The sequence below is a fragment of the Thamnophis sirtalis genome, unplaced genomic scaffold (assembly GCF_051295495.1).
Source record: "Thamnophis sirtalis isolate CommonGarterSnake01/CBP01778 unplaced genomic scaffold, rThaSir2_p1.2 scaffold_3, whole genome shotgun sequence".
Taxonomy (NCBI): domain Eukaryota; kingdom Metazoa; phylum Chordata; class Lepidosauria; order Squamata; family Natricidae; genus Thamnophis; species Thamnophis sirtalis.
In genome coordinates, this window is record NW_028261383.1 from 17102163 (window position 1) to 17208224 (window position 106062).

The window sequence follows — 106062 nt, forward strand, 5'->3', positions numbered from 1 at the left end:
ATTTTCCCCAATGGCATTCCCCGTGTATTTTACTAGGAAATATACATAAGTCTGGTTAAAAAGTCGTGCTCCCTCCTAACCATACTGATGGGCTCCAAATCCAATGGCGATGTCCATTTTGCTCTGCGAATTCATGGGGAGCTAACCCTAACCCTAAGTAGAATTTTCCCCAATGGCATTCCCCATGTATTTTACTAGGAATTATACACAAGTCTGGTTAAAAAGTCGTGGTCTCTCCTAACCATACTGATGGGCTCCAAATCCAATGGCGATGTCCATTTTGCTCTGCGAATTCATGGGGAGCTAACCCTAACCCTAAGTGGAATTTTCCTCAATGGCATTTCCCATGTATTTTACTAGGAAATGTATATAAGGCCGGCTAAAAAGTCGTGGCCCCTCCTAACCATACTGATGGGCTCCAAATCCAATGGCGATGTCCATTTTGCTCTGCGAATTCATGGGGAGCTAACCCTAACCCTAAGTGGAATTTTCCCCAATGGCATTCCCCATGTATTTTACTAGGAAATATACATAAGTCTGGTTAAAAAGTCGTGCTCCCTCCTAACCATACTGACGGGCTCCAAATCCAATGGCGATGTCCATTTTGCTCTGCGAATTCATGGAGAGCTAACCCTAACCCTGAGTGGAATTTTCCTCAATGGCATTTCCCATGTATTTTACTACGAAATGTATATAAGGCCGGCTAAAAAGTCGTGCCCCCTCCTAACCATACTGGTGGGCTCCAAATCCAATGGCGATGTCCATTTTGCTCTGCGAATTCATGGGGAGCTAACCCTAACCCTAAGTGGAATTTTCCCCAATGGCATTCCCCATGTATTTAACGAGGAAATATACATAAGTCTGGTTAAAAAGTCGTGCACCCTCCTAACCAAACTGATGGGCTGCAAATCCAATGGCGAGGTCCATTTTGCTCTGCGAATTCATGGAGAGCTAACCCTAACCCTAAGTGGAATTTTCCCCAATGGCATTCCCCGTGTATTTTACTAGGAAATATACATAAGTCTGGTTAAAAAGTCGTGCTCCCTCCTAACCATACTGATGGGCTCCAAATCCAATGGCGATGTCCATTTTGCTCTGCGAATTCATGGGGAGCTAACCCTAACCCTAAGTAGAATTTTCCCCAATGGCATTCCCCATGTATTTTACTAGGAATTATACACAAGTCTGGTTAAAAAGTCATGGTCTCTCCTAACCATACTGATGGGCTCCAAATCCAATGGCGATGTCCATTTTGCTCTGCGAATTCATGGGGAGCTAACCCTAACCCTAAGTGGAATTTTCCTCAATGGCATTTCCCATGTATTTTACTAGGAAATGTATATAAGGCCGGCTAAAAAGTCGTGTCCCCTCCTAACCATACTGATGGGCTCCAAATCCAATGGTGATGTCCATTTTGCTCAGCGAATTCATGGGGAGCTAACCCTAACCCTAAGTGGAATTTTCCCCAATGGCATTCCCCATGTATTTTACTAGGAATTATACACAAGTCTGGTTAAAAAGTCGTGCTCCCTCCTAACCATACTGACGGGCTCCAAATCCAATGGCGATGTCCATTTTGCTCTGCGAATTCATGGAGAGCTAACCCTAACCCTAAGTGGAATTTTCCCCAAACGCATTCCCCGTGTATTTTACTAGGAAATATACATAAGTCTGGTTAAAAAGTCGTGCTCACTCCTAACCATACTGATGGGCTCCAAATCCAATGGCGATGTCCATTTTGCTCTGCGAATTCATGGAGAGCTAACCCTAACCCTAAGTGGAATTTTCCCCAATGGCATTCCCCATGTATTTTAATAGGAAATATACATAAGTCTGGTTAAAAAGTCGTGCACCCTCCTAACCAAACTGATGGGCTCCAAATCCAATGGCGATGTCCATTTTGCTCTGCAAATTCATGGAGAGCTAACCCTAACCCTAAGTGGAATTTTCCCCAATGACATTCCCCATGTATTTTACTAGGAAATATACACAAGTCTGGTTAAAAAGTCATGCTCACTCCTAACCATACTGATGGGCTCCAAATCCAATGGCGATGTCCATTTTGCTCTGCGAATTCATGGGGAGCTAACCCTAACCCTAAGTGGAATTTTCCTCAATGGCATTTCCCATGTATTTTACTAGGAAATATACATAAGTCTGGTTAAAAAGTCGTGCTCACTCCTAACCATACTGATGGGCTCCAAATCCAATGGCGATGTCCATTTTGCTCTGCGAATTCATGGGGAGCTAACCCTAACCCTAAGTGGAATTTTCCTCAATGGCATTTCCCATGTATTTTACTAGGAAATGTATATAAGGCCGGCTACAAAGTCGTGGCCCCTCCTAACCATACTGATGGGCTCCAAATCCAATGGCGATGTCCATTTTGCTCTGCGAATTCATGGGGAGCTAACCCTAACCCTAAGTGGAATTTTCCCCAATGGCATTCCCCATGTATTTTACTAGGAAATATACATAAGTCTGGTTAAAAAGTCGTGCTCCCTCCTAACCATACTGACGGGCTCCAAATCCAATGGCGATGTCCATTTTGCTCTGCGAATTCATGGAGAGCTAACCCTAACCCTGAGTGGAATTTTCCTCAATGGCATTTCCCATGTATTTTACTACGAAATGTATATAAGGCCGGCTAAAAAGTCGTGCCCCCTCCTAACCATACTGGTGGGCTCCAAATCCAATGGCGATGTCCATTTTGCTCTGCGAATTCATGGGGAGCTAACCCTAACCCTAAGTGGAATTTTCCTCAATGGCATTCCCCATGTATTTTACTAGGAAATATACATAAGTCTGGTTAAAAAGTCGTGCTCCCTCCTAACCATACTGATGGGCTCCAAATCCAATGGCGATGTCCATTTTTCTCTGCGAATTCATGGGGAGCTAACCCTAACCCTAAGTAGAATTTTCCCCAATGGCATTCCCCATGTATTTTACTAGGAATTATACACAAGTCTGGTTAAAAAGTCGTGGTCTCTCCTAACCATACTGATGGGCTCCAAATCCAATGGCGATGTCCATTTTGCTCTGCGAATTCATGGGGAGCTAACCCTAACCCTAAGTGGAATTTTCCCCAATGGCATTCCCCATGTATTTTACTAGGAAATATACATAAGTCTGGTTAAAAAGTCGTGCTCCCTCCTAACCATACTAACGGGCTCCAAATCCAATGGCGATGTCCATTTTGCTCTGCGAATTCATGGAGAGCTAACCCTAACCCTTCAGTGGAATTTTCCTCAATGGCATTTCCCATGTATTTTACTACGAAATGTATATAAGGCCGGCTAAAAAGTCGTGCCCCCTCCTAACCATACTGGTGGGCTCCAAATCCAATGGCGATGTCCATTTTGCTCTGCGAATTCATGGGGAGCTAACCCTAACCCTAAGTGGAATTTTCCCCAATGGCATTCCCCATGTATTTTACTAGGAAATATACATAAGTCTGGTTAAAAAGTCGTGCTCCCTCCTAACCATACTAACGGGCTCCAAATCCAATGGCGATGTCCATTTTGCTCTGCGAATTCATGGAGAGCTAACCCTAACCCTAAGTGGAATTTTCCCCAAACGCATTCCCCGTGTATTTTACTAGGAAATATACATAAGTCTGGTTAAAAAGTCGTGCAACTTCCTAACCATATTGACGGGCTCCAAATCCAATGGCGATGTCCATTTTGCTCTGCAAATTCATGGAGAGCTAACCCTAACCCTAAGTGGAATTTTCCCCAAACGCATTCCCCATGTATTTTACTAGGAAATATACATAAGTCTGATTAAAAAGTCGTGCACCCTCCTAATGAAACTGATGGGCTCCAAATCCAATGGCGATGTCCATTTTGCTCTCCGAATTCATGGAGAGCTAACCCTAACCCTAAGTGGAATTTTCCCCAATGGCATTCCCCATGTATTTTAATAGGAAATATACATAAGTCTGGTTAAAAAGTCGTGCTCCCTCCTAACCATACTGATGGGCTCCAAATCCAATGGCGATGTCCATTTTGCTCTGCGAATTCATGGGGAGCTAACCCTAACCCTAAGTAGAATTTTCCCCAATGGCATTCCCCATGTATTTTACTAGGAAATATACATAAGTCTGGTTAAAAAGTCGTGGTCTCTCCTAACCATACTGATGGACTCCAAATCCAATGGCGATGTCCATTTTGCTCTGCGAATTCATGGGGAGCTAACCCTAACCCTAAGTGAAATTTTCCTCAATGGCATTTCCCATGTATTTTACTAGGAAATATACATAAGTCTGGTTAAAAAGTCGTGCTCACTCCTAACCATACTGATGGGCTCCAAATCCAATGGCGATGTCCATTTTGCTCTGCGAATTCATGGGGAGCTAACCCTAACCCTAAGTGGAATTTTCCTCAATGGCATTTCCCATGTATTTTACTAGGAAAGGTATATAAGGCCGGCTAAAAAGTCGTGGCCCCTCCTAACCATACTGATGGGCTCCAAATCCAATGGCGATGTCCATTTTGCTCTGCGAATTCATGGGGAGCTAACCCTAACCCTAAGTGGAATTTTCCCCAATGGCATTCCCCGTGTATTTTACTAGGAAATATACATAAGTCTGGTTAAAAAGTCGTGCACCCTCCTAACAAAACTGATGGGCTCCAAATCCAATGGCGATGTCCATTTTGCTCTGCAAATTCATGGGGAGCTAACCCTAACCCTAAGTGGAATTTTCCCCAAACGCATTCCCCGTGTATTTTACTAGGAAATATACATAAGTCTGGTTAAAAATTCGTGCAACCTCCTAACCAAACTGACGGGCTCCAAATCCAATGGCGATGTCCATTTTGCTCTGCGAATTCATGGAAAGCTAACCCTAACCCTAAGTGGAATTTTCCCCAATGGCATTCTCCATGTATTTTACTAGGAAATATACAAAAGTCTGGTTAAAAAGTCGTGCTCCCTCCTAACCATACTGATGGGCTCCAAATCCAATGGCGATGTCCATTTTGCTCTGCAAATTCATGGAGAGCTAACCCTAACCCTAAGTGGAATTTTCCCCAATGGCATTCCCCATGTATTTTACTAGGAAATATATACAAGTCTGGTTAAAAAGTCGTGCTCACTCCTAACCAAACTGATGGGCTCCAAATCCAATGGCGATGTCCATTTTGCTCTGCAAATTCATGGAGAGCTAACCCTAACCGTTAGTGGAATTTTCCCCAATGGCATTCCCCATGTATTTTACTAGGAAATATACACAAGTCTGGTTAAAAAGTCGTGCACCCTCCTAACCAAACTGACGGGCTCCAAATCCAATGGCGATGTCTATTTTGCTCTGCGAATTCATGGAGAGCTAACCCTAACCCTAAGTGGAATTTTCCTCAATGGCATTCCCCATGTATTTTACTAGGAAATATACACAAGTCTGGTTAAAAAGTCGTGGTCTCTCCTAACCATACTGATGGGCTCCAAATCCAATGGCGATGTCCATTTTGCTCTGCGAATTCATGGAAATCTAACCCTAACCCTAAGTGGAATTTTCCTCAATGGCATTTCCCATGTATTTTAGTACGAAATGTATATAAGGCCGCCTAAAAAGTCGTGCCCCCTCCTAACCATACTGGTGGGCTCCAAATCCAATGGCGATGTCCATTTTGCTCTGCGAATTCATGGAGAGCTAACCCTAACCCTAAGTGGAATTTTCCCCAATGGCATTCCCCATGTATTTTACGAGGAAATATACATAAGTCTGGTTAAAAAGTCGTGCACCCTCCTAACCAAACTGATGGGCTCCAAATCCAATGGCGAGGTCCATTTTGCTCTGCGAATTCATAGAGAGCTAACCCTAACCCTAAGTGGAATTTTCCCCAATGGCATTCCCCGTGTATTTTACTAGGAAATATACATAAGTCTGGTTAAAAAGTCGTGCTCCCTCCTAACCATACTGATGGGCTCCAAATCCAATGGCGATGTCCATTTTGCTCTGCGAATTCATGGGGAGCTAACCCTAACCCTAAGTGGAATTTTCCCCAATGGCATTCCCCATGTATTTTACTAGGAAATATACATAAGTCTGGTTAAAAAGTCGTGCTCCCTCCTAACCATACTGACGGGCTCCAAATCCAATGGCGATGTCCATTTTGCTCTGCGAATTCATGGAGAGCTAACCCTAACCCTAAGTGGAATTTTCCTCAATGGCATTTCCCATGTATTTTACTACGAAATGTATATAAGGCCGGCTAAAAAGTCGTGCCCCCTCCTAACCATACTGGTGGGCTCCAAATCCAATGGCGATGTCCATTTTGCTCTGCGAATTCATGGGGAGCTAACCCTAACCCTAAGTGGAATTTTCCCCAATGGCATTCCCCATGTATTTTACGAGGAAATATACATAAGTCTGGTTAAAAAGTCGTGCACCCTCCTAACCAAACTGATGGGCTCCAAATCCAATGGCGATGTCCATTTTGCTCTGCGAATTCATGGAGAGCTAACCCTAACCCTAAGTGGAATTTTCCCCAATGGCATTCCCCGTGTATTTTACTAGGAAATATACATAAGTCTGGTTAAAAAGTCGTGCTCCCTCCTAACCATACTGATGGGCTCCAAATCCAATGGCGATGTCCATTTTGCTCTGCGAATTCATGGGGAGCTAACCCTAACCCTAAGTAGAATTTTCCCCAATGGCATTCCCCATGTATTTTACTAGGAATTATACACAAGTCTGGTTAAAAAGTCGTGGTCTCTCCTAACCATACTGATGGGCTCCAAATCCAATGGCGATGTCCATTTTGCTCTGCGAATTCATGGGGAGCTAACCCTAACCCTAAGTGGAATTTTCCCCAATGGCATTCCCCATGTATTTTACTAGGAAATATACATAAGTCTGGTTAAAAAGTCGTGCTCCCTCCTAACCATACTGATGGGCTCCAAATCCAATGGCGATGTCCATTTTGCTCTGCGAATTCATGGGGAGCTAACCCTAACCCTAAGTGGAATTTTCCCCAATGGCATTCCCCATGTATTTTACTAGGAAATATACATAAGTCTGGTTAAAAAGTCGTGCACCCTCCTAACAAAACTGATGGGCTCCAAATCCAATGGCGATGTCCATTTTGCTCTGCAAATTCATGGAGAGCTAACCCTAACCCTAAGTGGAATTTTCCCCAATGGCATTCCCCATGTATTTTACTAGGAAATATACATAAGTCTGGTTAAAAAGTCGTGCTCACTCCTAACCATACTGATGGGCTCCAAATCCAATGGCGATGTCCATTTTGCTCTGCAAATTCATGGAGAGCTAACCCTAACCCTAAGTGGAATTTTCCCCAATGGCATTCCCCATGTATTTTACTAGGAAATATACATAAGTCTGGTTAAAAAGTCGTGCACCCTCCTAACCAAACTGATGGGCTCCAAATCCAATGGCGATGTCCATTTTGCTCTGCGAATTCATGGAGAGCTAACCCTAACCCTAAGTGGAATTTTCCCCAATGGCATTCTCCATGTATTTTACTAGGAAATATACAAAAGTCTGGTTAAAAAGTCGTGCTCCCTCCTAACCATACTGATGGGCTCCAAATCCAATGGCGATGTCCATTTTGCTCTGCAAATTCATGGAGAGCTAACCCTAACCCTAAGTGGAATTTTCCCCAATGGCATTCCCCATGTATTTTACTAGGAAATATATACAAGTCTGGTTAAAAAGTCGTGCTCACTCCTAACCAAACTGATGGGCTCCAAATCCAATGGCGATGTCCATTTTGCTCTGCAAATTCATGGAGAGCTAACCCTAACCGTTAGTGGAATTTTCCCCAATGGCATTCCCCATGTATTTTACTAGGAAATATACACAAGTCTGGTTAAAAAGTCGTGCACCCTCCTAACCAAACTGACGGGCTCCAAATCCAATGGCGATGTCTATTTTGCTCTGCGAATTCATGGAGAGCTAACCCTAACCCTAAGTGGAATTTTCCTCAATGGCATTCCCCATGTATTTTACTAGGAAATATACACAAGTCTGGTTAAAAAGTCGTGGTCTCTCCTAACCATACTGATGGGCTCCAAATCCAATGGCGATGTCCATTTTGCTCTGCGAATTCATGGGGAGCTAACCCTAACCCTAAGTGGAATTTTCCCCAATGGCATTCTCCATGTATTTTACTAGGAAATATACAAAAGTCTGGTTAAAAAGTCGTGCTCCCTCCTAACCATACTGATGGGCTCCAAATCCAATGGCGATGTCCATTTTGCTCTGCAAATTCATGGAGAGCTAACCCTAACCCTAAGTGGAATTTTCCCCAATGGCATTCCCCATGTATTTTACTAGGAAATATATACAAGTCTGGTTAAAAAGTCGTGCTCACTCCTAACCAAACTGATGGGCTCCAAATCCAATGGCGATGTCCATTTTGCTCTGCGAATTCATGGAGAGCTAACCCTAACCGTTAGTGGAATTTTCCCCAATGGCATTCCCCATGTATTTTACTAGGAAATATACACAAGTCTGGTTAAAAAGTCGTGCACCCTCCTAACCAAACTGACGGGCTCCAAATCCAATGGCGATGTCCATTTTGCTCTGCGAATTCATGGAGAGCTAACCCTAACCCTAAGTGGAATTTTCCTCAATGGCATTTCCCATGTATTTTACTACGAAATGTATATAAGGCCGGCTAAAAAGTCGTGCCCCCTCCTAACCAAACTGATGGGCTCCAAATCCAATGGCGAGGTCCATTTTGCTCTGCGAATTCATAGAGAGCTAACCCTAACCCTAAGTGGAATTTTCCCCAATGGCATTCCCCGTGTATTTTACTAGGAAATATACATAAGTCTGGTTAAAAAGTCGTGCTCCCTCCTAACCATACTGATGGGCTCCAAATCCAATGGCGATGTCCATTTTGCTCTGCGAATTCATGGGGAGCTAACCCTAACCCTAAGTGGAATTTTCCCCAATGGCATTCCCCATGTATTTTACTAGGAAATATACATAAGTCTGGTTAAAAAGTCGTGCTCCCTCCTAACCATACTGACGGGCTCCAAATCCAATGGCGATGTCCATTTTGCTCTGCGAATTCATGGAGAGCTAACCCTAACCCTAAGTGGAATTTTCCTCAATGGCATTTCCCATGTATTTTACTACGAAATGTATATAAGGCCGGCTAAAAAGTCGTGCCCCCTCCTAACCATACTGGTGGGCTCCAAATCCAATGGCGATGTCCATTTTGCTCTGCGAATTCATGGGGAGCTAACCCTAACCCTAAGTGGAATTTTCCCCAATGGCATTCCCCATGTATTTTACGAGGAAATATACATAAGTCTGGTTAAAAAGTCGTGCACCCTCCTAACCAAACTGATGGGCTCCAAATCCAATGGCGAGGTCCATTTTGCTCTGCGAATTCATGGAGAGCTAACCCTAACCCTAAGTGGAATTTTCCCCAATGGCATTCCCCGTGTATTTTACTAGGAAATATACATAAGTCTGGTTAAAAAGTCGTGCTCCCTCCTAACCATACTGATGGGCTCCAAATCCAATGGCGATGTCCATTTTGCTCTGCGAATTCATGGGGAGCTAACCCTAACCCTAAGTAGAATTTTCCCCAATGGCATTCCCCATGTATTTTACTAGGAATTATACACAAGTCTGGTTAAAAAGTCGTGGTCTCTCCTAACCATACTGATGGGCTCCAAATCCAATGGCGATGTCCATTTTGCTCTGCGAATTCATGGGGAGCTAACCCTAACCCTAAGTGGAATTTTCCCCAATGGCATTCCCCATGTATTTTACTAGGAAATATACATAAGTCTGGTTAAAAAGTCGTGCTCCCTCCTAACCATACTGATGGGCTCCAAATCCAATGGCGATGTCCATTTTGCTCTGCGAATTCATGGGGAGCTAACCCTAACCCTAAGTGGAATTTTCCCCAATGGCATTCCCCATGTATTTTACTAGGAAATATACATAAGTCTGGTTAAAAAGTCGTGCACCCTCCTAACAAAACTGATGGGCTCCAAATCCAATGGCGATGTCCATTTTGCTCTGCAAATTCATGGAGAGCTAACCCTAACCCTAAGTGGAATTTTCCCCAATGGCATTCCCCATGTATTTTACTAGGAAATATACATAAGTCTGGTTAAAAAGTCGTGCTCACTCCTAACCATACTGATGGGCTCCAAATCCAATGGCGATGTCCATTTTGCTCTGCAAATTCATGGAGAGCTAACCCTAACCCTAAGTGGAATTTTCCCCAATGGCATTCCCCATGTATTTTACTAGGAAATATACATAAGTCTGGTTAAAAAGTCGTGCACCCTCCTAACCAAACTGATGGGCTCCAAATCCAATGGCGATGTCCATTTTGCTCTGCGAATTCATGGAGAGCTAACCCTAACCCTAAGTGGAATTTTCCCCAATGGCATTCCCCATGTATTTTACTAGGAAATATACATAAGTCTGGTTAAAAAGTCGTGCACCCTCCTAACCAAACTAATGGGCTCCAAATCCAATGGCGATGTCCATTTTGCTCTGCGAATTCATGGAGAGCTAACCCTAACCCTAAGTGGAATTTTCCTCAATGGCATTTCCCATGTATTTTACTAGGAAATGTATATAAGGCCGGCTAAAAAGTCGTGGCCCCTCCTAACCATACTGATGGGCTCCAAATCCAATGGCGATGTCCATTTTGCTCTGCGAATTCATGGGGAGCTAACCCTAACCCTAAGTGGAATTTTCCCCAATGGCATTCCCCATGTATTTTACTAGGAAATATACATAAGTCTGGTTAAAAAGTCGTGCACCCTCCTAACAAAACTGATGGGCTCCAAATCCAATGGCGATGTCCATTTTGCTCTGCAAATTCATGGGGAGCTAACCCTAACCCTAAGTGGAATTTTCCCCAAACGCATTCCCCGTGTATTTTACTAGGAAATATACATAAGTCTGGTTAAAAATTCGTGCAACCTCCTAACCATATTGACGGGCTCCAAATCCAATGGCGATGTCCATTTTGCTCTGCGAATTCATGGAGAGCTAACCCTAACCCTAAGTGGAATTTTCCCCAATGGCATTCCCCATGTATTTTACTAGGAAATATACATAAGTCTGGTTAAAAAGTCGTGCACCCTCCTAACCAAACTGATGGGCTCCAAATCCAATGGCGATGTCCATTTTGCTCTGCGAATTCATGGAGAGCTAACCCTAACCCTAAGTGGAATTTTCCCCAATGGCATTCCCCATGTATTTTACTAGGAAATATACATAAGTCTGGTTAAAAAGTCGTGCTCCCTCCTAACCATACTGACGGGCTCCAAATCCAATGGCGATGTCCATTTTGCTCTGCAAATTCATGGAGAGCTAACCCTAACCCTAAGTGGAATTTTCCCCAATGGCATTCCCCATGTATTTTACTAGGAAATATACATAAGTCTGGTTAAAAAGTCGTGCACCCTCCTAACCAAACTGATGGGCTCCAAATCCAATGGCGATGTCCATTTTGCTCTCCGAATTCATGGAGAGCTAACCCTAACCCTAAGTGGAATTTTCCTCAATGGCATTCCCCATGTATTTTACTAGGAAATATACACAAGTCTGGTTAAAAAGTCGTGCTCACTCCTAACCATACTGATGGGCTCCAAATCCAATGGCGATGTCCATTTTGCTCTGCGAATTCATAGAGAGCTAACCCTAACCCTAAGTGGAATTTTCCTCAATGGCATTTCCCATGTATTTTACTAGGAAATGTATATAAGGCCGGCTAAAAAGTCGTGCCCCCTCCTAACCATACTGATGGGCTCCAAATCCAATGGCGATGTCCATTTTGCTCTGCGAATTCATGGGGAGCTAACCCTAACCCTAAGTGGAATTTTCCCCAATGGCATTCCCCATGTATTTTACTAGGAAATATACATAAGTCTGGTTAAAAAGTCGTGCTCCCTCCTAACCATACTGACGGGCTCCAAATCCAATGGCGATGTCCATTTTGCTCTGCAAATTCATGGAGAGCTAACCCTAACCCTAAGTGGAATTTTCCCCAATGGCATTCCCCATGTATTTTACTAGGAAATATACACAAGTCTGGTTAAAAAGTCATGCTCCCTCCTAACCAAACTGACGGGCTCCAAATCCAATGGCGATGTCCATTTTGCTCTGCGAATTCATGGAGAGCTAACCCTAACCGTTAGTGGAATTTTCCCCAATGGCATTCCCCATGTATTTTACTAGGAAATATACACAAGTCTGGTTAAAAAGTCGTGCACCCTCCTAACCAAACTGACGGGCTCCAAATCCAATGGCGATGTCCATTTTGCTCTGCGAATTCATGGAGAGCTAACCCTAACCGTTAGTGGAATTTTCCCCAATGGCATTCCCCATGTATTTTACTAGGAAATATACATAAGTCTGGTTAAAAAGTCGTGCTCCCTCCTAACCATACTGACGGGCTCCAAATCCAATGGCGATGTCCATTTTGCTCTGCAAATTCATGGAGAGCTAACCCTAACCCTAAGTGGAATTTTCCCCAATGGCATTCCCCATGTATTTTACTAGGAAATATACACAAGTCTGGTTAAAAAGTCATGCTCCCTCCTAACCAAACTGACGGGCTCCAAATCCAATGGCGATGTCCATTTTGCTCTGCGAATTCATGGAGAGCTAACCCTAACCCTAAGTGGAATTTTCCTCAATGGCATTCCCCATGTATTTTACTACGAAATGTATATAAGGCCGGCTAAAAAGTCGTGCCCCCTCCTAACCATACTGGTGGGCTCCAAATCCAATGGCGATGTCCATTTTGCTCTGCAAATTCATGGAAATCTAACCCTAACCCTAAGTGGAATTTTCCTCAATGGCATTTCCCATGTATTTTAGTACGAAATGTATATAAGGCCGGCTAAAAAGTCGTGGCCCCTCCTAACCATACTGATGGGCTCCAAATCCAATGGCGATGTCCATTTTGCTCTGCGAATTCATGGGGAGCTAACCCTAACCCTAAGTGGAATTTTCCCCAATGGCATTCCCCATGTATTTTACTAGGAAATATACATAAGTCTGGTTAAAAAGTCGTGCACCCTCCTAACCAAACTGATGGGCTCCAAATCCAATGGCGAGGTCCATTTTGCTCTGCGAATTCATGGGGAGCTAACCCTAACCCTAAGTGGAATTTTCCCCAATGGCATTCCCCGTGTATTTTACTAGGAAATATACATAAGTCTGGTTAAAAAGTCGTGCTCCCTCCTAACCATACTGATGGGCTCCAAATCCAATGGCGATGTCCATTTTGCTCTGCGAATTCATGGGGAGCTAACCCTAACCCTAAGTGGAATTTTCCCCAATGGCATTCCCCATGTATTTTACTAGGAAATATACATAAGTCTGGTTAAAAAGTCGTGCTCCCTCCTAACGATACTGACGGGCTCCAAATCCAATGGCGATGTCCATTTTGCTCTGCGAATTCATGGAGAGCTAACCCTAACCCTAAGTGGAATTTTCCTCAATGGCATTTCCCATGTATTTTACTACGAAATGTATATAAGGCCAGCTAAAAAGTCGTGCCCCCTCCTAACCATACTGGTGGGCTCCAAATCCAATGGCGATGTCCATTTTGCTCTGCGAATTCATGGGGAGCTAACCCTAACCCTAAGTGGAATTTTCCCCAATGGCATTCCCCATGTATTTTACGAGGAAATATACATAAGTCTGGTTAAAAAGTCGTGCACCCTCCTAACCAAACTGATGGGCTCCAAATCCAATGGCGAGGTCCATTTTGCTCTGCGAATTCATGGAGAGCTAACCCTAACCCTAAGTGGAATTTTCCCCAATGGCATTCCCCGTGTATTTTACTAGGAAATATAGATAAGTCTGGTTAAAAAGTCGTGCTCCCTCCTAACCATACTGATGGGCTCCAAATCCAATGGCGATGTCCATTTTGCTCTGCGAATTCATGGGGAGCTAACCCTAACCCTAAGTAGAATTTTCCCCAATGGCATTCCCCATGTATTTTACTAGGAATTATACACAAGTCTGGTTAAAAAGTCGTGGTCTCTCCTAACCATACTGATGGGCTCCAAATCCAATGGCGATGTCCATTTTGCTCTGCGAATTCATGGGGAGCTAACCCTAACCCTAAGTGGAATTTTCCTCAATGGCATTTCCCATGTATTTTACTAGGAAATGTATATAAGGCCGGCTACAAAGTCGTGGCCCCTCCTAACCATACTGATGGGCTCCAAATCCAATGGCGATGTCCATTTTGCTCTGCGAATTCATGGGGAGCTAACCCTAACCCTAAGTGGAATTTTCCCCAATGGCATTCCCCATGTATTTTACTAGGAAATATACATAAGTCTGGTTAAAAAGTCGTGCTCCCTCCTAACCATACTGACGGGCTCCAAATCCAATGGCGATGTCCATTTTGCTCTGCGAATTCATGGAGAGCTAACCCTAACCCTGAGTGGAATTTTCCTCAATGGCATTTCCCATGTATTTTACTACGAAATGTATATAAGGCCGGCTAAAAAGTCGTGCCCCCTCCTAACCATACTGTTGGGCTCCAAATCCAATGGCGATGTCCATTTTGCTCTGCGAATTCATGGGGAGCTAACCCTAACCCTAAGTGGAATTTTCCCCAATGGCATTCCCCATGTATTTTACGAGGAAATATACATAAGTCTGGTTAAAAAGTCGTGCACCCTCCTAACCAAACTGATGGGCTGCAAATCCAATGGCGAGGTCCATTTTGCTCTGCGAATTCATGGAGAGCTAACCCTAACCCTAAGTGGAATTTTCCCCAATGGCATTCCCCATGTATTTTACTAGGAATTATACACAAGTCTGGTTAAAAAGTCGTGGTCTCTCCTAACCATACTGATGGGCTCCAAATCCAATGGCGATGTCCATTTTGCTCTGCGAATTCATGGGGAGCTAACCCTAACCCTAAGTGGAATTTTCCTCAATGGCATTTCCCATGTATTTTACTAGGAAATGTATATAAGGCCGGCTAAAAAGTCGTGGCCCCTCCTAACCATACTGATGGGCTCCAAATCCAATGGCGATGTCCATTTTGCTCTGCGAATTCATGGGGAGCTAACCCTAACCCTAAGTGGAATTTTCCCCAATGGCATTCCCCATGTATTTTACTAGGAAATATACATAAGTCTGGTTAAAAAGTCGTGCTCCCTCCTAACCATACGGACCGGCTCCAAATCCAATGGCGATGTCCATTTTGCTCTGCGAATTCATGGGGAGCTAACCCTAACCCTAAGTGGAATTTTCCCCAAAGGCATTCCCCATGTATTTTACTAGGAAATATACATAAGTCTGGTTAAAAAGTCGTGCACCCTCCTAACCAAACTGATGGGCTCCAAATCCAATGGCGATGTCCATTTTGCTCTCCGAATTCATGGAGAGCTAACCCTAACCCTAAGTGGAATTTTCCTCAATGGCATTCCCCATGTATTTTACTAGGAAATATACACAAGTCTGGTTAAAAAGTCGTGCTCACTCCTAACCATACTGATGGGCTCCAAATCCAATGGCGATGTCCATTTTGCTCTGCGAATTCATGGAGAGCTAACCCTAACCCTAAGTGGAATTTTCTCAATGGCATTTCCCATGTATTTTACTAGGAAATGTATATAAGGCCGGCTAAAAAGTTGTGCCCCCTCCTAACCATACTGATGGGCTCCAAATCCAATGGCGATGTCCATTTTGCTCTGCGAATTCATGGGGAGCTAACCCTAACCCTAAGTGGAATTTTCCCCAATGGCATTCCCCATGTATTTTACTAGGAAATATACACAAGTCTGGTTAAAAAGTCGTGGTCTCTCCTAACCATACTGATGGGCTCCAAATCCAATGGCGATGTCCATTTTGCTCTGCGAATTCATGGAGAGCTAACCCTAACCCTAAGTGGAATTTTCCTCAATGGCATTTCCCATGTATTTTACTACGAAATGTATATAAGGCCGGCTAAAAAGTCGTGCCCCCTCCTAACCATACTGGTGGGCTCCAAATCCAATGGCGATGTCCATTTTGCTCTACGAATTCATGGGGAGCTAACCCTAACCCTAAGTGGAATTTTCCCCAATGGCATTCCCCATGTATTTTACGAGGAAATATACATAAGTCTGGTTAAAAAGTCGTGCTCCCTCCTAACCATACTGACGGGCTCCAAATCCAATGGCGATGTCCATTTTGCTCTGCGAATTCATGGGGAGCTAACCCTAACCCTAAGTGGAATTTTCCCCAATGGCATTCCCCATGTATTTTACTAGGAAATATACATAAGCCTGGTTAAAAAGTCGTGCACCCTCCTAACCAAACTGATGGGCTCCAAATCCAATGGCGGTGTCCATTTTGCTCTGCGAATTCATGGGGAGCTAACCCTAACCCTAAGTGGAATTTTCCCCAAAGGCATTCCCCATGTATTTTACTAGGAAATATACATAAGTCTGGTTAAAAAGTCGTGCTCCCTCCTAACCATATTGACGGGCTCCAAATCCAATGGCAATGTCCATTTTGCTCTGCAAATTCATGGAGAGCTAACCCTAACCCTAAGTGGAATTTTCCCCAATGGCATTCCCCATGTATTTTACTAGGAAATATACATAAGTCTCGTTAAAAAGTCGTGCACCCTCCTAACCAAACTGATGGGCTCCAAATCCAATGGCGATGTCCATTTTGCTCTGCGAATTCATGGGGAGCTAACCCTAACCCTAAGTGGAATTTCCCCCAAAGGCATTCCCCATGTATTTTACTAGGAAATATACATAAGTCTGGTTAAAAAGTCGTGCTCCCTCCTAACCATATTGACGGTCTCCAAATCCAATGGCAATGTCCATTTTGCTCTGCAAATTCATGGAGAGCTAACCCTAACCCTAAGTGGAATTTTCCCCAATGGCATTCCCCATGTATTTTACTAGGAAATATACATAAGTCTGGTTAAAAAGTCGTGCACCCTCCTAACCAAACTGATCGGCTCCAAATCCAATGGCGATGTCCATTTTGCTCTCCGAATTCATGGAGAGCTAACCCTAACCCTAAGTGGAATTTTCTCAATGGCATTTCCCATGTATTTTACTAGGAAATGTATATAAGGCCGGCTAAAAAGTTGTGCCCCCTCCTAACCATACTGATGGGCTCCAAATCCAATGGCGATGTCCATTTTGCTCTGCGAATTCATGGGGAGCTAACCCTAACCCTAAGTGGAATTTTCCCCAATGGCATTCCCCATGTATTTTACTAGGAAATATACACAAGTCTGGTTAAAAAGTCGTGGTCTCTCCTAACCATACTGATGGGCTCCAAATCCAATGGCGATGTCCATTTTGCTCTGCGAATTCATGGAGAGCTAACCCTAACCCTAAGTGGAATTTTCCTCAATGGTATTTCCCATGTATTTTACTAGGAAATGTATATAAGGCCGGCTAAAAAGTCGTGGCCCCTCCTAACCATACTGATGGGCTCCAAATCCAATAGCGATGTCCATTTTGCTCTGCGAATTCATGGGGAGCTAACCCTAACCCTAAGTGGAATTTTCCCCAATGGCATTCCCCATGTATTTTACGAGGAAATATACATAAGTCTGGTTAAAAAGTCGTGCACCCTCCTAACCAAACTGATGGGCTCCAAATCCAATGGCGATGTCCATTTTGCTCTGCGAATTCATGGAGAGCTAACCCTAACCCTAAGTGGAATTTTCCCCAATGGCATTCCCCGTGTATTTTACTAGGAAATATACATAAGTCTGGTTAAAAAGTCGTGCTCCCTCCTAACCAAACTGATGGGCTCCAAATCCAATGGCGATGTCCATTTTGCTCTGCGAATTCATGGGGAGCTAACCCTAACCCTAAGTGGAATTTTCCCCAAAGGCATTCCCCATGTATTTTACTAGGAAATATACATAAGTCTGGTTAAAAAGTCGTGCTCCCTCCTAACCATATTGACGGGCTCCAAATCCAATGGCAATGTCCATTTTGCTCTGCAAATTCATGGAGAGCTAACCCTAACCCTAAGTGGAATTTTCCCTAAAGGCATTCCCCATGTATTTTACTAGGAAATATACATAAGTCTGGTTAAAAAGTCGTGCACCCTCCTAACCAAACTGATGGGCTCCAAATCCAATGGCGATGTCCATTTTGCTCTCCGAATTCATGGGGAGCTAACCCTAACCCTAAGTGGAATTTTCCTCAATGGCATTCCCCATGTATTTTACTAGGAAATATACACAAGTCTGGTTAAAAAGTCGTGCTCACTCCTAACTATACTGATGGGCTCCAAATCCAATGGCGATGTCCATTTTGCTCTGCGAATTCATGGAGAGCTAACCCTAACCCTAAGTGGAATTTTCTCAATGGCATTTCCCATGTATTTTACTAGGAAATGTATATAAGGCCGGCTAAAAAGTTGTGCCCCCTCCTAACCATACTGATGGGCTCCAAATCCAATGGCGATGTCCATTTTGCTCTGCGAATTCATGGGGAGCTAACCCTAACCCTAAGTGGAATTTTCCCCAATGGCATTCCCCATGTATTTTACTAGGAAATATACACAAGTCTGGTTAAAAAGTCGTGGTCTCTCCTAACCATACTGATGGGCTCCAAATCCAATGGCGATGTCCATTTTGCTCTGCGAATTCATGGAGAGCTAACCCTAACCCTAAGTGGAATTTTCTCAATGGCATTTCCCATGTATTTTACTAGGAAATGTATATAAGGCCGGCTAAAAAGTTGTGCCCCCTCCTAACCATACTGATGGGCTCCAAATCCAATGGCGATGTCCATTTTGCTCTGCGAATTCATGGGGAGCTAACCCTAACCCTAAGTGGAATTTTCCCCAATGGCATTCCCCATGTATTTTACTAGGAAATATACACAAGTCTGGTTAAAAAGTCGTGGTCTCTCCTAACCATACTGATGGGCTCCAAATCCAATGGCGATGTCCATTTTGCTCTGCGAATTCATGGAGAGCTAACCCTAACCCTAAGTGGAATTTTCCTCAATGGCATTTCCCATGTATTTTACTACGAAATGTATATAAGGCCGGCTAAAAAGTCGTGCCCTCTCCTAACCATACTGGTGGGCTCCAAATCCAATGGCGATGTCCATTTTGCTCTACGAATTCATGGGGAGCTAACCCTAACCCTAAGTGGAATTTTCCCCAATGGCATTCCCCATGTATTTTACGAGGAAATATACATAAGTCTGGTTAAAAAGTCGTGCTCCCTCCTAACCATACTGACGGGCTCCAAATCCAATGGCGATGTCCATTTTGCTCTGCGAATTCATGGGGAGCTAACCCTAACCCTAAGTGGAATTTTCCCCAATGGCATTCCCCATGTATTTTACTAGGAAATATACATAAGCCTGGTTAAAAAGTCGTGCACCCTCCTAACCAAACTGATGGGCTCCAAATCCAATGGCGGTGTCCATTTTGCTCTGCGAATTCATGGGGAGCTAACCCTAACCCTAAGTGGAATTTTCCCCAAAGGCATTCCCCATGTATTTTACTAGGAAATATACATAAGTCTGGTTAAAAAGTCGTGCTCCCTCCTAACCATATTGACGGGCTCCAAATCCAATGGCAATGTCCATTTTGCTCTGCAAATTCATGGAGAGCTAACCCTAACCCTAAGTGGAATTTTCCCCAATGGCATTCCCCATGTATTTTACTAGGAAATATACATAAGTCTCGTTAAAAAGTCGTGCACCCTCCTAACCAAACTGATGGGCTCCAAATCCAATGGCGATGTCCATTTTGCTCTGCGAATTCATGGGGAGCTAACCCTAACCCTAAGTGGAATTTTCCCCAAAGGCATTCCCCATGTATTTTACTAGGAAATATACATAAGTCTGGTTAAAAAGTCGTGCTCCCTCCTAACCATATTGACGGGCTCCAAATCCAATGGCAATTTCCATTTTGCTCTGCAAATTCATGGAGAGCTAACCCTAACCCTAAGTGGAATTTTCCCCAATGGCATTCCCCATGTATTTTACTAGGAATTATACACAAGTCTGGTTAAAAAGTCGTGGTCTCTCCTAACCATACTGATGGGCTCCAAATCCAATGGCGATGTCCATTTTGCTCTGCGAATTCATGGGGAGCTAACCCTAACCCTAAGTGGAATTTTCCTCAATGGCATTTCCCATGTATTTTACTAGGAAATGTATATAAGGCCGGCTAAAAAGTCGTGGCCCCTCCTAACCATACTGATGGGCTCCAAATCCAATGGCGATGTCCATTTTGCTCTGCGAATTCATGGGGAGCTAACCCTAACCCTAAGTGGAATTTTCCCCAATGGCATTCCCCATGTATTTTACTAGGAAATATACATAAGTCTGGTTAAAAAGTCGTGCTCCATCCTAACCATACTGATGGGTTCCAAATCCAATGACGATGTCCATTTTGCTCTCCGAATTCATGGAGAGCTAACCCTAACCCTAAGTGGAATTTTCCCCAATGGCATTCCCCATGTATTTTACTAGGAAATATACATAAGTCTGGTTAAAAAGTCGTGCTCCCTCCTAACCAAACTGATGGGCTCCAAATCCAATGGCGATGTCCATTTTGCTCTGCGAATTCATGGGGAGCTAACCCTAACCCTAAGTGGAATTTTCCCCAAAGGCATTCCCCATGTATTTTACTAGGAAATATACATAAGTCTGGTTAAAAAGTCGTGCTCCCTCCTAACCATATTGACGGGCTCCAAATCCAATGGCAATGTCCATTTTGCTCTGCAAATTCATGGAGAGCTAACCCTAACCCTAAGTGGAATTTTCCCTAAAGGCATTCCCCATGTATTTTACTAGGAAATATACATAAGTCTGGTTAAAAAGTCGTGCACCCTCCTAACCAAACTGATGGGCTCCAAATCCAATGGCGATGTCCATTTTGCTCTCCGAATTCATGGAGAGCTAACCCTAACCCTAAGTGGAATTTTCCTCAATGGCATTCCCCATGTATTTTACTAGGAAATATACACAAGTCTGGTTAAAAAGTCGTGCTCACTCCTAACTATACTGATGGGCTCCAAATCCAATGGCGATGTCCATTTTGCTCTGCGAATTCATGGAGAGCTAACCCTAACCCTAAGTGGAATTTTCTCAATGGCATTTCCCATGTATTTTACTAGGAAATGTATATAAGGCCGGCTAAAAAGTTGTGCCCCCTCCTAACCATACTGATGGGCTCCAAATCCAATGGCGATGTCCATTTTGCTCTGCGAATTCATGGGGAGCTAACCCTAACCCTAAGTGGAATTTTCCCCAATGGCATTCCCCATGTATTTTACTAGGAAATATACACAAGTCTGGTTAAAAAGTCGTGGTCTCTCCTAACCATACTGATGGGCTCCAAATCCAATGGCGATGTCCATTTTGCTCTGCGAATTCATGGAGAGCTAACCCTAACCCTAAGTGGAATTTTCTCAATGGCATTTCCCATGTATTTTACTAGGAAATGTATATAAGGCCGGCTAAAAAGTTGTGCCCCCTCCTAACCATACTGATGGGCTCCAAATCCAATGGCGATGTCCATTTTGCTCTGCGAATTCATGGGGAGCTAACCCTAACCCTAAGTGGAATTTTCCCCAATGGCATTCCCCATGTATTTTACTAGGAAATATACACAAGTCTGGTTAAAAAGTCGTGGTCTCTCCTAACCATACTGATGGGCTCCAAATCCAATGGCGATGTCCATTTTGCTCTGCGAATTCATGGAGAGCTAACCCTAACCCTAAGTGGAATTTTCCTCAATGGCATTTCCCATGTATTTTACTACGAAATGTATATAAGGCCGGCTAAAAAGTCGTGCCCTCTCCTAACCATACTGGTGGGCTCCAAATCCAATGGCGATGTCCATTTTGCTCTACGAATTCATGGGGAGCTAACCCTAACCCTAAGTGGAATTTTCCCCAATGGCATTCCCCATGTATTTTACGAGGAAATATACATAAGTCTGGTTAAAAAGTCGTGCTCCCTCCTAACCATACTGACGGGCTCCAAATCCAATGGCGATGTCCATTTTGCTCTGCGAATTCATGGGGAGCTAACCCTAACCCTAAGTGGAATTTTCCCCAATGGCATTCCCCATGTATTTTACTAGGAAATATACATAAGCCTGGTTAAAAAGTCGTGCACCCTCCTAACCAAACTGATGGGCTCCAAATCCAATGGCGGTGTCCATTTTGCTCTGCGAATTCATGGGGAGCTAACCCTAACCCTAAGTGGAATTTTCCCCAAAGGCATTCCCCATGTATTTTACTAGGAAATATACATAAGTCTGGTTAAAAAGTCGTGCTCCCTCCTAACCATATTGACGGGCTCCAAATCCAATGGCAATGTCCATTTTGCTCTGCAAATTCATGGAGAGCTAACCCTAACCCTAAGTGGAATTTTCCCCAATGGCATTCCCCATGTATTTTACTAGGAAATATACATAAGTCTCGTTAAAAAGTCGTGCACCCTCCTAACCAAACTGATGGGCTCCAAATCCAATGGCGATGTCCATTTTGCTCTGCGAATTCATGGGGAGCTAACCCTAACCCTAAGTGGAATTTTCCCCAAAGGCATTCCCCATGTATTTTACTAGGAAATATACATAAGTCTGGTTAAAAAGTCGTGCTCCCTCCTAACCATATTGACGGGCTCCAAATCCAATGGCAATTTCCATTTTGCTCTGCAAATTCATGGAGAGCTAACCCTAACCCTAAGTGGAATTTTCCCCAATGGCATTCCCCATGTATTTTACTAGGAAATATACATAAGTCTCATTAAAAAGTCGTGCACCCTCCTAACCAAACTGATGGGCTCCAAATCCAATGGCGATGTCCATTTTGCTCTGCGAATTCATGGGGAGCTAACCCTAACCCTAAGTGGAATTTTCCCCAATGGCATTCCCCATGTATTTTACTAGGAAATATACACAAGTCTGGTTAAAAAGTCGTGGTCTCTCCTAACCATACTGATGGGCTCCAAATCCAATGGCGATGTCCATTTTGCTCTGTGAATTAATGGGGAGCTAACCCTAACCCTAAGTGGAATTTTCCCCAATGGCATTCCCCATGTATTTTACTAGGAAATATATATAAGTCTGGTTAAAAAGTCGTGCTCCCTCCTAACCATACTGCCGGGCTCCAAATCCAATGGCGATGTCCATTTTGCTCTGCGAATTCATGGGGAGCTAACCCTAACCCTAAGTGGAATTTTCCCCAATGGCATTCCCCATGTATTTTACTAGGAAATATACATAAGCCTGGTTAAAAAGTCGTGCACCCTCCTAACCAAACTGATGGGCTCCAAATCCAATGGTGATGTCCATTTTGCTCTGCGAATTCATGGGGAGCTAACCCTAACCCTAAGTGGAATTTTCCCCAAAGGCATTCCCCATGTATTTTACTAGGAAATATACATAAGTCTGGTTAAAAAGTCGTGCTCCCTCCTAACCATATTGATGGGCTCCAAATCCAATGGCAATGTCCATTTTGCTCTGCAAATTCATGGAGAGCTAACCCTAACCCTAAGTGGAATTTTCCCCAATGGCATTCCCCATGTATTTTACTAGGAAATATACATAAGTCTCATTAAAAAGTCTTGCACCCTCCTAACCAAACTGATGGGCTCCAAATCCAATGGCGATGTCCATTTTGCTCTGCGAATTCATGGGGAGCTAACCCTAACCCTAAGTAGAATTTTCCCCAATGGCATTCCCCATGTATTTTACTAGGAATTATACACAAGTCTGGTTAAAAAGTCGTGGTCTCTCCTAACCATACTGATGGGCTCCAAATCCAATGGCGATGTCCATTTTGCTCTGCGAATTCATGGGGAGCTAACCCTAACCCTAAGTGGAATTTTCCTCAATGGCATTTCCCATGTATTTTACTAGGAAATGTATATAAGGCCGGCTAAAAAGTCGTGGCCCCTCCTAACCATACTGATGGGCTCCAAATCCAATGGCGATGTCCATTTTGCTCTGCGAATTCATGGGGAGCTAACCCTAACCCTAAGTGGAATTTTCCCCAATGGCATTCCCCATGTATTTTACTAGGAAATATACATAAGTCTGGTTAAAAAGTCGTGCTCCATCCTAACCATACTGATGGGTTCCAAATCCAATGACGATGTCCATTTTGCTCTCCGAATTCATGGAGAGCTAACCCTAACCCTAAGTGGAATTTTCCCCAATGGCATTCCCCATGTATTTTACTAGGAAATATACATAAGTCTGGTTAAAAAGTCGTGCTCCATCCTAACCATACTGATGGGCTCCAAATCCAATGGCAATGTCCATTTTGCTCTGCGAATTCATGGGGAGCTAACCCTAACCCTAAGTGGAATTTTCCCCAATGGCATTCCCCATGTATTTTACTAGGAAATATACATAAGTCTGGTTAGAAAGTCGTGCTCCCTCCTAACCATATGGACCGGCTCCAAATCCAATGGCGATGTCCATTTTGCTCTGCGAATTCATGGGGAGCTAACCCTAACCCTAAGTGGAATTTTCCCCAATGGCATTCCCCATGTATTTTACTAGGAAATATACATAAGTCTGGTTAAAAAGTCGTGCTCCCTCCTAACCATACGGACCGGCTCCAAATCCAATGGCGATGTCCATTTTGCTCTGCGAATTCATGGGGAGCTAACCCTAACCCTAAGTGGAATTTTCCCCAAACGCATTCCCCGTGTATTTTACTAGGAAATATACATAAGTCTGGTTAAAAAGTCGTGCTCCCTCCTAACCATACTGACGGGCTCCAAATCCAATGGCGATGTCCATTTTGCTCTGCGAATTCATGGAGAGCTAACCCTAACCCTAAGTGGAATTTTCCCCAATGGCATTCCCCATGTATTTTACTAGGAAATAAAAATAAGTCTGGTTAAAAAGTCATGCACCCTCCTAACCAAACTAATGGGCTCCAAATCCAATGGCAATGTCCATTTTGCTCTGCAAATTCATGGAGAGCTAACCCTAACCCTAAGTGGAATTTTCCCCAATGGCATTCCCCATGTATTTTACTAGGAAATATACACAAGTCTGGTTAAAAAGTCGTGCTCACTCCTAACCATACTGATGGGCTCCAAATCCAATGGCGATGTCCATTTTGCTCTGCGAATTCATAGAGAGCTAACCCTAACCCTAAGTGGAATTTTCCTCAATGGCATTTCCCATGTATTTTACTAGGAAAGGTATATAAGGCCGGCTAAAAAGTCGTGCCCCCTCCTAACCATACTGATGGGCTCCAAATCCAATGGCGATGTCCATTTTGCTCTGCGAATTCATGGGGAGCTAACCCTAACCCTAAGTGGAATTTTCCCCAATGGCATTCCCCATGTATTTTACTAGGAAATATACATAAGTCTGGTTAAAAAGTCGTGCTCCCTCCTAACCATACTGACGGGCTCCAAATCCAATGGCGATGTCCATTTTGCTCTGCGAATTCATGGAGAGCTAACCCTAACCCTAAGTGGAATTTTCCCCAATGGCATTCCCCATGTATTTTACTAGGAAATATACATAAGTCTGGTTAAAAAGTCGTGCACCCTCCTAACCAAACTGATGGGCTCCAAATCCAATGGCGATGTCCATTTTGCTCTCCGAATTCATGGAGAGCTAACCCTAACCCTAAGTGGAATTTTCCTCAATGGCATTCCCCATGTATTTTACTAGGAAATATACACAAGTCTGGTGAAAAAGTCGTGCTCACTCCTAACCATACTGATGGGCTCCAAATCCAATGGCGATGTCCATTTTGCTCTGCGAATTCATGGAGAGGTAACCCTAACCCTAAGTGGAATTTTCCCCAATGGCATTCCCCATGTATTTTACTAGGAAATATATATAAGTCTGGTTAAAAAGTCGTGCTCCCTCCTAACCATACTGACGGGCTCCAAATCCAATGGCGATGTCCATTTTGCTCTGCGAATTCATGGGGAGCTAACCCTAACCCTAAGTGGAATTTTCCCCAATGGCATTCCCCATGTATTTTACTAGGAAATATACATAAGCCTGGTTAAAAAGTCGTGCACCCTCCTAACCAAACTGATGGGCTCCAAATCCAATGGCGGTGTCCATTTTGCTCTGCGAATTCATGGGGAGCTAACCCTAACCCTAAGTGGAATTTTCCCCAAAGGCATTCCCCATGTATTTTACTAGGAAATATACATAAGTCTGGTTAAAAAGTCGTGCTCCCTCCTAACCATATTGACGGGCTCCAAATCCAATGGCAATGTCCATTTTGCTCTGCAAATTCATGGAGAGCTAACCCTAACCCTAAGTGGAATTTTCCCCAATGGCATTCCCCATGTATTTTACTAGGAAATATACATAAGTCTGGTTAAAAAGTCGTGCACCCTCCTAACCAAACTGATGGGCTCCAAATCCAATGGCGATGTCCATTTTGCTCTCCGAATTCATGGAGAGCTAACCCTAACCCTAAGTGGAATTTTCTCAATGGCATTTCCCATGTATTTTACTAGGAAATGTATATAAGGCCGGCTAAAAAGTTGTGCCCCCTCCTAACCATACTGATGGGCTCCAAATCCAATGGCGATGTCCATTTTGCTCTGCGAATTCATGGGGAGCTAACCCTAACCCTAAGTGGAATTTTCTCAATGGCATTTCCCATGTATTTTACTACGAAATGTATATAAGGCCGGCTAAAAAGTTGTGCCCCCTCCTAACCATACTGGTGGGCTCCAAATCCAATGGCGATGTCCATTTTGCTCTGCGAATTAATGGAGAGCTAACCCTAACCCTAAGTGGAATTTTCCCCAATGGCATTCCCCATGTATTTTACTAGGAAATATACACAAGTCTGGTTAAAAAAGTCGTGCACCCTCCTAACCAAACTGATGGGCTCCAAATCCAATGGCGATGTCCATTTTGCTCTGCGAATTCATGGAGAGCTAACCCTAACCCTAAGTGGATTTTTCCCCAATGGCATTCCCCGTGTATTTTACTAGGAAATATACATAAGTCTGGTTAAAAAGTCGTGCACCCTCCTAACCAAACTGATGTGCTCCAAATCCAATGGTGATGTCCATTTTGCTCTGAAAATTCATGGAGAGCTAACCCTAACCCTAAGTGGAATTTTCCCCAATGGCATTACCCATGTATTTTACTAGAAAATATAGATAAGTCTGGTTAAAAAAGTCGTGCACCCTCCTAACCAAACTGATGGGCTCCAAATCCAATGGCGATGTCCATTTTGCTCTGCGAATTCATGGAGAGCTAACCCTCACCCTTAGTGGAATTTTCCTCAATGGCATTTCCCATGTATTTTACGAGGAAATGTATATAAGGCCGGCTAAAAAGTCGTGCTCCCTCCCAACCATACTGATGGGCTCCAAATCCAATGGCGATGTCCATTTTGCTCTGCGAATTAATGGAGAGCTAACCCTAACCCTAAGTGGAATTTTCCCCAATGGCATTCCCCATGTATTTTACTAGGAAATATACACAAGTCTGGTTAAAAAGTCGTGCTCACTCCTAACCATACTGATGGGCTCCAAATCCAATGGCGATGTCCATTTTGCTCTGAAATTTCATGGAGAGCTAAACCTAACCCTAAGTTGAATTTTCCCCAATGGCATTCCCCATGTATTTTACTAGGAAATATACATAAGACTCGTTAAAAAGTCGTGCTCCCTCCTAACCATACTGATGGGCTCCAAATCCAATGGCGATGTCCATTTTGCTCTGCGAATTAATGGAGAGCTAACCCTAACCCTAAGTGGAATTTTCCCCAATGGCATTCCCCATGCATTTTACTAGGAAATGTATATAAGGCCGGCTAAAAAGTCATGCTACCTCCTCACCATACTGATGGGCTCCAAATCCAATGGCGATGTCCATTTTGCTCTGCGAATTCATGGAGAGCTAACCCTAACCCTAAGTGGAATTTTCCCCAATGGCATTCCCCATGTATTTTACTAGGAAATATACATAAGACTCGTTAAAAAGTCGTGCTCCCTACTAACCATACTGATGGGCTCCAAATCTAATGGCGATGCCCATTTTGCTCTGCAAATTCATGGAGAGCTAACCCTAACCCTAAGTGGAATTTTCCCCAATGGCATTCCCCATGTATTTTACTAGGAAATATACATAAGTCTGGTTAAAAAGTCATGCTCCCTCCTAACTATACTGATGGGCTCCAAATCCAATGGCGATGTCCATTTTGCTCTGCGAATTCATGGAGAGCTAACCCTAACTCTAAGTGGAATTTTCCTCACTAGCATTCCCCATGTATTTTACTAGGAAATGTATATAAGGCCAGCTAAAAAGTCGTGCTCCCTACTAACCATACTGATGGGCTCCAAATCCAATGGCGATGTCCATTTTGCTCTGCGAATTCATGGAGAGCTAACCCTAACCCTAAGTGGAATTTTCCCCAATGGCATTCCCCATGTATTTTACTAGGAAATATACATAAGTCTGGTAAAAAAGTCGTGCTCCCTCCTAACCATACTGATGGGCTCCAAATCCAATGGCGATGTCCATTTCGCTCTGCGAATTCATTGGGAGCTAACCCTAACCCTAAGTGGAATTTTCCCCAATGGCATTCCCCATGTATTTTACTAGGAAATGTATATAAGGCCCGCTAAAAAGTCGTGCTCCCTACTAACCATACTGACGGGCTCCAAATCCAATGGCGATGTCCATTTTGCTCTGCGAATTAATGGAGAGCTAACCTTAACCCTAAGTGGAATTTTCCCCAATGGCATTCCCCATGCATTTTACTAGGAAATATACATAAGACTGGTTAAAAAGTCGTGCTCCCTCCTAACCATACTGATGGGCTCCAAATCCAATGGCGATGCCCATTTTGCTCTGCAAATTCATGGAGAGTTAACCCTAACCCTAAGTGGAATTTTCCCCAATGGCATTCCCCATGTATTTTACTAGAAAATATACATAAGACTGGTTAAAAAGTCGTGCTCCCTACTAACCATACTGATGGGCTCCAAATCCAATGGCGATGTCCATTTCGCTCTGCGAATTCATTGGGAGCTAACCCTAACCCTAAGTGGAATTTTCCCCAATGGCATTCCCCATGTATTTTACTAGGAAATGTATATAAGGCCCGCTAAAAAGTCGTGCTCCCTACTAACCATACTGACGGGCTCCAAATCCAATGGTGATGTCCATTTTGCTCTGCGAATTAATGGAGAGCTAACCTTAACCCTAAGTGGAATTTTCCCCAATGGCATTCCCCATGTATTTTACTAGGAAATATACATAAGACTCGTTAAAAAGTCGTGCTCCCTCCTAACCATACTGATGGGCTCCAAATCCAATGGCGATGCCCATTTTGCTCTGCAAATTCATGGAGAGCTAACCCTAACCCTGTTTTTACGGTTATAGTATCTTTTCTTCAGAGTATTCATTTTTATTATTCTAGTACCTTTCCCCAGAGTTTTCCCTGTTCTCCTCTCTTTCTTACTATCTTGTGGTTTCTTTTGGGAGATATCTCCCCTTTGCTTTTTCTTTGTGACTGTAAATGCCAGTGAAATCATCTGTATTTTATTTTCAATTTTTCTTTCTTTCACCTTATCTTTTTGCTCATTTATGCCCACTTTTACCCCCTTTGATTTTCTATCTTTTTTCAACCAATTAATGTTTCACATGCGCTTTTCAGCATCCCAAATTATTCCTCATACATCCACATCTCCATTTTACAAGCTTTTTTACAACCATTTTTACAGATTTTTGAATTTTTGGGTTATGCCACATTTAATTACAAGTTTAAGGTCTTCCAAATTCAATTGTTCAATTTTAGCATTAAACCATTTTCTGGCGCCCAGCTTGCCGGGCTGGCCCTGTCCCCAATGTGACACATAAGTGCGGGCAAAGGCTGGGAGCAGAATGCAACATGCGGGGGGCTCCCCGCAGCCTCAGCTCGTCTGGGCTGCAGCTGAGTCCACTGACCTGAGCTGGCAGAGGCACCGCAGGGCGCATCTAGGAGCATGCTAACCTTGCCCTCCCTGAGTGCCAGACTCTGCCATTGCCATCGCCCCTGCCCGGCTCGCCTCTGGCTGGCTCCCAAACTAGGAAGCAGCGGACAGTTCCCCTACCCTCCGGATTGCCAGCATGAGTGTGGCTCTCTGGGAGCTTGGCAACAATGTGAGAAAAAAGCACTTTTCAGCTCTGATTGGCCAGCAAGAAGAAAGAGCCACTGTCACTGCCATCTTTGCACATGTGCATCCCTTGGACTTGCAGGTCCAAAGCATGCGCGAAGATGGCGGCAGCTTTTGGCTACTGCCATATTCCCGGGGGTCGCCCATTTACCTAAGGGGTCTGCGGAGGCTGAGAAGTGAACCAGGTAGTGCGTTACTTGCACGCCATGACATGGCTGTAGGAGGCTGAGTGGAGGAGAGGAAAGAAAAGGCCATTCAGGCAGTCCTGCCAGACATCCCCACCAACTGGAGACCGACTCCAATAGACCCAACAGAGATAAGCGCTCCTCTCGGTGGGGCAGCTGTGCTCACCCACTCCTGGCCCGAAGCCTCGTGACCCCCCCCCCACCTTGCCAAGCGCGGCTCACCTGTGCCGGGAGGCATCTGGCAGTGCTAGCAGTTCTCCATGGCGATCGGCGGTCGGTTGCGATGGCGCTGCTTTCAGCCCGGGTGCAGTCAGACCCAGCTGAGCGCTCTCCACACAAGGGTTGCTTCGGAAGCGCCAAGGCCTCGGCTCAAAGGAATGCTCCCAGGCTGGAGGATACGGCACCGCAATGACCGACCATTGCTGGGTTTGGGGGAGGCAGGGCCCAGCTTCTGCCCTTCATGCCACGCTTTCCCCCACGCAGACATTTTCATGCGCACAGCTTCTCTTTGGATCTGGCCTTGCTCCGGCAGAGCTTTCTGGCCCTGCAGCGCTCACTGCACCTGGACCGTGTCAGCCAGCCGAGTGCGGTTTCTCGGAGCAGCACGCCGCTCGAATCAACCTGGCTTATGCCACCCTCTGTAACCTACTCAGCTGTGGCCTCTATGTGCTAGAGCTGCACAGAGTCGAGTTGGTAGCAATGCGAAGACTGAGGGAAGGGGGGCCAGGTAGCAACTTTGTTCTCTGCTTGTGGGCCACAAAGAGAAGCTGCATGTGAAGGAGCCCATGAAACAAAATAAAGGTACTCTGGGGATTTTTTTAAAAAGGCAGCGAAGAGTCCTGGCCTGGTGCGCCTCCTGCTCCTGTCAAAACTTTTTGCCACTGTTTCAGTGGGCGTGAGTTACCCCTGAGTTCCTTGGCATTAAATTCACAGATTTTGGGGATAAACATTTAATCTAAATAGCAGGGAAGGACAGAGAATTGATATAGAACATTTCTGTACCCAACAATCTAAAATTAATATGGCTATCAGTGCATATAAGATAAATGTTTGTGCGGGTAAGAATATCAACCTTGCTGTCAAGCAAAATCAAGCATTTAATAGTGAGTGCCATACTATGTACACTAATCAAACAAGTGGTAAGGAAGTAGGGGAAGTCAGGCAGTTCTGCAGGTTATGTAGAAAGTAAATACAGGATCAGTCAAAATGGACTCAAATGTCTATACTGGCTTTGTCCTGGTTTGGATCTTGAGTTAGGGCTAACCCTATTTCCCTGGAGCTGAAGAGCCGAGGTGGCGCAGTGGTTAAATGCAGCACTGCAGGCTATTTCAGCTGACTGCAGTTCTGTAGTTCGGCTGTTCAAATCTCACCGGCTCAGGGTTGACTCAGCCTTCCATCCTTCTGAGGTGGGTAAAATGAGGACCCGGATTGTTGTTGGGGGCAATATGCTGACTCTGTAAACCACTTAGAGAGGGCTGAAAGCCCTAGGAAGTGGTATCTAAGTCTAACTGCTATTGCTATTGCTTTTAGATACGATGGCCCAGTCTTTCTGGCTGCTTTCCAAGAGCATGTTTCTCCTTTTCACATCCAGTGAGGTATAATATTCTGCCTTTTTAATATTTCCTAGAATATTTCATTCTTCTAGGAGAGGGGTGGGTGCTTTCTACAAGAGCCTTTCCATGGGCACAAGATGCAAATCCCCTGGGGTGTCTCGAGGTGGAGCGAATAATTTGAAAAGGGCATCTGTATGTATTGAATTAAAGAAATAAAAAACAAAGGTAGAAAATTATTTTTCTAGTTGTGGCTTCCTTGCCTGTGTCCCATCTTCCTCCACTTAAGACCGGAGTTCGCAATAACCGCAATACACAAGTTATATTTTTCAGAGAGCCCCTTTGTCCTTTTCTTCTGACTGTCCGGCTGTTTCTGACAGGATTTGGATTCTTTTATGTGAAACTGGAGGGGGGGAAATACATTAAAAAAATCAAATGTTACCTCCATTCTTTTAAAATGGATTTTTAATCACTTTTACATCATTTTAAATAGTTTGTTTTGCTCACTGTAGCTAACCGCTTTGTGTGTCATTGTCAACTCCAAATGTGGTCAAATATTTTCATTTTGTCTTTTTATTATTGGTCTAATGATATATCCCTGCCTTAAATTATCCAACGCTTAAGCATCCTAGTCACATCTCTTGAATTTCCTACTCAATCCCTATGTAAAAGTGTTTTGTTCCTTATCATAGTTTAGACCAGTGGTTCCTCCGCGTGACTAGCGTTCACTTTTTGAGTAAAGTAAAAATTACCATATTTTTCGAAGTATAAGAAGCACCAGAGTATAAGATGCACCAAGGTTTTGAAGAGGCAAATTAAAAAAAAATTTGCACTCTGCAAACCTCCCAAAACTGCTCAATTTTTTGCGAAAATGGCCGTTTTTTGTTTAAAAAGCCTCTAGGCGGCTTATAGAGTGTTCCTGAGGGCTGGGGGGGGGGGGAATTGAGAAAAAAAAGCCTCCGATATGCGTGGCCATTTTGATGAAGGGGGCAGGGTTTTGGGAGGGAAAAAATGCTGTATTCAGTGTATAAGACACACCCAGATTTTCAGCCTTCTTAAGAGAAAAAGGTGTGTCTTATACCCTGAAAAATATGGTATATGTCATGGGGAGGGGATCAGGATTTTAGAGATGCTTAGGTGGGGCATGCCAAAAAAAAAAGTTGGGAACCACTGGTTTAGACTTATATATATATATCCCTATTCACAATCTTCTTTCTTAGTTTTGTAATTTCATCTTTTCTCCAGTCAGAAATGAAACATCATTTCCCCTTTACGTTTCTGAATTGAGGAGCCTCATTATGAGGTAACATTTCTGGAATATCCAAGGGTTTTCAGCTTCTCCTCCATTTTGGAACTGGTTTTCTTTTTTCTTTCTCTTCAGAGTGTTTGGGGCCAGAAGAGACCGTGCAGCCCGGGGTGTTCGTCAGAAGAGGCTGGAGGGGTCTCTGCCCTTTGTGCTTCCCCCTTCACTGTGAGGTTGAGGGAATAATTTGGGAAGGGCAGCTGTATGTATTGAATTAAAGAAATAAATCAATAAAAACAATCATTTTCCTGATTGTGGCTTCTCTGCCTGTGTCCCGTATTCCTCCACTTAAGGCCAAAGTTCTCAACAAGCGGCAGAACCAAGTGGTGTTTCCCAGAGAACCTCCAGGTCCTTCTCTTCTGACTGCCCAACGGTTTCTGACAGAATTTGGACCCTTTTGAGGCCTCTTCAAGCTTTGCAGATCCTTCAGGGTGGCGAGTTTAAATCCCCCAGAGAGATTTTTCTCCATCTCCACAGACGGTTCTTGGACAAGAAGGAGAAGATGATGGAGAAAGTGCCGCCTCTGCAGACGTTGAAGCCACTGCTACTCCCATCCCCATCATCCCTGCCCTTCCCTCAGACGCCTTCCTCTTTCCCGCGCTTTGCAGGGAATCCTGTAAATTTACGCAAAATCCACTAGGGGGCGCCTGCTACCAAGAGTAGGGAACATCAGCCGCTTCCCTATTGGCTCACTGGAGTGCGAACGTCACAGAGGGCTTTCCAGAGCATGCTGCGAAGGAAACAGCATCCTATAGCCTGGCCGATCTAGGACTCCGCACTCGCTTTCCATAGCCCCTGGGGCTCCGCAGAAGGCTGAGAGGCTGCGGGAGAGGTTGGCGGGGGAGAGCCACATGTGGCCCGGGTGAGTTAGGGGCTCTTCCCAGGCAAAGGAAGGCGGAGGAGGAAGAGACACGCGCCCTGCCGTCCTCCGGCTTAAACCCCGGGTCCCATGCTCCTCAGCCGTCCTCACCATGCAGGGGGACGCGGGGATGCCGGGAAGGTGGAGGGGATCCGCAAAAGAACCCAAGGTGGGGAGGAGGGTCGGCCTTGCGGGGGCCCAGCAGGAGAGGAGAGATGCCGGGCGAGGAGGAGGCAGACTTCTCCAACTGCCTCCTTCCCGGCCCTTCTCGGGGGAACATTGGCCCGGCGCTGGGATGAGCCTCTTGGGACTCCGGGCAGGTTGGATGAAGGTTCTTCAGTGGCTGAATTCCATTTTCTAATTCTTGGCGTTCATTTTTCTTTCCATCTCAGATACAGAAACTGGAAGCCATTTGAAATCTTTGCAAGCCAAAAGTTTCTCTTGGGGAGGAAAAAAAGAGCAGAATAACTTGCAGGGATCCGTCCTGGGGCACCTGAAATGGTCCTGTGAAGGAAAAGGCATCTGGAGACCCACAACAGTCCTTGGATCCATCTGGAGTTGCTCTGCAGGACAAAGAAAGGATGGAGACACAACCTTTTGCCAAGGAGGGAAGTGGAAAAGGCCCTTCAGCTGCTCAGCCTGGGAAAGGGGGGAAGCTCTGGACAAGGACTGGGCAGAAGATCCTGGAGGAGGAAACCATCTGCCCTTCAGAAGTTCAGCCCTGGAACTTCATCCAGTACTGGGAGGCTGAGGGTCCTCGAGGACTTTGCAGTCGTCTCCATGACTTTTGTAGGCAATGGTTGAGACCAGAAATGCACACGAAAGCCCAGATGCTGGACCTGGTGGTTCTGGAGCAGCTCCTGGCTATCCTGCCCCCAGAGATGGAGGGCTGGGTGCGGGAATGTGGAGCAGAGACCAGCTCCCAGGCGGTGGCCATGGCTGAAGGCTTCCTCCTGAGCCAGGCAGAGGAGCAGAAGGAGCGGGTCCAATTGCAGGTGAGACACTTTAATCAAGGGAGCTCTAAGGGGAATAAAGAATGTGGTTGAATGCTTCACCCCTCCTTCCCAAACTTCCCTGGGATTCATAATATGTGGATATTGTAAGATATTGATCCATTGTTTTCCCATTCAACCACATGGATATTGATGGATATTTGGGACTTTGAGGTTGCTTTCCTAATATAAGAATGCACTTTATGTCCTGTGATGTACATTAATTCTGCTGCTTTTTCCCTTTCCCCTATTTGAAGTGCTGCAATGTGGAGATCAGAGATCCTGAGGGAAAGAAGAACCCATCAAATCCCCCTCAGAAGCCATTTTTCAGTGGGATCCCTTGGGAAGACCCAAGTCGGGACACCTCAGGAGGTAATCGAAGATCCTCCGATTACCCAGAAAGATCCCACATGTCTTACCTTCTTCTCTCCTGTAGAATACCTCTTCTTTTGTTAAATATGCATTTTGAAATTATTTATTCCTCACAGAGAAACAACGAATGAAGTTTTCTGTTTTTTACGATGGAGCTCAAACAGCCGTTGAACCTCCAAATCAAGTAAGAAAGGGAAACTTCATTAGATTTGTATTCTTCTTTCCTACAGGAAGTGAAGTGGATGTGCAGAGTGCTCCTTCCTTCTATTTCCCACCCTTGTTTGGACTGGATTATTTTTGTGTTCCTGAGCGACATAGAAAGCATAATAGTGTGTTCAAGTTGCTCTCAATCAGCATTACTTCCTCTGTAGATTATTACTGGGATACAATGGATTGTCATTTCTACCCTCAGATTCTGTTTAGGAAATGTTTTTTAAAGACCACAGATTAACTGGTTCTGCTAGGTACTCATCCAACTATGAGTTTACAAGAAGTAATTTTGTAGAAGTCCTTCAAGAAGTAGGAATAAACATATCACTGTGGTAGTAACTGCTAGAGACCTTTTCTTTTTGTCATTCTTTGACTAGGAATTATGCAAGGTTAACGAAAAATAGCTACATTACCATTTTTAAAGAGCCTTGTTAATAACCAGGAGTTCAAAAAATAAGCAAATCATGTTAAAAAATAAAAGCAGTCTTAAAATCCAAATGGAGTGGCTACAGAGATTGTGTAATCACAGTACTTTGGGCTAAAAAATAATTTCCAATCTTCTGATTTGTTCCTGGAGTAAGAGATCAAATGTTCCCGCTTTTCAAAGGCTGAGAAATGACCTTCACACAGAATTTTCTTTTCTTTTCTTCCATTCAACCATCTCCATAGACTAACTAACTAGATTAATAAATGATATAGAGTGATAGATCACTTGATCCAGAAGTGGGATTACTTTACTGAAAGACACTGTAAATTGTCCAGAATCAATCAACTTAATAAAACTTGCCCCAAATATTTCTTCAGTCAAACAAATTTTGGGAATTATCCATTTACTCACCTAAAATTAGGACTTGTGTGAAGCACAGCCATTTAACTTTGCTTCGGGAATTTGGGAACAATGGAGCAGAATAACAGAGTTGGTAGGGATTTTGGAAATTTAAATGGAAAAATCTGCAATTATCATGGAATATACTACTAGGACTATTATACCTATTTCAAACCATTCCAATAAAATTGGGAAAAAATGTTTTGAGGAACTCAATAAAGTAATATTAAGATATATTTGGCAGGGGAAAAAAGCAAGAATAAGCTTAGAAATTCGGCAAGATTCGAGAAATAGAATAGGCTTTGGGCTACCAAATTGGGAATTGGAATGGAAGCACTGATTCACTAAAATGTTATTAACATGGAAAATATTGTTAGATACAAAGATATTTTGAATGAAAAGGGGGAAGTAGAAAAGAATTGAACAAACAACGGATTGATATGGCATAGTACAAGTGCAGATACATTCTACATAAGAGAAAAATGCTAAATGATACGTTTTTACAAAAAATTAACAGAATTAGACAAGATATTAACAGGGACAGAAGAAAAATTGATAAAGAAAACACAGCTACTTATTAAGCATTAAACTGGAAGATGAAAAGTGAAGGAGACAATGATAGTGTGGGCAAAAAACTTTGGTTATACAATAGAGTTAGGTAAATGGCAGAAACTGTGGGACAGGAACTGTAAATTAACAATGTCAACTGCATACAAAGAAAAACTGTATAAGATGTTTTATAGATGGCATTTTGCACCAGTGAAGCTGGGAAAGATATTTAAAGATAAGTCATATTATCATATGTGGTGGACATGCTCAAAAGCAAAAAAAAAATAATAGACAAAAATACATACGTGGCTGGAAAAAAGGATAAAGCAACATTGATTTAAAGGCAGAAATATTCTTGTTGGATATTTTCCCTGAAAATATAGTAAGGGGAATGCATATTTAATATTTAAGATATTGCAAATCCTCCAGTTCTATTCTTTTTTCAGGAGAGTCTTGTCTCCTTTGAGGAGGTGGCTGTGTATTTCTCGGAGGAGGAATGGTCTCAGCTGGATCCTGACCAGAAAGCGCTGCATTCGGAAGTCATGCTTGAAAACCATAGGAACGTGGTCTCTCTGGGTAAGAGTTTTCTAGTCCCCAATCAGACAGTTCAAGGAGACAGATTATAGCTAGTTCTTTTTTTATTAAAACAATCACTGATCAAATATTGTCTCCTGGGTGGGAGAAGGAAAGGATCTGACCTTCTCGTTCTCCAAGGAAGAAAACAGGCAATGTCTCCCACTGCTATAATATAATCATAGCCATGCCCACGGCCCAGCCCACCCCCTTAGCCACCATCTGGCAGCTTCAAGATCCTCTTCTGGGTCCCTTCCCAATCCACATTGATGTCCCTGGCATCTGGCAGATGTTTTGGCTGATTTGCAGTTGCGCTGGTCAGCTGTTTCAACATAGGGCCAAGCAGCTATCCCAGACTAGGCCTGAGAACGTCAGCTGTTCAAGCTGCTTGGTCACCACGATGTAAAAAAGATATTGAGACTCTATAAATAGCACAGAGAAGAGCAACCAAGGTGATTATGGTAGGGGAGTGGAGGCTAAAACATATAAAGAATGGTTGCTGGAACTGGGTATGTCTGGTTTGATGAAAAGAAGGACTACGTGTGATAGGATAACCGTGTTTCAGTATCTACAATACAATACAATAGCAGAGTTGGAAGGTACCTTGGAGGTCTTCTAGTTCAACCGCCTGCCTAGGCAGCAAACCTTATACCTAGCGATGGTGAACCTTTTTGGGATTGAGTGCCATAAGTGAGGGGAGCACGGGGGGGGGGGGGAATGTGCGTGGACATGCCGCACCCATAATGCAATGTGCGAGCCCCCCCAGTGCGCATGCGCACACTACAGGAGCTTCCCCCCCCATTCTTGCATGCTTTTTTCGCCCTCCCCAGGCTCCAGAGGCTTTATAGGAGCCTGGGAGCGATATTGGGTGTATCTAGATATACCCATGTTACACCGAAACTCCGCGAGCTGCACTGGCTCCCCATTGGTCTCCAGACTCGCTTCAAGGTGCTAGTCGTTACTTTTAAATCCCTACATGGTTTAGGACCTAGCTACCTGAGAGACTGCCTCCTGCCACTCACCTCCCAACGACCAATAAGATCGCACAGGCTGGGCCTCCTCCGGGTGCCGTCAACCAGACAATGCTGGTTGGCGGCTCCCCGGGGAAGGGCCTTCTCTGTTGCTGCGCCGGCCCTGTGGAACGATCTACCCGCAGAGATCCGGACCCATACCACTCTCCCGGCCTTCCGTAAAGCCGTTAAGACCTGGTTGTTCCGGCAGGCCTGGGGCTGTTGATGGATATCCAGCCCCCGCTTAGATGTAATGGATGATGTGAATTTTTAATATTGTATTTTTCTATTTTTAAATTTAAACTGTTTCTGTCTTGCTGTGAGCCGCCCAGAGACCCGATGGGAGTGGGCGGCATAACATTTTTAATAAACCTTAAACCTTAAAAACAGCCTCTCCCGGAGGCCCTCCGGAGGCTTCAGGGACCTTCAGGAGGCTTCCCTGAAGCCTCCAGAGGGCAAAAAAAGACCCTCCAAGCAAACCAGAAGTGACTTATATCGAGCCTCTGGGCAAACTGGAAGTCTGTTCCCGAACTTCCGGTTTGCCCATAGGGCCGGTTTTTGGTACACCAGAGGTTTCAGGGAAGCCCATGAAGCCTCCAGAGGGCTTCCGGGAGGGAAGGATCTTTTCGCCCACCCCAGACTCCTAAAAAGCCTCTGGAGCCTGGGGAGGATGAAAAATAGCTTTAAAAAGGGTGAACTCACTGACTCGCGTGTACTGACAAATGACTCCACGTGCCAAAGGTGGCACGTGCCATAGGTTCGCTATCCCGGCCCTATACCGTTTCAGACAAATGTCTATGCAACCTCTCCTTAAAGACTTCCAGTGTTGGGGCATTCACAACTTCTGGAGGCAAGCTGTTCCACTGACTAATTGTTCTAACTGTCAGGAAATTTCTCCTCAGTTCTAAGTTGCTTTTCTCCTTGATTAGATTCCACCCATTGCTTCTTGTTCTACCCTCAGGTGCCTTGGAAAATAGTTTGACTCCCTCTTCTTTTTGGCAACCCCTGAGATAGTGGAACACTGTTATCATGTCTCCCCTAGTCCTTCTTTCTATTAAACTAGACATACCCAGTTCCTGCAACCGTTCTTCATATCTTTTAGTCTCCAGTCCCCTGATCATCTTTGTTGCTCTTCTCTGCACTCTTTAGTCTCCACATCTTTTCTACATTGCGGCGACCAAAACTGAATGCAGTATTCCAAGTGTGGCCTTACCAAGGCATTATAAAGTGGTATTAACTCTTCACATGATCTTGATTCTATCCCTCTGTTTTGACAAACCCATGTTGGCTTTTGGCTATTACTTTGTTTGCTTCTAGGTGTTCGCTAATTCATTGCTTGATTATCTTTTCCAGAATCTTTCCTGGTATTGAGCTCAGGCTGATAGGTCTATAGTTTCCTGGATGTATTTTTTCCCCCTTTTTTGAAGATGGGAACCACATCAGCTCTTTTCCAGTCCTCTGCTAGTTCCCTGGTGTTCCAGGATCTCTGAAAGATATAGTTCAGTGGTTCTGAGATCTCGTCTGCCAGTTCCTTCAGAACCCTGGGGTATAATCCATCCGGTCCTGGTGATTTGAACTCGTCTAGGGTAGACAGGTGCTCACTTACCATTTTCTTCCCTATTTCAACTTGTGTTCCTAATCTGATTTTTGTGGTGCTGTAATTGATAGATTGGACTGTTTTATCCCTTTGTGTAAAGACAGATGCAAAAAATGAGTTAAATAGTTCTGCTTTCCCCCTGTTGCTTGTCACCTTCTTGCCACTTTCTCCTAGCAATGGACCAATTGTTTTCTTAACTTTTTTCTTGTTTTTAACATGTTGGAAGAAACTTTTTTTGTTATTTTTTACTTTTGTGGCAAGCCTTTCTTCATTGTGAGACTTAGCTTTCCTCACTTCGTCTTTACAGCCTCGAGCTATTTGCTGATATTCTGCCTTAGTTATGTCCCCCTCTTTCTATTTTTTATACTTATCTTTTTTGTCTTTCAATTTGTCAGAGAGTTCTTTATGCAGCCATGCTGGTTTCTTTTGGGAGCTGTTATTTTTCTTCTTCATTGATATTGTGCTATATTGGCCTTTTGTAATGTCATTTTTCAAAATTTATGTTTGCATAATGTTGAATTCCAATATTGTATGGTCACTTGCCCCCAGAGTTCCTGTGGCTTCAACACCTTCTATCATTTCCTCTCTGTTAGTGAGAATTAAGTCCAATATGGCTGATCCCCTTGTTCTCTTCTCTACTTTTTGGAAAACAAAGTTGTCGGCCAGGTTTGTTAGGAACCTGTTGGATCTTCCACTTGGTGCAGAGTTTGTTTCCCAGTTGATGTCAGGGTAGTTAAAATCCCCCACTACTATTATAGTGTGTTTCCTACACACCTTAGTTAGTTGACTAGCAAAAAGTTCATCTACTTCCTCTGTTTGGTTGGGTGACCTGTAGTATAGACCTATGGCAATGTCATTTCCCCCACAACCTTTAATATTGATCCATATGCATTCAAAATAGTTCTCATCATTGTTGTGCTCAATTTCTGTAGAGATGTAGTTATTTCTTATATATAGTGCAACTCCACCTCCATTGGGGGACTGCCACAAAGAAGTGGGAGTCAAGCCATTCTCCAAAGCACCTGAAGGTAGGATAGGAACCAATGGGAAGAAACTAATCAAGGAAAGAAGAATCACCCAAAGAGATGGCTGCCCACATGGACGTTGCGGCTGAGCGTTCTTTATTTCAGTGTATGGTGTGGATGATTCTGTGTGGGCTTTGGATTTTTGAAGTTTTTAAGAAGAGATTGGATAGCGATTTCTTTGAAATGGTATAGGGTTTCCTGGCTAAGAATGGGGTTAGAATAGAAGACCCCCAAGGTCCCTTCCAACGCTGTTATTCTATTCTATTCTATCTCGTGCGGTCCTCAGTTTGTAGAAAACTCAGGTATAAAATACTATAGTGTGAGATCAGTAGAGTGAGACCTTGCATTACTGATCTTGCGTGATTTGGCACTAAAGTAGTTTAGGTATCTGTTCTCTGCTAACTGAGGCCTGTACCAGATTTGGCCAAAGAGACCTTGCAAGCCAATGATACTTTTGAGCAGTGAAATAGCCGTTCTTAAAACCTCCCAACCTTTCCAGTCTCAGCACGAAGAATGTTTAGAAGCCAATGGAAGGCTTCAAAGGATTTCGCCTCAAAGTCTCATTACTGGGATGAAGAAATGGGCCAAGCGGGGGTCTGGCCCCCCAGATACACCCCGCAGAGGAGTTGCTCCAATGTACACTGAGCAAGAAGGAGCTTGTTTCAAAATTATTTCAGTTCTCACAGATCTCTGCTGAACTTTACCCACCCCAAAAAGTCTTAGGTTTTCTCCTAATTCCTTCTTGGATGTTTCCCCTGATTAGTCCTTAACTGAAAACTGACTTTGAGTGATATTTGCATATATATAGATAATTGTAAAGAAAGATATTTTCTAGATATTATCAAGGCTTTAATGACTCATGAATATAGAAATCATCATGTCTATATCACAGCACTGTAGGCATGCAAAATACAACATAGAATTTTGGACAAATTCAGAAGAATATCCGTTGACTTTCTACAGTTTGATCTTTTTCTCTAACCTTGTTATCGTTTTCATTTCTCTTTTGCTTTGAAGGTAATAATGGGCAGGAGAATCAAGATTCCTATGAACTGTTCCAAGTGATCAATGATAAATATGGAATGGAGAAGTTTGGATTTCGAATAGAATTTGAAAGCCATAAGAAAAAACAGTCAAATAATTGGAATCAGGAAAGCTCCTCTTCCACTGATGCTCCGATGCAAGACTTTCTTGCCCAACATGAGAAAATGGGGAAGAAATATATTGGGAAAAGTGAGAAGCTAATCAATGATATATTACATGTTAATGAACACTGTTTAACACAAAACAAAGGAGAAGATGCTATAAGACAGAACAGAAAAAATTACAATGGGACATTCATTCTTTCTGTTGAGAATAATTTTCTTACATCTCAAAAAGCGATTGACACAGAAAAGGAGCCTTATCAATGTTTGGAATCTGGAAAACATTTTAGAACAAGCAGGCAACTTACTTCTGAAAGGATTCACATCGGGGAGAAACAGTGTTCAGAAGCTCCTCTAGCCCACACAGCACAGCCCCTCCAAGCAGCAGGAGAGAAACCATTTAAATGCATGGAGTGTGGAATGACCTTTGCTGATAGCAAGGGACTTAGAAACCACAAAACAATCCACACAGGGAAGAAGCCATTTAAATGCATCGAGTGTGGAAAAACCTTTACTGGAAAAAGGAGTCTTATTTCCCATCAGGTAATCCACACAGGGGAGAAACCATATAAATGCATGGAGTGTGGAAAAACTTTTCCACATAGCAGTGGTCTTAGATACCACAAAACGATCCACACAAGAGAGAAACCCTATAAATGTATGCAGTGTGGAAAAACGTTTACTCATAGCAAGGAACTTAGAAACCACAAAACGATCCACACAAGAGAGAAACCATTTAAATGTATGGAGTGTGGAAAGACCTTTACTCATAGCAAAAAACTTAGAAACCACAAAACAACCCACACAGGAGAGAAACCCTATAAATGCATGGAGTGTGGAAAGACCTTTACTGATAGCAATGGGCTTACTGCTCACAATACGATCCACACAGGAGAGAAACCATTTAAATGCATGGAGTGTGGAAAGACTTTTGCTCTGAGCAATAGACTTAATATGCACAAAAAGATCCACACAGGGGAAAAGCCATTTAAATGCATGGACTGTGGAAAAACCTTTACTCAACGTGGCCAACTTACTACTCATAAGAGGATCCACACAGGGGAGAAGCCATTTAAATGCATGGAGTGTGGAAAAACCTTTGCTCAAAAAAGGAGTCTTATTTCTCATCAGGTAATCTACACAGGGGAGAAACCATATAAATGCATGGAATGTGGAAAAACCTTTACCCAAAAAAGTAGCCTTATTTCCCATCACATGATCCACACAGGGGAGAAACCATATAAATGCATGGAGTGTGGAAAGACCTTTGCTAAGAGCAATAACCTAAGAACACACACAAGGATCCACACAGGGGAGAAGCCATTTAAATGCACGGAGTGTGGGAAAACCTTTACTCAAAAACGGAGTCTTGTTTCCCATCAGGTAATCCACACAGGGGAGAAACCATATAAATGCATGGAGTGTGGAAAAACCTTTACTCAAATAAGTAGCCTTATTTCCCATCAGGTGATTCACCCAGGGGAGAAACCATATAAATGCACGGAGTGTGGAAAAACCTTTACCCAAAAAAGTAGTCTTATTTCCCATCAGGTGATCCATACAGGGGATAAACCATATAAATGCATGGAGTGTGGAAAGACCTTTGCTAAGAGCAATAACCTAAGAATACACACAAGGATCCACACAGGGGCGAAGCCATTTAAATGCATAGAGTGTGGAAAAACCTTTACTGAAAAAAGGAATCTTATTTCCCATCAGGTAATCCACACAGGGGAGAAACCATATAAATGCATGGAGTGTGGAAAGACTTTTGCTCATTGTGTTGATCTCAGTAACCACAAAAAGACCCACATTGGAAAATCCATTTAAATGCATGGAGTGTGGAAAGACCTTTGCTCTGAGCAGTAGTCATTTTTTTTTAGTCATTTTATTGACATTTATAGGCCGCCCTTTTCCCTAAGGGGACTCAGGGCGGCTTACATTTCATAGGAGGGGAGTGTAAGACAGGACACAAAAGAAATGTGAATAAAGGAAAATAACCAATAAAACACAACATTCATTCGACATTCGGGCGGGGCGAGATTAGGATCTTATCCCCAGGCCTGACGGGATAGCCAGATCTTGAGGGCTGTGCGGAAGGTCTGGACGGTGGTGAGGGTGCAAATCTCCATGGGGAGATCATTCCAAAGCGTCGGAGCTGCAACCGAGAAGGCTCTCCTCCGCGTAGTCGCCAGTCGGCACTGACTGGCGGATGGAATTCGAAGGAGGCCTACTCTATGCGATCTGATGGGACGAAGGGAGGTAATTGGCAGAAGGCGGTCTCTCAAATAGTCAGATCCACTACCATGAAGGGCTTTATGGATGGTGAGTAGCACCTTGAAGCGCACCCGGAGATCAACAGGTAGCCAGCGCAGCTCACGGAGGATCGGTGTTATGTGGGCGAACCGCGGTGCGCCCACAATCACTCGCGCGGCTGCATTCTGGACTAGCTGAAGTCGCCGGATGCTCTTCAAGGGCAGCCCCATGTAGAGCACATTGCAGTATTCCAGCTTAGAGATCACAAGGGCTTGAGTGACTGTTGTGAGAGCCTCCCGGTTCAGGTAGGGCCGCAACTGGCGTACCAGGCGAACCTGGGCAAATGCCCCCCTGGTCACAGCTGACAAATGATGGTCAAAAGTCAGCTGTGGGTCCAGGAGGACTCCCAAGTTGCGGACCCTGTCTGAGGGGGTATAAATTTTGACCCCCCAGCCTGATTGATGGAACATTGGCCAAATTGTTGGGAGGGAAACACAACAGCCACTCGGTCTTGTCTGGGTTGAGTACCAGTTTGCTAGCTCTCATCCAGTCCTTAACGGCCTCAAGACCCCGGTTCATCACGTCCACCGCTTCATTGAGTTGGCACGGGGCGGACAGATACAGCTGTGTATCATCCGCGTATTGATGGTATTTTATCCCGTGCCTCCGAATGATCTCGCCCAGCGGTTTCATGTATATGTTGAATAGTAGGGGGGATAAGACCGAACCCTGTGGCACCCCATAAGTTAGGGGCCTCGGGGACGATCTCTGCCCCCCCACCAACACCGACTGCGACCTCTCCGAGAGGTAGGAGGAGAACCACCGCAGAACAGTGCCTCCCACCTCCCGCAGTCGTCGCAGAAGGATACCATGGTCGATGGTATCGAAAGCCGCTGAGAGGTCAAGGAGAACCAGGATGGACGCATGGCCTCCATCTCTGGCTCTCCAGAGATCATCGGTCAATGCGACCAAAGCGGTTTCTGTGCTGTAACCGGGCCTGAAGCCGGACTGGAAGGGGTCAAGATAGTTAGCTTCCTCCAAGGTACGCTGAAGCTGGAAGGCCACCTTTAGACTTACTACCCACAAAAAGATCCACACCAGAGAAAAGCCATTTAAATGCATGGAATGTGAAAAGAGCTTTGCTCAAAAAGTAATCTTTTTTCCCATAAGATGATCCACTCAGAAGAGAAACCATTTAATGAATGCAGTGGAAAGATCTTTGCACACAGAGGTAATCTTAATACTTGTCAGGTGATCCGCACAGGGCAGAAATTATATAAATGCATGGAATGTGGAATGAACTTTGCTCAGAATGGTAATCTTAATTCTCATAAAAGGATCTATGCTCGGGAGAAAATATATAGCAATAGGAATTCCACTTTAGATTTCTCTACCATTCCTCAAAGCTTTATAGCAGTGTTTCAGCAGTTTACAAAGTCAGCATGTTGTCCTCAGAAATTTGGGTCCTCATTTTATTGACCTCAGAAAGATGAAAGGCTTTTAATTAGAAGATGAATAAATGAAGGAGAGAATGATAATATGGGCAAAAAACTTGTTATACAATAGAGTTAGATAAATGGCAGAAATTGGGACAGGAACTATAAATTTACAATGTCAGCTGCTTGCAAAAAATCTGTAAGATGTTTTATAGGTGGCATTTTGTACAAGCGAGGTTGGCAAATATGTTTAAAGAGAAGTCGGCTAAATGCTGCAAGTGCTGTCAAATACCTGGGTCGTGTTATATGTGGCACACATGCTCAAAAGCAAAAAAATATTGGACAAAAATACATACATGGCTGAAAAAAAATGATAAGGAACATACTGGTTTAAAGCCAGAAATATTCTTTTTGGGGATTTTTCCTGAAAAATATAGTAAGGGGAATGCATATTTAATTATCTATTATATATTAACTGCAGCTATAAATGTATTTGCACGAAATTGGAAAAGTGAAGAGATCCCTACAGAAAATGTGATTAGGAAAATATTAGAATGCAGAAATGAATGGATTAACGCTTGCAATTAAGGAGAAAGAACAAACTGAATATTATATGAGATTTCTTTTATCAATTGTCCAAAACATGCCGTGATGTGATCTGAATAAGATGTGGCTTGACCCGCTATTGAAATGCTTCCCGGCTCTTTACCAAAATGTGCTTGCAGTGGCTGCTGGATACGGAGTGGCCGGTCCCGTGCCTTTGCCTGTGCCACCCGCAGCAGTCCCAGTTGCTGCAAACAAGCAGCGAACATGTCGTGTTAAAAGTGGGACTCACCTACTGTCAGTTGCACCGCGGTAGGCGGAAAAACCCTAGAGAACAGCTACCCTCCCTTTGGGAAAGAGCCAGGGGGTGTTTCAAAAGCATGTCAAGCCAGGTTTAATTCAGATCACATCCCGGTGTGCTGGGGTTTGCATGGTGGCAGCAACATATTGCAGGATAATTTTTATCCTCCTTCCAAAACATACCGAGGCAAGTCCTGCTTTTCACTTTTCACACATTGCCTGCAGCCACTAAAACGAAGGACTCATGGGGACTCTTTGTCCGCCTGACAGCAGTGCTCTAGGCCACCCTTCAGGGCTGTTCCTGCCTGAAATGGAGTGAGCAGGCCCAAATCTATGACCTCTGGAGCGCTCCCCACCAGTCTGACAGGGCCCCTTCCCCAGTGGTTCCCAGTGTGACCTCGCCACTGTGTTCAAGCTGCTGAGCCCTGTCCTGCGTGTCTACTCTGTGCTGCAATTCTCTTCATTGCATTAAAAATTACTAACACACCAAAGTGTGGATGGCCTGCGGGGTGGCATATTTTGGCTCTTGCTGAGTTGAAGCTGTTGTTTCAAATATTGCTTATTAAACGGCCTATGAGAAACTGGAGGGGAAAAAAGAAATAAAAACATAAAGAAAAATCAAAGGTTACTTCCATTCTTTTGAATGGATTTTAAGCACTTTTACATCATTTTAATAATTTTGTTTTGCTCATTGTATATAACCCCTTTGTCTGTCATTGTCGACTCCAAATGTGGGCAAATCTTTTCATTTTCTCTTTTTATTTATGGTCTCATGATACCCTATCTTAAATTCTCCAAAGGGCTTAAGTTTCCTAGTCACATCTCTTGAATTTCCTACCAAATCCCTATGTAAAAATGTTTTTTTCCTGATCAGTTTAGATTTGTATTCCTTTTTCACGATCCTCCTTTCTTGGTTTAATAATATCCTCTGTTCTCAAGCCAGAAATGAAACACCATTTCCCCTCTTCATTCCTGAATTAAAGAGCCTCTTTATGAGGTAAATTTTCTGGAATATTCAGAAGTTTCAGCCTTTTCTCCATTTTTTCTTTTTCCCCTGAGTCTTTTCATGGGCACAAAGGGGCAAAGAGGGGGAGGGAGGGAGGGAAAGAGAAGGGGCAGAGAGACTTCGAAAGGCAGAGGGAGGAAGAGAAAGGAAGGGAAAGGTGGATGGGGGAAAGAGGGAGGGAAACAGAAACGAAGGGCAAGAAATGGGGAAGAGAGGAATGAAAAGAAATATTTTAAAAAGTTTCTTTTTTGTTGCTAAATATAATATAAAAGCAAAAAAGTGGGGCATAAAAGTGCATTTATCACATTTTTTTTAGAATTAGTTGAACTCTTGTGTTTATCCTATTTTTGGTAGTAAAGCTTCATTATTCAGGTTAAATTGCCCTGTTGGCACTTTGCGATAAATAAGTGGGTTTTGGGTTGCAGTTTGGGCCCTTGGTCTCTAAAAGGTTTGCCATCACTGCCTTAGTAAGACCACTCCTACTGTACTGCATCCAGTTTTGGTCACCACACTATAAAAAATAAATTGAGACTCTAGAAAGAGTGCAGAGAAGAGCAACGAGGATTATTAGGGGACTGGAGGCTGAAACATATGAAGAACGGTGACCGGAACTGGGCATGGCTAGTCTAATGAAGAGAAGGACCAGAGGAGACATGATCGCAGTATTCCAATATTTGAGGGGCTGCCACAGAGAGGAAGGGGTCAAGCTCTTCCCCAAAGTACCTGAAAGCCAGACACGAAAGAACAGATAGAAACTAAACAAGGAGAGGTTCAGCCTGGAAATGAGAATTTTTTTGACAGAGCAATCAACCAATGGATCAGCTTGCCTTCGGAAGTTGTGGGAACTTCATCACCAGAAGCTTTCAAGAAGAGACTGGACTGCCATCTGTCAAAAACGGTGTAGGGTCTGCTTAGGCGGGGGTTGGAATAAATGACTTGCAAGGTGCCTTCCAACTTTTAGTCTCTAACCAGATTTATATTCCTTTTTCACAATCTTCCATTCTTAGATTCACTTTTTCTCCTGTCAGAGATGAAAGCCTCTTTATGTGGTAAAATTTCTGAAACACCCAGAAATCTCAGCTTTTCCTCCATTTTGGGCCTGGTTGTCTTTTTTCTTTCTGAGTGTTTCATTCCAAACGAGTTGCCTGGGGTGTTCGTCGGAAGAGGCTGGAGGGGTCTCTGCCCTTTCTGCTTCCCCCCTTCAATGTGAGGCTGGGGGAATAATTTGAGAAGAGCAGCTGTATGTATTGAATTCAAGAAATAAGAAACACATAAAAATCCTTTTCTTAATTGTGGCCTTCCTTCTTGTGTCCCATCTGCCTCCCCTTCAGGCAGGGGTTCCCAACAACTGCTAGACACAAGCTGGGTTTCCAACAGAGGCTCCTAGTCCTCCTCTTGTGACTGCCCGTCTGTTTCTGATAGGATTTGGACCCTTTTGAGGCCTTCTGCAATCTGCCCAGCCTTCAAGGCGGCTGTTCTTGAGGGAGGTGAGTTCAAAATCCTCCAGAGAGATAGTTTTTTGATTCTCCACAAACAGTTCCTGGAGAGGAAGGAGAGGAAGATGGAGAAAGTGCCACCTCTGGAGATGTTGAAGCCTTTGTCTGACAGGGAGACATTACGAGGGGACCTTTCCTCCTACTCCCAAGCCCATCATCCCCACCCTCTCCCTTCCCCTCAGATGTGCTCTTCTTTCCCGCCCTTTCTACAATCCTGCCAGTTGCGCCAAAGCCACCAGGGGGCAGCATCTGCCAAGACAAGTGAAATACCCGTGCTTCCCCATTGGCCCGCTGGAGGGCGAAGGTCACGGCGGGTTTTCCAGAGGACGCTGCGAAGGGAGTGACGTCACAAACTCTTACCGCTCTAGGACGCCGCATTCGCTCTCCTTAACCCCTGGGGCTCCGCAGGAGGCGGAGAGGCTGCGGGAGGAGATCCAGACGTGGCCCGGGTGAGTTGGGGGCTCTTCCCGGGCAAAGGGAGGCGTAGGATAGAGAGACCCGCGCCCGGCCCTCCTCCGGCTTCAACCCCAGGTCCCATGCTCCTCATCCGTCCTCTCTCTGCAGGGGGAAGCGGGGAAGGCGGAGGGGATCCGGGGAAGAGCCCGAGTGTGGGCAGCGGAGGGTCGGAGGCCCAGCAGGAGAGGAGAGAAGCCGGGCGAGGAGGAGGCAGGATTCGCACCAGGCACCCCGAGGGCCCGATCCTGTCTTCGGAGGGGGAGAGAAGCGGGGAGGCCTCTCCAGCTGCCTCCTTCCCGGCCCTGCGCTGGGATGACCCACTGGGGACTCCGGGCAGGTTGGGTGAAGATTGTTCAGTGGCTGAATTCCACTTTCTTATTCTTGCCCTTTATTTTTTCTTTCCATCTCAGATACAGAAACCTGAAATCTTTGCAAACCAAAAGTTTCTCTTGGCCAAAAGAAAAAGTAGTGGAATAATTTGCAGGGACCATAAATGGCCCCGTGAAGGAAAAGGCATCTGGAGACCCACCAGAGTCCTTGGAGCCATCTGGAGTTGCTCTGCAGGACAGAGAAAGGATGGAGACACAACCTTTTGCCAAGGAGTTCTGGAGAAGGATTGGGCAGAAGATCCTGGAGGAGGAAACCATTCCCCCTTCCGAAGTTCAGCCTTGGAAGTTCATTCAATACTGGGAGGCTGAGGGTCCCCGAGGATTTTGCAGCCGACTCCATGACTTTTGTAGGCGGTGGCTGAGACCAGAAAAGCACACGAAAGCCCAGATGCTGGACCTGGTGGTTCTGGAGCAGCTCCTGGCTATCCTTCCCCCAGAGATGGAGAGCTGGGTGCGGGAGTGTGGAGCAGAGACCAGCTCCCAGGCGGTGGCCCTGGCAGAAGGCTTCCTCCTGAGCCAGTCAGAAGAGCAGAAGGTCCAGTTGAAGGTGAGAGACTTTAGGGAGCTCAAAAGGGAATAAAGAATATGTTTGAATACTTCACCCCTCCTTCCCAAACTTCTCTGGCATTCATAATACGTAATGATGTCCCACAAATTCTTTTAGGGGATTGTTCCATTGTTTTCTCACTCAACCTCATTGATGGATATTGGGGGCTTTGAGGTTGTGTTCCAAATATAGGAATCCATTTTCCATTTCATGAGATTTACAGTATTTTGTGTGATGTACATTAAATTTGCTTCTTTTTTCCTTCCTCCTATTGGAAGTGCTGCACTGTGCAGATCAGAGATCCCGAGGGAAAGAAGAATCCATCAAATCCGCCTCAGGAGCTATTTTTCAGGAAGATCCCTTGGGTAGATCAAAGTCTAGACACCTCAGGAGGTAATGGAAGAGCCTCAAATTACCTATCTGTCTTACTTTCGCTCTCTCTTCTCTTCTATAGAATACCACCTCCTTTTTTGTTAATTATGCATTTTGAAATTATTTATTCTTTACAGAGAAAAAAAGAATGAAGTTTTCTGGTTTTTCTGACGGTCAAACAGCAGTTGAACATCCAAATCAAGTAAGAAAGGGAAAAGTTATTAATTTGTATTCTCCCTTCAGCAAGTGAAGTGTGTGTGCAGAATGCTCTCTCCTTCTATTTTCCCCTCTTGTTTGGCCTGGATTTTTTTGTGTTCTTCCACAACATGGACAGCAGAATAGCAGATTCAACCAGCATAGCTTCCTCTGGTTATCTTGTTCATCAATTTTGCATTTACAAGAAGGATTTTTTAAAAATCCTTCAAGAATTAGGAATAAACACATCACAGTGGCAAGAACTGCTAGAGACCCATTTGTTTTGTCATTCTTTGACTTGGAATTGTGCAGTGCTAATGAAAAAATAAATAAAATCATTACTATTTTTAAAAAGCCTTGTTTATAACTGGTAGTTTAAAAAATAAGCAAATCATATTAAAAAAATAAAGCAGAATTTTAAAATGGAAAGTGAATGGCCACATGAAGCAGGTAATTACAATTCTTTGGGCTACAAAATAATTTCCAATCCTCTAATTTGTTCCTGGATTAGGAGATCAAACATTCCCAATTTGCAAAGGCTGAGAAACAACCTTCACAGAGAATTTTCTCTTCTTTCTTTTCTTCCATTCAGCCAATGGCTCAGACTACTAGATCAATAAATGATAGACAGAGCGATAGATCAATTGATTCAGATGTGGGGTTACTTTACTGTGAAGCAATGTAAGTTCTGCAGAATCAATCTTGGTAAAATTTGCCCGAAATATTTCTTAAGTCAAACAAATTTTCAGAATTGGCCATTTAGGACTTGTGTGAAGCACGGCCACTTACCGTATTTTTTGGAGTATAAGACGCACCTTTTTTTTCTCAAAAAAAAAAAAAACCAGCCTGAAAATCTGGGTGCATCTTATACATCGAATACACCTTTTTTTGCCTCCCAAAGTCCTGCCCTCTGCACCAAAATGGCCATGCATATCCTTATGGAGGCTTTCAGAGACCTCCTGAGGGCTGGAGAGGGCAGAAATAAACAAAAAATGGGCCGTTTTTGCCTCCCGCAGCCCCCAACAGCACTCTATAAGTCTCCATAAGGCTATGCATGCAATTTTCTTTTACAAAAGACAGGCCCGTTTTCATGAAAAATGGGACATTTTTTTGCTCATTTTTAAACCCCCCTACTGTATTTCCCTCTCTCCCTCTACCTACCTACCTACCTACCTACCTACCTATCTACCTACCTACCTACCTACTGTATTTCTGTCTGTCTCTCTCCCTCTATCTACCTGCCTACCTAGGCCCTCTCTCTCCCTACCTCTCTACTGTATCTCTCTCTCTCTCTCTCTCTCTCCCTCCCTCCCCCTCTCTCTCTCTCTCTCTCTCTCTCTCTCTCTCTCTCTTTCTCTCTAACCCGCTACCTACCTACCTACCTACCAGTGACGTGCGGTGAAGTTTATACCTGGTGAGGCTCAGCTGGGCATCCTTTTGCGAAGCAGCTCAGCAGGGCAGCGATCGGCCTTGGCGGGGGGGGGGGGAATTTGCATCGCGGGAGCAGCCAAGCGCCCGGGTCTGCAGCAAAGGCGCTTGGCGGCTCCCACGATGCAAAGTGCCCCGCTGCCCCCGATGCCGCCGCCCACCCGTTCTCTCGCCTCCTGCTTTGGTTAACACTAAGCAGACACCAAGCCACTGTGACCTGGAATCTGGTAGCAACTATCTTGGCTTTAATTATTTTTAAAAAAATATTTAAATTTCTTTCTTTTTCCTGAGGAGACTGGTGAGGCTCCGCCTCCCTTGCCTCTAGTGACTGCACGTCCCTGCTACCTACACTCTCTCTCCCTTCCTCCCTATCTACTGTATTTCTCTATCTCTATTTCTTTCTCTCTCTCCCTTTATCTACCTACCTACTTTTTTTTAATTTGCGTCTTCAAAACCTTGGTGCATCTTATACTCCAGTGCATCATACTCTGCAAAATACAGTAACTTAGTGCATAACTTTGCTTTGGGAATTTGGGAACAACGGAGAAGAATAACAGAATTGGTACGGATCTTGGAGGTCTTCTAGTCCAAACTCTTTCTCTTTCCTATAACATTTCAGATAAATGACTGCCCAATTTCATCTTAAACATTAAACAGTATTGGAGCATGGACAACTTCTGGAGGCAAGTCATTCCGCTGATGAATTGTTCTCACTGTTAGGAAGTTTCTTATCAGTTGTAGGTTACTTCTCTCCTTGATTGGCTTCCATCCATTACTTTTTGTCCCGCCTTCAGGTGCTTTGGAGAATAGTTAGGGCTCCTCTTCTTTGTGGCAGCCCTTACATATTGCAACACTGCTATTATGTCACTAATAACTAGACATACCCAATTCCAGGAACCGTTCTTCATATGTTTTAGCCTCCAGGGCCCTAATCATTTTGGTTGGTCTTCTTTGTATTCTTTCTAGAGTCTCAAGATCTTTTTTACATCTGGCAACCAAAACTTGATGCAATATTCCAGAGTTCTTGCCAAGACATTATAAAGTGGTTCTAACACTTCATGTGATCTTGATCCTGTTCCTCTCCTAATGCAGCCTATGATTCTGTGTCGGGTTTTTTTGGCACCTATAGCATACTGCTGACTCATGTTTAAGTGATTGTCCATTAGGACTCCAAGACCCCTGTGGCACATACTACTGTTGAGCCAGCTATCACCTATTCCCGTGATGGCGAACCTATGGCACAGGTGGCACAGAGAGCCCTCTCTGCGGGCATGCCAACCGTCGCCTGAGCCTAGCTCCACCATGCATGTGCATGCGCCTCCTGCCAGCAGTTCGTTTTCGGTTCTGCCACACATGTGTAGGGAGGTGACACATGTAGGGGATGCGTGCGCACACGCATGGGGGTGGGGTTCATTTGCGGGTAGGCTTACATTGCATTTTTGGTGTTTGCGTGCGTGCGCGCCCCTCCCCTGTGCCCCATTTCTGGCCTGGAAGGTTTGCCGCACCAACCTGGCATCCATACGGGGTGTGGGAGGGAGTGGTTGCATTTTGGGGTAATGCACTTTGGCCACTTGGCAACAAAAAGGTTAGTCATCACTCATCTATTCTATGCCCAAGCATTTGGTTTTTCCTTCCTAAATGTAGATCGTAACATTTCTCAACGTTGATTTTCATTTTGTTAGATGGGGCCCAATCTGTCGACCCTTCTATATCTCGAGCCAATCTTCTGGAATGTTGGTGTTCCGGTCAATTTGGTCTTGTCTGCAAATTTGATGAGTTCCCCTTCTATCCCCTTGTCTAAATCATTGATGAAGATGAACAGATCTTGCAAATTCTCCTGTTCTGTTCATTTTTCCTTGTTCAGGGGAGTCTGGTGTCCTTCGAGGAGGTGGCTGTGTATTTCTCTGAGGAGGAATGGTCTCAGTTGGAACCTGACCAGAAAGCGCTGCATTCGGAAGTCATGCTTGAAAACCATAGGAACATGGTCTCTCTGGGTAAGAGTTTTCTAGTCCCCAGAGTGTTCACGAAGACAGATTATAGTTATTTTTTATTAAAAAATCACTAATCAGATATCATCTCCTGGAAAGGAAACAGAAAGTATCTGGCCTTCTGGTACTCCAAGGAAGGAAATGTCTCTTTGCTTAGATGCTTTTGGGCTATTTCTTATCTGTATTGTTCCATTTCTCTTTGAACTTATCTGTGGAGGCTGAGAAAAATGGCGTGTGTTTTTATGTGTCCTCTGGAGGTCATGTGAGAAGAATGTGTTGTCATTTGTCCTCTGAAACCTCCCCAAATTGTGTGAGAACAGAACTTTTACCTCAGGCCATGGAAGAGCATTCTCCTTGAATGCTCTTTTGAAGAGCAAAGGCCTCATGAAGTGTGACTCAGAGCATCCTAGGTTACAGGTGATCCCCGAGTTATGACAGTTCACAGTGAGCATTCAAAGTTATGATTCCTCCCCCCACTACTTTAGACCCAGTCCCAAAATTATGAACTCCGAGGCATTCCGTTTCCTCAAAGAACAAATTTATTTAGATGCACCATTTTGGCACTAACTAGTGGAAAGCCAGTACTGAAAGTTCCTGGGATTTCCAGATCACTGTAAATAGGATTTTCTCAATTTTTCAAAACAATATGTCAGATTATCCAACTCGGATAAAAACTGTTTGGCGACTTCCTCTGACCAGCCAGCTGTTGAAACATTGCTGGCTATTGGCCAGTTATGTTGTTTGGCTGAAACTCCACCCAGCTCTCCCCCCTTTCAGCTCTCAAATGTGTCCAACTGAATTCATATGAATAACCTGGATACAACCAAACCCGCAATCTAACCAAATTCAGGCTTGACACCCAGATCCAATTGAGGAAATATGCCAACTTCCCCGAGGTTCCATCAAAAGTTGCCATGAACCTCGGTGGCTGGTGGCGGAGCTGCAGGGGTGCGGCCTGGTCGCACCATTGCTGCTGGCAACCACTAGTACTGCATCCACCTCCGGTCGGGGTTGAAAATCCAGCAAGGGGGAATCAGTTTGGCTGGTGGCAGCATGAAGACTGGCTGATGAAAGGATGTGGCTGGTTTTGCCAAGCCCCACTGCTCCAGTTGCTGCAGCAGTCTGGCTCCAGCAGGAGCTAACACTTTGGTGTATTGGACCTGTTGGGGGAGGCAGGGTCGTACTTCATCCCAGGCGGCATGGAAAAATGCCGTCATCACACTTTTATCTGGGAAGGTGAACGTAGTAGGCTAAGCCAGAATCCATCTCCTCCATCTTCTCTGAGTATCAACACCGTCCAAGTGATGGGTCAGCTCTCGAAGCCCGGACAGAATCCTGGCATTCAGGGAGATGGTTAAAGTTTTAAAAGGAGATTCGGGTTAATTTCAGCATTCCATGTAGCACCCCCAACGAAGGAAGACTCTGAGGCTAGCAATTCCTCAAAGTTCCATTTTACTAGAGATGTCATATTGGCACATCTGGGGGAAACCCGAATCTGAAAGTTCCAGGTTTGTCCTCACCCAAAAAAAAGTCAAAGATCCATCCCCTGCACCCAGAAGTCCATCACATGGCCCAATCATTTCACCATGCCCACTGGAGACAACTCCTGGAGAGTGAACTGGAGTCACTCTCATCCAGTTGCAAGCCGAGTGTCCTTGACTCCCAGAAAAAGGAATGATGTTATGGCTAATTCTCCACTAACTGCTTGTAACCCTCCACCCTCCAGTATTCCCAGGCACTAAATGTGGCAGCCCTGAAGCTCCAAAGAATATAGCAATAGCAATAGCAATAGCAGTAGACTTATATACCGCTTCATAGGCCTTTCAGGCCTCTCTAAGCGGTTTACAGAGAGTCAGCATATTGCCCCCAACAATCTGGGTCCTCATTTTACCCACCTCGGAAGGATGGAAGGCTGAGTCAACCCTGAGCCGGTGAGATTTGAACCGCTGACCTGCTGATCTAGCAGTAGCCTGCAGTGCTGCCTTTAACCACTGCGCCACCTTGGCCAGAAAAAGATGGCTTCCACGGCTGACATATATTTTCAAGATATTTTCAAAGATTTCATGAATCATGAATATAGAAATCACCACCTCTATGTCACACCACTGTAGACATGCAAAATAAACAGAATGGATTTTCTGAAAAGTTCAGAAGAAATTTATTTTACTTTCTTCAGTTTGATCTTTTTCTCTAACTTCGTTATCATTTTCATTTCTCTTTTGCTTTGAAGGTAATAATGGGGAGGAGAATCAAGATTCCTGTGAACTGTTCCAAATGATCAATGCTAAAGATGGAACAGAGACATTTGGAATTCGAATGGAACTAGAAAGCCATGAGAGAAACCAGTTATATAATTGGAATCATGAAAGATCACCTTCTACTGATGCTCCAATGCAAGACTTTCTTACCCAAAAAGAGAAAATAAGGAAAAAATGTATTGGGAAATGTGTGAAGCTAATCAAAGATAAATTGCATTTAAGCGAACACTATTTAATCCAAAACAAAGGAGAAGATGCTATAAGACACAATGGAAGAAATTACAATGGGACATTCATTCATCCTCTTGGAAATAACTTCCTTATATCTCAAAAACTGATTCGCACAAAAAAGGACTCTTATAAATGTTTAGAATCTGGAAAATATTTTAGAACAAGCAAGCAACTTACTTCTGATGAAAGGATTCACACTGGGGCGGAACTATACAAATGCAGAGAGTATGGTAACAGGTTCAGAAGTGGCAGTAATCTTATCACGCATAAAAGGATCTACTTAGGAGAGAAACCATATAAATGCATGGAGTGTGGGAAAACCTTTACTCATAGCAATGGACTTAGAATCCACAAAATGATCCACACAGGAGAAAAACCATATAAATGCATGGAGTGTGGGAAAACCTTTACTTATAACAGTGGACTTTGGTACCACAAAATGATCCACACAGGGCAAAAGCCATTTAAATGCATGGAGTGTGGAAAGACATTTGCTCAGCGTGGTCATCTTATTTCCCATAAGATGATCCACACAGGAGAGAAACCATTTAAATGCATGCAATGTAGTAAAACCTTTACTCGTAGCAATGAACTTACTATTCACAAAAAGAGACACATGGGGGAGAAACCATATAAATGCATGCAGTGTGGGAAAACCTTTATTCGTAGCAATGGACTTACAATCCACAAAATGATCCACACAGGAGAAAAACCATATAAATGCATGGAATGTGGAAAAACCTTTACTCAGAGCAGTGGACTTCGGTACCACAAAATGATCCACACAGGGGAAAAGCCATTTAAATGCATGGAGTGTGGAAAGACCTTTGCTCAGCGTGGTCATCTTATTTCCCATAAGATGATCCACACAGGGGAGAAACCATTTAAATGCATGCAATGTAGTAAAACCTTTACTCGTAGCAATGAACTTACTATCCACGAAAAGAGACACATGGGAGAAAAACCACATAAATGCATGCAATGTGGGAAAACCTTTACTCGTAGCAATGATCTTACTATCCACAAAAAGAACCACACAGGGGAAAAGCCATTTAAGTGCATGGAGTGTGGAAAGACCTTTGCTCTGAGCAGTAGACTTAGAAGCCACAAAAGGATCCACACTGGAGAGAAACCATTTAAATGCATGGAGTGTGGAAAGACCTTTGCTCAAAGCCGTTATCTTGCTTCCCATAAAAAGATCCACTCAGAAGAGAAACCATTTAAATGCATGGAGTGTGGAAAGACGTTTACTGAGAGCAATGCTCTTACTTCTCATAACAGAATCCACACAGGAGAGAAACCATTTAAATGCATGGAGTGTGGAAAGACTTTTGCTCAGAATAGTAATCTTACTTCTCATAAAAGGATCCACGCTCGGGAGAAAGTATCTAGCAATAGCAATTCCACTACAGACTTATCAACCACGCCACAAAGCTTTATAGCAGTATTTGAACAGTTTACAAAGTCAGCATATTGTCCCAAGAAATCTGGGTCCTCCTCATAGGCTGAATCAATCATGAGCTGTTGGTAATTAGCTTGTAGTACTGCATTTTAACTTCTGACCCACCATGTCTATAGATTTTTATGTGTATGCATATTGTGCCTTTCTGATCCATATGAGACAATGATGAATCCAACAAAGTGAAATTTAATGTGTAGAAAAGTAGGATTTTACCCCTGAACAGAAAAACAGATTACATGAAACCTGGCTCAAAAATCGTAACACTTAGAGGAACCTCGGAAGTCTGAATGAATGATCACTTGAACATGAGTCACCTGTGTGCGGCAGCAGCCAAAAAAGCTAATGCAATGTTTGGTTGTATAAACAGAAGCATAGAATCAAATTCCCATGGAATATAGTACCATTTTATAAAGCCTTAGCAAGACCACACTTGGAAAACTGCATCCAGTTTTGGACATTACATTACAAAAAAGATGTTTACGCTTTGGAAAAAGTGTAAAGAAGAGCAGCTAAGATGATTAAAGATCTAAGGGTTAGGAAAGTGGAAGAGCAGCTGCCTGGTGTGCATGCACGTGCCACCTGGCCTTCTGCTTTCTGGCACCCACACCCACGCAAAGACCAGCTGGTTAGTGTGCATGTGCATGCCGGAACCCATAAGATCAGGTGTTGACGATGCATGCCCAGAGAGAGGCTCTGCATGCCATAGCTTTAGGAACTGAATGTTTACTGGCTGGATGACCTTCCTATCACCAATGCAGAGTTTTGTTCAACAGATATATTCTCATTGTGCCTAGAGAGAAATATCAACCTCTACCTAGGATTGAACTCTGGATTGCGAGATTGGAGATCCACCTATAGACCATCACACTACTCTAAGAGTTCCACATCTATCCCCTCGTCCAAATCATTGATGAAGATGTTGAAGAGTACTGGGCCAAAAACTGACCCTTGGGGTACTCCTCCTTGGTGGAAGAGTTGAACACCTTCACCCACTCCAAAGTGAAAAGACCAAATCCCGTAGCTTCTGCCGGCCTTCTGATTCTCAACCACTCACTTCTTACAAACACCAAGTGAGAGCTGTATTGAAGGTTGTGAATCCTAGTAAAGATGCAGGCCCAATGGAGTGCTGGGGATAGTGGTAAATAATTGTGCCGATCAATTAGCAGGGGGCCTGACAAGGCTCTTTATGCCTTCCACTGGACTTTAAGAAACATCAGTTTGCCTAGAGGGGGAATAGGTCAAGAGATAATGCCATAGCTACTGATTTACATTCTCTAGTGATCCATCCGGAGCCACCCAGGAACAATGTCAGGATGCTTTTCATAGACTATAGCTTGGCCTTCAATACCATTCTGCCAAGCATCCTTATCAAAAAGCGGACTGACTTGGATTTTCCCTTTTCCATCTGCCACTGGATCACTTATTGCATCACGGTATGGCATGATGGTTTGACAGCTGCGAATAGAAAAACATTACACAGGGTGGTGAGCACAGCACAAAACATAGTGGGCTGCTCCTCGACACCACTAGATGAGATCACTAGGCTCGCTGCCTTAGAAGAGTGAGGAGAATCCTCAGGGATGACTCACACCCTGGTCAGCACTTCTTTAACTTCCTACCATTGGGAAGGAGATATAGAAACATAGCCAGCTGCACAAACAGGCCAAAGAACAGTTTTCATCCCTGGGCTGTCAGACTCCTGAATGAGAAATAACAACATAACTAAGTACTACAATAGACTTGCAGTGCTGGCGCAATGTGTAACATGTTCACATTGGTGTAATGGGACTGGATGTTTGTTCATACTTCCCTCCGTGTAGATGCAGTTCCATTGAGAATTACATTTGATTGATTGGTCAGCCAGTTATGAATCCATCTGGTGGTGATGCTGTCTAACTCATATTTTTCAACTTTGTCTAGTTATAGGTTATGGTCTACTTTATCAAATGCTTTAGTTTCAGGATGTTACCTCTGGGGATGTGGACAAGGCCATACGAGCTGTGAGTGCCTTCACCTGTATACTGGACCCGTGTCCCTCCTAGCTGGTTGCCAACAGCAGTGAGGTGACATGCGGCTGGATCCAGGCGGTCATGACCGCCTCCCTTCGGGAGGGGCACTTCCCCGCCGCGCTTAAAACGGCGGTGGTGAGACCCCTCCTGAAGAAACCATCCTTGGATCCAGCCGTTTTTAACAACTACCGTCCAGTCTCCAACCTCCCCTTTGTTGGGAAGGTTGTCGAGAAGGTGGTGGCCTTCCAGCTTCAATGGTCCTTGGAGGAAGCTAGTTACCTTGACCCCTTCCAGTCCGGCTTCAGACCTGGTTACAGCACAGAAACCGCTTTGGTCGCATTGACCGATGATCTCTGGAGAGCCAGAGATAGAGGCCATGCGTCCATCCTGGTTCTCCTTGACCTCTCAGCGGCTTTCGATACCATCGACCATGGTATCCTTCTGCGACATCTGCGGGAGGTGGGGGTGGGAGGCACTGTTTTGCAGTGGTTCTCCTCCTACCTCTCGGACAGGTCGCAGTCGGTGTTGGTCGGGGGGCAAAGATCGTCCCTGAGGCCCCTAACATATGGGGTGCCACAGGGTTCGGTCTTATCCCCCCTACTATTTAACATATACATGAAACCGCTGGGCGAGATCATTCGGAGGCACGGGATAAAATACCATCAATACGTGGACGATACTCAATTGTATCTGTCCGCCCCGTGCCAACTCAATGAAGCGGTGGACGTGATGAACCGGGGCCTTGAGGCCACTGTTCCCTCTAAGGTGCGCGGCTGCGCGGCCGCGCACGTGGCAAGAAAATCCCGCGCAGCAGTTTCTATCTGCTGCGCAGAGATTTCTGCCAAAGCAAACGTGGGGAAGTCCTTTGCAGGTGGCTAGAACTGGCCGCCTGCAAAGGACCTCCCGAGACTTGTTTTGAAGAGCACGGCTCTTCAAGTCCATGTTCGGGGGATCCCTTAGAGGGATCCCGCTGCTCCTCCTTCCCGGCCGGACTCCCAGCACTGCAGTTCTGCACCGCAATGGCCACCGCAGCGTCAAGGCCGTTCTCCCGGGGGGGGCGGGCTGCTTCTCCGTGCCGAAGCTGGTGAGTCCCGAACACGCCGCGCTTCTCCCTGTCGGGGAGGTGGTGGGGGTCACCCAGGCTCGGGCAGAAAGGCAGGTCGGGGTGGCCCAATTGCGGAGCATCTTCCGCGCTGCCGCCCAGACCAAGGAAGCGAGGGTGGGATGGAGGTTCTGCCCGAGCTGGCCGCCGCGGCGGACTTGCTATCTGCGGTCCGGACTTCGGGAGGTGATCCAGGAGGGCGTTGGCATTCTTGGGGAGCAGCTAGAGTCCGGGGGACCCTCTATGTTCCCTTCCCTTCTGGCCTCGGCAGCGCGAGAAAGGGAGAAGAGAACGGCCAGCGTCGACTTCTTCGGGGTGGTGGCTTTTACTTTCCGGGGCCAGGAGGAAGGTATCCAGAGCCAGTCCGCCTCTGAAGATGGGGTTTTATTTGCAACCGGGCATTCAAAGATTCTCCGATAAAGGAGGATTTAAGAATTGATACTTCAAAAGTTCTTCTCACGCTCCACTAATCTCTCAAGAAGGGAAGAAGGGGGAATCAGATGCTTCCCCCTTCACTAAAGAGGCAAAGGTTTCCAATTGTCCGGCAGCCTTCGTGGCAAACATTTTTTTTTCCATTTTCTTGAGGAAGTTTGACTCCGGCGGTTTCCGTAGTGTTTTACTGGTGGGCTTTTCATTTTAGGAAGGGATTTGGTCCTACATCAAGATACATTTCTGAAGATGTTATCAGTACCTCCTTTCTGATTTTTATTTTTATTTGCTTGTTTGTAAAGTTGCAAAGTTAGCGGTTGCAAGTAGTATGAGGTCACCATTGGGTTTCTGGACTAGAAGATCCCATTGATCTCTCCAAGTGGGTCTCCTGTACTTTCAGTGGGGGTGTCACAACTTCATGCACTGTTCCTGTCGGGGGCTGCATCAGAATGAGGCTCTCCGGCTCAGTGTCAGGGAGGCTCTTCTGGCAGCGGGCGAGGGGGGCATCCAAAAGAGAAGATTGGAGTGGAAGTTGTCTAATATGTCTAAGAGTTGCCTTGGATGAGATAGATGTGTGGCTATATAAATTTGATTAATGAATATAAACTTTATTGCTCTTACTGTTGCAGTATATGATTAGGAGGTATATCTGCTTGAACATGTATGTTTATACATACTTACACACATACAAATATTAAAGTCTGTTGTGGGCACATATTTAATGGAATGGCAAGGATTGGTTTATACGGAAGAATTACAAAGTGAAGTAATGGACATTACATAATCTATTGTATGTGTTTATGTCTTTTTTCCTATTTACTTGTTTAAGCTTTATTCTAGAAAAAGTTTTTTTCTCTTTATTTTCAAGATATTTTTAAATCCTTTGGGGCAAATAGAGAAATGTAGGTATAGTAATGAACATGGCTGACTTCAGAGAATACAGCTTGATATTTTAATTATAGGAAGTTTAAAGCCAACCTGTTTGTTGGCTTTAATTGAAATATTTTCTATATTGGCTTCAATTTTGGTCCAGTAAATTTATTTTTATAAGTGGAACTAAAATGAGCAAGCATGATTAACATTAAGTAGATAATACAGAGTTTAAAAGACATTTTGGTTAAAAATTTAAACCTTTAACTTCTTCAGGAAAAATTTCAGATTCCAACTGTTTATCAAGCAACAGTAAGAAATCATTCTCCTATGTCTGCTGCCTCCTCCTCCTCCAACAGCACTGCCGGATTTCCGCCCAACGCTGTGGGGGCGCCAGCGGGAGCTTTGGCGGCTTCACCTCAGCCACAGCGCTGGGCAGCAAATGTGTCAGTGCTATTGGAGGAGGAGGAGGAGGAGGAGGTGAAAAAATCCCCATGACCTGCAACAAAATTCATTCTTCCACTCTTATCTTGCCCTAACTTCTGATAGGTTCCTGAAATATAGATCTATAAAATTTAGTGAACATATTTCTATCTATTTTAATACAGACTCGTAAAACAGATTGGGACAAATGACATTAGTGCTCTGGGATAATAGCAGGTTTACTCTATTTGGATTTTCAGATAAAAGGTATCTTTTGTGCTAAGTTCTAACAACGTAGTTCTCTAATGTAACTATGAAACAGTCCAAATATATAATTCCCCTCAGGGAGGAATTCTGGGAGTTGAAGTCCACAAGTCTTAAAGCTGTCACGTTTGAAGACCCCTGGGTTTTTTTTTCTAAAGGGTTAGGGGTGCAAGGGTCTGGTAACTTGGCAGCTTTAACACTTGCGTGCTTCAAATGCCAGAGTTTCTGAGCCAACCTTTTGGTTGCTAAGCAGGAGCGTTGTTAAGTGATACTGATATTATATAACACTTTTAATTAAGCGGGTACCTTGAATAAACATAACTTTGAGTTTCAAATAATGCTGATTTCGTTGTTGTCTTAGGTGACATCTGTGAAAAAAATTCAGGTGCTCAGGCATGAAAATGTACCGCTCAAACACTATACTTTTCCGCTCACACTGAAAAAAAATTAGAGGGAACATTGCTGTCCACCTGAAAGAAAACAAAAGCAGGAAGGGGAGATAAAGGAAACTGAAAATCAATGAGATTTTTCTGCGTCCAATTGATGAAATATACGTACTGATTTAGGGGCACGCACATGTTTTTTGTGAACCCATTCATTGTGTGAGAAGGGGAGGTGTTTCAAAGCCACCAGGTACTGAGTGGTCCCGTGGAACTTCCTAAAGTCAAGAATATCCTGAACCTCAAAATGTTGTCCGTCCCCCCTCAACCATATGGGTGGAACAGGGATGAATGTCAGAAGTGACTTCAGGGTTCAATAAGCTACAGTGGAAAACGGGATGAACTTGTCGTAATGACAGGGAATAATTACACCATGACAGGGTTAATGGGGAACTATGGGGAAAAGCCCAACATATTTAGGATCCAACTTTTTAGATTGTGGAAAACCCTTTACTAAAAATAGTAGTATTATTTCACATCACTGTTTCTGATAGGATTTCGACCCTTTTGAGGCCTTCTGCAATCTGCCCAGCCTTCAAGGCGGCTGATCTTGAGGGAGGCGAATTCAAATCCTCCAGAGAGATAGTTCTTCAATTCTCCACAAACAGTTCCTGGACAGAAAGGAGGGGAAGATGGAGAAATTGCCGCCTGTGGAGAGGTTGAAGCCTTTGTCTGACAGGAAGACATTACGAGGGGACCTTTCCTCCTACTCCCAAGCCCATCATCCCCGCCCTCACCTTCCCCTCAGACGTGCTCCTCTTTCCCGCCCTTTCTACAATCCTGCCAGTTTGCGCCAAAGCCACCAGGGGGCAGCCTCTGCCAAGACAAGTGAAATTCCCGTCCTTCCCCATTGGCCCGCTGGAGGGCGAAGGTCACGGCGGGCTTTCCAGAGGAGGCTGCGAAGGGAGTGACGTCACAAATGCTTACCGCTCTAGGACGCCGCACTCGCTCTCCTTAACCCCTGGGGCTCCGCAGAAGGCGGAGAGGCTGCGGGAGAGGCTGCCGGGGGGAGATCCAGACGTGGCCCGGGTGAGTTGGGGGCTCTTCCCGGGCAAAAGGAGACGGAGGACGGAGAGACCCGCGCCCGACCCTCCTCCGGCTTAAACCCCGGGTCCATGCTTATCAGCCGCCCTCTCTCTACAGGGGGAAGCGGGGAAGGCGGAGGGGATCCGGGGAAGAACCAGAGTGGGGGCAGCGGAGGGTCGGCATTGTGGAGGCCCAGCAGGAGAGGAGAGAAGCCGGGCGAGGAGGAGGCAGGATTCGCACCAGACTCCCAGAGGGGCCGATCCTCTCTCCGGAGGGGGAGAGAAGCGGGGAGGCCTCTCCTGCTGCCTCCTTCCCGGCCCTGCGCTGGGATGACCCACTGGGGGCTCCGGGCAGGTTGGGTGAAGATTGTTCAGTGGCTGAATTCCACTTTCTAATTCTTGGCCTTTATTTTTTCTTTCCATCTCAGAAACTGGAAGCCATTTGTGGTCTTTGCAAGAGAAACATTTCTCTTAGGGGAAAAAAAAAAAGAGCGGAATAACTTGCAGGGGTCCGTCCTGGGGCACCAGAAATGGTCCCGTGAAGGAAAAGGCATCTGGAGACCCACCAGAGTCCTTGGACCCATCTGGAGATGCTCTGCAGGACAGAGAAAGGATGGAGACACAACCTTTTGCCAAGGAGGGAAGCGGAAAAGGCCCTTCAACTGCTCAGCATGGGAAGCGGGGGACAGAAACTAGGGAGAAGATCCAGGAGGAGGAAACCATCCGCCCTTCCAAAGTTCAGCCCTGGAATTTCATCCAACACCGGGAGGCTGAAGGTCCCCGACGACTTTGCAGCCGACTCCATGACTTTAGTAGGCGATGGCTGAGACCAGAAAAGCACACCAAAGCCCAGTTGCTGGACCTGGTGGTTCTTGAGCAGCTCCTGTTCCTTCTGCCCCCAGAGATGGAGAGCTGGGTGCGGGAGTGTGGAGCAGAGACCAGCTCCCAGGCGGTGGCCCTGGCTGAAGGTTTCCTCCTGAGCCAGGCAGAGGAGCAGAAGGAGCAGGTCGAGTTGCAGGTGAGACACTTTAATCGAGGGAGCTCAAAAGGGAATGGAGAATGAATACTTTACCCTCCTTCCCAGACTTTTCTGACATTCATAATAGGTGGTGATGGATATTGGGGGCTTTGAGGTTGTGTTCCGAATATAAGAATCCATTTAATGTCATGTGATGTACATTAATTCTGTTTCTTTTTTCCTTCCTCCTTTTTGAAGTGTTGCACTGTGAAGATCAGAGATCCTGAAGGAAAGAAGAATTCCTCAAACCCCACTCAGAAGCCATTTTTCAGGAGATTCCCTTGGGAAGATCAAAGTTGGGACACCCTAGGAGGTAATTCAAGATCCTCTGATTACCCAGAAAGATCCCATCTACCTTAACCTTCTTCTCTTCTGTAGTATACCACCTCTTATTTTGTTAAATATGAATATTGAAATTATTTATTTCTTACAGAGAAACAAAGAATGAAGTTTTCTATTTTTTACGATGGAGTTCAAACAGCAGTTGAACCTCCAAATCAAGTAAGAAAGGGAAATGTTATTAGATTTGTATTGTTCTTTCCTTTAGGAAGTGAAGTGGGTATGCAGAGTGCTCCCTCCTTCTATTTCCCCCCCTTGTTTGGACATGGACATCATAATAGCAGGTTCAAGTTGCTCTCAACCAGCACAGCTTCCTCTGTAAACTATTAGTGGGACACAATGGATTGTCATTTCTACCCTCTGATTCTGTTTAGGAAATTTTTTTAAAGATGACTGGTTAACTGGTTCTGCTAGGTACTCCTCCAACTATGAGTTTACAAGAAGTAATTTTTTAAAAGAGCTTCAAGAGATAGGAATAAATGTATCAGTGGATGTAACTGCTAGAGACCTGTTCATTTTGTAATTTTTGACTTGGAATTGTGCCAAGAGAATGAAAAATAACTGAAAACTCACGTTGCCACATTACCAGTTTTAAAAAGCCTTGTTCATAACCAGTTGTTCAAAAAATAAGCAAATCGTATTAAAAAAAGCAGAATTTTAAAATACAAAGGGAACTGCCACATAGAACATGTAATCACAGTAATTTGGGCCTAAAAATAATTTCCAATCCCCTGATTTGTTCCTGGAGTAGATCAAACATTCCCACTTTTCAAAGACCTTGACCAAAGACCTTCACAGAGAATTTTCTCTTCTTTGTTTTCTCCCATTCAGCCAATGGCTAGACTACTACATCAATCAATGATAGATAGAGCAATACATCAGTTGATCCAGAAGTGGGAGTAACTTTACTGAAAGGCACTGTAAATTTTGCACAATCAATTAGCTTGATAAAACCTACCCCAAATATTTCATCAGTCAAAGAAATTTTAAGAAATTATCCATTTTTTCACCTAAAATTAGGACATGTGAAGCACAGCTACATAACGTAATGCATATCTTTGCTTTGGGAATTTGAGAATAAGTTGGTAAGGATCTTGGCGGTCTTCTAATCCAACCGCCTGTTCAGACAGGCAGCCCTATAACATTTCAGATAAATGGCCGTCCAATTTCTTCTTAAACAGCTCCATTGTTTGGCAGGGAAGGCATTCCACCGATTAATTGTTCTCACTGTTGGGAAATTTCTCTTTAGGTGTAGGTTAGTTCTGTCCTTGATTAGTTTCCATCCATTGCTTCTTGTCCCGCCTTCAGATGCTTTGGAGAATAGGTTGGGCTCCTCTTCTTTGTGGCAACTCCTGAGATATTGAAACACTGCTATCATGTCACCCCTAGTTCACCTTTTTATTAAATTAGACATACCCAATTCCAGCAACTCTCGATCCTTCTATATCTCAAGCTTATCTTCTGGAGTCTTAGTATTCCTGTCAATTTTGTCTTGTGTACAAATTTGATGAGTTCCCCTTCTATCCTCTTGTCTTAATTATTCATGAAGAATCCTTTGTGAATCCTTCTGTTCTGTTCATTTTTCCTTGTTCAGGGGAGTTTGGTGTCCTTCGAGGAGGTGGCTGTTTATTTCTCTGAGGAGGAATGGTCTCAGCTGGATCCTGAGCAGAAAGCGCTGCATTCGGAAGTCATGCTTGAAAACCATAGGAACGTGGTCTCTCTGGGTAAGAGTTTTCGTGTCCCCAATCGGAGACTTCAAGAAGACAGATTATAGTTAGTTATTTAAAAATCACTAATGTTATAACGTCTCCTGGGAGGGAGAGGGAAACGATCTGGCCTTCTCGTACTCCAAGGAAGGAAAGAGTCAATGTCTCTTTGCTTAGATGCTTTCTATGCCATTTCTTATGTATATCTTTCTATTTCTATTTGAACTTATCTGTGGAGGCTGAGAAAAATGTGTGTTTTCATGTGAGACGAATGTGTTGTCATGTGTCCTCTGCAACTTCCAAAAGTGAGAACAGAACTTTCACGATCAGGCCATAGAACAGCATTGATTGATTTGATTTGATTTGATTTGATTTGATTTGTAGGCCGCCCTTTTCCCTGAGGGGACTCAGGGCGGCTCACAGAAAACCAGGGAGGGGGGAATACAACACTAAGACGACAACACATAATAAAATAATAAGCAACATGCATACAACATTCGGGCGGGGTAATGGTCCTTATCCCCAGGCCTGACGGGCGAGCCAGTTCTTCAAGGCTGTGCGGAAGGCCTGGACGGTGGAGAGGGTACGAATCTCTACGGGGAGCTCGTTCCAAAGGGTCGGGGCCGCTGCTGAGAAGGCCCTCAGCATGTAATGCGAGATCACACAAGATCAGAAGCATGAGACCTTGCACTATTGGTCTCACGTGATCTCGCACTAAAGACCGAGCGCTTTTAACATCCAGCATCAGAGCTTACCTTCGGGCAATTAGGACGACAAAAAGGACACACATTGCCTCTCTGATTGCTTCCGCCGAGTCGCGCCCAGCCACCTTGTTCAGGATAACCCATTCCCTCCTAAATAGGAGGGATACGAGCGATCCTTTGCAAGGCAGAGCTGAGGATTACGTCCAATTCCTCGCGGATAAAGTTGCTCGGCTTCGGACGGACCTGGACTCCAATTGCGCAGAGCCAGCTGAGGCACCAGGGGAGAATCTGGAAGGACATCACTGGATTGATTTTCAAGCTGTTACCCCTGAGGACGTGGACAAGGCCATGGGAGCTGTAAGTGCCTCCACATGTGTACTGGACCCGTGCCCCTCCTGGCTGGTCGCTAACAGCAGGGAGGTGACACGGGGCTGGATCCAGGCGGTTGTTACCGCCTCCCTTCGGGAGGGGTTCTTTCCCCCCGCTTTAAAGGCGGTGGTGGTGAGACCCCTTCTGAAGAAGCCATCTTTGGATCCAGCAGTGTTAAACGACTATTGTCCAGTCTCCAACCTCCCCTTTGTGGGGAAGGTTGTTGAGAAAGTGGTGGCCTTTCAGCTCCGGCGGTCCTTGGAGGAAACTGATTATCTAGATCCCTTCCAGTCGGGAATATAGGCCTGGCTACAGCACGGAAACCGCTTTGGTCGCATTGATCGATGATCTCTGGAGAGCCAGGGATGGAGGTTATGCCTCTGTCCTAGTGCTCCTTGACCTCTCAGCGGCCTTCGATACCATCAACCATGGTATCCTTCGGCGACGACTGCGGGAGGTGGGGGTGGGAGGCACTGTCCTACGGTGGTTCTCCTCTTACCTCTCGGACAGGTCGCAGTCAGTGTTGGTCGGAGGGCAGAGCTTGACCCCTAGGCCCCTGAATTATGGGGTGCCGCAGGGTTCAGTCCTGTCCCCCCTCCTGTTTAATATCTACATGTAGCCGCTGGATGAGATCATTCGACGGCACGGGATAAAATATCATCAGTATGCGGACGATACGCAGCTGTATCTGTCCACCCCGTGCCAACTCAATGAAGCAGTTGATGTGATGTGCCAGTGCCTCGAGGCTGTTAGGGACTGGATGGAGGTTAACAAGCTTGTACTCAATCCGGATAAGACCGAGTGGCTGGTGTGTTTCCCTCCTACTAATTGGCCAAGTTTTCCATCTCTCAGGTTGGGGGGTCAAACAGTAGGCCCCTCAGACAGGGTTCGCAATTTGGGAGTCCTCCTGGACCCACAGCTGACTTTTGAACACCACTTGTCGGCTGTGACCACGGGGGCATTTGCCCAGGTTCGTCTGGTGCACCAGTTGCGTCCCTACCTGAACCGGGAGGCCCTCACAACAGTCACTCGTGCCCTTGTGACCTCTAGACTGGACTACTGCAACGTGCTCTACATGGGGCAGCCCTTGAAGAGCATTCGGAGACTTCAGCTTGTCCAGAATGCAGCCGCGCGAGCGATCGTGGGTGCACCTCGGTTCACCCACGTAACACCTATCCTCCGCAAGCTGCACTGGCTGCCTATTGGTCTCCGGATACGCTTCAAGGCGCTAGTCGTCACTTATAAAGCCCTTCATGGTATTGGACCTGGGTACTTGAGAGACCGCCTGCTGCCAATCACCTCCACTAGACCGATTAGATCCCACAGATTAGGCCTCCTCCGAATTCCATCTGCCGGCCAGTGCCAACTGGCGACTACCCGGAGGAGAGCCTTCTCTGTGGCTGCTCCGACCCTCTGGAACGAACCCCCCGTGGAGATTCGAACCCTCACCACCCTCCAGGCCTTCCGCAAAGCTGTTAAAACCTGGCTGTTCCGACAGGCCTGGGGCTAAAGAGCTGTTGCCCCCGTCTCGAATGGTATGTTGTGTGTTTTTAAATTATGTATGGTTATGTTTCGTCTTTTATTTTTTGTCTGTACCCCCCTTCCCTGATTTGAATTGTGAGCCGCCCTGAGTCCCCTTCGGGGGGAAAGGGCAGCATATAAATATAATAATATCAATCAATCAATCAGTAAAGTAGTTTGCCACTCATTTTGCAGAAAACAGAAGCCTAAACTACTTTAGTTTGAGATCACACGAGATCAGTAGTGCAATATCTCAGGCTAGTGAACGTGTCATCTTCTTGGATGTTTCCCCTGATTATTCCTTAACTCAAAACTGACTTTGAGTGAGATTTGCAGTTTGATCTTTTTCCCTAACCTTATCATTTCATTTCTCTTTTGCTTTGAAGGTAATAATGGGGAGGAGAATCAAGATTCCTGTGAATTGTTCCAAGTGATCAATTCTAATGATGGAACGGAAAAATTTGGAATTCGAATGGAAGATAAATTACATGTAAACAAATGCTATTTAACCCAAAACAAAGGAGAAGATGCTATAAGGCACAATGGAAAAAATTACAATGGGACATTCATTCCTTCTCTTGGAAATAACTTCCTTACACCTCAAAAAGCGATTCACACAAAAGAGGAGCCTTATATATGTTTGGAATCTGGAAAACATTTTAGAAGAAGCAGGCAACTTATTTCCCATGAAAGGATTCACACCGGGGAGAAACGGTGTTCAGAAGCACTTGTAGCCCACGCAGCCCAGTCCCTCCAAGCAGCAGGAGAGAAACCCTATAAAAGCATGGAGTGTGGAAAGACCTTTACTCATAGCAATGACCTTACTATCCACAAAAAGAGGAACATGGGAGAGAAACCATATAAATGCATGCAGTGTGGAAAAGCCTTTACTCGTAGCAGGGAATTTAATATCCACAAAGAGATCCATACAGGAGAGAAACCATATAAATGTATGGTGTGTGGAAAGACCTTTGCTCAGAGCAGTGGACTTAGTATACACAAAAAGATCCACACGGGAGAAAAACCATTTAAATGCATGGAGTGTGGGAAAACATTTACTCAAAAAGTTAATCTTGTTTCCCATCAGGTGATCCACACAGGGGAGAAACCATATAAATGTATGCAGTGTGGAAAAGCCTTTACTCAAAAAAGTAGTCTTGTTTCCCATCAGATTATCCACACAGGGGAGAAACCATATAAATGCATGGAGTGTGGAAAGACCTTTGTTAAGAGCAATAATCTAAGACTACACACAAGGATCCACACAGGGGAGAAGCCATTTAAATGCATGGAGTGTGGAACAACCTTTACTCAAAAAAGTAGCCTTATTTCCCATCAGGTAATCCACACAGAGGAGAAACCATATAAATGCATGGAGTGTGGAAAGACCTTTGCTAATAGCTATAACCTAAGACTACACACAAGGATCCACACAGGGGAGAAGCCATTTAAATGCATGGAGTGTGGAAAAACCTTTACTCAAAATAGTAGTCTTATTTCCCATCAGGTGATCCACACAGGAGAGAAGCTGTATAAATGCATAGAGTGTGGAAAGACGTTTGCTCATAGACGTAATGTTACTTCCCATATGGTGATCCACACAGGGGAGAAACCATATAAATGCATGGAGTGTGGAAAGTCCTTTGCTAATAGCTATAACCTAAGAATACACACAAGGATCCACACAGGGGAGAAGTCATTTAAATGCACGTGAGTGTGGAAAAACCTTTACTCAAAATAGTAGTCTTTTTTTTTTACTATAGAAAGTTTTTATTTTCCATTTTCATAACAATCACATGTATACTATTACATAGTCAATATCATGTTGTATTATTAAGTACTTACATCAACTCATCTTACCATCAACTACCAAAGGGGAAAAAAAAGAAAAACCCAGTTATTGGCTCTTCTGCTCTCCATACACCATATTTATACCTTATCTGACACTTTCTTCCCCCTCTCTCCTCCCCCTTTCTACATCCTGTCTTCCCTCCATCATTTTCTACTCTACTTCCCCTTCCTTTCTCCTCCTCCTCTCTCCCCTTACCACTCCTTATACATCTCATCTTCCCCCTCTCTCCTATCCCTCTCTTCCTATCTTTCCTCTGCTTCCCACTCTTCCTCTAATTCACTTGGTGTATTTCAGCTTCTAAGCAAACTCGCTTTTGTGTTGGTGGTATTTATAATCCCATTTCAATATACATAAAAAAGAAAAAATAGCAGTATACATGTACAATCATCCAACATCCCTCCTCCAACTTAGTAAACTCCCTCCCCCCTAACCTCCCCAACCTTCCCCCACCCTGACTTCCCAGAACCAATACAAGGTATAAATCTTTAACAAAAACAGTTTAAGATATACTTAAAGAAAAAGTAGAAAGTTAATAACATCTTTGAATTGAGCTTAGCTCCTCTTTGCTAGGCTAACTCTAAACAATTTGTATCATTTCTGATCTTAATCATAAGCTATCTGAAATTTCCTAAACCCATATTTATTTTGAATATAGTCAATCCATTTTTCCCAGTCTCGTTTATATCTCTCGTTTGAATTATCCTTGAGATATGCAAATATTTTAGCCATCTCTGCTAAGTTTGTGATTTTCAATGTCCATTCCTGGATAGTAGAGAAATCTTCCTTCTTCCAGTATTGCGCCACCAACAATCTAGCTGCAGTTATCAAATGCAAAGTCAAGTTAATCTCTACTGTTGTTCAGTCAGTAATTATACATAACAAAAAATAGGTGGGAGGTAAACTTTGTCCTTTTTTTTTTTACAACATTTTGCATAATCCATCATATTTTTGTCCAGAATACCTTAACCTTTTTATAAGTCTACCATGTCATTTAATTTATATTGATGTTTTTTCCCAACCTGTAGCAAGGCATTCCCCAGAACATGACCTTTAAAATTCTCATCCACCTCTTTATTATACAACAAACAAGCAGCCATATACCAAATCATACCCTTCAATACTGAGCACTCCATCCCCTGCTAAATTGATCCAATCACTTAACATTCCATATTAGAGACTTAGTTACCATCATTAGCCCCCCTGAAACTTTTTAATAGCCATCTGAACAGCTTGGAATTTAACCTTTGGCCTAGCTCCTCCCACTGTTTCTGATGTAACACCTGTATGCACCTGAACGGTGGCTTGTGTACGTTGCTTTCTTAATTCCTGTTCCATTCGTCTAGTAATCACGCGGTCTTGTCTTTGTTCTTTAGCTTCTTGTACCTCTGAGAGAAAAAGTTGATCCCCCCTTGTTAATACTTGAGTGGTTTGCTTTCCATCATATCCTTCTTGTTCTCTTTGTCTAGATCTAGAGGAAGAGGGTTGTCCGCCCTTCAGTACGTTGGTGTAGAAATCTTGTGCCTTCCATACTGTATTGAGGTGATGTCTTTTTCCAAGGTAGCTAAATGCAATGCCGGCTGGTGCGTCCCAATCTAAACGGTATCTGGTGATTTTTAAGCTCTTCAACTAAAAAGGCATAGTCTTTCCTAGATCTCAGCATTTTAGGTGGTATCTCCTTCAAGACAGTCACCTCCCGACCCCCGATTTGAAGCTTATTTTTGGAGGATTCCTGTAATATCGTATTTCTCACATCTCTAGTGGCGAAGTAGACCACTATATCTCTTGGTAATTGTTTTTGTTTTGTCAGCAAGGAATTAACGCGGTAAACCTTTTCGGTTTGCCAATCAAGATTCCCTCCCACCATCAGGTCGAAGGCTTCAGAGAGAGTCTGTTTCAGGTTCTCTTGTGTATTTTCAGGGAGGCTCCTTATCCTTAAAGCAAATTCCATTCGCCTATACTGTAGCATTATGATTTCATTTTCTGCATCGCTAACCTTTTGCTGGACCGCCTCCATCTTTATTACCAAGTTCGTATTAGAGTCACTAAGATCTTCTAACTTTTCTTCAAGGCCATATGCATAACAAGCTAGCGAATTCAGGGCCATCAGAAAGTCCCCTCTAATCATTTGGTTACATGTCATAAGTTCTTCAGACATCTGTTTGTTAGAAGCAGCTATCTCTTCCTTAAGTTTTGCTTCCTTCGTAACAGCATGATTTTTTAATGCATCAATTAATTCCTTCTGCAGAATTTCCCTTGTCAGGGGGTCCCCTGCAGAAGTAGAAGGGAGTAATGATTGTATTTTAGCAGAAGGCGCTGGTAAATTTCCGGCACTTTTCGATGCGGGGGGAGGGGGGGATTTTTGCTTAGAAGCCATCTCAAGTTTAATCTTCTTTAGTCAGTTAAAAAATCCAAGCAGTCCAATTATGCAGTAATTGCTATTTGGCTTGATAATAAATCACTTCTTAGTAATACATCACTTTTAGGCTTCGCAAAAATTCTATCCGAGTCACGCCCCTCCTACACAGCTCGGCGCCATTTTTCATAGAACTTTCAGCAATTAATTAGCAGAAGGAATTCTTTGCAGATGGAGCTAAGGATTTATACATACAATAAGATGTTTACCAATATTGGTTCAGCTCGGCTTGAAGACCACAATAAATCATTTGTGCTGAGGATGAGCGAAAACCTTCGTCCTGCAACAAAAGGCAGAATGAATCCCGGCTCGGAGCTGCTATGCTGCAGCCGGTGCCTTCCCCCTTCCTCCCAGTATTTAGGCTGAAACGGCTAGTTGGAGAGCTTCCGATGGATAGCTTCTTATCTCTCTCTTCTAAGTCCGAAGAGAGGGTAAATAAACTGCCAAACAGCTTGATAGATTGCTGTTTAGACAGATTAACGACGCCAAGATTCCAGAGCTGTTAAAATAACAACCCTCTGTCAGGCTACGCCCACCGGAAGTTCTCAAAATAGTAGTCTTATTTCCCATCAGGTGATCTACACAGGAGAGAAGCTATATAAATGCATAGAGTGTGCAAAGACCTTTGCTCATAGACATAATCCTATTTCCCATATGCTGATCCAGACAGGGGAGAAACCATATAAATGCATGGAGTGTGGAAAGACCTTTGCTAATAACTGTAACCTAAGAATACACACAAGGATCCACCCAGGGGAGAAGCCTTTTAAATGCATGTGAGTGTTGAAAAACCTACTCAAATAAGTAGCCATATTTCCCATCAGGTGATCCACCCAGGGGAGAAACCATATAAATTGTATTGTATTGTATTAAATGCATGGAGTGTCATAAAACCTTTACTGAAAAAAAAAGTCTTATTTCCCATCAGGTAATCCACATTGGAGAAACTATATAAATGTATGGTGTGTGGAAAGACCTTTGATCAGACCAGTGGACTTACTATACACAAAAGGATCCACACAGGAGAAAAACCATTTAAATGCATGGAGTGTGGAAAAACCTTTACTCAAAAAGGTAATCTTATTTCCCATAAGATGATCCACACAGGGGAGAAGCCTTTTAAATGCATGGAGTGTGGAGAAACCTTTACTCAAAAAAGTAGTCTTGTTTCCCATCAGGTGATCCACACAGGAGAGAAACCATATAAATGCATGGAGTGTGGAAAGACCTTTGCTCAACATTGTTATCTTATTTTCCATAAAATGATCCACACAGGGGGGAAGCCATATAAATGCATGAAGTGTGGAAAGACCTTTGTTCTGAACAATAGACTTACTATATACAAAAAGATTCACAGGGGAAAAGCCAAATGCATGGTGTGGAAAGATCTTTGTTCAAAGAGGTCATCTTATTTCCCATACGATGATCCACACATGGGAGAAATCATATAAATATATGGAGTGTGGAAAAACCTTTACTCAAAAAAATTAGACTTATTTCCCATCAAGTAATCCACACAGGGGAGAAACCATATAAATGCATGGAGTGTGGAAAGACCTTTGCTAATAGCTATAACCTAAGTATACACACAAAGTAAGATGGTTTATAGGTGGCATTTTGCGCGAGCAAGGTTGGCAAAGATTTTTAAAGAGAAGTCGGCTAAATGCTGCAAGGGCTGTCAGATTATATGTGGTGGACATGATCTAAAGCAAAAAAATATTGGCCAAAAATACATACATGACTGGGAAAAAATGATAAAGCAACATATTGATTTAAAGCCAGAAATATTCTTTTGGGGGATTTTACCTGAAAAATATAGTAAGTGGAATGCATATTTAATTATCTATTATATAGCAATAGCAATAGCAATAGCAGTGGACTTATATACCGCTTCATAGGCCTTTCAGGCCTCTCTAAGCGGTTTACAGAGAGTCAGCATATTGCCCCCAACAATCTGGGTCCTCATTTTACCCACCTCGGAAGGATGGAAGGCTGAGTCAACCCTGAGCCGGTGAGATTTGAACCGCTGACCTGCTGATCTAGCAGTAGCCTGCAGTGCTGCATTTAACCACTGCGCCACCTTGGCTCTTATATATTATATATTAACTGCAGCTAGAAATGTATTTGCAGAAAATTGGAAAAGTGAAGAGATCCTTACAGAGAATGTGATTAGGAAAATATTAGAATGCTGAAATGAATAGATTAACGCTTTCAATTAAGGAGAAAGAACACACTGAATATTATATGACATGGGACTTCCTTTATCAATTGACCAAAACACGCCGTGATGTGATCTGAATAAGATGTGGCTTGACCTGCTATTGAAATACTTCCCGGCTCTTTGCCAAAATGTGCTTCCAGTGCCTGCTGGATACGGATTAGCCAGTCCCGTGCCTTTGCCTGTGCCACCCACAGCAGTCCCAGTTGCTGCAAACAAGCAGTGAGCATGTCAAGTGTGAAAAGTGGGACTCACCTACCGTCAGTTGCGCCACGGTAAGCGACAAAACCTAGAGAACAGCTACCCTCGCTTTGGGAAAGAGCCAGGAGGTGTTTCAAAAGCATGTCAAGCCAGGTTTTATTCAGATCACATCCCGGTGTGTTTTGGAAGGGGAAAGGCACAGCTGCTATTACCAGTGCTGGGGTTTGCACGATGGCGGCAACATATTGCAGGGTTATTTTTATCTTCCTTCCAAAACATATAAATGACAGGCAAATCCTGCTTTTCATTTTGACACACTGCTTGCAGCCTCTAGAATGAAGGACTCATGGGGGCTCTTTGTCCGCCTGACAGCACTGCTCTCAGCCACCCTTCATGGCTGTTCCTGCCTGAAATGGAGTGAGCAGGCCCAGATCTACGACCTCTGGAGGGCTTCCCACCAGTCCGACAGGGCCCCTTCTCCAGTAGTTTCCAGTGTGACCTCGCCACTGTGTTCAAGTTGCTGAGCGCTGGCCTGTGTGTCTACTCTGCTGCAATTCTCTTTTTTTCATTGCATTAAAAATTACTAACACACCAAAGTGTTTGGATGGCCGGGGGGGGGGGGGGGCGCATATTTCAGCTCTTGCTGAGTTGAACCAGTTTTTTCAAATATTGCTTATTAAACCGTCTATGAGAAACCAGAGAAAAAAAGAAATAAATACATAAGAAAAATCAAAGGTTACTTCCATTCTTTTGAATGGATTTTTTAACCAATTTTACACCATTTTAATAATTTTGTTTTGCTCATTGTACATAACCCCTTTGTGTGTCATTGTCGACTCCAAATGTGGGCAAATCTTTTCATTTTCTCTTTTTATTTGTGGTCTCATGATATTCCCTACCTTAAATTCCCCAAAGGGCTTAAGCTTCCTAGTCACATCTCTTGAATTTCCTACTCAATCCCTATGTAAAATTGTTTTTTCCTAATCATATTTTAGATTTGTATTCCTTTTTCACGCTCCTCCTTTCTTAGTTTAGTAATTTCCTCTGTTCTCAAGTCAGAAATGAAACACCATTTCCCCTCTTCATTCCTGAATTAAAGAGCCTCTTTATGAGGTAAAATTTCTGGAATATTCAAAAGTTTCAGCCTTTTCTCCATTTTTTCTTTTTCCCCTGAGTCTTTTCATGGGCACAAAGGGGCAAAGACAGGGAGGGAGAGAAAGAGAGAGAGGCAGAAAGGGAGGGAAAGGGAGTGAGTGAGAAAGGGAGGGAATGAAGAGGATGGAGGAAAGAGAAATGGAACGAGGGAAGAAAAGAAACAGGGAAAGAAATTGGGAAAAGAGGGAGGGAAAGATAAATATTACAAAAAATTTTCTTTTTTGTTCCTAAATGTAATATTTCAAAAGCACTTTGCGATAAATAAGTAGGTTTTGGGTTGCAGTTTGGGCACTCGATCTCTAAAAGGTTTCCCATCACTGCCTTAGTAAGACCACACCTACAGTACTGCATCCCATTTTGGTCACCACACTATGGAAAAGAAGTTGAGACTGTAGAAAGAGTGCAGAGAGGAGCAATGAGGATGATTAGGGGCTTGGAGGCTGAAGCATATGAAGAACAGTTACTGGAACTGGGCATGGCTAGTCTAGTGAAGAGAAGGACCAGCAGTGTTCCAATATTTGAGGGGCTGCCACAAAGAGGAAGGGGTCAAGCTCTTCCCCAAAGTACCTGAAGGCCAGTCACGAAAGAACAGATAGAAACTAAACAAGGAGAGGCTCAGCCTGGAAATAAGAATTTTTCTGACAGAGCAATCAACCAATGGATCAGCTTGCCTTCGGAAGTTGTGGGAACTTTATCACTGGAGGCTTTCAAGAAGAGACTGGACTGCCATCTGTCAAAAATGGTGTAGGGTCTACTTGGGCAGGGGTTGGAATAGATGATTTACAAGGTGCCTTGTTAGTCTGTAACCAGATTTATATTCCTTTTTCACCATCTTCCATTCTTAGTTTCACATTTTCTCCTGTCAGAGATGAAATGCCATTTCCCCTCTTCGTTTCTCAATTAAGGAGCCTCTTTATGTGGTAAAATTTCTGGAATATCCAGACATCTCAGCTTTTCCTCCATTTTGGAACGGGTTGTCTTTTTTCTTTCTCCTCAGAGTGTTTCCGCTGGCAGAAGAGACAGTGCGGCTGGGGTGTTTATCAGAAGAGGCTGGAGGGGTCTCTGCCCTTTGTACTTCCCCCTTCGCTGTGAGGCTGAGGAAATAATTTGGGAAGGGCAGCTGTATGTATTGAATTAAAGAAATCAATAAAAACAATCATTTTCCTGATTGTGGCTTCCCTGCCTGTGTCCCGTATTCCTCCACTTAAGACCAAAGTTCTCAACAACCACAAACATTTGGAAATTAACATTTGAAGTACTATAAGTCCATGTATTTGCCAAACGCAAAATAAAACAAGCTGTGTTTCCCAGAGAGCTTCCTGGTCCTTCTCTTCTGACCACCCGGCTGTTTCTGACAGGATTTGGACCCTTTTGAGGCCTCCTCCGATCTCTGCCCAGCCTTCAGGGCGGCTGTTCTTGAGTGCAAATCCTCCAGAGAGATTTTTCTCCATCTCCACAGACGGTTCTTTGACAGGAAGGAGAAGATGATGGAGAAAGTGCCGCCTCTGCAGACGTTGAAGCCATTATTGAGAGGGACCTTTCCACCTCCTGCTACTCCCATTCCCATCATCCCGGCCCTTCCCTCAGACGCCTTCCTCTTTCCCGCGCTTTGCAGGGAATCCTGTAAATTTAAGCAAATCCACTAGGGGGCGCCTTCTGCCAAGAGAAGGGAACATCAGGCGATTCCCTATGAAGGGCGAAAGTGACGGCTGTCTTTATGGAGGCGGCTGCGAAGGAAGTGACGTCACAAGCGCTTGCCGCTCTAGGACGCGGCACTCGCTCTCCTTGAGAGGCTGCGAAAGTGTCCGCTGGAAGGGGGGGGAGGAAATCCAGACATATCCGGGCTGGGGGGGGGGGGCTGTTTCCGTGCAAAGGGAGGAAGAGGAGCGAGAGATCCGCGGCCGGGCCTCCTCCGGCTTCAACCCCAGGTCCCATGCTCCCCAGCCACACTTTTCCTGCAGGGGGAAGCGGGGATGCCAGGAAGGCTGCGTGGATCCGGGGGTCCCTTCCCGCCCCTTGTCCGGCGAAGAACCCGAGTGGGGGGAGTGGAGGATCGGTCTTGCGGAGGCCCAGCCGCGTGGGGAGTCACAAGGATTCCCGAGGGCCCAACCCTGTCTTCGGAGAGGGAGAGAAGCGGGGCGGCTTTTCCAGCTGCCTCCTTCCCGGCTCTGCGCTGCGATGACCCGCTTGGGGCTCCTGGCAGGTTGGGTGAAGGTTGTTCAGTGGCTGAATTCCACTTTCTAATTCTTGGCTTTTCTTTTTCCATCTCAGATACAGAAACCATTTGTGGTCTTTGCGAGGAAAACTTTCCTTTTGGGGGGAAAAAGAGAGCGGAATAACTTGCAGGGATCCATCCTGCAGCCCCAGAAATGGTCCCGTGAAGGAAAAGGCATCTGGAGACGCACCAAAGTCCTTGGACCCATCTGGAGTTGCTCTGCAGGACAGAGAAAGGATGGAGACACAACCTTTTGACAAGGAGGGAAGCGGAAAAGGCCCTTCGGCTTCTCAGCCTGGGAAAGGAAGGAAGCTCTGGAGAGAAACAGGGCGAAAGATCCTGGAGGAGGAAACCATCCGCCCTTCCAAAGTTCAGCCCTGGAATTTCATCCAATGCCGGGAGGCTGAAGGTCCCCGACGACTTTGCAACCGACTGCATGACTTTAGTAGGCAATGGCTGAGACCAGAAAAGCACACCAAAGCCCAGATGCTGGACCTGGTGGTCCTGGAGCAGCTCCTGTTCCTTCTGCCCCCAGAGATGGAGAGCTGGGTGCGGGAGTGTGGAGCAGAGACCAGCTCCCAGGCGGTGGCCCTGGCTGAAGGTTTCCTCCTGAGCCAGGCAGAGGAGCAGAAGGAGCAGGTCGAGTTGCAGGTGAGACACTTTAATCGAGGGAGCTCAAAAGGGAATGAAGAATGTGTTTGAATACTTTACCCCTCCTTCCCAAACTTTTCTGACATTCATAATAGGTGGTGATGGATATTGGGGGCTTTGAGGTTGTGTTCCGAATATAAGAATCCACTGAATGTCATGTGATGTACATTAAGTCTGCTTCTTTTTTCCTTCCTCCTTTTTGAAATCTTGCAATGTGCAGACCAGAGATCCTGAAGGAAAGAAGAATCCATCAACCCCCCCTCAGAAGCTATTTTTCAGGAGGATCCCTTGGAAAGATCAAAGTTGGGACCCCCTAGGAGGTAATCCAAGATCCTCTGATTACCGAGAAAGATCCCATCTAACTTACTTTCTTCTCTTCTGTAGTATACCACCTCTTATTTTGTTAAATATGAATATTGAAATTATTTATTTCTTACAGAGAAACAAAGAATGAAGATTTCTGTTTTTTACGATGGAGCTCAAACAGCAGTTGAACCTCCAAATCAAGTAAGAAAGGGAAATGTTATTAGATTTGTATTGTTCTTTCCTTTAGGAAGTGAAGTGGGTATGCAAAGTGCTCCCTCCTTCCACTCCCCCCCCCCTTGTTTGGATATGGACATCATAATAGCGGGTTCAAGTTGCTCTCAACCAGCACAGCTTCCTCTGTAGACAATTACTGGGACACAATGGATTGTCATTTCTACCCTCTGATTCTGTTTAGGAAATGTTTTTAAAGACGACTTGTTAACTGGTTCTGCTAGGTACTCCTCCAACTATGAGTTTACAAGAAGTAATTTTTAAAAGAGCTTCAAGAGATAGGAATAAATGTATCACACTGGTTCTAACTGCAAAAGACCTGTTCATTTTGTAATTTTTGACCAGTTTTAAAAAGCCTTGTTCATAACCAGTTGTTCAAAAAATAAGCAAATCATATTTTAAAAAAGCAGAATTTTAAAATCCAAAGGGAACTGCCACATAGAACATGTAATCACAGTAATTTGGGCCTAAAAATAATTTCCAATCCCCTGATTTGTTCCTGGAGTAGATCAAACATTCCCACTTTTCAAAGACCTTGACCACAGACCTTCACAGAGAATTTTCTCTTCTTTGTTTTCTCCCATTCAGCCAATGGCTAGACTACTACATCAATCAATGATAGATAGAGCAATACATCAGTTGATCCAGAAGTGGGAGTAACTTTACTGAAAGGCACTGTAAATTTTGCACAATCAATTAGCTTGATAAAACCTACCCCAAATATTTCATCAGTCAAAGAAATTTTAAGAAATTATCCATTTTTTCACCTAAAATTAGGACATGTGAAGCACAGCTACATAACGTAAAGCATATCTTTGCTTTGGGAATTTGAGAATAAGTTGGTAAGGATCTTGGCGGTCTTCTAATCCAACCCCCTGTTCAGACAGGCAGCCCTGTAACATTTCAGATAAATGGCCGTCCAATTTCTTCTTAAACAGCTCCATTGTTTGGGAGGGAAGTCATTCCACCGATTAATTGTTCTCACTGTTGGGAAATTTCTCTTTAGGTGTAGGTTAGTTCTGTCCTTGATTAGTTTCCATCCATTGCTTCTTGTCCCGCCTTCAGATGCTTTGGAGAATAGGTTGGGCTCCTCTTCTTTGTGGCAACTCCTTAGATATTGAAACACTGCTATCATGTCACCCCTAGTTCATCTTTTCATTAAATTAGATATACCCAATTCCAGCAACTCTCGATCCTTCTATATCTCAAGCTTATTTTCTGGAGTCTTAGTATTCCTGTCAATTTTGTCTTGTGTACGAATTTGATGAGTTCCCCTTCTATCCTCTTGTCTTAATTATTCATGAAGAATCCTTTGTGAATCCTTCTGTTCTGTTCATTTTTCTTTGTTCAGGGGAGTCTGGTGTCCTTCGAGGAGGTGGCTGTTTATTTCTCTGAGGAGGAATGGTCTCAGCTGGATCCTGACCAGAAAGCGCTGCATTCGGAAGTCATGCTTGAAAACCATAGGAACGTGGTCTCTCTGGGTAAGAGTTTTCTAGTCCCCAATCAGAGAGTCCAAGAAGACAAGTTATAGTTAGTTTGTTATTTAAAAATCACTAATGATATAACGTCTCCTGGGAGGGAGAAGGAAACGATCTGGCCTTCTCGTACTCCAAGGAAGGAAAGAGTCAATGTCTCTTTGCTTAGATGCTTTTTATGCCATTTCTTATGTATATTTTTCTATTTCTATTTGAACTTATCTGTGGAGGCTGAGAAGAATGTGTGTTTTCATGTGAGACGAATGTGTTGTCATGTGTCCTCTGGAACTTCCAAAAGTGAGAACAGAACTTTCACAATCGGGCATAGAACAGCATGTAATGCGAGATCACACAAGATCAAAAGCATGAGACCTTGCATTATTGGTCTCATGTGATCTCGCACTAAAGTTGTTTACCACTCATTTCGCAGAGAACAGGCCTAAACTACTTTAGTTTGAGATCACACGAGATCAGTAGTGCAATATCTCAGGCTAGTGAACGTGTGATCTTGCACTAATTCCTTCTTGGATGTTTCCCCTGATTATTCCTTAACTCAAAACTGACTTTGAGTGAGATTTGCAGTTTGATCTTTTTCTAACGTTATCATTTCATTTTTCTTTTGCTTTGAAGGGAATAATGGGGAGGAGAATCAACATTCCTGTGAATTGTTCCAAGTGATCAATGCTAATGATGGAATGGAGAAATTTGGAATTCGAATGGAATTAGAAAGCGATGGGAGAAACCAGTCAAATAATTGGAATCAGGAAAGGTCGTCTTCCACTGATTATCTGATGCAAGATTTTCTTCCCCAACAAGAGAAAATAAGGAAGAAATATATTGGCAAAAGTATGAAGTTAATCAAAGATAAATTACATGTAAACAAATGCTATTTAACCCCCCAAAAAGGAGAAGATGCTATAAGGCACAATGGAAAAAATTACCATGGGAAATTCATTCCTTCTCTTGGAAATAACTTCCTTACATCTCAAAAAGTGATTCACACAAAAGAGGAGCCTTATATATGTTTGGAATCTAGAAAAGATTTTACAAGAAGCAGGCAACGTATTTCCCATGAAAGAAGTCACACTGGGGAGAAACGGTGTTCAGAAGCACCTGTAGCCCACGAAGCCCAGTCCCTCCAAGCAGCAGGAGAGAAACCCTATAAAAGAATGGAGTGTGGAAAGACCCTTACTCATAGCAATGAAGTTACTATCCACAAAAAGAGGAACATGGGAGACAAACCATATAAATGCATGGAGTGTGGAAAAACTTTTACTCGTAGCAGGGAATTTAATATCCACAAACAGATCCATACAGGAGAGAAACCATATAAATGTATGGTGTGTGGAAAGACCTTTGCTCAGAACAGTGGACTTACTATACACAAAAAGATCCACACAGGAGAAAAACCATTTAAATGCATGGAGTGTGGGAAAACCTTTACTCAAAAAGGTAATCTTGTTTCCCATCAGGTGATCCACACAGGGGAGAAACCATACAAATGCATAGAGTGTGGAGAAACCTTTACTCAAAAAAGTAGTCTTGTTTCCCATCAGGTGATCCACACAGGAGAGAAGCTGTATAAATGCATGGAGTGTGGAAAGACTTTTGCTCATAGACGTAATCTTATTTCCCATAAGGTGATCCACACAGGGGAGAAGCCACATAAATGCTTGGAGTGTGGAAAGACCTTTGCTCAACATTGTTATCTTATTTCTCATAAAATGATCCACACAGGGGAGAAGCCGTATAAATGCATGGAGTGTGGGAAGGGCTTTGCTCTGAGCAATAGACTTAATATACACAAAAAGATTCACACAGGGGAGAAGCCATTTAAATGCATGGAGTGTGGAAAGATCTTTGCTCAAAGAGGTCATCTTATTTCCCATAAGATGATCCACACAGGGGAGAAACCATATAAATGTATGGAGTGTGGAAAAGCCTTTACTCAAAAAAGTAGCCTTATTTCCCATCAGGTAATCCACACAGGGGAGAAACCATATAAATGCATGGAGTGTGGAAAGGCCTTTGCTAAGAGCAATAATTTAAGACTACACACAAGGATCCACACAGGGGAGAAGCCATTTAAATGCATGGAGTGTGGAAAAACTTTTACTCAAAAAAATAGCCTTATTTCCCATCAGGTAATCCACACAGGGGAGAAACCATATAAATGCATGGAGTGTGGAAAGACCTTTGCTAATAGCTATAACCTAAGAATACACACAAGGATCCACATAGCGGAGAAGCCCTTTAAATGCATGGAGTGTGGAAAAACCTTTACTCAAAAAAGTAGTCTTATTTCCCATCAGGTGATCCACACAGGAGAAAAGCCATTTAAATGCTTGGAGTGTGGAAAGACTTTTGCTCAAAGATGTCATCTTATTTCCCATAAGGTGATCCACACAGGGGAGAAGCCCTTTAAATGCATGGAGTGTGGAAAAACCTTTACTCAAAAAAGGTGTCTTATTTCCCATCAGGTAATCCACACAGGGGAGAAACCCTATAAATGCATGGAGTGTGGAAAGACCTTTGCTAATAGCAATAACCTAAGAATACACAAAAAGATCCACACAGGCGAAAAGCCACATAAATGCTTGGAGTGTGGAAAAACATTTACTCAAAAAAGGAGTCTTATTTCCCATCAGGTGATCCATACAGGAGAGAAACCATATAAATGTATGGTGTGTGGAAAGACCTTTGCTCATAGCAGTGGACGTACTATACACAAAAAGATCCACACAGGAGAAAAACCATTTAAATGCATAGAGTGTTGAAAGACCTTTGCTCATAGAGGTAATCTTATTTTCCATCAGGTGATCCACCCAGGGGAGAAACCATATAAATTGTATTGTATTGTATTACATGCATGGAGCTTATTGAAAAAAGGAGTCTTATTTCCCATCAGGTATTCCACATGGGGGGAACCATATAAATGCATGGAGTATGGAAAGACTTGTACATTGTGTTGATCTCAGTAACCACAAAAAGAACCACACGGGAAAATCCATTTAAATACATGGAGTGTGGAAAGACATTTGCTCAAACAGATAATCTTATTTGCCATGAGATAATCTTATTTGCCATAAGACGATCCACTCAAAAGAGAAACTATATAGATGTATGGAGTGGAAAGACCTTTGCTTTTGAGCAGTAGACTTACTACCCACAAAAAGATCCACACTGGGGAAAAGCCATTTAAATGGATGGAATGTGAAAACAGCTTTGCTCAAAGAAGTAATCTTATTTCCCATAAGACGATCCACTCAGAAGGGAAACCATTTAATGAATGCAGTGGAAAGACCTTTGCACACAGTGATAATCTTTTTTTTTTTTTTAAATATTTTTGAACAAAGACAAACATAAAAAAACACATCTTCCATTACAAATTGTAGTGTGTCAGTCGGTTACAGTATTTCCATGCATCTCTTCCATAGTTGTCGGCTGCTTTTCATATCAAATCACATATTTTAAATTCACCTATATTCATGTATATCACTATTATATCTCAACCTTAATTTGACTACACTTGTTTTTACATCCTTATATATATAATATTCAAAATCTAGAATAGGATTATATGATAACATTCTATTAAATCATCCTAAAATGATCCAAACACAATACATCGTTATAACATATACTAGATAAAGATTTTAAACCACCTCTCATATTCTCCATATATTGTTTATATAAAATTTCATATTATCAAAATAATATATATGTATTGTTACCATTATTAATCATTATTTAACTATAACTATTGTCACTTCATTTTATGCATACTACTAGTAAATTAAATTTAGCTTAGTATTTATTATACATTTTCATTGCATCAACCTGTATCTTTCCAGTAATAGTGCAATCTTATATCTCTTGCCATTTGTAGCATTAATATTCTGGTTCCACCACAAAACCGCGATGCCCTTATCCGCGCCGACATAAGTGCAGAGGCAAATCCGTGGCGTCCGAAGCGCTAAGAAAAAAATGACCCTACCGCCGCGACAACAGCGCGGTGACAGAAGGGCGTTCTACATGCTTCGTTCTTTGCCTCCAAAGGTTGCCCTCCTCCTCCAGCTGAAAGCGGCAGCGGGCACGGGGCAAAGCGGGCTGCCCAGCAGCAGCAGCCCGCGGGAAGGGTCCAGCTCAGCCGCGGGGGACAGGAGGAAGCGGAGGAGGATGCGGCGGTGGCTGAGGCTCTCCCGGGTCGGCGAAGCGGGCTTGCCCGGCGGAAGCAGGCCGCCCTCTTCTTCCTCAACAACATCTCCTTGGACGGGCGGCCTCCGCCGCCGGCGCCTCCCCCGGAGGAAGAGGCAGGGCGGGCGGCGGTGGCGGCTGAGGCTCTCCCGGGGCCGGCGAAGCAGGCTTGCCCGGTGGCGGCTGCCGTCCATCCAAGGAGATGTTGTTGAGGAAGAAGAGGGCGGCCTGCCTCTGCCGGGCAAGCCCACTTCGCCGGCCCCAGGAGAGCCGCCGCCGCTGCTGCGTCCTCCTCTGCCGCCAGCGTCGGCAGCCCTGCTCGGGCCCCCCGCGGGCTTCCTGCTGCTCCCCGTGGCTGTGCTGGACCCTTCCCACGGACTGCTGCTGCTGGGCAGCCCGCTTTGCCCCGTGCCCGCTGCCGCTGTCAGCTGGAGGAGGAGGGCTACCTTTGGAGGCAAAGAACGCCCTTCTGTCGCCGCACTGTTGTCCCCGCGGTGATGACGCGCGGTGATGATGTCGCCACTTTAGCGACACGATTTAATCTCCGCTATTTTGCGTAGCGCGGTTTTGTCGTGCCACGTAATATTCTAGTTATATCCTTTTATATATAATGTTCAAAATCTAGAATAGGATTATATGATAACATTCTATTAAATCATCCTAATCACAATACATCTTTATAACATATTCTAGATAAAGCTTTTAAAGATCCTCTCATAATCTCCATGTGTTGTTTATATAAAATTTCATATTATCAAACACATATATACATACATACATACACACACACACACATATATATTTCAACATGTTTCCAGTAATAGTACGGTCTTATATCTCTTGCCATTTGTAGCATTAATGTTCTAGTTACTTTCTTAATAAATCTTGTATACAGTAAACTTCTCTTTGCAACATGTTGTTGCTTTCGTATCTCATAAAATCTTGAAACCCAGCATCTGTTCTTTCCATCAGCTTATCTTTGGTTATCGTTAGTGCTTCTGTCAAGATTTCTCTCCTTAACTCCGTCAATTTTTCTCTCTTTTCTTCTTCTGTGCTTTGAAGTCTGGGTAGAGTTCCAATCCATATATCTCCCCTTTCTATATTCCGCTCTTGCCATTACCAACCATGCTCACTTTGTTGTCAGTATCCAAAATTATCTCTTTGCTCATTTTTTCTTCCATCTTTTGACCTCTGTCCTCCACTTTCTTCATTTGATAAACATCCTCAGTTTCTCCATCAAATTTTTTTGTTTTGTATTCCATATTCTCCAATCTCTTTTCAATTATCCCTGTCACAACTAATAGATTTTGAATTTCAAACATTATCATTTGCAATGTTACAGTTTCTTTTTCCTGCTGAGCCATTCTTTCAATTTTGCAGACACTGCCACTATAGGGTTCAAGGCTATTTTAATAAACTTCAAACAGCTTCATTGATTATCTTTCAAGTCAAAATGTTGTCTTCCCTCCAATAGCTAGTGATAGAACTCTCAAAAGACACCTATATAAACAACTTGTGCTCTTCCTACTATCATTCTCAGTAAACAAGCTGAAAGAACCTTGAATTTCAAGTGATCAAAGAGAAAGAAGAAAAAACAATGTATCCAGTCTCCAGCGTCTAAGTGGCAGTGTAACTGTTTTTCCCCCTGTGGTTACAACCCTCATTATAATCCTTATCTTCTTTATATTCCAAGCTTAAGGAAGAAAAAACCCTTAAATTGAGATCAAAAACAATCCAACCAAGCATTATAAAAAAGGGAGAATTTTAATCCATAGGTGTAAGCAAAAGTAAAAAAAGAAGAATTAATCCACTCAGTTTAAAAAATAGGGAGCCTTTGCAAAAGTTCCATCTGTGAAAAAAAATTAGAAACAGTATAATACACTAAGTTTAATGTAGATTAATTTAGCCTCTTACAGTCTTCTTTCTTCAAGTTTAACTTATTTTTGGGGAGGTTAGTCTCTTTTTCTAATAATAAAATTTCCTCGCCAATTCGACACACTTTCTCTTTCTGCTTTCTTCCCTTTCCGGAGCTGTCCCAACTTCAGCAGCTTCATTAGGAAAAAAGGGCTATTCCTAGATCTTTCAGGGACTTTGTGGTGTCCCTGAGATCAGCAGGAGGTGCCCTCCTCAATCACCGTCTCTACGGGATGGTTTACGTCCGAATGGATTGCCCAGCGGCAGAAATATTGACTGCGATCACAGAGCACCAAGATCGCATGTCGTGCCGTCGCGACGTCAGCTCTCTTTACAGAGGTAATCTTAATACTCATCCGGTGATCCACATAGGGCAGAAATTATATAAATGCATGGAGTGTGGAATGAGCTTTGCTCAGAATTGTAACCTTAATTCTCATAAAAATTTACAAAGTCAGCATATTTGTCCCCAGAAATCTGGGTCCTCATTTTATTGACCTCAAAAAGATGAAAGGCATTAAAATGGAAGATGAACAAGTGAAGGAGACAATGATAATATGGGCAAAAAACTTTTTTTTTACAATGGAGTTAGATAAATGGCAGAAACTGGGACAGGAACTATAAATTTACAATGTGAACTGCATACAAAAAATCTGTATAAGATGTTTTATAAGTGGTATTTTGCACGAGTGAGGTTGGCAAAGATGTTTAAAGAGAAGTCGGCTAAATGCTGCAAGGGCTGCCAGATTATATCTGGTGGACATGAGCTAAAGCCAAATTAGTGGACAAAAATACATGTGTGACTGGAAAAAAATGATAAAACAACATATTGATTTAAAGCCAGAAATATACTTTTTGGGGATTTTACCTGAAAAATATAGAAAGGGGAATGCATATTTAATTATCTATTATATATTAACTGCAGCTAGAAATGTATTTGCACAAAATTGGAAAAGTGAAGAGATCCCTACAGAGAATGTGATTAGGAAAATATTAGAATGTGCAGAAAGGAATAGATTACCGCTTGCAATTAAGGAGAAAGAACAAACTGTATTATATGACATGGGTCTCATTTTATTAATTGTCCACAACGCCGTGGTGTGATCTGAATAAGATGTGGCTTGACCTACTATTGAAATGCTTCCCGGCTCTTTGCCAAAATGAGCTTGCAGTGCCTGCTGGATACAGAGTGGCCGGTCCCGTGCCTTTGCCTGTGCCACCCGCAGCAGTCCCAGTTGCTGAAAACAAGCAGCGAGCATGTCAAGTGTGAAAAGTGGGACTCGCCTACCGTCAGTTGCACCGCGGTAGGCAGCAAAACTGAGAGAACAGCTACCCTCCCTTTGGGAAAGAGCCAGGGGGTGTTTCAATAGCATGTCAAGCCAGGTTTTATTCAGATCACATCCCGGCGTGTCTTGGAAAGGGGAAGGCACAGCTGCTATTACCAGTGTTGGGGTTTGCACAACAGCGGCAACATATTCAGGATTATTTTTATCTTCCTTCCAAAACATACGAATGACAGGCGAGTCCTGCTTTCATTTTGACACACTGCTTGCAGCCACTAAAACGAAGGACTCATGGGGGCTCTTTGTCCGCCTGACAGCACTGCTCTCAGCCACCCTTCATGGCTGTTCCTGCCTGAAATAGAGTGAGCAGGCCCAGATCTATGGAAGGCTTCCCACCAGTCTGACAGGGCCCCTTCCCCAGTGGTTTCCAGTGTGACCTCGCCACTGTGTTCCAACTGCTGAGCCCTGTCCTGCGTGTCTACTCTGCTGCAATTCTCCTTTCTTCATTGCATTAAAAATTACTAACACACCAAAGTGTGGATGGCCTGGTGGGTTATATTTCGGCTATTGGTGAGTTGAACCTGTTTTTTTCAAATATTGCTTATTAAACAGTCTATGAGAAACTGCAGAAAAAAGAGAAATAAATACATAAGAAAAAATCAAAGGTTACTTCCATTCTTTTGAATGGATTTTTAACCAATTTTACACCATTTTGATTTTTTTGTTTTGCTCATTGTACATAACCCCTTTGTGTGCCATTGTCGACTCCAAATGTGGGCAAATCTTTTCATTTTCTCTTTTTATTTATGGTATCATAATATTCCCTATCTTAAATTCTCCAAAGGGCTTACGTTTCCAATCACATCTCTTGAATTTCCTACTCAATCCCTATGTAAAAATGTTTTTTTCCTGATCAGTTTAGATTTGTATTCCTTTTACACGATCCTCCTTAGTTTAATAATTTCCTCTGTTCTCAAGTCAGAAATGAAACACCATTTCCCCTCTTCATTCCTGAATTAAAGAGCCTCTTTATATAAGGTGACCAGACGTCCCGCTTTTGGCGGGATAGTCACGCTTTTTCACAATTTTTCCCGCATCCCACGATGTTTTAAAAAAGTCCCGATTTTCATGGGTGAGTGGACGAAAGGGCATCAGCAGTGCAGCCAGGACACGCTGTGCGAGGGTGAGGGAAGAGCAGGGTGGGACCTGAGGGAAGCCGGAGAGAGGGGGCTCAGAGGGAGGGGGAGCCAAGATGGCAGTGGCTGAGGAGGGGGAGGTCTTGCGGCCGTCGCTGCCACTGACGCCGCCAAGGAATTGCAGGATGATAGTGGCTGTGCGCCAGGAGGACGGCCTGCGAGGCTGGAGGCTGCATGGCAGGTACGCGTTGCCGAGCACTAACAGGAGTCGCGGGGTGGGCTGGCTGAGCAGCCTCGCGTACGGAGCTCGCCTCGCTGCCCAATGGAGGCTGCCCTGCTGCTGGCGCTGCTGCGCCTCTGCTCCGCAGCGAAGATGCCACCACCACCAGCTCTTCCTGCCCGGACACCCGCCGCCCAGGAGCTGCCCAAAACCTTCCTGCCCACCACCGGCTGCACCGCAGCTGACTCACCCCGGGTGGGCTGGAAGGCTTTGGGCGTCCGGGCGGGAAGAGCCGCGAGCGGATGGCGGTGGGATCGCCGCCCGGGAGCCGCCAGAAGCCTTCCTGCCCAACACCTACTCTCCCCGGACTTGTTTTGATGAGCGCGGGGCGACTGACGGTAGTTTGTTCCGGCCGCGCCCGCTCAAACTATCGTCAGTCGCCCATGTTATAATCTGGCCACCTTAAGCTTCACCCCACTGATTAAAGTAATTTCTTTCCCCCGCCTGAGCTCTGATGCGGGCAAAAGAAAAGTGCTTTCTTCCCCCCCCCCCCCAGCTCTTGTGCGGGCGAAAGAAAAGTGCTTTCTCCCTCCCCCAGCTCTGATGCGGGCAAAAGAAAAGTGCTTTATTTCCCCCCCCCCCCCAGCTCTGATGCGGGCAAAAGAAAAGTGCTTTCTGTCACCCACATCAGAGCTCGGGCGGGCGAAAGAAAGAGCTTAACCCCACTGATTAAAGTAAAGTCTTTCACCCGCAGACCCCAACAACGCTGTCAAGATTAAGATCTCTTGAATTAGATTCCGCCTAATGCGGTGGGCGGCGCGGATTGCAGCAGGGACGGCCGCCGAATGCATCCCAATTGCGCCAGGGGCTGCGCTGGCGGGGACGGGCGGGGGGATGGGACTTGGAGTCCTACGATCTTGACGAGTGGGGATTCCTGCGATGGGATTTGGAGTCCGATGCCCCTGGCGATTGGGGGTTCCACTGATTGGAAGAAAGTCCTTCGCACCAAGCGCTTTTCCCTCCCAACCGCACCCCTCTCGCGTTCTTCGGCCCACTGGACCAATGGGGGCCCGGGGTAGGCGGAGCCCGGCGAGCCTCCCGGGCTGAGAAATTGGAAGGAGTGAAGTTGCAAACGCTCCGAGGAGTGAGTAAAGCGCCGTGCTCGGGGGAAATAGCAGCACATGATTGGAGCGGGAAGAGGGGCTGAGTTGGGGCATCCTCGGCATCCCCCGGGTGATCTCCGGGCCCCCAGCTTCCCCATATTGTCTCCTATGGGGAGACGTGCATCATAATGTTGTAAGCCGCCCAGAGTTACCTGTGTGTGAGGTGGGCTGCCCTATGCATTTGCGTGTATGTGCTGGAGAGAGAGTGAAAAAGAGATGGAGAAATAATTATATTAATTAGATAGATCAGTGTTTCTCCACCTTGGAGACTTGAAAGTCTGTGGACTTCAACTCCCAGAATTCTGGGAGTTGAAGTCCACATACTTTCAAGTCCTCAAGTTGGAGAAACACTGAGATAGATGATAATGAGATGAGGGAGGGAGAGAGAGAGAGGGAGGGAGAGAGAGAGATCATAACTAGATAAACAGATAGGCAGGCAGATAGACAGATGGATAGAGAGAAAGAGAGAGAGATAGGTAGGCAGGCAGATAGACGGATGGAGAGAGAGGGGGGGAAAGAGGGAGAGGGATACCATAACTAGATAGACAGATAGGCAGGCAGATAGACAGACAGACGGATGTCTCACGTGGCTGATAACCTGGTCTCTGCAGAAGAGGTAATTTTAAAAACTTCGGAGCGAATCCAGAAAGAGGGGAGAAAGAGGCTGAAGGAGTGTGTGAGGAGGGGGGATTTTCTAAACCCCATTGAATCCAGAGGAGGGGGGAGAGAGAGAGAGAGAGAGAGAGAGAGAGAGAGAGAGAGAGAGACTGTGCACAGGAGGGGGGGGTTTCTAAAAGTCCCATTGAATCCAGAGGAGTGGTGTGTGTGTGTGTGTGTGTGTGAGAGAGAGAGAGAGAGAGAGAGAATATCACTAAGGGTTGTAGCTTATGATTCTTGATGAATGCATTCTTTTTTTTTTTTTATGTTCACCGAAGACAAATTCCTTGTGTGTCCAATCACACTTGGTTAATAAAATATTCTACTCTACTCTACTCTACTCATTTCTATTTCAATTCTAATAAGGAGTTTAGCTTCTCTCTCTTGAAAATGTAAGCTAGCATAAGGCATTATAATGCAAGCTAGCTTTAGCTTTCAAATAGTTCATTTAGTGACCAAAGTTACAATGGCATTGAAAAAAGTGACTGATGACCATTTTTCATACTTGGCAACCGTTGAAGCATCCTCATGGTCACGTGATCAAAATTTTGATGTTTGGTAACAGATTCATATTTATGTGCTTTCAGTGTCCTGGGGTCATGTAATTGCCTTGTGTGACTTTTTCACAAAATATAAAAATTTTAATCAAGCTGCCCCCCCCCCCCACCGCCCCTGGTCAATGGTGTCCCTCTTTACCAATCTGAAAATCTGGTCACCTTATCTTTATGAGGTAAATTTTCTGGAACATTCAGAAGTTTCAGCCTTTTCTCCATTTTGGAACTTGTTTTCTTTTTTCTTTTTCAACAGTGTCTTCATGGGCACAAGGGGCAAAGAGAGGGAGGGAGAGAAAGAGAGTAATGCAGAGAGGGAGGGAAAAGGAGGGAGAGAGAAAGGGAGGGAATGAAGAGGATGGGGGAAAGAGAAAGGGAAAGAGGGAAGAGAGAAACAGGGAAAGAAATTGGGAAAAGAGGGAGGGAAAGATAAATATTACAAATGTTTTTCTGTTTTGTTGCTAAATGTAATATTTCAAAAGCAAAGAAATGGGGCATAAAAGTGCATTTATCACATTTTTCTTAGAAGAATTCTGTTTATCATGTTTTTGGTAGTAAAGCTTCATTATTCAAGTTAAATTGCCCTGTTGGCATTTTGCGATAAATAAGTGGGTTTTGGATTGCAGTTTGGGCCCTCGATCTCTAAAAGGTTTGCCATCTCTGCCTTAGTAAGACCACACCTACAGTACTGCATCCCGTTTTGCTCACCACACTATCGAAAAGAAGTTGAGACTGTAGAAAGAGTGCAGAGAGGAGCAATGAGGATGATTAGGGGCTTGGAGGCTGAAGTATATGAAGAACAGTTACTGGAACTGGGCATGGCTAGTCTAGTGAAGAGAAGGACCAGCAGTGTTCCAATAGTTGAGGGGCTGCCACAAAGAGGAAGGGGTCAAACTCTTCCCCAAAGTACCTGAAGGCCAGACACGAAAGAAGAGATAGAAACTAATCAAGGAGAGGTTCAGCCTGGAAATAAGAATTTTTCTGACAGAGCAATCAACCAATGGTTCAGCTTGCCTTCGGAAGTTGTGGGAACTTCATCACTGGAACATTTCAAGAAGAGACTGGACTGCCATCTGTCAAAAACAGTGTAGGATCTACTTGGGCAGGGGTTGGAATAGATGACTTACAAGGTGCCTTGTTAGACTGTAACCAGATTCCTTTTTCACAATTTTTCCATTCTTAGTTTCACATTTTCTCCAGTCAGACATGAAATGCCATTTCCCCTCTTCATTTCTCAATTAAGGAGCATCTTTGTGTGGTAAAATTTCTGGAATATCCAGACATCTCAGCTTTTCCTCCATTTTGGAATGGGTTGTCTTTTTTCTTTCTCCTCAGAGTGTTTCCGCTGGCAGAAGAGACAGTGCGGCTGGGGTGTTTATCAGAAGAGGCTGGAGGGGTCTCTGCCCTTTGTACTTGCCCCTTCGCTGTGAGGCTGAGGAAATAATTTGGGAATGGCAGCTGTATGTATTGAATTAAAGAAATCAATAAAAACAATCATTTTCCTGATTGTGACTTCCCTGCCTGTGTCCCACATTCCTCCAGTTAAGACCAAAGTTCTCAACAATCACAAACATTTGGAAATTAACATTTGAATTACTATAAGTCCACGTATTTGCCAAAAGTGAAATAAAACAAGCTGTGTTTCTCAGAGAAGGACCTCAGAGAGGTCCTTCTCCTCTGACCACCCGGCTGTTTCTGACAGGATTTGGACCCTTTTGAGGCTCCTTCATCTCTGCCCAGCCTTCAGGGCGGCTGTTCTTGAGTGCAAATCTTCCAGAGAGATTTTTCTCCATCTCCACAGACGGTTCTTGGACAGGAAGGAGAAGATGATGGAGAAAGTGCCGCCTCTGCAGACGTTGAAGCCATTATTGAGAGGGACCTTTCCACCTCCTGCTACTCCCATTCCCATCATCCCTGCCCTTCCCTCAGACTCCTTCCTCTTTCCCGCGCTTTGCAGGGAATCCTGTAAATTTACGCAAATCCACTAGGGGGCGCCTTCTGCCAAGAGAAGGGAACATCAGGCGATTCCCTATGAAGGGCGAAAGTCACGGCTGTCTTTGTGGACGCGGCTGCGAAGGAAGTGACGTCACAAGCGTTTGCCGCTCTAGGACGCGGCACTCGCTCTCCTTGTGAGGCTGCGGGAGAGTCCACCGGGGTGGGGGGGATCCAGACATATCCGGGCTGGGGGGGGGGCTGTTTCCGTGCAAAGGGAGGAAGAGGAGCGAGAGATCCGCGCCCGGGCCTCCTCCGGCTTCAACCCCAGGTCCCATGCTCCCCAGCCGCCCTTTTCCTGCAGGGGGAAGCGGGGATGCCAGGAAGGCTGCGGGGATCCGGGGGTCCCTTCCCGCCCCTTGTCCGGCGAAAAACCCGAGTGGGGGGAGTGGAGGATCGGTCTTGCGGAGGCCCAGCAGGAGAGGAGAGAAGCCACGTGGGGAGTCACCAGGGTCCCCTGTCTTCGGAGAGGGAGAGAAGCGGGGCGGCCTCTCCAGCTGCCTCCTTCCCGGCCCTGCGCTGGGATGAGCCGCTTGGGGTTCCTGGCAAGTTGGGTGAAGGTTGTTCAGTGGCTGAATTCCACTTTCTAATTCTTGGCTTTTCTTTTTCTTTCTATCCAGAAACTCGAATCCCTTTGAAATCTTTGCAAGCCAAAAGTTTCTCTTGGGCAAAAGAAAAAGGAGCGGAAAAACTTGCAGGGATCTATCCTGCAGCCCTAGAAATGGTCCCGTGAAGGAAAAGGCATCTGGAGACCCACCAAAGTCCTTGGACCCATCTGGAGTTGCTCTGCAGGACAGAAAAAGGATGGAGACACAACCTTTTGCCAAGGAGGGAAGCGGAAGAGGCCTTTCGGCTGCTCAGCCTAGGAAGGGAAGGAAGCTCTGGAGAGAAACAGGGCGAAAGATCCTTGATGAGGAAACCATCTGCCCTTCCGAAGTTCAGCCCTGGAATTTCATCCAATGCCAGGAGGCTGAAGGTCCCCGACGACTTTGCAACCGACTCCATGACTTTAGTAGGCGATGGCTGAGACCAGAAAAGCACACCAAAGCCCAGATGCTGGACCTGGTGGTCCTGGAGCAGCTCCTGTTCCTTCTGCCCCCAGAGATGGAGAGCTGGGTGCGGGAGTGTGGAGCAGAGACCAGCTCCCAGGCGGTGGCCCTGGCAGAAGGCTTCCTCCTGAGCCAGGCAGAGGAGCAGAAGGAGCAGGTCGAGTTGCAGGTGAGACACTTTAATCGAGGGAGCTCAAAAGGGAATGGAGAATGAATACTTTACCCTCCTTCCCAGACTTTTCTGACATTCATAATATGTAGTGATGGATACTGGGGGCTTTGAGGTTGTGTTCCAAATATAAGAATCCACTTAATATCATGTGATGTACATTAATTCTGCTTCTTTTTTCTTCCCCCTTTTTGAAATGTTGTACTGTGGAGATCAGAGATCCTGAAGGAAAGAAGAATCCATCAACCCCCCCTCAGAAGCTATTTTTCAGGAGAATCCCTTGGGAAGATCAAAGTTGGGACCCCCTAGGAGGTAATCCAAGATCCTCTGATTACCCAGAAAGATGCCATCTACCTTACCTTCTTCTCTTCTGTAGTATACCACCTCTTATTTTGTTAAATATGAATACTGAAATTATTTATTTCTTATAGAGAAACAAAGAATGAAGTGTTCTGTTTTTTACGATGGAGCTCAAACAGCAGTTGAACCTCCAAATCAAGTAAGAAAGGGAAATGTTATTATTGGATTGTCATTTCTACCCTCTGATTCTGTTTAGGAAATTTTTTTAAAGATGACTGGTTAACTGGTTCTGCTAGGTACTCCTCCAACTATGAGTTTACAAGAAGTAATTTTTTAAAAGAGCTTCAAGAGATAGGAATAAATGTATCAGTGGATGTAACTGCTAGAGACCTGTTCATTTTGTAATTTTTGACTTGGAATTGTGCCAAGCGAATGAAAAATAACTAAAAACTCACATTGCCACATTACCAGTTTTAAAAAGCCTTGTTCATAACCAGTTGTTCAAAAAATAAGCAAATCGTATTAAAAATAGCAGAATTTTAAAATCCAAAGGGAACTGCCACATAGAACATGTAATCACAGTAATTTGGGCTACAAAATAATTTCCAATCCTCTGATTTGTTCCTGGAGTAGATCAAACATTTGTAAATGCCTCCACAGAAGACTTTCACAGAGAATTTTCTCTTCTTTGTTTTCTCCCATTCAGCCAATGGCTAGACTACTACATCAATAAATGATAGACAGAGCAATACATCAGTTGATCCAGAAGTGGGAGTACTTTACTGAAAGGCACTGTAAATTCTGCACAATCAATTAACTTGATAAAACCTACCCCAAATATTTCATCAGTCAAAGAAATTTTCAGAAATTTTGATTTTTTCACTAAAATTAGGATGTAGTGCATATCTTTGCTTTGGGAATTTGAGAATAAGTTGGTAGGGATCTTGGCGGTCTTCTAATCCAACCCTCTGTTCAGACAGGGAGCCCTATAACATTTCAGATAAATGGCCGTCCAATTTCTTCTTAAACGGCTCCATTGTTTGGGAGGGAAGTCATTCCACCGATTAATTGTTCTCACTGTTGGGAAATTTCTCTTTAGTTGTAGGTTAGTTCTGTCCTTGATTAGTTTCCATCCATTGCTTCTTGTCCCGCTTTCAGATGCTTTGGAGAATAGGTTGGGCTCCTCTTTGTGGCAACTCCTTAGATATTGAAACACTGCTATTATGTCACCCCTAGTTCTTCTATTCATTAAATTAGTCATACCCAATTCCAGCAACTCTCGATCCTTCTATATCTCAAGCTTATCTTCTGGAATCTTGGTATTCCTGTCAATTTTGTCTTGTGTACGAATTTGATGAGTTCCCCTTCTATCCTCTTGTCTTAATTATTCATGAAGAATCCTTTGTGAATCCTTCTGTTCTGTTCATTTTTCCTTGTTCAGGGGAGCCTGGTGTCCTTCGAGGAGGTGGCTGTTTATTTCTCTGAGGAGGAATGGTCTCAGCTGGATCCTGATCAGAAAGCGCTGCATTCGGAAATCATGCTTGAAAACCATAGGAACGTGGTCTCTCTGGGTAAGAGTTGTCTAGTCCCCAATCAGAGAGTCCAAGAAGACAAGTTATAGTTAGTTTGTTATTTAAAAATCACTAATGATATAACATCTGGGAGGGAGAAGGAAACAATCTGGCCTTCTCGTACTCCAAGGAAGGAAAGAGTCAATGTCTCTTTGCTTAGATGCTTTCTATGCCATTTCTTATGTATATTTTTCTATTTGAACTTATCTATGGAGGCTGAGAAGAATGTGTGTTTTCATGTGAGACGAATGTGTCGTCATGTGTCCTCTGCAACTTCCAAAAGTGAGAACAGAACTTTCACGATCGGGCCATAGAACAGCATGTAATGGGAGATCACACAAGATCAGAAGTATGAGACCTTGCACTATTGGTCTCACGTGATCTCGCACTAAAGTAGTTTGCCACTCATTTTGCAGAGAACAGAATCATAAACTACTTTAGTTTGATATCACACGAGATCAGTAGTGCAATATCTCAGGCTAGTGAACGTGTGATCTCGCACTAATTCCTTCTTGGATGTTTCCCCTGATTATTCCTTAACTCAAAACTGACTTTGAGTGAGATTTGCAGTTTGATCTTTTTCCCTAACCTTATCATTTCATTTCTCTTTTGCTTTGAAGGTAATAATGGGGAGGAGAATCAAGATTCCTGTGAATTGTTCCAAGTGATCAATGCTAATGATGGAACGGATAAATTTGGAATTCGAATGGAATTAGAAAGCGATGGGAGAAACCAGTCAAATAATTGGAATCAGGAAAGGTCATCATCCACTGATTATCCGATGCAAGATTTTCTTGCCCAACAAGAGTCCATAAGGAACAAATATATTGGGAAAACTATGAAGCTAATCAAAGATAAATTACATGTAAACAAATGCTATTTAACCCAAAACAAAGGAGAAAATGCTATAAGGCACAATGGAAAAAATTACAATGGGACATTCATTCCTTCTCTTGGAAATAACTTCCTTACACCTCAAAAAGTGATTCACACAAAAGAGGAGCCTTATATATGTTTGGAATCTAGAAAACATTTTACAAGAAACAGGCAACGTATTTCCCATGAAAGGATTCACACTGGGGAGAAACGGTGTTCAGAAGCACCTGTAGCCCACTCAGCCCAGTCCTTCCAAGCAGCAGGAGAGAAACCCTATAAAAGCATGGAGTGTGGAAAGACCTTTACTCATAGCAATGAACTTACTGTCCACAAAAAGAGAAACATGGGAGACAAACCATATAAATGCATGCAGTGTGGAAAAGCTTTTACTCGTAGCAGGGAATGTAATATCCACAAGCAGATCCATACAGGAGAGAAACCATATAAATGTATGGTGTGTGGAAAGGCCTTTGCTCAGAACAGTGGACTTACTATACACAAAAAGATCCACACAGGAGAAAAACCATTTAAATGCATGGAGTGTGGGAAAACCTTTACTCAAAAAGGTAATCTTATTTCCCATCAGGTGATCCATACAGGAGAGAAACCATATAAATGTATGGTGTGTGGAAAGACCTTTGCTCATAGCAGTGGACGTACTATACACAAAAAGATCCACACAGGAGAAAAACCATTTAAATGCATAGAGTGTGGAAAGACCTTTGCTCATAGAGGTAATCTTATTTCCCATAAGGTGATCCACACAGGGGAGAAGCCATATAAATGCTTGGAGTGTGGAAAGACCTTTGCTCAAAATTGTTATCTTATTTACCATAAAATGACCCACACAGGGGAGAAGCCATATAAATGCATGGAGTGTGGAAAGACCTTTGCTCTGAGCAATAGACTTACTATACACAAAAAGATTCACACAGGGAAAAAGCCATTTAAATGCATAGAGTGTGGAAAGACCTTTTCTCATAGAGGTCATCTTATTTCTCATAAGATGATCCACACAGGGGAGAAACCATATAAATGTATGGAGTGTGGAAAAGCCTTTACTCAAAAAAGTAGCCTTATTTCCCATCAGGTAATCCACACACAGGAGAAACCATATAAATGCATGGTGTGTGAAAAGACCTTTGCTAAGAGCAATAATCTAAGACTACACACAAGGATCCACACAGGGGAGAAGCCATTTAAATGCATGGAGTGTGGAAAAACCTACACTCAAAAAAGTAGCCTTGTTACCCATCAGGTAATCCACACAGGGGAGAAACCATATAAATGCATGGAGTGTGGAAAGACCTTTGCTAATAGCTATAACCTAAAAATACACACAAGGATCCACATAGGGGAGAAGCCCTTTAAATGCATGGAGTGTGGAAAAACCTTTACTCAAAAAAGTAGTCTTATTTCCCATCAAGTGATCCACACAGGAGAGAAGCTGTATAAATGTATAGAGTGTGGAAAGACTTTTGCTCATAGACGCAATCTTATTTCCCATAAGGTGATCCACACAGGGGAGAAGTCCTTTAAGTGCATGGAGTGTGGAAAAACCTTTACTCAAAAAAAGAATCTTATTTCCCATCAGGTAATACACACAGGGGAGAAACCATATAAATGCATGGAATGTGGGAAGACCTTTGCTAATAGCAATAGCCTAAGAATACACACAAGGATCCACACAGGGGAGAAGCCCTTTAAATGCATGGAGTGTGGAAAAACCTTTACTCAAAAAAGGAGTCTTATTTCCCATCAGGTAATCCACATGGGAGAAACTATATAAATGGATTGTGGAAAAACCTCTACTCAAATAAGTAGCCTTATTTCCCATCAGGTGATCTACCCAGGGGAGAAACCATATAAATTGTATTGTATTGTATTGTATTAAATGCATGGAGTGTGGAAAAACCTTTACTGAAAAAAGGAGTCTTATTTCCCATGAGGTAATCCACGTGGTAGAAACCATATAAATGCATGGAGTGTGGAAAGACTTGTTCACTGTGTTGATCTCAGTAACCACAAAAAGACCCACATGGGAAAATGCATTTAAATATATGGAGTGTGGAAAGACCTTTGCTCGAAGAGTTAATCTTATTTGCCATAAGACGATCCACTTAAAAGAGAAACCATATAAATGTATGGAGTGGAAAGACGTTTGGTTTTGAGCAGTAGACTTACTACCCACAAAAAGATCCACACTGGGGAAAAGACCTTTAAATGCATGGAATGTGAAAAGAGCTTCGCCAAAGAAGTAATCTTATTTCCCATAAGACGATCCACTCAGAAGGGAAACCATTTAATGAACGCAGAGAGATAAAAAAGATTTATTTTTGAACAAAGACAAACAAACATAAAAAAACACATCTTCCATTACAAATTGTAGGAGTGTTTCAGTTGGTTACAGTACTTCCATGCATCTCTTCCATAGTCATCATCTGCTTTTCATATCAAATCACATATTTTAAATTCACCTATATTCATGCATATCACTATTATTATATCTCAACCTTAATTTGACTACAATTGTTTTTACATCCTTTTATATATAATATTCAAAATCTAGAATAGGATTATATGATAACATTCTATTAAATCATCCTAAGATCATCCAATCACAATAATCCTTATAACATATTCTAGATAAAGATTTTAAATCTCTCATATTCTCCATGTTTTGTTTATATAAAATTTCATATCAAAATTATATATATGTATTGTTACCATTATTAATCATCATTTAACTATAGCTTTTGTCACTTCATTTTATACATACTACTAGTGAACTAAATTTAGCTTAGTATTTATTATACATTTTTATTGCATCAACCTGTATCTTTCCAGTAATAGTGCAGTCTTATATCTCTTGCCATTTGTAGCATTAATGTTCTAGTTACTTTCTTAATAAATCTTGTATAAACTTCTCTTTGCAACATGTTGTTGCTTTCATATCTCATAAAATCTTGAAACCCAGCATCTGTTCTTTCCATCAGCTTATCTTTGGTTATCGCTAGTGCTTCTGTCAAGATTTCTCTCCATAACTCGGACAATTTTTTTCTCTTTTCTTCTTCTGTGCTTTGAAGTCTGGGTAAAGTTCCAATTCATCTATCTCCCTTTTCCATATTCCGCTCTTGCCATTACCAACCACGCTCACTTTGTTGTCAGTATCCATAATTATCTCTTTGCTCATTTTTTCTTCCATCTTTTGAACTCTGTAAAAAATGAAGAATTTTAATCCATAGGTGTAAGCAAAACGGAAAAAGAAGAAAGAATTAATCAATTCAATTTAAAAAATAGGGAACGTTTGCAAAAGTTCCATCTGTGAAAAAAAAAAACCATAACACACTAAGTTTAATGTAGATTAATTTAGCCACTTACAGTCTTCTGTCTTCAATTTTAATTGAACTTAATCTTTTTTTTTTGAGGGGGAGTAGTCTCATTATCTAATAATAAAATTTCCTCACCAATTCGACACACTTTCTCTTTCTGCTTTCTTCCTGTTCCGGAGCTGTCCGAACTTCAGCAGCTTCATTAGCTGTGTTTCTGTCGCTGGAAAAAAAGACTATTCCTAGATCTTTCAGGGACTTTGCGGTGTCCCTGAGATCAAGAGGAGGTGCCCTCCTCAATCACCGTCTCTACGGGACGGTTTAGGTCCAAATGGACCGTCCAGCGGCAGAAATATCAACTGCAATCTCAGAGCGCCAAGATCGCATGTCATGCCGTCTCTCTTCACAGAGGTAATCTTAATACTCATCAGGTGATCCTGTTTATTCCTCATACTCTGCATTGGTGTAGACATTTGAGTCCATTTTGAATGATTCTGTGTTTACTGTCTACATAACTTGTGTTATTCCGGACTGCCCCTATTTTCTTGCCACTTGTATGATTCATGGACATGGTATGGCACTCACTATTAAATGCTTGGCTTTGCTTGACAGCGGGAGTGATAATCTTACCCGCACAAACATCTGTGTTACATGCACGGATAACCCTATGAGTTTTAGATTGCTGGGGACAGAAATGTTCTGTATCAATTAATTCTCTGTCCCTGCTGTTCAGTTGAAATGTTTATCCAGAAAATCTGTGAATTTAATGCCAAGTAACTCAGTCCCTTTCTTGGATGGGTGCAAACCATGAACTCCTGATTGCAAAATAACACCATAACTAAGTAGTACAATGGAGTTGCAGTGCCGGTGAATGTGTAACATGCTCACACTGGTGTAATGGGGCTGGATGTTTGTTCATACTTCCCTCCGTGTAGATGCAGTTCCATTGAGAATTGCATTTGATTGGTTGGTCAGCCAGTTACGAATCCATCTGATGGATGGCCTATAGGCCTATCTCTTATCTCACAATCAGGAGGCTGTGAGTTCGATCCTAGCTAGAGGCTGATATTTCTCTCTGGGCACAATGAGAATATATCTGCTGAACAAAACTCTGCCTTGGAGATAGGAAGGGCATCCAGCCAGTAAACATTGAGTTCCTAAAGCTGTGGCATGCAGAGCCTGTCTCTGGGCATGCATCGTCGACACCTGATCTTATGGGTTCCGCCATGCATGTGCACACTAGCCAGCTGGTCTTTGCGTGGGTGTGGGTGCCAGAAAGCAGAAGGCCAGGTGGCCAGCACGTGCATGCACACCAGGGAGCTGCTCTTCCACTTTCCATCTGCATCCACATGCAAAGATCAGCTGGCTGGCTTGCACCTGTGCATTGTGCAGCTGCTCTTCCAGTTTCTGGCGCTTCTGCACGTGAAGTCCAGATAGCCAGGGTGCATGTGGGCATCGGAACACAGAAGAGCAGCTGCCCTTCCAGTTTTCAGCACACACTCATGCATTTTGGTTTCAGCACTTGGTGCCAAAAAGTTTCACCAACACACTCCTATGACCATTTCAGAAAAGTGACTATCCAGTCTCTTAAAAACATCCAGTGAAAAAGCACCCACAATGTCTGAAGGCAAGCTGTTCCACTGGCTGATTGTCCTCACTGTAAGGAAGATTCTTGTTAATTCCAGGTTGCTTAGTTCATCTGCATTGCTTCTTGTCCTGTCCTCTGATGCTTTGAAAAATAAATTGATGCCTTCTACTTTGTGGAAGCCTCTCAAGTACTGGAATACTGCTATTATGTCACTCCTTATCCATCTGTCAGTGTTCCAAGTATCATGTAGAATTAAATCAGAGTTCAAGGCAAAACGATCTTTAAAGTTCCAATTTAATAAAGCAGACATCTTAGCACATCTGTGTTAATCCCAATTCTGGAAATGACATCAGAATTCCACCCAGTTAAAAGTTCATGATCTTGTCCCCACACCCACAATCCATCACATGATCCAATCTTCTTCTTCCTCGCTGGCGTCTCCACCCAGCTGCTTCCAGTCAGGTGTAAAAGTG

The 106062-nt window shown here is 43.9% G+C and overlaps 5 protein-coding genes and 1 long non-coding RNA gene across 7 annotated transcripts; all 6 read left to right on the top strand.

Moving 5' to 3' along the window:
• Positions 1–34577: 34577 nt before the first annotated feature.
• On the top strand, positions 34578–46874 carry LOC148047306 (uncharacterized). 2 transcript variants are annotated; one of them, XM_087711392.1, is made up of 6 exons: positions 34578–34991; positions 35246–35360; positions 35477–35544; positions 37392–37521; positions 42168–44106; positions 45811–46874. In XM_087711392.1, the coding sequence occupies exons 1-6, from the start codon at positions 34578–34580 to the stop codon at positions 46028–46030; spliced, it is 2886 nt and encodes a 961-aa protein (XP_087567518.1). In that variant the 3' UTR covers positions 46031–46874. The 2 variants fall into 2 exon arrangements, with proteins under 2 accessions (XP_087567518.1, XP_087567517.1); XM_087711391.1 differs by lacking the exon at positions 45811–46874 and having other exon boundaries at positions 42168–44147.
• LOC148047307 (zinc finger protein 202-like) lies at positions 46701–55519 on the top strand. The gene is made up of 6 exons (XM_087708038.1): positions 46701–46842; positions 50273–50724; positions 51003–51117; positions 51234–51298; positions 54584–54713; positions 55485–55519. The coding sequence occupies exons 1-6, from the start codon at positions 46701–46703 to the stop codon at positions 55517–55519; spliced, it is 939 nt and encodes a 312-aa protein (XP_087564164.1).
• Positions 55520–56942: 1423 nt separating this feature from the next.
• LOC148047308 (uncharacterized) lies at positions 56943–74333 on the top strand. Its single transcript, XM_087708039.1, is given in 7 exon segments — positions 56943–58697; positions 65696–66238; positions 66437–66551; positions 66672–66739; positions 68172–68301; positions 71264–72585; positions 72587–74333. Coding segments are annotated over 7 exon segments (3948 nt in total). The 5' UTR covers positions 56943–56981; the 3' UTR covers positions 72641–74333.
• A 1749-nt stretch (positions 74334–76082) lies between these two features.
• Positions 76083–79884, top strand: LOC148047309 (uncharacterized). Its single transcript, XR_015696147.1, has 2 exons — positions 76083–76216; positions 79714–79884. It is a non-coding gene; the product is annotated as an uncharacterized LOC148047309 (long non-coding RNA).
• A 688-nt stretch (positions 79885–80572) lies between these two features.
• Positions 80573–86927, top strand: LOC148047310 (uncharacterized). Its single transcript, XM_087711378.1, has 6 exons — positions 80573–80644; positions 80988–81582; positions 81803–81902; positions 82022–82089; positions 83471–83600; positions 84225–86927. Exons 2-6 carry the CDS (start codon positions 81169–81171, stop codon positions 86369–86371), a joined length of 2859 nt encoding a protein of 952 aa, XP_087567504.1. The 5' UTR covers positions 80573–80644; positions 80988–81168; the 3' UTR covers positions 86372–86927.
• A 10448-nt stretch (positions 86928–97375) lies between these two features.
• LOC106548390 (uncharacterized) lies at positions 97376–102586 on the top strand. The gene is made up of 5 exons (XM_087711383.1): positions 97376–97925; positions 98138–98237; positions 98357–98424; positions 99667–99796; positions 100417–102586. The coding sequence occupies exons 1-5, from the start codon at positions 97512–97514 to the stop codon at positions 102459–102461; spliced, it is 2757 nt and encodes a 918-aa protein (XP_087567509.1). The 5' UTR covers positions 97376–97511; the 3' UTR covers positions 102462–102586.
• Positions 102587–106062: the final 3476 nt, after the last annotated feature.

Bases quoted from the DNA above. Each gene is read 5' to 3' on its own strand.
- LOC148047306 (XM_087711392.1), top strand. From the start codon at position 34,578: ATGGAGACACAACCTTTTGCCAAGGAGGGAAGTGGAAAAGGCCCTTCA. The intron at 35,361-35,476 runs GTAATCGAAGAT...TATTCCTCACAG, and splicing joins AAGTCGGGACACCTCAGGAG to AGAAACAACGAATGAAGTTT. The intron at 35,545-37,391 runs GTAAGAAAGGGA...TTCTTTTTTCAG, and splicing joins CCGTTGAACCTCCAAATCAA to GAGAGTCTTGTCTCCTTTGA.
- LOC148047307 (XM_087708038.1), top strand. From the start codon at position 46,701: ATGTGCTTGCAGTGGCTGCTGGATACGGAGTGGCCGGTCCCGTGCCTT. The intron at 46,843-50,272 runs GTAGGCGGAAAA...AATAATTTGCAG, and splicing joins CTACTGTCAGTTGCACCGCG to GGACCATAAATGGCCCCGTG. The intron at 51,299-54,583 runs GTAAGAAAGGGA...TTCCTTGTTCAG, and splicing joins CAGTTGAACATCCAAATCAA to GGGAGTCTGGTGTCCTTCGA.
- LOC148047310 (XM_087711378.1), top strand. From the start codon at position 81,169: ATGGAGACACAACCTTTTGACAAGGAGGGAAGCGGAAAAGGCCCTTCG. The intron at 81,903-82,021 runs GTAATCCAAGAT...TATTTCTTACAG, and splicing joins AAGTTGGGACCCCCTAGGAG to AGAAACAAAGAATGAAGATT. The intron at 82,090-83,470 runs GTAAGAAAGGGA...TTCTTTGTTCAG, and splicing joins CAGTTGAACCTCCAAATCAA to GGGAGTCTGGTGTCCTTCGA.
- LOC106548390 (XM_087711383.1), top strand. From the start codon at position 97,512: ATGGAGACACAACCTTTTGCCAAGGAGGGAAGCGGAAGAGGCCTTTCG. The intron at 97,926-98,137 runs GTGAGACACTTT...TGTACTGTGGAG, and splicing joins AGGAGCAGGTCGAGTTGCAG to ATCAGAGATCCTGAAGGAAA. The intron at 98,238-98,356 runs GTAATCCAAGAT...TATTTCTTATAG, and splicing joins AAGTTGGGACCCCCTAGGAG to AGAAACAAAGAATGAAGTGT.